Below are 141,864 nucleotides of genomic sequence, written 5' to 3'. Positions count from 1 at the left end.
TTAATTTGAGGTTAACCTTGGACTGATTTTGTATTGGAAATATTTGTGCAGACTGTGGGGTCAAAATGTGGTAATTTCAATGAAGAGATATTAATGTCACTATGTTCACAGTGTACGTTTCAAGGTCAGATGACAATATATATTGGTTAGACCAAACTTTGGCAATAAAAGAAAGATAAAGGGAAACTTCACCGATTTACAAAGTCTGTTTATGGCTCTTTGGTACAACAAAAGATAAATAAGCCTTACGTTTTGCTGGGTCGTGAAGTTAGAAAGAAGTGAGTTTACCAGACCTCTGTATCCAGCTCCTCATCTCTGCTTGAGTTTAGCGACTCAATGCGACATTAGGCGCTACTAGCTTAACACACCCGAATCTCCGACAAAACTGTTGGTGGTTTAGGTGCATTGTGGGAAATGTAGAAGCCAGGTTTTGAAATTGAACATGTATCCATCAGGATTCTGGCCATGTTATAGCAGTGCATTGCTAAATCGTAACTGAAACTGTTTTACTATTTCTTGATTTTATGTTAATTGTTTTTAGCCTACTGCTTGTTGCAGTCATACTGACTCTTTGTATGTGTTGTTTCCCATACACCATCCTCTCACAGCTGTCAGTGTGTACTGTACACACACCTGTAGACTCTTATCGGGTTTATCCATATGATCTTATCAGTGTTTGTGTTTTTTTGTACCAGGAAAGGTTTGCTGCTAAGCTCTGAGCTGCTCATAAACGTCACGGTGTACATCGCCTTTAATCCATAGCCTCACTCTCTATTGTACCTTTTCCCCTTCAATTCTCTCACTTTCTCTCTTCTCTTTTCGCTGACCGCTAAACAGAGAGGGGTGACATGAAATGGAAGCAGTAAGGCGTCGACTGTCACCGGGTATTATTCTGTTTGGGCTCCCCGGTGAGACGGGGCCTTCTACAGACAAACAAAAGGGATCCGTAGCGAGCTTGACATTTCCATTTAGCTTGAGCCAGTTTGTTGTGCATTCAATTCAATTGACTTCTGTTCTTTACGTTGTCTCGGGACCCAGGTAGGGGAGAAAGCTGCACATCCGTGCACACACAGAACAGAGACTTGAGGACAACGCATACAAAGAGGCATCCGTGCACACATAGAGAGACGTGTATCTCATGCCTGGACACAGAGGCACATGCAATGTGTCACCATCTTTTTTTTTTCTTTTTTTCTTGCGGGGAAGAAGAAGTGTCTCCAGCAGAGAGGGGATTAGAATGACCTGTAGGACAGATAATGGGCTGCTGTGTGTTTGTCCGTCTGTCTACATTTGTGTATGTGTGTTTGCATGGGTGACCCTCTGTTTGTGTGGGAGTGCTTTTGTGTCTGCACTCCCCCTGCTGCTCCCCTAATATGACGAGGGACAGGGCCATTGACGTTGTTTAGTGGGAAAAGAGAAGGCACAGCATGCTCCCCGAGGTGTGTAACGAGGCTGACTCATCCCACCACTAAAGGGACGTGTTCAGATGGGCTGTCGACAAATGACACTGTGCATCTTAACCCCTCAAAACCGGTGGCAAGACATGAGATGATGCACACTATTCTTTGACGGCTTATCCAGAGGCCAATAAGACGAGATGAGTGGAGAAGAGACGGATGAGGAAATAGATGGAAGGTGAAGTAAAGTGTGGTCTGAGGAAGGTCACAGATAGTTAAAAAAAGAGAGAGAACGGAGTGGAGGATGAGCTGGAAACACACAGGATGAGACAGAGAGATGTATAGAGGAGGTGGGAGGAAAGGAAGAGAGGCGAGAGACAGAGAGGGGGTGAATATCAAAGCTTGCTTCAAAGGTCACAAGCACTTTGTTCCTGATGACAACCATTTCCCTTTTGTCTTCTCTAAGTGTCAGACCGGACATAAAGCAGGGCGATTCCTTAATTCCCCCCAAACGAAAACCAGGACCACATCCCTGCTGCAAAGCCGATAAAATTATGATTTTAGGGACATGTTTTAAAGCTGATTAAGATGAAGAGAACAGCCCAGATTTCTTCATGAATTGAAATCCTTATTATCACTATTGATTTGCACTGAGACGCTGGCTTGTAATGCTATGAAAATGGGATAATACCAATCCAACACATTTTACTGTGAGCATCAGCTTTATGTGTGCGGTCTGAGAGTCAATGAGGAAAGGTAGAGGGAGCTCATAAGAAAAGGAAAGATGCAATAAAGAATAGGGGCATATTAAGAGAGAGGGGTCCTGGTTGCTGCTAATGATATTGATGCTACTGCAGTGCTCTTCCTCTGCTCACCTCTTACGGCAATTCATTTTGAAGATGTACGGAGATGACTGTCCTTACATCACAGCTAACCGTGCTGCCAGTAATGAGACGCCGCAGACTGACAAACTCAGCTTATTGTGTTTAAAGGGTTCATAAACAAGGCTCACGATTATAATGTGATCTTCGATCTTCTCTAAATGTTTTTTATGGGGTTTCAGCTTTGAAAAAAAAACCAAACATGAATGGTGAAAGTTTGTTTGAGATTGAGGGTAGAGGAGAGAATTAAATGCAGAGAAGAGATTGGGAAGAAGGGTAAATGGATGGAAGATGAAACTTTGAGACGACGTCCAGATCACAGCACTATAATTGTCCTCAGATTGATGTATTACCGCTGTCCAAATACATGTCCAACAACACAGGGATTTGGGTTTCCAGCAGTGGTGACGGCGTTTTGTTGTCAACTGGTCAAATAAAGTCAACTCTGTCACTGCACCGACAACTTCTCTGATTTACTGCCTCAAACAACACCTCCTTCCTCTCTTGCCTCCTCTGTCCTCCCGCGCCCTCTCTGGCTCGTCTCCCCCACGACAAGCTGACACACTCTTTGTTCTGGAGACAAACCAGAGCTCACAAATGTCTTACATTTGATTTACTTAATAGTTGCTATCTTTTCCCCACTGTCCATGCTTCAACACATGCTTTCACGTCCTTTCCTCTTCGTCCAGTTTACACCCACTAATCTTAAACTCCACTTTTGGAGTGATGGTATCCGTTAACAAGCCCCCATTCCACCACAGATGCCCTGTTGCTGTTGCAGATTGACAGATCAATAGTGCAAACTGCAAACCACTTGGGCCCGCCTCTTCATTAAGTAGCATCTGACACCTGGTCTACACTGCCACGTGGAACAGAGAATTGTTGGCGCTTAACATCCCCAACCTTTTCCATGTCTTGTGGGTGGATAAGTGGGAGTGGGAGATGTTTTTCAGCTCTCATATGGGCCAGTCACACAGCTGACTGTTGAACAGCCACACAAGGAAGAGGGAAGGAAAGCACCGGCATACTGTGGAGTGATGTGAGTTCATGCATGTAGAAGATGGAGGAGGGACGCATACACATTTCTGCTCACACAATGTTCACACATCTCAACTCCATACAACCACTTGTTGTCACGTATTCAACCTTGAGCGGATTATGAGACAATGGGCCCCTGAGCACAGACAGGAGCAAGACTCACAGACTTTATACGTAGTTCTTTAGCCTATTTTTGCCGCGTCCTCCTTGTGTAGTTATTTTGATTATCGTTCATTTTGTGTCTCTTTGTAGCAGTTTTTATTGTTGTTATCGTGTTAATTATTGCTCTTGTTTTTCTTGTTACGACAGTCTAACTCTCTCCAGGGTTAAATGAAATTCCTTGCTTGAACTTTAATGTTTACGTTTTGTGCTTCATTCTACCTCTGCTCCACTGCAGTTCAGAGGCAAATACTGTTATATCTACTGATCTACAGATTATGATTTTGCACAAAAAAGATATAATCATTTTATATAAAGTAAATCATCTGAATTATTGTTCCACCACGATAATTTAGGCCATTAAATTACATAGGCTGGCCATCCTAAATCCCTCAAATCTACATTAAATGCTTAAACATCTATAGTTTGACACATCACTTGAAAGCAACAAAGCAAATACAACAACACATGTGCACACATACAGTACTGAGGTGTAACATCAAATGTGTATTTGATGGAAATATAAATGTAGTCATGTTATGTCAAAGAAAACATCCTTGCTGCTGTGGTGATGAACTTGATCAACATGATGCAAGTCTTGGTAAAAATGTCTTTTATGAGACCCTGATGACTAATTAAATAATAATTACAAATGTAGAATTATTAAATAGAATACAATAGCTTTTAATTGAATCCTCTTAGTGGCTTTGCGCTCTGCTGCAGAGACATTTTATCAGCATGAACACATTTGCAAATCATTTAAATGCAGGCCCCTTTAGGCAAAATTCAGACATCAGCCGTTATCTCGAGTTGAATAACACCTGAGCAGGTAGGATTTGAAATGTGTGCAGGTGAAAAGTCTGTTAGAGAAATGTTCAATTTGAACGGATATGCATGCAAGCAGCTGTCTCGGCCCGGATATTCAGAGCAGCTTCACTTGAACATCCGGTTACGTCACACACACACGTATGTGTCATGCTATACTGTACGAAGAGCAGGCCTCACTTCTGTAATCCCAGCATGTCAAAGACTGAGGCAAAGCACCAAAACCTTCATTGTGCTGTTTGCTATGCCAGCACACGTCTGTTCTGTCTCAAGCAGTGTGGTGTGGCGAGCAGAGAGAGAGAAAGAGAGAGAGAGTTAGCGATTAATTAAAAATGTGGCAATTCGTCTCAGCTCCGTCGTCTGTAGCTGCCCCCAGAGGTGCAACTTCACTGGCTCTGCTGCTATTAATCTCTTTCTCTTAATTCTGCTCTTCCTCTTCTGGGTGTCCTTGCCTCCCTTATACTCCATACTGTTCATCCCGAGATTTGGGTTAGTCATTTCCCTAGGTCACGCAGTAATCATTCCCCACCACTTGATGTGTGTCATCCATCACCTTCCATCGTCTCGCTTTTCATCCTCAAATCTGTGTTTTTGATGTGACCCCTCTCTGTCTGCTGCATAAAGGTCGGGAAATGTACGGACACGATGACGACGTCTCCCTGTTAACTAACTACCGAAACACTGGCTGGTAATCAAGGTAACAACCTCGCATCCATCGAGAGTGTTAAATCCGCGTGGGTCTGTAGGTCATGCCGCTACTACTCACGCGTGCCGCTCTCATGAAACATTTATGATTCAGCCTGAGTGGAACGTCATAAAGATTGAATAAGTTGTAAAGACGACTCAGGAACATAATTGATGCAACTTCTAAAGCAGGAGAAACTTGAAATGACAGAAGAGAGAATTGCTTGTGCAACACTTGATTTGCCAATCCAGCAAACATAATTAGGTGGGATTTTATCAGAAAGATAGACTTTTCCTTTTTCAAGGCTGCAAATCTTGTCTGCAGTATTGCCGTACAAAAGCTGTTCACTTTGCACTGCAGATTTGTTTTAAACCAGAACAGCGTAGGTTGTTGATAACATCTCACTCCCAATCTTTATCAAGAAAAATACATTTTAATCTTGTGTATTAAGACAAATAAGACAAGAAAAGCCACCGATTGTACTCATCAGAATCAGGGTTAAATAGTGAAACACTTGAATTAATAACTAATAATACTTGACCACAGAATGAGTCCAGCGTTTTGGTGATAGGCTGAAGCAGAGTGGATGTGTATCCGACCATCCAGAGGGCTTTTTAACACCTGAAACCCAACCTTCTGATGAGGCATCCACACCTTTTCTCTTTCATTCGACCTCCATGTTTCCTGTCTCTGTCTGTCCCTCTCACAGACACACATTCATAATCGCACATATACATGCACACACCACTTTGCTTCCCTGTGTGAGACTAGGTCAGCACTCATAGATCACGCTGTGGGAGAGAGGCAGTAAATGGGTCCGACAGTGAGTGTGAACGGACTAATCAGTCAATGGCAAGGAAGTGTCATAAATTCAGGTCATCAAGACAAGTCATGTAACACACTTGTACCCGAGGTCAAGCCTGAGTCATTACTTACATAATCTTTCATTCACACATAAACTAGAACTACTCCAGATTAAGGTGCTGTTTCACAGCTTAATAGCCATATTTAATGATGCTCTGCACATACAACTGCTGGTTTCCCTCTTTTGTTGAAATGCTTGAATATGTCCAACTAAAGAGACGGATGAACAAACAAACTCCAAAAACAAGCACAAGACAAAAGCATACGACGTACGTACGCATGCACAAGTCATTTGCCACAAGGTCAGAATGACAAATCAACAGTGTGTGTGTGTGTGTGTGTGTGTGTGTGTGTGTGTGTGTGTGTGTGTGTGTGTGTGTGTGCAAAGAGTGGCACTCTGGAGCAGCTGACACACTCATTCAAACCTACAGACAAGTGCACAACAAATCAAGATGCAAAGCATGACTCCTGCAACCCACAGATGAGCAAATTAACACAGAATGAGACATGCCTGTGATTAGACACGCACACAGAAACACACAAGTGTGTGTGCACATTTCTTACCTGGAAGGCCGAGACAGAGCAGGACACTGTAGTAGATGACAGGCAGTGGTCCGAGAGGGCATCCCTGGGCAAACTCAGTGGGATGCTGCCCTGGGCTCCAGGTGCTCCCATTTGGGGAGAAAACAGGGAAGATGTGGCTGTGCTCCATGGCCTCTTCCTCGTCCTCTTCCACAGCTGAGCTCAGTGTCAAGAAGCCTGGCCACACGAGCAAACCGCCTGGTCGCTGGTACAGGAGAGAGGGTGCTCTGTCCTTGGGTGCCAATCAGCATGAGTGTGTGCGCAAGTTTGCGCGAGGCAACAAGGTTGAGTGTGTGAGAAGGAGGGAGAAATGGAGGCGGGCGTGGAGGGAGACAACAGACGGGGAGTTGCGAGAGATGATATGTGTTAGTAGGTGATGGTGAGGAAGGAGGCGAGAGGGAGGTGTGAAGAGGTGAGTATGAAGGTAGAAATGGAGAGGGGAGGATGCTGCCTGAGTGTGTGAGCGAGGGGGAATGAGAGCGAGTCGAGAGCGCAGCGGGAGGAGGAGGAGGAGGAGGAGGAGGAGGAGGAGAGAGGGAGGGAGGGAAAGAAGGAAAGAGGGAGGAAGGTAGATGAAGAGCAAAGGCACGCCAGAGAGCAGAAAGTGAGGGAGAGAGAGACGGAGGCTGAGGGTGGAGGCGGGAGGCTGAGGGATGCTCAGAGAGAAAAAGAGGGCTTCCAGTTCGAGGGCAGTGAACACAAAGAGGCAATAAAACTGATGAGAAAAGATAAATGGAGGGTTAAGTCGAAAAGGATAGAGAGTGTTTGCCCTTGTCATATTGTCAAAGTGTCTCTTTATTGCACATCTCTTTAGTCCATATTAAGTAACTTTGACCATTTATCCACAAATGAGTGCACAAGCAGAATCCAAACATGTACCTACAATCCTATTTGCATATCATAAACGTTACATACAGTATAAATACATGACATGTGATATGGACGTGTGTGTAGGTAGGTGTGTGTGTGTGACTGTGTGGGAGTGGGGGTTGGTACTGGCTGCTCAATCTAATTTGCCATGCAGTGTGAACTGCTAATGAGATGAAGGCTGACACTGAAAAATGCAAGTATTCCTTCTTAAGACACTCCAGTCTCTGGTTCATCAGGGTTGCAACAGATGAATTTGCCCATTTTCACAATGCATCCGTTCGTTGTTTCGTGTAAAAAAAAAAGGGATTTCTGATATGAATGCAAAGAAATGTGCAGACCACTGTGAACGTAAGCAGGTCCATCAAAATCGAATTAATTAACTGTTTTTCCCCAAACATTTTCAGAAACAGAACATTGCTTTCACCAGGCGACAGCTGAAAACCTTTGGGGAATACAATGCTGGAGAGGCGCTGTGGGACCTGTTTATTAATTGGCTCTTGATAGTCGACAGAGTCCAAAGTGAAGTCTGGAAATTACTTGTTCAGTCGGTCCAACGGTAAACCCAACCGCCCAAAACGACAAATAAAATAGTATGCAACTTGTAATGACACCATATGCCAAATTAAGCTAAATAAGTGATTTTATTTCAGATTCTGTAATTAAGTATTTTCATTTTATGCTGCTTTGCAGACGAATCCATCTGCTGAGTGCAGCGCCATAACTGCGGAGGCTGAGTGACACATTAACATTGAAGAAGAGATGTTTGGGTTAATCACGGTGGTAAGTCGTCCCCTCTGACAGAAGAAGTATACCTGCAAGTTACGACCCAAAACACTCTCATGTAGGTTACTATGATACAGGCTGTCAAAAAATCTGAAACACACAATACTGTAAAAGTGGAATGTGGTCCAGGAAATGTGGTAATTCAGTTGGCCAGTTATCAAGAGATGTAGGGGGGGGGGGGGGGGGTCTCTTATTGGTTCATGGACGGTATCGTGCCAGCTAGCAGCTCAGAACGCCAACAAAACATTCACTTAGGAAAGTGAAATTGATACATTTTTTAAAAGATTTTTTTCAAAGTCTCAGTTTGTTGTTGAAGCAGCTTATAGCACAGAAAAGACATCAGCCCTCAAAAACGGGATGAAATGTTTTGGTAAGTTTTCTATCTCTTGACATACAGCAAGTTATACCGGATCTGCTGGACAGTTTGAAAATGTGCTTCACCTCCACTGACTATAACATTAAAATACCACTCAGACATTATTTCAACGGTAGTAGCCTAATAATAATAATTGGTATTTAGTAATTATCAAGAGAAATCTGCATAGTGAGCACTTTTAACTTCGATTATTTATTACATTTTGCTGATACAACTTGTTTCATTAATTGAATACAGGACTTTTACTTGTAATTTACTATTTGTACTGTTATATTTCCATTTTTAATCAAGTAAAACATCTTCTTCAACCATTGATTTACAACCACATCTCATACTCTCAACCCACTGAGGTGTTTTTCTCAGCTCTCACATTTGTGGTTTTTTTATGTATGTGGTCAGAATTGTGGCTGTATAGTAGTCATTAATCTTATCAATAATTTGCAGACTCCTCTGGGCCTGTGCAGAGAGTACAGTGCAGCTTTGGCATGAGTATGGACCAGTGAAACATAATTTTCTTTTGGTGTGCTGTCAGCTGTGTTTCTGATCTGTCTGTGCATCTTCAGCACAATCAAGGCCTACGCCACCTCTCCACGGGTCTGAGGAAACACAACCACGCTCCGCTCTGCTGTCTGAGTGAGATACAGTATATCATTTAAAAGGCAGCGCATGTGGCTGCGACAAGGACTTGAGGGCAGACGAGATTAACGAGTTTTACACAAAGAAAGAGCTTTTTGTGGGGGAAAACCTCATGAGTCACAAAGCAGGAGATCACAAAAGAGGATCCGGACCATCTTTAAAGCTGCTTAGTGCTTCAATTATGGCATCTTGAGTATCCTCCACCCATCGGATGGAGGGCACCATGTGAAAGGATGAATTAATTACAGAAACAGTCCAATAATGGCTGACCTGTTTCTGCTGAATGCCACTTGAATCAGATGCAGGGAAGTCAAAGGAAGTGTGAAGGAGTGAGGGTAGGTGCGAAGATTGTAAAGGAGCAATCACGTGCTCTTAATTTTCTTTCTCCTACACGTCAACAAATGAGCCGCGGGGGATGTAAGGAGAGGAGCGCTGCGATTGAGTGTTAAATAAAATATGGCCAGCTGACGTGAATTGATCACGGAGAAATGTGGGACAGGGGAAGGTGATTCTTCAAGAGTAGCTAACATAGCTGTGAAAAACCCCCACAGCGGTAGTGTGTGCTTGCTCTCCAGTACTTAATACAACATCATCATTGGTCCTTGTCACACAAACTCGATTACTCGCAATCTTCTGGCGCTTTGATATCGGCGTGATTGTGTTGTGTGTGGGTTGTTGTTTGCTGTTGGATTCAATACAGGACAACAGATACTGTACATGTGTGATGTGGTGAGACTCTGAAAACCAAACCAGGGCAGGTGATGGTTGTCATGTGTTGTTGGTTGGTGTGGTCATACCTCCACCTGACCTCATTGCTCCCTGCAGCAATACTCTGTGTGTGTGTGTGTGTGTGTGTGTGTGTGTGTGTGTGTGTGTGTGTGTGTGTGTGTGTGTTATCAACCCATCACATTATCATTACACACATTGTCTGGGGACCTCGCACTGTCACGTCCTCACCAAACTGAACAATCAAATGCGGACATGCACAAACACGCAAAACCAAACTTGTGTTATTGCCTCAAACGCCACAGAAATGTTTGTCGTTTAAATGTTGACGTTCATGGCTAGTGGCTAAGCAGAACAAAGCTGATCTATGTGGCTTTGCAATCTCACAATTTACGGTGTGTGACGCTTGCATATGAGAGTCTCAGAATATCTGGAGCACAGTGAAAGTTGGCAACGGAAATACGCAAGGGCATCAACCACCAAAGATCGCGAATGCAACCTAAACAAATTGACTTTCCAGTTATGTGTACTATTAGCAGATAGAAGACATTAACGAGTGGCCCAGTATTTAGTGGCCCAGATGTATTTTGGGGAGAAACCTAACGTTTAACGTTACACCAGCCAGACATTACGAGCATCACTGTGCTTCCAACTATACGTTATGACAGAGACTCAGGGTTAAAAAGCGTGCAGCCACAGCCGGTGTCTTGGTTTAACGAGTAACCATGTTACCTGGTGATCAGCCGAATGCGTCCTTGGTTGCTCATAGTGAGGGCAGATGTTGAAAACACAAACGGAGCACGTAGGTGTCCCCTTAAAAGCCCTCAATTAATTTTAAGCAAAGCCACCAGTTAACACGGCCACCTGTTACACTGACACACCTGTTGCTTTGAAACGGTTGTGATCCTGTAAGAATTCTGTACAACTTGAGACTGCTGTTGGGAGTATTGATTCTGACAACCGAACATGCAACAACCAGACATTTTGATGTTGTTAACAGTTTTAATTTAATGTATAAAGCTTGCTAACACGTCTGGATGAGGTAATGAGGAGAATAATCGAGATTCCAACATGCAGTGAGTCACAGGGATTTCATTGTTCATCAGAAAGCTGTCAAATAGCAGGTGGCATTATTAATACATGCCTCCTGTGATGGCTGTTTGTTTAGCGTGCCTGTAAAATTGAAGAGGAATGGGCCCTTGAGGTCACACGTGAGCGCTGAAAGAATAATGAGAGGAATGGGGAGAGAGGGAGAGAGAGGGGGATACAATACACTCCAGTGCATGCAAACACAGTGCATGATCTCACCATACAGTCAACAAATTATTAGTATATGTATGAACATGTGCATGTAATCAACAAGAACTTTGCATGTCACCTTAGACCACAATCACGAGGGAAATTACTACAATCTTAATCATTTACACATAGCTGCAGCTCTGCATGTCGGGGCTGGTTTTCCATCCGCTCTCCCCACCCCAGGGTGAGTCTCCCTGGACCGGGCAGTCCAGTTCCTGCCCCTGTCCAGCACTGGGGACCAGCTGGTCCGAGCAGGCTCTTCTTCTACCGCCGTTATTAGACTTGGCAAATGGAGACGTTTAACACGGCTGGAGCTGAGACTAAAGCCCCACGGCCCTGTCTGCAAATTGCATTGCTCTCACAAACAATCCCATTGAAACCAGGCCACTGAGGGGGGGCTTTGTGTTTGGAAAGCAAAGCCTTGATGGTTTCAGCTGCTCTGAAACCTGACGAATCGATAATCACAAAGTTTGACATTAAGGATGCAATAACTCTAAATACTGGCTCATAACTCCTCTTGAGCGAGCTAAATGTTTTTATGAAGCCTTTTTTTTGTAGATATGAGATACAAAACTGTCCTTCATTGTGCAGAAAACCTAACAGCCTTCCTGTGAAAGCCTCCTGTCCACTTTGATTTTCACTTGTCTGCTTTAGCTGATTGTGTAGAGCCCCAATCTAGTCGCTTGTGTCTAGACCCGTGTGTGTTTGTTTGCAGTTAAGCTTAAGCTATTGATCACAGCAGATAGCGTCCCCTTTTGTTTGATCAAGTGTGCACATCAGGAGTTCCTGATTCTGATCACACTGCTGAGGAGAATAGTGGCATGGTCTAAAATCTTATTTTGAATGCATGTGTACATACACATTGGTGTATCATTTAGCACTGTTTGTTAAGGCAAAAAAGCACATATTTGTGCACAGACATGCACGAATACATGCTAAACCCAGGTTTCAATTAAGAAGCTTCCAAACGAATACTGCACTCTTTACCTTGTAACTCCTTATCAAAGGTTTTCGGTCTTTATGTGGATGTAAGTCATGAGCAGTTCAACCAAGGAGTGATTTTTCCTTCTCATATTGTTTCATTAGAAGGATTTTTAGATATCTGAAGAGGTGACAATATCCATATTTCACAAGAAAAATGCAAAAACTAAGTCCCACATCTTTTTATCTCTTTAATTGCCTGTTGTCTCTCAAATGCATCTTTCCTTTGACGGTCCTGATCCCCACTGCATTGAGGATGTCAATAATGTGCTCTTCCATCTGGCAAATTGAAAAGGACTTGAAACTACAAATCCATAAAAATTCAGAGCCTTAAAAGTGTCCACGTCCCTCCAAAGGTTAACAAGATAAATCTAGGGAGTAATGAGGTGATTCATAGGAAGAAGAAAAGTAACAAATGTACATGATTTCTATTTTATATAGCCTATTATGTATGTATGTTATTATTTACAATGCATTTGTTTTAAATATATTATATTATGCACTGGGCATCTTGGGCACAGACATTTTCTTGTAGTATTATCTTATCTTATCTTATACTGAAGTGCTTTAAACTCAACTTTCATCTGTCTTGCATGCTCAAGCGAAGGTGTCCCTGTGTGTCCCTGTGTGTCCGTGTGTCTCGGTGTGTCCGTGTCCTGCAGGACAGCCGTGGACAACACACTGCACTGCACAGCGACAGTCAGCTCTGTCTTACAGCGCCCTCTGGTGGCCCCGCTTTGTCATTACACCGACCAGAGTCAGAAAACAGTGAGCAGAATCGGATGTGGTCATCATCTGTTATTTTGTATCGATAGGCCCAATCCGTGCAGGACGCTGTGTTTTGTTTCGGGACCAGCGGGCAGAGAGAAGGACCAGACCGGACCGGTTCCTTGATTCAGTCCGTAGCTGTAGGTACCGAGCATCACTGCTGCTATTGTTGTTGTTGTTTCGTACCGTTACTCAGAGACATGTTGGACCCCCGCCCTGAAAACAGACGGATGTGTAAATATTTAAATGTGTTTTTTTTCTGTATAATTGAAGCAGTTTGTAGAAAAGCAGCACATTTCTGCAGCACAGATGTGTTACAGTTGTTCTGGCTCCTTCTCTGTGATTGTACTGCAAGTGAGCTAAATGCTATCAGGCTGGTAAAGGTCTACGCAGATAGAAAGCGTAGGCTCTCTGACGTAAAATAAATGCATTGTCCTTTGTTGATCTGACTGTCAGTGCTGAAAACGTAAATTAGATTAGATTAGATTTAAGATGCCTCCAGTGTTTGTTAACAATGTGTAAACAGAAAGTCTGTGAGGCCCATCAATATGACAGCAGTGCAACGATGCTGCAGAGAAACTGCACAATCACTGATGCTAAAACAGCATGAGATCATTTACTGGGTCCTCGTGAATTATTAAACTAATCTAACAATAATAATAAGGATTTAGTCGCATGTAGCCACAACATGGCATGTCCTTGTGGCTGGGAGGTTTGAAATGTTATTATTGTTATTTCATATTTAATTCTAACTCTGTATTTATGCCTGTCTTTTTTCGTTTGTCCTATTTCTTTCTGAACTACTTTGTGAGGTTCTGCACTTGCTAAATAAAGTCACATACTTTCAAAAATAAGACACATTTGTTTTATTTATAGATTATTATAATACAATTAACTGCTATAATGATGAAACGGATGTTTGCCATTGCATGTTAGTATTTTAAAGCATCAAACATACCAGGCAAAAGCCATATTAAGAAAACAATACATCTGTAAGACATCAACTAAATAAATCATATCAGCACTGTTAGACTTCGTTTTTTAATTGAGTGTATCTCCTGAACATTTTATTTAGTAAATGTTGACACTTAAACATGGCTGCATGCTTTGGGAGATGCACAACTTGTTTGAACTTCTTAATTGGCAATTAGTTTGAGGTTTTCTTCCTTTGATACATTATTACCGAAATATCTGTCGCAATGTTTTCTCCAGCATTATTGTCTGCTGATGAATGCAGTCATGAAGGAGGATCTCTTCAAATCTTTGAGTTTGTTAAAGACCAGAGCATGTATGTGAATATTATTGGGGTGTCAGAGATGCAGCCATCATTTCCCAGTAAACCTTTAATGAACCTCGGGCAGTCCTCACACTACAATGGGCTTCTTTATCTCATTGTCTCTTCCCTCGATCGTCCTGTACATCATGTCTATAATCTGCTCTTCTTGTTTGTAGGACACATTGATCCCTGCTGCACCGACAACTCAACCCAGATCACGCTTCAGTGTCACCATGCGCTCCTACACCACATCTGCCGCTCTGCTGTGTCTGCTTGCGGGGGCCATGGCAGCTGTTCAGACCCCCCAGACAGGTGAGAGAGTCGACGTGGAGCCAATGGTGTAGTCTGAACTCTAGAAAGAGGAAGAGGAGAAATTAAAAGGAGGTCAAGATGGCAGCATGCTGAGCATATGACGTGTCAGAGTCTCTCTGATGGGGTTTTAAGAGCTTCAGGGTGGTGGCTTTCGCCTCAGTGGATGAGATTTGGTTATTTGGGTTAGTTAAAGATTTATTTGTTGCAGATTAATTTGTTTATTTCTGCCCTCTTTCATTCATTGTTTCGTTTTGTAACAAAAATCCCAAACCCAAAGATTTAATTTACAATGAAATAAATTCTTGGCATTCTCACTTAAAAAATGGCTTGAATGAAAAAAACACATCATCAGAACAGTGGCTGATTATCTTTCTGTCAACTAACAGTTTCAGCTGTAAATCTTTGTCTTTGGAAGATAAAAGAAACCGTCGTATGAATAAACTGTATGCCCATCGAAAGCTCCAGAGAGTAAGCCAGTATAGATTTAATGTTTTTTTTCTAACGCTATTAAATAGAAATAAGCAAACCAATCAAGGTATTTGTGATTCTGCAAAATACTAAGATAACCGAAGTTAGCAATAAAAGAAATATTCCAATGCTACTATTTCAAAACTGTAGTTTCACACAAGATCTGCACAGCTTCGAGTCTCTTCATAGGGAAACAGCTTCAAACTGTAGATCCGTCTGTTGTGGATGAACCAGCTGAGACATTAACTGTTCCACCAGTGTTCTTGGACAAGCAGCAGGCGAGCTCGGTGATCTCCCGTCAGAAGAGGAACATCGACGGCAGTAACCCGGCTTCGACTTCCACCCTGGAGCAGGTTTGCATGGAGAAAGTGTGCAGCTACGAGGAGGCCAGAAAGATCTTCCAGGACTCGTACCGCACGGTGAGCTCCAGGACTTCACTGTCAACTCCCTCATGCTTTCTTTTTCACCTCAAAACCCCCACCGTCTCCTTGCTTTGTCTATATTCCAGTCTGTCTCTATTTCATGAATGCACTGTGTAAATAACCTTTGACTATGCACTCATCATACATATTTTCTCCGGCAGGATATCTTCTGGGCTGTCTACATTGGTAAGTGCTGCGTTTTAAAATCATTTTCAATCACCGCACATCCATTAGCAGTACATTACATCTTCTCATAGACTAGCTGTCTGTGTTTAGACGGAGACCAGTGTGCAGAGAATCCCTGCAAGAATGGAGCCATGTGTTCGGACAGCGTGGGAGGCTACGACTGTGTCTGCAAGTCGGGTTTCACAGGGGTCCACTGTGAAAATGGTGAGGAGGTGGTGTCGGCAAGTTGCGTGTGTGATCGCCGTTGTACTTCTCATGTGGTTTGTGAGTGCCGCAACCTTTCTCCTCCGTTTCCGCAATGCAGACCAGACTCTGTGCACCCTGGAGAAGGACAAGGGGTGCTCCCAGTTCTGCAAACCAGGCTACACGTCCTACGAGTGCTCCTGCGCACGCGGATGGAAGCTCAGCCGCGCGGCCCGGGATAAGTGCGAGCCTGCAGGTAAGCCTGTCGTTGCGTCTGTTACCAGTGTTTGAGACTAACTGAAAATAAAATGCATTTATGTCTCTGCTCTGTTAATCACATGTCACATACGTAGACGGAGAGCTCGTTTCCATACAGGCAATTACTTTCTGCATAAAGCGGTAACATCCACTTTCTACTGTAGGCAGAGCAGACGTCACATAAAAAAACAAGTTGATGTTATTTTGCCTGCACAAAGGGATTGACTAAATATGATTTCCGTTAGAGAAATAATGTAACTAGAGAAAGTTATTGTAACCATCTCACATTCTTCTTTCAGTCTCATTCCCTTGTGGTAAGGTGAACAGTCTGAGGCAGTGGGATGAAAGACTGTCCAGCAATGTTCGCAGCAACTTTGAAGGATTTAGCTGTTTATCTTCAGAGTGTCCCTGGCAGGTAGGAACACACACACACACACACACACACACTCACACTCACACTCACACTCACACTCACACTCACACTCACACTCACACTCACACTGTGACACATAACAGGTCACAACAAACCAGGGTCTTATTGCTGCATGTCAATGGTGTTGTTTGCAGGCTCTTCTGAAGAGTTCAGTGTCCGCAGCTTTCTGCAGCGGCGTCATTCTGAAGGAGAACCTGGTCTTGACTTCAGCTCGGTGTGCCAACAAATACGACTCCTTCCAGGTGGCGGTCGGTGAGTAGAAAAAACACATAATCATTATTTTACTGCTACTACTAAAAAGACAAAAAAAACAGCTCGAGCTACAATAAGGACAAAATGAAATGAAACTAAATAACACCCATCATCCTCAAACACATTTCACATAAAAAGCCTAATGTGTTAATGTCTATATGCAATACCCATTTTTTAAACTGTGAAAAACTATACAATGTTGAGATTATACTCGACACAGAGTCTCTTCTATTTCCAGGCTCTAAAATATTTTTGGACTGACCTGCACCGAAATTCAATTATAGTATTTTAAAAACATATCACATCTATTTATAGAATTAATTAAATCTCCATAATATCATAAAATAAATCAGTGTGTGTCTCTTTTAAGCACAAATACACAGTACAGATTAAGAGGAAGACTATGTGACTACTTTTTAGTGTAAAATGCTATTTAAGTCAAAAATATCAGTGACAAATGATCACAGTTTGCATAGGACCCATAGGTCAGTAGGGCTGCATCCAACAATGTGATAATTATTTTCTCAATTATTGGATTCATTGACATAAATTGTCAGAAAATAGTGAAAATGACCTGTTTTCATTTCTTAGGTGGTGACTTTAAATGTCTTGTTTTGTCCAAATATTCAGTTTCCTCTCACATAGTCACAGGTGTGCTTTAAATCTTCACATTTTAGTGAAACGATTATTTGATGATCAAAATAGTTGCTGTTGATCGACTAATCGATAGATCACCTAACCATTGCAGCTCTCCATGTCCGTATGCGTGAATGATCTGTAGAAACACCATCATCCTGAATGTCATGTCTAACCTGCACCTCCTCAGGCAAGCGCAACACCAACAATGAAGATGGGGAGCAGACAATGTATGTGAAATTAGTTCACGTCCACCCGCGCTTTGTGGAAAATCGCCCCGAAAATGACCTGGCTGTGATTGAGCTCCGCGACCGCATCAGTTTTAAGAAGGAGGTGACTGCTGCCTGTCTGCCTGACAAAGACTTTGCGGAGAGCGTCCTGATGAGGGGAGAGTTACCAGCCATTGTCACCGGCTGGAAAGAACCCACTCAGGGGTCTGCTTTCACGGGCCCTCTCACCCTTAACCAACTGGCATACAACCGCCTGCCTCAGTGTCTGGAGGCTCACCCCAACCTGGTGACCAATAAGATGGGCTGCACCACTCCCCGGACCAACGCTGACTGCACCATGAGCTCCGGCAGCCCCCTGCTCACCGTGTACAGGGAGGTGTTTTTCCTCACTGGGGTGGTCAGCCAGCCGCCAGGGGCCGACTGCAGCAAAGGCTACATCTTCCAGAAGGTGTCGCGCCACCTCGGCTGGCTGCAGCCTCTCATGGGTTCCCGTTAGGTGGGGTAGTCCGGGAGAACATTATATGTTATGAAAAATAATTATAATGCAGGTGAATAAATACTAAAACAGGGAATCGGATGAACTTTTTCATTTAATAGTTGTAAAATGTTGTCTTTTAATAATACCCATCTCCGAACAACCGTCTAGTTTTAATCTAGTTTATTGCTTGACATCTGCGGACTTCCTCATTTATCCACAAGGTGGTGCTTTTGTATCAAGCAGAGGGTCAGAAGCAGCAAGAAATGCATTGAATTATTCAGCATGTGTTTTGTGACGTGGACATACCTTTTAATTACCTTTATGTTATGTTATTTTTTAGCAACTACTGTACTGGTTGACATGCACCTTGTAACACTCCAGTTAATTACTGTTCTGTGAATGTAATAAACCCCAACAACACACCTGATGTCAGTTCTGTCATTGTTTTCAGGCGGAAGTATACAGCAGTATTTCTGGAAGATATTGAGAAAAGAATTTAAATATCTGAACATTTGATGTTATGTCACAGATCCCAAGGAGCTTTTTAAAAAAATAATTTTAACTAAACAACAGAACAATTTCAAATAATAAAAGAAAAAACAAATGGCCACTACAAAAAAATCAATGAAAAACTAAATAGAGATGAGAAATTTAACCTATAGGTTTTTATAATGTAGAGAAAACATCAGTATGCTAACATGTGGATGTTAAGTGGGTATAACGTTAACCATATTTACCCTTTTAGTTTAGCAAGGCATGCTAACATTCGCTAATTTGTAAACACAGTGCAGCTGAGGCTGGTGGGAATATCATTAGATTTGCAGTTAATGTGTCATAAACCAAAGAATTGGACAAATTAAAGCTTTCAGCAGATGTTTTATGAAAAGCCAAATGATGGTGAAAAGTGATTACTATTGATCCTGAGATTGACATAAAATGTAAAATTTTCAACCTCATGGTGACTAAAGAAGAGTTTGAGTGATCGCCAAAGTCAGGATTCATCCGCTGGGGACCATGAATGTCTTTACAAAATTGTGTGTCAATCCATCCCTTAGTTGTGGAGATATTTCAGTCTGGACCAAGGCAGCGGGCCAACTGGCTGGCTTCCACATCTCCAGGGCTGCTAGCGTGCAGATAAGAACAAAAATAGTAACGAAACAGAAGAGTTAACGTGGTCAAAAACAAGAACAAGCACATTTGAAACAACCTAGTGATGGTGATTTAAATTTAAAGGTTCTTCTATTTCCGTCTATACCTGTCTTGTGTTAAAACCTTCCAAGTACAAAGAGGAAACGTAGCTCTGAAAATCTATCTTAACTAGTCGTATATTCCCCTTTTGTCCCAGATTATATTAGCTGGCCCTCACTGTCACATACCACGGTGTTGTCTGGCAACATTTTCCCACAGACACTCGCCCTCCGCAGTCTTCTCACAGCCTCCCTGGTGAACAAGGCCAGGACCGTGTCATGCAGGAAGAGAAAAGGAGAGGCAGAAGAATAGGCGAGAGAGAGAGAGCAAGAGACGCCACATAACAAAAAAACCTGGCCTGCCACTTCTGATCGGGCGGTTGAAAAGGACAGCTCTGAAAGCTGGGGCCCACGTTGGCTGTTGCCATGGTACTCCCCTAGGAGATGGCTCCTTTCTCCCAAAAATGGTTCTGCTCCTTTACTGGGCCGTCCAGTGGAGATTAATTTGAGTGGAGCTCCTTCCTTCCTGAGTCTGGTCCTGCCAGCTCCATTTATATGCTTGCATAGAGACACACAGAAAACACACACAGAACAAGATAGCAGCTAAACTCAAACATGCTCTGAACTGCTGAATTCAGGCCATTTGAAAGTCCTGTTTAATTTATATCACTTAAATATCAAAGAGCAACGGCATCGGTTTGATTCTAGTCCCTGAATCTGAGCAAATAGAGAGACGAGGACGCAACGTGAATTCTGGGAGGGAAATAATAGCAGGAGTAGGAGAAAAAATGACTGTGAGATGTTTAACAGGCTGAGAGAGCGAAGAGATGAAGATATGGAACTGGCTTGTAATTATGGGGCAGGGATAGAGCAAGAAACCTGGGATTTGTGACGTTGACACAGAAATAAATTCAGTCATTGTGTGGACAGATTGATGGACCTACATTGTATTAGACAAGATGAATGAAAAGGCCCCGGAGAGAAACATTAGCGAGGCCATTACAGATGGTGGGATGTGAAAGCACTCAATACAAAACCTTTCACTCTACTCAAATGGAATTATACTATTGCTGGACAAGACTGCTGCAAGTAGTCTTAGTAATACAAATGTGACTACAATGTGTCAGGAATGTGTGTACATCTGGCCAGTGTCCTACTAAATCAATAATCCTTCACTCTCCCCAAACCCCAAAAATGGATGCATGCTGTGATTGCAAATCCTCCCCTCCCTGTGTGTGAGTGTGTGCTTGTATGAATAGCACATACATGCTTATTTGTGTCGTGTGCAACTGGGGGTTGGGGGGACGGGACATAAACTGACAGACTGTGGGAAGGATAATCTGTCTGTGTGGTGTCTGATTCTACGCAGGGGGTTAAAGTCGCGTGCTATGTGTGTAATGAGCGCCCCAGTATCAGAAGGCACGCTTATGATCTTGCCCAATAATCCCCCGTCCCCAAACATCCATGTCCCCAATCTTTTCTCCTTTTAGGACTCCACAGACACATGGTTCTGCAGTCACCCCACCCCATCTCAAACTCTGCCCCGCGCCAGAGCAGCTTCCACTCGGTTGGGCAATTGTGCAGAAGGGTGGCGGTAACACAGGACCTCGAGAGGTTAATGCCTGTACTGGGATGAAGCGGCTGCAGGAAAAAGAAAGAGACAGGCTGTGACTTTATATAACTTGGCTGTCGTCAAATTCCCCCCATATTTGTTGTTTGACAAGAGTAAGAGTCTCCAGTCACGTTAGCTCCTCTGTGAGACGTTACTTAGCTTGAGCTATATGCTAATATCAGCATGCTAATATGCTCACAATGACAATACTAACATGCTGATGTTTAGCAGGTATAGGCCTAATGCTCTCCATCAGTTAGGCATGTTAGCAGGCTAACATTTGCTAATTGGCACTCAGTGGTGGGACGTCAGGGCCTGCAAGGCCTTCTCTGCTGGCCTAAACAGAATCACAAAGTTATAGCTATTTTATAATTTAATATTTTTTCTTGTATAGCCTACACTACATGTATTAGAATTTATACAAATATTTTTCCCATTATCTTATTTTCTCATTGCACAGCTACTGTGTTCCTCAGTTGCTCTGCTTCCAGTGCAGCTTGTTTTAAGTAGAGCTTTGATCCAATCAGATTTCAGCCCTGTGTCTCTAGGTAAGAAGGGAGGCCCCAGGCCTGCAGACTCACAAGTGAATCCATGTGCAGTTTAAGTGAATGGGGACGATATTGTTGATTGTCACAGTCTTCAACCAATCAGATCTTTAGTTTGACATGTTGGGCGTATTCTTTGACGTGCCAGAGCCTTCTAGCTGGCCTATAAGCACATCATCATTACGTGCAGCTCAGTTTGCAGGAGCAGCTTTGCAGTGAGGTGCAACGTGTGCTGTGATTGGTCAGTGGGCGAGCACGTGACTATCGCGAAACAAAACTTAACAGCAGAGGCTTAGTTGGAGTAGTGACAGTTCAAATTGAAAGATATGGAAGAAATTATGAATTTTTTGGCATTTTGCTTGGTGTAGATTATTTATTTTTTTACCTAGTTTTTTTTTTTTTTAACACTCAATGGCTGAAGGAGGAGGAGAAACGGATTTGTGAGTTGGGATTTGACCGTGGGATTAAACTCTCTGTCAACAAAGAAAGGAGGATGGAGTTTGTCTTTAAGTGAACAGCATTTGGTAAGTCAACTGCGTTTGTTTTTTTACATCTAATATCTGAATGGCCCTCGAGTGTGTAGGAGAATGTGTGTTGCTGCTGTTGTTTTCCCGTTAAGCTTAGCGTAGCCTCCCAGAACACTTGCTGAGCCCGCCACTGTTGGCACTAATGCTTTCATCGTTTGCATACCATAATTACGAGCAGTGGAGTAAGAACAAAACGACTTGTAATTACTGCTAATAACTATTAGCAATTCCATCCAAACAAAATGAATATTAACACAAACTGAATAGATTTGGCTAGTTTAGAAGGAGCTATGTGTGTTTGTGTCTGGTTTGACTTTAATGAACTGCTACATGTAACACAACTAAAGTAGCAAATTTAGGACATTTATATGCTTTGACTGCAAGGCAATATGGGTAACCATCTAGGAATGAACGTAGCCATGTTAGAATAATGAGAGACTTGGCTGTTCTTCCTGTTCTGATGACATTGCATAAATGTTGCATAAACACAAATGGGAATGTCATTAATTTTGCAGGTATAATACTGGACAAGTAGATATTTGACCTGGTGATGGCGAAGGGATCACTAAAGCGATTACATGTCAACCTGAAGGGGATTTGAATGTCTGTGCCAAATTCCATGCTATAGTCATCCAATAGCTGTTGAGATATTTCACTTAAAATCACAAATATCAACCGCATAGCGCTGCTAGAGGAAAAGTCAGAGGATCGTCAAAGTTAGCAGGATTCATCCTCTGTGGACCATGAATCCATGGATCCATCTAATGATCCATGATCATTGAGCTTTATTCCACACCACGTGAGACAGACAATAAATTGTAAATAAAAGTCTCACGTCATCTGATCTTTGATGACTTTACTGTATCCAACTGTGATCGTTTCCGTGTTAGTTGAGATTTCTGCCCTGCTGGTAAAAAAAGCTCATCCTCTATCCTCCTCTGTCCTTGAGAAAGGCTTTAAAAACAACGTGTCACTTTCAGCATGTGGACATGACGAGTGGATGATAGAGGAGGAAGGTAAATCCTCGAGCTGCCTTTATTCCACTGACGTCACCCTGACCTTCCACGGGTTAAATCCTGTTTAAAGCCATTGTGAAACCTGAGGAGCTGACAGAAAGGTCTCTGTGTGTGCTACTGCCTATGTGGTGGTGTTTGAAGTGGTGAGATAAGACCACTTTGTGTGTTTGTGTGAGGTCTTCTATGTATGTGTCCTGTCCTCCAGATACACAACATGCAAATCTACATATAGATGACAGGCGAAGGGTACACACTACCTTCAGTTCCTCAGTGACTGAGTCAGCACATTTCACTAGTATTTGACAATAATTGTAGTATTTCTACACAAAATACTTTCTCAGCTGACCTTTTCTCCATAAAGCATCCTCCACCTCTGTTAAATAGTTAAAAATTAAAAATTGGATGTGTGTCTGGAAACAAAATGATATTTAAAATTAGTTTTTCTGCTAATTTCGGACACCTGCATCCTGTCATAGTTAATACATCCTGTGAGGTCGTAGGCTCTCATCCTGATGCTTGTCACTGGAAACAGCTGCAGCATGCGGCCTTGTATGTCGGCCATCCTGCCATCATTCTGTGGTTCATTGTGTTTGAGCCGAGAAGGGTCTTAACGAGGTGAGGCAACCTCCGGGCAGCACGGGGGGGGGGGGGGGGGGGGGGGGCTAATGTAGCCTAATGAGGGAAGGAGGAGAGAAAGGAAAGAAAGAACATAAACAGAGACAGAATTATAGACCCCTTTACAGCAAACGTCATGGTTATGTCATGCTGTTAGCTGGAGGCAAAACAAAGGAAAGACCTCACTGTAGTACTCTAAAGTTAAGCATTGAAAATGACTGTGTTGTTGGGTGCCAGAATCCATATCGCATACATTTGAGATAATAAACGGTGACTGTGACTCTAACAAGCTACAATATTGGCTTTTAAAGGACTCTCTGTTACATACTATACTTTGACTTTTATTGACATACTATAATATGGTTTTATCAATTTTTTCAACATACGATACAATGACATTTTTATGACTTATTTCAACATACTGTGCTTTAACTTTTTTTGAGATACTATATGATCACTTTTTTTTTACACAATATACAATTACTTTTTATAAATAATTTCAGCAAACTACCCTATGAATTATTTTGATGTATTATACATTTTTTACATCTAAACATCTTTTATTATCATTTCGACATTTCTTTTTTTGACAAATTATTTTTGACACTGTGTAGTATGACTTTTATCTTAACTATATTATGACTTTTTTCGGTATGCTATATGTTGACTTATTTTGACATGCTAAACTATGACTTTATTCGTCATACTATATGACTTTATTCGACATGCTATACTATGACTTTTTAATGACTTTTTTTGACATGCAGAGATATTTGAAGAGGTATAATGGAATGGGTGGGCTATAATCCATCAAATAAAACCGACATGAATTAAATCAAGTCATTTTGAGACATAAATAAACTTTTAGTGACACGGTAGGAGCTTTATATCTTTTCAACAAGTGGAAAACTGCATTTTATGGGTTGCAGGCCTACTGCCATTTATATCTAAACTAGTAAAAAGTACTGGGTTGAGATTAGATACCCCCCCCAACACCATAAATCTGATTTTATTCTGTATTTTTTTGCTTATGGTATCAGTCTATATATACATAAATTTCAGCACTTTTTGCTGTATTCTCGCTGTATTAAATATTTCAGGAATAACCGTCATTATTGAAATTATGAAAAAATATGGTCGTGTTTTGTTCTTTGTTGGGGTATCTGAAAAGCTAAAGCCCTTTTGCTAAAATGGAAGAGCCGGAGGGACGCTTGCCTGATCTGCTCATGTGCTTAATTGCGCTTCTTTTCTCCTGAACAATTGGCTTTCCTAACCCGAACCATTCCTCCCTCCAGACCATCTATTCTAGCATCAACCATAAGTTACCGTGCCCGGCAAATAAATAGTCACCCACATAAACCCCCCTTAACACTGCAGATTACATGTTTGCATAGCTGTTTCCCCCTGTCCTCCAGTCTTTGATCTTTGTGCTAAGCTAAGCTAACTGGCTTCTGGCTCCAGCTACATATTCACCATACAGAATGTAGAGTTGAGCCTATCAGCCTACAAATCCAATCTCTCGACCAGAAAGGAAAAATGCGTATTTCCCAAAATTATTATTTCCTCCAGTCACAAAATGTTAAATGTATCTTCAAAGCTCAATATTCAGTAATAGGCCTACGTATTAATACAACTCATAAATATACTATCACCCTACACTGGCGAGTTAATGTTCTTCCAAAAACCATTATGTATAATAGAGCAATGATTGCTTCTGATGTGCACAATCTATCCCTGCTGATCAAAGATGATGAGAATAAGCATGGTATTGATGATGTACAGCCTGAGCCTGTCTTCTGAGAATGTGAGAGCCATTAATCTCCTTAGTCGTCCTGTTTCAAGTATAGAGACCCCTCCCCTCTTCTTCTTCTTCCTCCACCCCCTCGTCCCGTGCTGTCACTCTGAGACTGCACCTGTCAGATTAGTCTCACATCCTCAGCTGCCACTCCATATAATACGCCTCCTTACTGCCCAGAGCCTGCATGTCATCTCACTTTGCATGTATTTATGTGCGTGAAAGGGAAATGGGGGGGTGCAGGCAATGAGAGGTCAATCCCATGCAGAATGGTTGACTGGTCGTTGGTTCTTAGCTCATATTGCAGCAGGATTTAGCTTTTTACCATTAACGATAAAGAGAAGATTAACACCCCCAAGCCACTGGATTATTTCCAATTCCATCAAATGAGAGCTGAGAGAGTGGATGATTGTATCTCCATTGTCTGATCATATTTTAGACCCGTAGCATCATTAGGAATACCTGGTCAGAGGTGTCATGGCAGCCATGCGTTGCTCCTGATTGGCTTTCGGTATAAATTTTGGGACCCAGTGCAAATTGTGACAACATTGCCATAGATGACTTCCACTGGCTCACATGCACCATTATAAAGACAGGATGGAAGCCCGGGGTGGGGGTGGGGTGGAGGTAGTGGGGGCTACACCATTGAAAGCCTCCCTGGTGGATGGACTGAAGCAGCTGAGGCGACAAGCATGTGACGAGAGGGAGAAATAATAGGCACCACAGCAGTTTGTGGCTGTGTCAAGTAGCCAGAGATAATCAGAGTAACCCAGAACAAGAGGCTAGAGTACTTTCAAAATAAGAGCATCACTTCGTAAAATGAAAACGCATCAGTTGCAGGAGAAGGGGGCTGGGATTTGTGAGTTGACCTTTTTTTAAACAAAGGGTAGACTGTAGTAAGATGGCAACGGGTCCTCACTCCATGAGTATGATGCCGCTGCTCAGCAGGTGGGCCCTCCATGAAGAGCAGGGTTGTGGTCCCTGGCTCCTTCGAACTTCAGTCCACATGTTGGAGTGAGCTAAACTCTAAACCCTAATTTGCAAATAATGGTCTAATCAGTGCCTTGGACTACAGCTTACTGCCTTCGGTGTGTGTCTGTAGTCTGGTAAATGCCTGAATGAGGCAAATAGTAAATGTTTTGGATAAAGGCACTAGATGCAGTCCATTTACTATTCTTTTTTTTGGGGGGGATCTAGGCTATCAGCAATATATTCACAATAAGCTGATTTGATTATGTTAAAAGGGAACGTCTTACTTATCTTAAGAACTTTATTCTGAAAGATATGCCCGGAAATAGAGTTGTAATAGTACAACTTGACACTGTACTGGCTTATTTTCTATGATTTATCGCAGTTAACCAGGCAAAAACAATACCAATATCTGGAACTTTGCAGGAGGAGCGTGCAAAAGAGTCCAAGCTGTGCGTACATTCTGTCACACTACGATGAAAGATGTAGGAGGTGTGTGTATGCGCGTGTGTGTATGAGAGAAAGACCCGCTGTGCGCCTAGAAGGGGTATTTATCAAGGTCCCTCAGTCAGGCACCAACTAATTTATCGGAGAGTAAACCAGTTAAAGTGAGGGAGAACAGACAGGAATCAGTGGCGGCTCTGGTGAGCTGTCACTTTCTGTGTGTGCGTGTATGTGTGCGTGTGTGCGGAGAGGGATTATCAGTACGCGCGTTATGCGGAGCGCAGTTTTGGTGATGCACTCAGTCAGGAGATGTGCAGCAGGGAGCAGTGAGCGTCAACTCGGACATTAAGCGGCATATTCAGCGCGGTAGCAGGAGAAAAGGATCCGGTAGGTTTGGTGGCACCGACTCTGCGCATTACAGGATTTCGACTCATTGTGTGTTTTATTTATTTTTGATGAATGCTCCCTTATTGGTGCAATGTGGAAGTCAAACATTGCGCACCGCTGAACAAAGGATTTAGGGGAAAAAGAATCCCTTCCACATTGTAATCCTGAAACGCCGGTGTGTTTCGTCCATGTCCATTCTGCCTCTGAGGACAACAGACACGGGCTGAATAATCGGGTTCCTCTGCTCTAAAGCTGGAGCAAGGGGAATCATCTGGACCTATCGCGTACGAGTCCATGTGGATGGAGAAAGAATACGCAAACACAGCGAGCGGGGCTCATTCCGAAATGTGACATTTGTACTTCCCCAGTCTCCTATCAAACCTGACAACTGTGCATCTGCCTTCGCTCTCGATCGGATTTGTTTACGTCGATTAAGGTACGTGCTGCTCACCATGTAGCCCATGGGATATTGATTAATAAGAATGGGGGTCGGGGAGTGTGATATCCTTGTGGAGATGGTGCGCGTGATATACATTCAGCGGGTAGGACTATTTTAGATGCACGCACAGGGGATCTCGGTTTATTTGAATGCATCGAGTTTTGTTGCAACAAGGCTGTTTCGGGGCTTATTACCACCGAGGTGGAAGTTGCATCAATGACAGCCCGGGAAGAAAGGCGATGTCGATGCACCAAAATGCATAGGTGTGTGAGTCAAAAAGGGCACGCAGTATTTCAGACATAAATGTACATTTACGCACAGGGCATGCTGCAGAAATGTATATTTTCACCCTGAGATTGGCACATATGACCCCAAAGGGCATTCGCAAAAGCCATGTTAACCTTAACATGGACATGGAGGACTTTGACCCGTGTGATATTCAAGGACTGACTGGCTGTGCCACAATTTTCTCACGATTTTGAAAACGTTGGTCTCCTTTAGTAGCTGCGACTCCATTTTCACCCCACAATACGCTGGGATATTTTGGGAGTGTCAATCACTCCGCCATTCTTTAGTTTAGAGGTTAGATGTCATTCTTTATATTTGGATCACACACACCTCAGTAACAATGGTCTTACTGCTGCTCCCTCAAACAAACACACTCTTCTGGAAGCCCCCAGGGACCCTCCCATGTGGCCAGTATTGTTAAGAGAGAGGGGGGGGGGGGGGGGGGGGGAGCATTCTCCAAATGTGTGTTTGCATTAAGGTGCTCCTTAGGTCAGCTAAAACCAAGGGTGTCCCCTTAAGGAGACGTGTCCCTCCCACGCTGGCCTCATAAACAAAAGGCTTGTTGTCATCTCTGGAAAGAAATTACGCTTAAATGGCCACTTGTGTCCAATTAGACGAAGAGAGTTTGTCTGGTAATGGGACTCAATGCATGGATTGACTTTCTGTTGGTCAATAGATAGATGATACATGAGCCTCGAGTCTCCGTCAGTGCAGTATTTGTGTACTCAGAAAGCTCCCGGGCCTATTTTGGAGTGTTCTGTTTTCCATCATTAATCAATATTCAGCAGAGTGGAGCTGTTTATTCTCAGGCTGCACTTTCATGAGTTAGTTTGCTTCCTCATGGGGAAAGAGGATGCTACAGTATCTCCTCGAGGCTGATGCCATACGTAGCTTGTTTAGATGGTTGTGTGTGCGTGTGTGCGTGTGCGTGTGTGTGTTTGTGCATGCTTGCGGCCTCTTTATGAACGCATGACACGGAATCTATGAGCTGGATTTTCACATACATGGGAACTTCCCTGGTTCTCCTTTCATGAGCATTTGTGTTCACGCATCCACCCTCCTCCCCTCACACACACACACACAGATACAAACACACGCTCTAGGCACAAGGCTCACTCCAATTCTTTCTTTGCACATCTGCCTGTTCCTTGTTTCTCCTGCACCTCTGATTACTATCACACTCTCTAACCAAATCTGATCTCCCTGGGCTCCTGTGATCACCCCCCCCCCACATCACTGTAGCTATAATAAAAGATGCACAGTGACGTCCCAAAGACGCAAAACACACACGACACCGGAGGTCAGTGGCTCTGTTTCTGGGTGCTTTTTTTAGGTTTGGAATGCCTTCACATCTGACCGATCACACCCCATCGGTTGTTGATGTAGGAAGAGGAGGGGGAAGAAGAAAAGGGAGGAGAGGGAGGGGTGTAAGGCGCTGGCGCTGTTAATTGTTAAGTCAATTAGCATATGGTCTTGCTGTGAGCCTAGTCACATGGTAATGAGGTCTAATTAGGATGGCCGGGATTGTCTGAAGAGGCATGGGGAAAATGCTTCCACTGTCAGTTTGTTCGTGCTGACACCCAGGAGGCCGGTGAAGTGAATGGACTACTCTTTTTTTCAGTCTCGCCACTCAATATGCCTTTCCATTTGGCTCTGCTATACTCCCGTCATCTGCGGGTCTATTTTTTTCCTGAAACTTGTCCTCACTAACTCCTTTTCAATATTTCAGCAAACCAATACGTCATGCCTTGACGTCTACCGCATTGCTCCCCTCTTTCTTTCTCTGCATCCCCTTTTTTATTCCCATTTTTATCTGCCACACAAGGGATTGGTGACGTCACTCTGCAAGGTTAGAGATTTCGAGAGATTGGAGACTAAAGCCCCTTTCACACATGCACTGCAACCCTGAAATGATTTAGACATTGCTCTGAGAAGTTGTATGTGAGAAGCCGGACGACTCGGATCCTGCAATGAAATGTATGGTTATTGTGCATTTTATTTGAAGTAGGAGCTAAATGTATTCCTTTGCATTTGTTCAAGAAAATCTGAGAATCGAAGTTACTGTTTTCAAGTATCTATCTATTCATGGGAAACAATATATTAAAGGTCCAGCTGTGTTGTCAGGTCGGTTTATGTCAGCAAACCTACACTAGAGATTTTTCTTTCTCAAAACGCAGACTTGGAATTGTTTTGGCTGTGCTTTTGCAATGTTCTGCGTAGGAGGTCTCTGACTGAATGCTCCATTGGTAAGGAAGGCCGTTACAAGTCACAAGTTCAGGGATCACAACGACAATGTGTCAAAGTATCCTTGAGGTAGAAAGAGAGAGCTATCTTTTTTTTGGATGAGCATCCAGCCTAAAAGTATGTCCACATTATTAAGCTCTTTTTCAAATAAAGCTTCTCCAAAACTCCAGGGAGGATAAATGCTAAATGCCAGCTTGGTGACGTCAGGAAAGAAAAGGAAGCAGGAAAGAGATTTGCCAGACAACCAGCTGGTCAAATTGACGCATGAATCAGTGAAGAAGACATATATCCGTATATCCGGATCAGTCTAGCCTGAAACTCTAGGAGCAACTTAAATCCAATTATTCTCACGCAAGACACTAGAGAAGGTCAAGAGAGCTTAAGACAGAAGAAACAATGAGTAAAAGACGAGTCTTAGATGCCTCCAATGACAAACCCAGCTAGCAGAGCATACAATCCTATTCTGAAGCGCAGATGTGTTTTTAATCCAAAGTAAATCTCGTATAATGAGACAGAACATCCAGAGAGCCCGGGTTAATTTAACATGTCTGATATCTAAGGCCTTATGTAATCCCAGCCACTGATGTAAGATGTAAATTGATGCGCTGTCAGAAAAGGAAAGGTCTGTTAGTGTTAGACGAGATGGTGGACAAGGCTGTAGATTCTCACAGAGATCACAGGTCCTGCAAATGACCCGCTCACCTCAAGTGTTCCCAGACATACACACTCATACAGACACACACACACACACACACCCACACAAACACACACGTTCTCCGTCAGTAGTCTCAATAAAACAAAAGTGGGGCGAAAAAAAAACCAACCAAGACTTGAAGTGAGTCGTCAATGCAATAATCCTCCCAATTATCACCACGGTAATTAGACAGCATCTGCTTGTGTGCTATGTCTGATAATTACAGGAGAAGGTAATTGTACAGGACGGCTTCCTAGATTCCCCCATGCCTGCCTATTCAAGCCTGGAGCACATTTGAGGGACTGCAGTGCTGCACATTTGCACTCTCACGACTATATTCCTGCTCTGTGTGTATAAGGAATGCATGCTGCATACTTGTCACATTCAGCTTTGTGTGAGAATGTGTTGCCTTCAGATGCATAATACATGCCACCAAGCTGAATGTTATATTTACATGCAAATAGAGCACAGCAAGCATGGGCATCGCGCCAGCTTGAGTGTGTTTTTGTGTGCGAGTGACATGTGCAGCATGAATGCATGTAACCCCGCTATGTGCAGAATACAAAACTGAGATGGACCCCCGAGTGACAGAAGGCTGCTTGGCAGAGAGGAAGACGATGCCTTAGAAACAGCAGCCATGCAGCAGAACTGGCATGAGCTGGATCCTTACCCAGTTACATAAGATACACAGCAAGAATAAAAGGCAAGGGGGAGGGAGGGTGGAGAGGAGGAAGGGGCACAAGGAGGGAAGAAGAAGGAGCCAAAATGGAAGGAAGAGGGGTGTGTTTGAGATTAGATGGTGGTGGGGGGGGGTGAAAAGAAGGAGAAAATGTGGGGAGAGGAGGTGTGTGAGGTGCATCCTTCACAGCACATCTTCAAATGTAGCAGAGAGATGAGACCGCTCCGGCTGCTCTGGAGGAGAGGTGGCATTGAAACCGACAGAATAGAGGATTTTAAATGGAGGGGAGGACAGAAATGGCTGCACGGAGTGGGAGTGACAGAGAGAGAGGGAAACATGTCTTGAAAAATGGGAAGGAGGGAAAGGGAGGATGAGACGGCGGCAGCATCCTCTGTGCTGCACAAAGCAGAAGGCCAGGGGCTCTCTTTCTCTTTGCACATGACTCACATTAGTGAGAAGCAGGGAAGAGGACTCAAGTGTGTGGCATGTGTGCTGTAGGTGTGTGTTATGTACTGTGTGTGTGTGTGTGTGTGTGTGTGTGTGTGTGTGTGTGTGTGTGTGTGGTCCTCTGTGTGCATCCTTCAGTCTTCAGCTCACCAGGCTGTCAAGTCCCACTCAAAAAGCAGCCTGAGCAACCATGTTCACAAGAGGGAGTTTGTGTGTGAGAGCGTGAGTGAATGAAAAAGTGGTCGCTCACTCGTGTGCACAAGCTCCTGTCTCTGTGTCGCTTGTTTGGACTGTGTGGTGTCACAGGCTTTGTCATTAGGAAGTGGGACAAAGAAGACGAACAATGAGCTTTCTCTCTATTCCTGTCATTTAGAGATGGGGCGTAACCATGGTTATCACAAGGAAAAACAACATGATAACGAAAAGAAAGCATGTGTTTATCAGGAGTGGGTCTGTTTTTGTGCAACTTGTTCAGGTATGCGTGTCAGTGTAAGGTGTGTGTGTGTGTGTGTAAAATGCTCCAGCAGTGTGTTTTTTTTTTTGGTGTGTTTTGGTGACTCATCCTTCTTTAAGCACTCGTTTGATTGATGTTAATGTAGACCAATATTAACCTGCAGCAGTGAGCTGCCGCAACAAGGCGGTAAGGAGACGAAAGGAAACGGCAGGCGGAAATAACGGCAGGAAACAAGGGAGCGAAGAGTTTTTGTAATGAGGAAGAATTCGGAGGGTGTAAATCTCTGAAGGATACATGAAAGAGCTCTAAACAAATGAATGTGCACAAACACACACATATGCACACATGCATCTTTCACTGTTATGCCCTCTCGGGTCTCACAGAAATAAATAATGATATTTCACAAGTGGTAAACAATCGCTGTCTTAAAAATATACATTTTTGTTTGGATGTTAGGACAGACACATCAAAAGCTTGTAAATAAATAGACATATGCAGGAAATATCTGTATGTGGACATGTTTGTGTTTTTATGTGGAGATTTAGGGAATAATTGAACCCCTTGTTGTGATAGAAAATTGCCGTAGTCTCTGAACAAATATTGAGAGTTCACTCAAAAATAATGTGAATTAAGTTATTAATAACATACACAACCCTCTTTGTGCAAAGGTACCTGTAATAGAAAATCAGTGGTGGAAGTCCAGATCCTTTACTTAAGTAAAAGTACCAATACCACACTGTAAGAATACTACTTTAGTTGGAGTATGTAAGTATAATTAGGAAAATAAACTTCAACTATTAAAAGGAAAAGTAGTCATTGGAGAAAAATATCTGTGACAGTTCTACCATATGATCACTATTTCTCATACATGTAAGAAGCATTTTGCATTTGTAGTTGTTTGAGCTATTTTAAATTGTTATATAGGGCAGCATTATATTCATTATTGATTAATATGCTGATTATTTTATCGCTTAATCAATTGATTGTTTGGTTTGTGATATTTCATAAAATAGAGAGAATTGCCCATCACCATTACCAAGAGCACCAGTGACACCAAAAGGCTTGTTTTGTTTGACCAACAGTCCACAACCTCAAAATGTTACTGTAACGTAAGACTGTAAATCCTCTCGTTTGAGAAGCTTGGACCATGAAATATGTGTTTTAAAAAAAAAATGATTAAGCTGTTATAAAAACAGTTTCAACTCTCTATCGATTGACTAACCTGTTAATCGACTAATCGTCTCAGCTTTAAATTCTTAGGTAATTCAATTTATAACAGTGTATCATATTTTATAGGCTCTTAATTTGCTTTGCTTACAAAAAAACCTATTTGTAGAGTAACTGGTAGCTATTGCTGTACAATACTTTCCTCTGAATTGTAGTGGAGTAGAACTACAAAGTTGCGTGAAGGGAAGATACTTAAAAGTTCTCTATACAGAAGTCAAAGCATATCTATTGCCTCTCAACGGCTATCAACATGGCGACGGCTGGGCTGGCGGCTCGCAGCAAACAGTGCACGAACAGTGCAATCAATGGCAACAATGCTGACAGAGCTAACAGTGTTAACCTGAGGGGGGGAACCGGAAGGTGGGCGCTTGGCTGCAGCGATGGCGACGACGGTTGAGACAGCGTTATCAGCTGTACGAGCACAGAAAGGAGGCCGTCAGCGAGCAAATGGGGCACTGAAAGGCAAACGCGGCCGGCCGGCTATGTCAAGAAAGCACAGAGAAGCTCAGATTACAACACAGAGAGAGAGAGAGCGCGAGTTCATTCTCTGCTCAGGTAGATCTATTACTCCATGATATCTTTACATAGCAAAGAGTTGATAGCCGTTGTATTAATGCAATGAACGTTGAATTTAGCACCTTTAACCTACTGCATCAGATTTGCGCTCAAGTGCAGCACTAGAATAAATGTACTTCACGACATTGGATGCAGTAAAATGACAGATCATAAAATCAAAAGCAGGTCTGGTCAGAGTATATTTGCTGCAAGTCAACCAGTCTTCCTCCCTCTTCTGTCCTTATCTTCCTCATGATAAAATAAATTAGAGTATCTAAGGGCTCTTTCTCGCTGTCTGCCCCATTTAATAAGCTACATGCTGGAAGGGATGTGTGTGACCTTTAGCCCTGGCTGGTGTGTATTTAAATCTACCACTCTCCCCTGACGGCTAGACCATTTAACTCTCTCTGACTTACTGGCATGGAGAAAGAACATGAAGCCAGGGCTATCCAGTGTCCTTTATGTGGTATGTAAATATTGCGGTAAGGTCTATTTGTAGACCCCGGGAGATTTTTTTATGTCTTTAAACTACAGCTGAAATAAACAATCCAAAGAGTAGGCGCGACTACAAAAGCGCGTTGGTGTTCTTTGCACAAGCCGATTGTTTGACACACTAATGTGTGAGCCAGCTTGGAAAGAATTTCTGAAAGCTTAGCGATGAAGTGGAGAGACAGTTGACAGGAACCTGGAAGAACGATGGCGTGTGTGTGTGTGTGTGTGTGTGTGTGTGTGTGTCTGTGTGTGCTGCTTCGTGGTGGCTTTTATATACAGATCAACTTCTCAAAAACACACAGCTTGTCAGGTGAAAATGACAGCGCTGATCATCCCAGCAAGGACCCGAATGAACCGACAGAATGCGTATCTGTGTGCATGTGCGTGCGCGGCTGTCTTGACAGTTGTGTCAGAATAAAGGAATGAGTAGACTGAGACAGCATTGATTTCACTCACCGAGTGCTGCTGTGCTTTTTACGTTTTCTTTCACCGGAACACAAAAGTACTTGAGTGTTTGTGCTTGTGCTCGAGGCGCTGTGTATTTGTGTGCAGTGCATTATGCATTGTCTCACGCCTTGCTAGATGCCCTTAGATGCCGGATAGTGAGTAGAACTGCTTGTACGCATTGCTTTCCTTCTCAGTATCTTGTTTCTTTTCTTTTTTTTTCATAAAAATATGCATGATGCTGCAGCTTTCCTGTCAGGCAGCCGGTTCACTGGACAAGACCGGACAAATAATACACTGTAGGTGCTCTGACTCTGACCTCACTTCTCTGTGGATGAACTAAAGACAGATTATCGGGGCTATTTCCTGGTTTCCAGGTATTTCAACAAAAATGAAACCTTTAAAGCACTTAAAAGAGGGCAGGGCTATAGGCTACACTTGGTGAAACAGGATGCGTGTGTGTTTGGAAAGAGTACAGTCATTCACCCTGCATGCCCTTTGTTTCCACACAGCAGTGGCTGATTGTCTGTATTGTCACTCACAGGCGGAAGATTACTGTGGGAATGACTGACTGCTCGGCTGTGTTGCATTTATGACCAGAATGACTCATTCTCTTTCTCTCTCTCCTTTCCTTTGACTTTCTCCATTCTCTGTCTTTGCTCCTTCGTCTATCTCTGTCTTCTGATCTGTTGATCTCTCAGAGATGGCGCCCCTCCCGGTCCTGCTCCTGCTGCTGCTGACTGTTGCTCATCGTGCCACCGGTCAAGACTCGATGAACTCTGAGGATCTCCCAAGAGGCTGCGGATGGGGCCTTGTGCGTCCCTACACGCTCCTCTGTGACCTGGACTCCATATGGGGTGTGGCGGTCGAGTCAGCGGCCGCCGGCGGGATGCTGACTGCCATCATGCTAGCCCTGATCCTGCTGTGCCGCTTACACCACATCAGTGAGGCTGAGAAGCGCAGCGGCGTGGGACCCATCCTCTTGCTGCTCCTCGGCATCCTCGGCTTGTTCGGCCTGAGCTTTGCTTACCTGATCGAGCAGGATGAGTCTTTATGTTTGCTCCGCAGGGCCCTGTGGGGTCTCCTGTTTGCCGTCTGCTTCTCCTGCTTGTTGGTGCAGGGTGTACGCCTACGAAGGATTGGCCGTGAGCGCCGGAGCCCTGGTGGCTGCGCCCTTACAGGCCTCGCGCTGGGTTTGAGTGCCGTACAGGGTATCATCGCTGCCGAGTGGCTTCTCCTCACCGTGCTGAGGGAGGGACGAGCTGCCTGTCAGTATCTGCCACTTGACTTTTCCCTAGCCTGCAGTTACGTGCTAGTCCTCCTACTAGCCGCGCTGACTGCCGCCTCCCTGGCCTTGTGCGGGAAGACACATCAGTGGCGCTGCAATGCCATCTGGCTGCTGGTGACCTGCCTGCTGTCGCTGCTCCTGTGGGTGGCCTGGGTGGGCTTCTATCTGTACGGCAACGCCTGGCTGGGGAGATCCCCAGAATGGAATGACCCGGCACTGGCCATTGCTTTAGTAGCTCAGGGTTGGCTGCTGCTGATCTTCCACGCCATTCCTGAAGCCCACATCTGCCTGAGACCCCCTCCACAGCCAACCGCCCCAGATTACTTTGACACCTCCCAGAACTCGACACGGATGAGGGAGACCAGCTTCGACGAAGACATCCCTCTCTCCCACAGGCAGTTTGTGGAGAACCAGGGCTACGGATACAGCGATGAGAACGCTGCAGGTACCGTACAATCCAATATTTTAGAGCAGACAGGACACGCCGTAGGTGGAATGTAGGCCAAAGTGAGTAATAGAACGCCAGGAAATATTTGCATGCGTGGGTAGAAATAAGTACAGGAGGAAAAGGGTTACACAGCAAGTTTGTCTTTCTTCAAGGGAGACGGGGAGTTGCTGAGTCACAGTAAGTAATCTCCGTTCGCCTCTCTGTGTCAATACTAGGCTTGAGGAGCGGTGCCGGTGCCGGGCAACATAACAGCAACACCGCCGCCAGGCCCAGCGCTCCTTTTCGCAGCAACGTCTACCAGCCCACTGAGATGACCATGATCCTGAACGGGGGAGCGGTGAGTACATCCTCCCAGTCACAGGTACACGCCGCTTACACGCCGCTCTCTCATTCGACCACGCCGACAAGACTGCATGCACATTTGTGCGTTCCAGACCGTACGTCATTGCACACGAATGAGGGAGAGGTGTGAGTATGTGTGTGTGTGCGCATTATCAGTTTGCCGGATGCACGGTCATGTGCCTGTGTGTGTCGTATTATGTGGGCACATGCATGGATGGTTGTGGTACAAATGGTCACTCATCTGACATTGAGTTTGTGTACGGGTGAGTGTGAGAGAGCTTCCATTTGCTCCTGTGTGTCTAAATAAGCTGCGATGCTATCGGTCCACTGACTGATGAGACTGTCTGCCGGCCTGTCACGCCCTTTGTTATGCAGGATGAATGCGCACCCCGGGCTGGCACAGGTGAACTTATTTTCAGCCCCTGTGTTATGAATTTAGCCCAAGAGCCCAACACACCACTGGAGGCTAAAATGCTGAAACAACACTTTGAAGAACATAATTTGTAGCCACTATTCTTGGAGATAGCGGACGTGCTGCTTTAACGGACAAAGGGAACGCAGAGACTCCTTAACTGCCCTGCATAAAATATAATCAGTGTCTTTGTGCATTCATTTTAAAAGACAGATTATTTATAAAGTATGCTTCATACTCAAAGGGAAGTGCTTTGCATCAGGCATACAGTCCATTAAATGAGAAATTCATCTTAACACAGCGATTTAAGAGGATACGATATTAAAAAGATGAAAGCACAGAATTAAATAGAAGGGAGTGTTGGATGCAAGTGCACGATGGATAAGGCAAGGCAAGTTTATATGTATAGCACATTTCAACAACAAGGCAATTCAAAGTGCTTCACATAAAACCATTAAAAGCATCAAAACATAAGGCAAAAGCAAAGGAGATTTAAAAACAATTAAGAACATTCATTGAAACACTAAAAAGCAGTGTAATAAATAAAATACAGTAAAATGCAGGAAATTGATTAATATCCTTGAATCTGGTTCAATTCAAGGCAGCAGCAAACAGAAAAGTCTTCAATCTTGATTTAAAGGAGCCGAGGGTCTCAGCAGACCTGCAGCTTTCTGGGACTTTGTTCCAGATATGTGGAGCAGAAAAACTGAACGCTGCTTCTCCAGGTTTAGTTCTGACTCTGGGAACAGAAAGTAGACCCGTCCCAGACGACCTAAGGGGTCGGGATGGTTCATAAGGTAGCAGCAGATCAGAGATGTATTTTGGGCCTAAACCATTCAGTGCTTTATAAACCAACAGCAGGATTTTAAAGTAAATTCTTTGTTGGACAGGAAGCCAGTGTAAAGACCTCAGAACTGGAGTGATGTGATCCACTTTCTTGGTCTTAGTGAGGACTCGAGCTGCAGCTTTCTGATTGACTTTTTACAAAGACCTGTCAACACACCGTTACAGTACTCGAGTCTACTGAAGATAAATGCACGGACAAGTTTTTCCAAATCCTGTGGAGACACAAGTCCTCTAATCCTTATATTCTTCAGGTGATAGTAGGCCAATAAATATTAAGCAGCAGTTAGCTTAGCTTAGCATAAAGACTGGAAATAGGGGGAAACAGCTAGCCGGGCTCTGTCAAACCGCAATTTCACATCTTGGTTTTTAGTTCCCTAAATATCAAACACTTGCTTTAAAAGAAATGGGGAGCATAATCTGGTACAGTACAGCTACCAGATGACACGAGACAGTTTATGTTGTTAGAAAATAAAAAAATGTCCTAAACCACAGAGGGATTTGTAGACAAGCATGTGTCAAAAGGGGCAAATGTGCAGCTACCGTATGCATGTGTGTGTAAAGATGCATGTGTGAGTATTGATGATATCCAAATTGTTCAATCATTTACAAACTTAATTTTTTCTTCTACAGGTGCCCTCTGCCCCTCCAACCTACACAGGGAGGCAGCTGTGGTGAGTCAGAGGATTGGAAAGAAGATGTGTGGTAGAAAATGAAGAAGAGGAAGGAGAGGGTGAGGAGGGAAGGATCCGGAACGAGGGGCCCGTCTGGTTGAATTGGACTTAAAACATGGATGCCAACAGGGTGGTTTCACCCTGTGTACAGACTTTAACACTGACTGTGTGCCAATCAACTATTGTATGAGTGTGTGTGAGTCTGAGAGAGAGAGTAGGGCATGGAGGACAGAGCTAAAGCTCTTCTAGCACACAAATCTCTATAGAAGGGTTCAAAAACTCACAACGTGACCAGCAAGTAGCAAAACAAAACACATGCTGACTCAGAAAACATCAACATGCAGTATACTTTTTCATTTTGTTTGATTTGCTCCCCTGAGACTATACAGCACTGTAAGCATCCTTGAAAAACTGTGAAATCTATCGCTTTTTCCTGCTCGCTCTCTTTCTGTCAGTCAGGATGTCTTTTCTGCTGCTCTTCACAATGCTGACTCACATGGAACCATTTGGCTCTGTCCTCCATCCATGCACAGTGTAGGTGAAGACAGAGCACACGGGCAACTGTACAGCTCAAGCACCGCCCGTTTAAAAATAATCAAGCCTCTGTGGGTGTGTATGTACAGAATATGAGAGGGGGGGGGGGAAGAAGTGTGCGTATTCCCTACATCTCATCTCCAACGCTCCAATAAACCTTCCCCTGCAGACTGTTACCCCTCCGTGAACACTTCTTCTTCTTCCTCCCTCCCTATCTCTGTTTCCGGTTTCACTGCACCGTCTGTGAATATAAAACATAACTCCTGCCCCATCCTCACACCTGCATGCACACTTTGCAAAATGTGAAACAAACTGAATCCCGAACTGCGGGAAAAGAAGTTCCCATTGACCGCGCGGCCTGAAGCACCTGAACAGAAGGATTCCAAGCTGCTAATGAACTGCTGTTAGATACGATGGAGCGGAGTGGATTCTGATTGGATGGGGAGGGCGTCAGTAATCAGTGGGGAGGCACCTCGTCATGAATCTAGGTCAACTGCTCTCCCACATCTCCGGTGGCCACTGGCGTTTTGAACCAGCCAGTAGAAGCTGTCACTTTATATCAGCAGGAAACGGAGCGAGGAAATGACACGTTCTCCTGTGCTTAGCTCCTCTATCTGTGTTTATGTGTGCGTTTTTGTGATTTTATGAGTGATGGGGCGGGGGGGGGGGGGGATACAAAAGTCAAGGTTGCTTTCTGGTGCTAAATATCCCTCCACACAACTCCCAAGTGTGGCACAGAACTACAAGAACAACGCTGATGCACAAACGTCAGTCAAAACCGTGAGTGACAGGCTATACCTGTAGATATGAGCTGTGGCTGGTGTGTGGAGATATCCTAGAGCCTTAGAAAGATCAGATTTACAGTGCAAGGTAGAAAGAGGGAGATCAAATGTTAGAGGAGGAAGAAGGGGATGGGAGCGAGGAGGAAGGAGATAGCGAGTGACGGGCCGAGGGGAGTCTGTGCGGCAGTGTGAGATCTGTTGGGGAAAATGGCTCCCTGGTCTGTGTGTCTCTGTGTGTTTGTGCGTGATGTGCGGGCGGCCGTGCTGCTCTGATCTATATGGTTGTGTTCTTTCTCTGGTGAAGCATCCCCCCCACCTCCTCCACCTCCACCTCCACCTCCTCCTCCTCCTCCTCCTCCTCGTGGTCGGCTATAGCTCAAGTGTAGCCCCGTGCCAAGAAGGACTCTTGTTTCACTGGAGTCTCCGTTTCACGCCCTTTTCCTTCATCACGACACCAGCTCTCTCTCTCTCTCTCTTCACCCGAGGAGCTGTGTACATAGTAGTGCTGTAAAGCTTTGCTTGCTTGTTTACTTTTTTTTTTTTAAAAACTGTAGCCTGAGTTTAGACACCAGCGTCATATGACCCACTGGAGAACTGACTACTGCAAACTTATCTGGGGATTTTTTTTTAAAAACTGGTTTGCTTTGTTGTTCATACATTTGCTTATTGTTACAATATACTTTTATTTCTCTCTTGCTGGTGTCTTTTAGTTTTCAAACTAGCATTCTTGGAAATGTTTTGCCAACACTAGATATGCTTCTTTTTTTTTTGATTAATGTTCAAGGAAGTTATGGGTTGTCATTCATAGGGATCTACTCTGGTTGTACCTCCGGTTCTCTCTTTGCTGTAACAGTTACGGGGACATAAACCACCTATTTTTTTATTTCTTCAGAAAAATTATACTGGCTGTGAATAATTTTCGGCACTTAAAGCAGTAAACAATTACTTATTCTCCGATACTTACGGGATAGTTATTTTAAAAGAAATTAGAGGAGGCAGGGCTGAAAAAACGTCAAGCGTCCACCAACAGTCGTTTTGATGACCCCTGATCTCACATCAACCCTCAACTAAGAAAAGCCAAAGGGTCAACCCTTGACTGCTGCTGTACATTCATGTCTCACCCACCGGCTATTCTAAAATAGGACTGGTTTCAGCAGGCCATCTCGATGCCCAAAGACAGCGTGTCCTGCTAGAGCGTCAGGCTCTGTGGTCAGAAACAGGCTACGCTCCCCAGAGCCGTGCGTCATGAAGAAGAACGGTCCTCAGGGTTTTGGATGGTCAGCATTAACGAGACAGAACTCTCAACACTCAGAGCGGAGGAGGGAGGTTTCAGTTCTTGCGATGTTTTTCACTCAATGTGGAGTACAAAAAAAAAACAATAACATGTGACTTTGTAGATTTTGCACTTGTCGACTACCTATCTGTGCATGCTTATCACCATTTCTACATGTAAGACCTTTCTCAGACGTACTTTTGAATACTAACTATTTATGTAAAGGTCATGTGACAGCAATCATAATTTCAGTGTATATCAGATGACACACTTAATGTCTGTGCTTTCCTAAACACAAAAAGAGAGCTGGCTCTTGAGAGGCAAAGAGATTAAAGTCAGGGGAAAATGGTCCAACATAGTATGATTCCCCAAAAAGGAACACAATGCCATCATCACTGGACCTAATAATAACTTCCTCTGTTAGTTTGAAGACTCGAGGGGGAAAAAAAAAAGAGAATCTTCGGACTGATATTGTCTCTGTGTTTAAAATCAAATAGACTGTGGTGAAATTTGCACAAAACTTCTATATGTTAAGTTTGTCATCCCTGGGCAGCCCACTGAACACCCATCCTCCCCGGGTTTGACATGTCCTTGCCTGTCCTCTCCTGATTTGTCTTGCCTTCAGACTGTTCCAGCGGGGCAGCTGACAGGGGTGATATTGGTATTCACAGCTGTGACTGTGCAGTGACGCAGCATGCCTATGTATAGAACTTGATTCCCCTGATTAGAAAAAAACAACAACAAAAAAACAAACAAGCAGGTAACTCATGTTTCTGTAACTGAATCAGGAAAAAATAAGTACAATAAAGTGTCATGTTTGTAGTTAACTCCGAATTGGATGTGGTGTTTTTTCACAGGTAATGATGCAGTGACATACCTGATTATTATATTAGTGTCAAAATTAGAGCCCAAAATTAGAGGTATGACATATCGTCCCATATATATATACACTTTTTAAATAGAAACAATTTATACATTTTTTTTAAAGGATACTGTTAATTTTGTTATTTAAAATCAAGATATGTATTAAATGGGGCTTGTTCCACTTGAATAAACTTGAAAGTATACTCGTTCATTTAGGCCTATGACTTCCTACATGTTTTAGGGGTTTGACCAATTTTTGTGGGGTACGGTTTATATTTAAGAACATGGTGTTAATGTAATTTATAATCAGTGTACTCCTAGCCCACACAGGATTACACTCTTGTATTCTACACTTCCATTACAGCCCAGCACCAGTTGTTTACTAGCTTTGCTCTGACGGCCTGGTGCCCACTCCCCCTCTGCTGCTGTGTGATTTGGTTTCAGTCGGGCCCAGTGCTGCCAGACTCCGCGGAGCTGGCTGCGCTATCAGATGTCCCCAGAATGAAATGGGCTGTTTTATCACCTCACCCAGCGGCAGCTGTCTTCCAGGCATCCACATACCTGCAAAGAGGGATACATGACCCTCCTCATGCCTCACTGTCAGGCGGCGTGCATCAGTGACCGGGGTAGTCAAGAAAGCAGTCCATCACAAGACTGCCGACTCGCTGCTCTGCAGAGACACTGGAGAGGAAACCAGAAGTATCCTCTCAGGTACGTGATGGAAATAAGCCAGGGGTGCACTCTATTCACTTAGTTTAATTGACACGAGAGAAGACGTTATAACTTGCAGTCTTTTGAGTTGGCGTGAAGGAGAGTAAAGAACTGTAGTTGAGCAGCATGCAGTCCTTTTATCCTGAACATTTTTGCTAATCACATTTTTATTAACTTTCCATGACTGTTTCTGGACATTTAAGACGTTTGAACACTACCAGGAACAAAAAAAAAAAAAAAGACTAAAGCTGATGGAGCCATCAGGGGCAAAATGCAAAATGTGCAACCTTTAGGTACATCTAGCAAAAGACCAAAAATAAAAGTATTCCAACTCTGAATAAAATACAGCATGTACAATAGAAACATTTTCACTATCGTACAAGTTTGACACTGTATGATGGTGTCCCTCGGTCTGTCTGTTAATTTACTATCACTTGTAAAACAGTAAGATCTGAGGAGAATGTAGGATATTACTCCTTGCTGCTCTGTCAGGTAGCTGTCAATCACCCACCAGTGATCTCAGTGATGTTTTTAAAGACTTTTTTTATTCCCAGTTTCCCTGGTAGGATCATTTCCTTTCCCGATAAACAGGATAGAAAGTGCTGCTCTGCACGCCGACTCACTTTTCCCTTTGGCCTTAATTCCTGGCTTGAATGGAAATGCTATAAACTCTTTTGTTGAGTGATATGTATTGCTAAGGAGAAAGGAAATGACAAAGCAAGGAAAGACGATTTGATTATCTTCCAGTGAGCTAGAGGTGCTGTGAGGAAATATTAAGTCTTTTACCCCGACAGTAATAATATGTGAACCCTGCTATATGGTGTTCATTTGTCGGGAGACTCGTGAAGGGAAGTGATCCATCAAAAAAGCAATGAAAGCAATCAACTAAATAGACACCAATCTCAGACCATAAATCCCTGCCAGGCCATATCCAATTGGTTACAGGCGTTTTTTTATGGCTTGTTTGACTGATCATTTTGGTCAGTTTCACGTCAACCTCAGAGTTTAACAGCCTCTAAATACCAGAAAACTATTTGTTGACGGGAATGAGCTAATGATTTCAGTTCACAGTACCACCAGTCTAGCTCAGGTGCTGAGTTCCTAAAGAAGGAGACGCTGCTGTCGGGGATTTGTCACCATGCACGGATACAGCCAGGAAATCAGTCAGGGATGGAGGCCATTTTCTCCACACTGTAGACACTGGGAGTCAGCCACTCAACACCCTCAGGGGTCATCTGAGTGGTGGGGGTGTGGACCACAGTGCTCTGGGGGGTTGGGGAGACCACCTGGATGGATACATCTGACTCGCCAGGCTGGGGGCTTCCTGGAAGATCTGTCATGGCAGAGCCCACTGGAGACAAACAAGAACTGTATTCTTAATATGAACACGTTCATTGTGGTTGCACGAAGACCGTTACGAATGTTCATCACTTAACGTCATCACCTCAACAATAAGCTTTTATTTTTTGAGAATCTTTACATTCTGTTGCACTCCGCACTCCACTGAGGCAACAGTTCCAGAAAAAAAATCTCCTGATTAAAAAATCAATTATCAGACAGATCCTTAAAGGCCCCATGTTGTAGAAAGAGACAATTCCATGTCTTTTTTTTATTATAAAGCAGGTTTAGGTGCTATATAAATACTGTGAAAGTTTCAAAGAGCTCAAAGATGTAGCCTATCTAATTATACTCTAAGCCTCCTGCTTTTTGTAAGTTCATTATGTTGGTGTTCCAAGGCATTAAACGATTAGTTTCTGAAAAAGTTAAGTTGTGCTATTCTCAATCATAATTCATAGAAAACTATATTTATTAAGACCTGGGTTGAAACCTGTTTAATAAACCATGATTCAGCCAGTTACTGACACTTTGTTGCTGTAAAAGCAGCTGTTGTGTTGTTCTTTTTGTTATCTGCCAGTAAAAAGGCAAAGGCTTTGACATTATGGAAGTGAAGCTATGATGAATAGACTGCTATATTTGGCCATTTATATCACAACAAGAGCCACAGACAGATTCTAAATGAAGCTAGTGAAAGTTGTTTTGCTTTATTTACAAGGTAATGGCTGTAAGTGTGGTTTTGAAAACTCTTTGGGGTGCATCAATACAATCTTGAGCATCAACATCTGCATCGATGCAGCTTTTTAGAACCTTCTTTATCTTCTAAAGACACCATGAATACTACTATCAATAATGTGCAATTCATAAACATCGGTGTTTGAAGGTCTTCTTAATAAATGAGGAAGGTAATAGAAATGCAGAATATAATTTGTGCCAGACTTGGCTACAATGCACTGCAAATTACATTTATACAACCGTTTGATTTCATGCCAAACTATTCACAACAACATGAATTGACATTTTGAGTGGTTACTATTATCACCATTGGGAGACGCTGTGTTTTCCCAGGATACATAATTACTGTTTTAACAGTGCGTGGGCCGATGGTACACACGTCAGGCTACAGTCAAGGACAGACGTGGTGATTCATCAGCTGTTGAGAGCTACACCTGCCCAATGAACCGTGACCTCTTGGCCTTGAAGTATCATCGCGTGTCTTCTCTCTGAGCTACTTTGCTCTTTCCCCTTTTCTTTTCCTCTCCGTCTCCCGACTAATTCCGATTTCAGGCTGTGAAACGTGAAATGGCAGAAGAGGTACCGCATGCTGGTCTCCTCGGGTCAAATGAGACGAGTGCAGCTGCTGCTGGATCGACTTAAAGTGTACACAGTGGGGAGAGGGCTTCCTTAGATAATTTCTCCTCGTCACTCACCCTCTCTCTACCACAGCCTCCGTCCGTCCCAAACATGGGTCATTTATCTGTCAGTGCTGGAGGGGGCAGTGCTTGCTTCATTACATCCAAAACAACAAAAGGCAAAACCAGCAAACAAACTGCAACTTCAGCACCAATCTCTTCCCCTCCCCTTCTGCCTCTATCTCGCACGCATCTGGTTCTATCTCCGACTCGTCCATTTCAGATTCTGTTGAAGAGGTCAGAAAATGGCTTCCATTCAGGACAGTCTGGGCAGACTCTACACTCACACGCTCCCTTACAAAACACACACACACACATCCCCAGGCCCCCTGCTTAAATGTCAGGTCAGCAGTTGTGGTGCAGCAGCATGGCAGCAGTTAGCAGCAGCATACCAGCCAGGCTTGTGGCACCCCAGTTGAAGAATGTTTGTCGACCCGATGCAGCTGCAGTGAGCGCCTTTGTTGTGTGGAATGTGTCGGTGTGGAAGAAACCTGTGTTTATGGTGCAGTCATTGTTTGTGGGCGACAAAAACAGAGATGATACGACACCCAGCTTTAGTGTGCAAGTTGGAGTGTGTGTTTGTCATCACATATATGCACATTCATTTAAAGCGGCTATAGTCAATATTCATCAATATTCTGGATCACGTGACTACTTGAATGTGGACAGGGTCGCTCGTAGTGGCAAACTCTTTGAGATTTGCTACCCGACTCTGCTTTTCCTCTCAGAGAGTTTTGGTTCACTCTCACCGCTCTCATGGTGTCGTTCTCGACAAGAGCAGTCCACTTCCTATCTAGTCTTCATGCACTCAATAGACTCCTTTGCAGTTGGCCTGTTTTGTAGCTGGAGGGTTACTAGCTATTTGTGATAATAAATAAAGTAAACAGGACTTAGAGCCTACAGTCAGCCTAACTGCTCTGTAAAGCTGTACTTTGTGCTAAATGCTAAGGCTTGAATGCTAGCATGATCCCAATAACGATGCAAATATTCTCGTGTTTTATGGTGACGATGTTCATCATATTAGTTTAGCATGTTAGCATGCTAACATTTGCTACTCAGAACGAAATACAGCTGAAGCGGATGGGAATGTCGGTTTTGCAGGTATTTTGTCATAAATCAAACCTGATGGTGGAGCCAGAAGAAAAACATTTCATCACAATCCATCCAATAGTTGTTGAGGTATTTCATCTGGACCAAAGTGGTGGACTGACGAACCGACATTGCCATCCCTTGAGCCATTTCTCTTTCTTAACAAATTTGCTTTTCGCCACACTCTTTTCATGTACTCTACTACGGTAACCACTCGAATAATACTCGCTGGTCAGGAATCACTTGTACAGTGTATCACTGAGTGTGTGTGTGTGTGTGTGTCCCTGTCATTGAGCTCTAATGCCAGTCAGTCACACTGGGCATGGGCCTGCATTCTCAGCTGCTCTGCACACAGTACACACACGCACAAACACATTCAGGTATAGTGACACTTTATATGTCACTCTGTCATCATGTCCCTCCCTCTTTGCACTGTATCACCAGTCTCCTTCCTCTCTCTCTGTCACTCAAACACACCCTGAGCCCTGCGGACATTTTCTTTCTCTCCTTCACTTTCAATCTTCACTCTCTTTCTCCGACTCACTCTCCCCGTCTCTTTCTCCATCTCTGTCTCTGGCCTCATTCTCTCTCTGTGTCACTGATCTACTCATCTCCCTGCTTTAACTTCAAAGCCTTGCTGGGATGAATACTGTATCTCTGCAGTTTATATGCGTGTGCGTGAGACTGTACTGTGCGGCGGCTGATATATGTGTATATTGGTGTGCATAGTGCTGTACGGGTTGATATTTATGCACTGCAGCCTGTTTGTGTGAATGCTAACGTGTGTTGGTATCCTGCCTGCCTATCAGCAGCTGTTGTCAGCCACATGAGAAAATTCAAAATCAATGGTATTGCGTTGCCAGTGAGCCTGAGGCCTGGCATTCACTGATTGGAGAGTGTGCGTGTGTGTATTTGCTCTCACCTCGGCTCTCTTGTTGGGCCCAGAACTGCTCAACAGTTTTACCAATGTCGCTGTTCTCTCTCAGTTCCTTCTGCCACTGGCGCAGCTCCTGCACATCTGGGCGTGCCCTGATCTATAACACACACAGCACATGAACGCAGCACATGCATAAATTCATATTCACAAGCAAACATCATCAATAGCATAAGTAAGTTGCAAGAAAATCAGTGCTAGTAAGCGGTAAGTGATGTCCATTTAGAGTGTCCAATATGTCTTTTAGTTAATATACTTGTATGGTGGTTAAACAGTGGAAGTGGCTCATTTACTGTGTTTGGAGACACCACAACCTCCATACGTGACACTCCGCTATTGTTAGATCACATCTGTCTAAATGGCCATGCTTATGCTCTACCTTCATCACCTCTGTAAATAATATATTATATACTGTGTGCTTACACCAAGAGGGTGAAACATCTTAATAAACATGCCATTAGATGCTCCAGCATCTTCTCAGTCAGGGCCCTCAGCTTTGGACCTTCTAAAGATCTGAGGTTTAAAGAACCAGTAACGTCTTTATTTGTATATTTCACTCTTTTCATTCTATTACATTTAGTCTATTTTATTTGCCTTACATTAATTTCCTTGATATTATTTAACCCTATAGCACCGACATGTTTCAATCTGGATTTTTCCACGCAACACATCCTGTAACATTGTTTTCAAAGGTGCTTTATTTTTATGATTATTTTCTATAATTTTGACATGTGGTAAGTTGTGAATTGCAGCTTTAACTTTGATGCTACACCTCTGAACAACATAGTTAAAAACCTATATTAAGACATGTGCATGTGTCTCAGTATGTGTTATGTAAAAGCTTAAATTAATGATATGGCACTGTATTGTGGGAACAATGACTCAAAGGTCCCTGCAGAGTAAAAGCTTCTGTTAGTAATGAAGCTTGTTAAGATGGAGAGCTGAGTGTCTTTGTGCATCTGTGTCCACATAGGTGGGTAAATGGGTCAAATTGTGCTGCAGATTCATGTCAAAAAGATTGATTATGAATTACAAAGATTGATTGATTCTTCTCTCCATCCAGTCTGTAGTTAGCATGAGTTATGCTTTTGTTCCTGGAGGTAACCCCTGTAGCTGTTGTGTGTGCGCTGCTGGCTTTCCTGAGAGATTACTAAACAGACTTGCTGTTTTTGATGAATAGAAAATGTCCCTGAAGAGCTCACTCTCCTTTATTATCACCCCCTCCTCTTCCTACTATTACTACTACTACTCGGCCTCCTTCTCCTTCCTTTTCCTCCTCCTCGTCTTCCCTGTCTTCTCCTTCAGTACTAAGGTGTGCCTCTCCCTCTCCTCACTCGACTTCTGGAAATATCTCTCATACCAACGTCTTATTCTCCCCTCATTCTCCAGCACAGCAATGATTCATCTCTCTCCTCTCTCTGTATTCTCTCCCACCGCTCCAATCTTGGTTTCCTCTTACTCCTCCCTCTCTGTTCGTCTGCTTGAAAGGCGACAACAGTGTTGCTATTAGCAGTGCGTATGAAAGTGGGTCTGTTATATAAGCCTGGCGATGGTTTGAGGAATGGGTAAGACTAGCGTGCTCCAATAGTTAATTCACCGGGTGTCACAGTTCTGCAACAGCCTCTCTGCTGATGGGAGCAAACCATAGAAATGGAAATGAGGGGCGAGGGTCAGGAGGGATGGGGGGTTGGAGTCTGTCCTGTCTGCTCACCATCGCTTCTGTATTTATTTGTGTGTGCGTGTGTGTGTGGCCATTTCTACTCTGTCACTTTCCATTGGTGTCCTGCAGAAACATTAGAACAGTACAGTTCTTCTTCTGTAGCCTACTGCTTAAACAACGGAAATATTTCTCGGCCGGGGGACCCCTGAGACAAAGCTTTACAATGTGCCACACAAAGACAAAATCAAAGTCTCAGTTCTTGGAAAGCTGACTTTTTGAATATACATGCTTTCTACTAGCTGCTGCCAGTTTGTGTGAGATAGCGGGAGACAAAGAGCTGAGTCGAGTGGGTGAACGTTTTGAAGCCTGTCTGTGTGCATCAGTACAGCTGATTAGCAGGGGTGAGGTATTGTTTTGACTGTGTGCATCAAGGACAGTGTGTGTGTGTGTGTGTGTGTGTGTATCTCTATATGTGTTGTGAGCGTATATACATATGATTTACAACACCAAAATCTTCTTTTCTTTTTTTATATCTATTCTTCCTGATTTGAATCGTTAATAATAATACAGTTTCGTGTTGCCATGATCGTCCATGTCACAGCACACGTGCCTCATGCTGGGTGTATGAACGAAGGTTGGGATTAAAGTGATTAGAAAAAAATGTAAAACATTGCAAGGCTACATGGAATCACATGCACTACTTGACATGCGAAAGCACAACCACAATAAAACACACATGTTGAAAATAACTCGAAAGCACATAAAAGATGGACTTCTGTCTCCCAAAGGCAGCATCACAAGCAGAACCCCCCCCCCCGCCCCCCCCCCCCCCCCCCCCCCCCCCCCCCCCCCCCCCCCCCCCCCCCCCCCCCCCTCTCGCTCACCACGTATCCACAAAAATGCCCTCTTTCTCACACACACTTCAATCTCGCGGCACAGCCTTTCAAGCTGCCTTCGCTTTTTGTGCAAAGCTGCCTGTGAGACCGAGCTCCTCTTGCAGTCTCACACTCTGCACAATGGCTTCTGTCATTCAAAACTGGCTGCAGTCACATCCTCAACCGCACTGACGGGCTGCATGAAGACAGCCACCACAGCCTGCACCATCTACTCCACGAAACCCCATCCACCCACCGATCCATCATGTTTTTGTTGGCCGATGCTTCCATCAAGGTTTAACCAGCTGAGCAACCTGTGATTCGATTCATGCATTTGTAAACTAATGCACAGAAATTGGTTCAACCGTGACCCTACTGTCCTTCGTGAGAACACTTAAGACATGAATTACTCTCTATGTATACATATGATAGTGGATATTACAAGACTACCTGAGTAGGCCTGTCATGCTACGACCAGTCCATCTCACGCGTGCCCCCTGCAGTGATTTTGCAGAAAGAGGGAAGTGAGGACAAAGCAGAGCCACTGGACTGCCCGTCCTGAGTGCCTGTGACACATTTTCTGCATGAGTGTCACTACTCGTGGCCCGTCACTGACTAAATACTGGAGCTCAGTTCAAACCATTCATCTATCACTGCCCTCGGATCATTCATCTGGAATCGCAGACCTAGTTCTGCTGTTGACTCTACAGCTCTCTGGGTGCGAGTGTGTGTGTGTGTGTGTGTGTGAGAGAGAGTCTTTCAAACAGCTCTATTAGTTTATGTCATGTGGAATACATTCAGTACTACTTTTTCAGTACTACTGTCCTACTTTTAGACAACAACTGGGCCTGCTAGCAGACCAACATGACTTTCTTTAGACATGTATGGACTGTAAAACAATTTCATTCAAATTGACTTATCAAATAATAATAGATTATATTCTGTGTGCATCATAACTCTCAGAAACAAAGCATCCACTTCAGAGTTTCTTACATTTTGGGAAATAGGCTTAGTCACTTTTCCATTGAGAGTTAGTTGACAAAATTGACACCACTCCCTATGTCTGTATGGTTAAACATTTTTACATTAGTTTCTTTTGTAGCGAACCCGGCTAGCCGTTTACCTCCATTTACAGTCGTTATGCTAAGTGTTGGTTGTAGCTTTGTAATTACTGGACACAAAGAGTGGTATTGATTTTCTCATCTAACTCTTTGTCAGAAGGTGAATAGCCGTATTTCTCAAAATGTTGAATTATTCCTTTAAGTTTTCTAAAAAACAAAAACACCATAGAATCAAATCTGACAACGGATCATGGACTGGAACAAGGAAACAAACATCTTGTCTGAGCTGCATTAGGCTTCACAGGACAGAGCTGTGCTTTAAGCCAGGAAAAGGCCAACCTCAGTGTGTGCATGCTTAATAGATCGATGGAAATGATCATTATGATAAAAGCCTGCTTCTCTACCGGACCACAAACCCTTACTGACAGCCTAAATGCCTATTTATTACACAACAGCCACATTACTCCAACTCAGCTGACCAGACCTGCGAGAGGCTGAGAAGTCTGAGTGATCAGTGTGTGTGTGTGTGCGCACACACACAGTGTGCGTGCATGTACATATGTGTGCAGTACTGTAGCAAGCATGGCTGAATGGATTAGTGTAAGCACAGTATAAAGAACATTATGTAAAATGATTAGACCCAGCAGCTCTTCATAGTTGTACATGAGAGAAACAGGAGACAATCGCATTGTCTGGGTCATATGCGAGTTAGTGTGTGTACCATCTCGACCGCTGCTCTTCTTCACTCCTCAATTTGTTTTGATGAAAGAGATTAATAATGCAGGGATAAAATTCCAAGCTACAAAAATACCCTGCTCCCCGGCCCTCAGTCTGTCTTTCTTACAAACACACAGGAATACACACACGCGCACATACACACACACACACACAGACACACACACACACTCTCTCTGCAGTCAGCGCTGCGTCAGGCAGGTTATATAACTGCAGAGCGTGAGGGGGAAAGAGAGGGTCTGTGGACGGGGGGGTGAAGAGCACAGAGTACATTGATGAAAGCAGAGGTGTGTGATTTGGATAAAGGTGTTCATATCAAAGCATTAGATATCTATATGTTACCATATTTAGCGAAGTATTTAAAAACCACACCATTTTTTGGGTTGTTCTTCTAAAGCAAAACTCCATAATCCTATTATAAACCCTCAAAAATATTCTCAAGCATTTACAAATGAGGACAGATTATGGTGAAATATACCCTGATATTCTTCACTTTGATATTTATTCTGTCAACCATGATATCTTGCTATGAGAGTTTTGTCAGAATACATTTCGAATGGGAGACGTTAAAAGATATTGTATGTATGTACTGTATTAATAATATTGAATGATAACATGCTATTTAAAACACCTACAGTATACATTCTCATGCCAGAAGACACACACACACACACACAAATGATGTCACACACACGGAATCTAATGAAGTTTTACAGTGCATCAGTGCTTCACAGATGACTCCTCTGCTCTGCTGCCCACTGAGCTGTTAACGGCTGCTCTTCTCGAGCCAAGGTAACAGCGGCCGTGACAAAATACAACGCCTGTCAGGACTTTGCCTCAGTGCCTACCCAAAATATCTCCACCCTGTGTACCTTGAATAAGTCATGATCTTAGGACGCAAACCCTCAACTTCAGAACCTGACTGTGCTGCGTCTACAGGCTGTGCTTCTCAGAGGTTTCATCTCTCTCCCTATTCCTAGCCGCTACAGATGTTGCCAAAGATCAATTTCCTGCCTCCACCATGCTCCATTCCTAATCCAAAGCCACACTGCAACATCATCTTGCCTCTCTCCTCCCTTTTATCATCCATCTATCTGGAAAATGTTCCTAACATAGCCTGTGCGTCATCCTTCCAGATATATCAACCCATTCCCTCACTACTGTCCCTTTCTGGCTGTGTCTCTCCTCCTCTGAATCCCTTGGGGTGCTGGGCTGCAGCGCTATCAGCGGCCTCACTGAACCTCTCTTCGTTCAGGGTAAACAAAGTGAGGAGTGACAGGCAGCCGGCTCAATGCTGCCACCTTATGTGAGCAGAGACTGGTACGATTTTTTGGTTGTTACAGAAATAGGAAAGAGGAAGTGTTGCCCCCTGCTGGTGCATAAGTAGCCCAAACAGGGATACATGCTGCAGGCACGCACACACATATCTTTTCATGCACACACACACACATGTTCAGATTGCTCAAACAGAATGTAATTGCACATGACAGCACAGCTGGCGTCTTTTCCTCTCAATGGTTTGTGCAGCGACACTGAAGCTGAATCCTCCCACAAGCACGAATCATACAAATAAATAAAATAAGCGCTTCTGTTGAGAGAAACAAAAACAAGACCCCCTCCTTACATCCCTACAGCATACAAGACTAGGTTTATTTGTGTGGAGAAATTGCTTGCTTGTTTGCCTCTGGTAGTGTCTGTTTATGTCTATTTATATCACAGCACAGAGTACTTCAGACCACAACGCCCACACAGGAAGGACTTAAATCCCGACATCATTGATGACATAATCAAGCTGCTGAATGAAACTGCAGTCCCTGTGGAAGAGGAGCTTTTCAGCGAGATGGGATTATACAACAATATCGCTCTGTGGGCCACACACAGACAGGCTCACTGTGGTGTGTGTGGGGTAATTGCAGGGTTCTTTTAAGCTTTACTTTGTTCCACTCTGACTTCGTAAATCAATCTGGAAAGTTTGGGAGGTGGTAATTAGAGTTGGTCAGCCTGACGAGCCCAGCCAGGCATAGCTAAAGTTATGTGTAAATATGTCAAGTGAAAAGGGGTTTCTCCCAGGCTTTTAATTCAATTTGAAATGTCCCCGATATTCTTAGTTTATGCGTTTATTTTCCATATTTTTCAAGGTGTTTGAGACCTGTGCTGGGCCAGTCTAACTATTTTTCTTTTACCCCTGTGTGTCTGCATTCCTCATCCCAGTCCTTTAAAAAAACATTTGTAAATAAAGTCTGCAAAGACCGATTTGCTTCTCGCTATATCCAGTGTACCTTGTATCCTCTCCAGAAGGCCTGGATGAGCAGAGCAGCCTGATCCTCACTCAGCAGTAGATACAGAGGGATGGGAGACCTGGGGCTGAAGACAGAGAGAGAAAAGACGGACAAAATAAGAGTGTTTCAGCTCATCTGCATAATCAAAATGCAGCATATATCTGTGAAAGAGCATGTTTGTGTGTCGTCTTAACTTAAACCTAGTTTTTGCAGGTTTTTTCCATTGAATTAATGTTTCATACGTTAGATACATCAACCTGGTGACAATGGAACTCCAAACGGCAAAAGTCAGATTTGTGTCATTTGTTGAATTTGCTGGTAACAGCTGTAGCATGCCTGACTGAGGTTGAAGAGACACTCACTGCAGGCTGAGAAAGTCTTTGACAAAAGGGATGTCATGGAAGTTCACTGGGACCTCTTCTCGTCTGTGGGGGTTTTGGCTGAGGAAAAAGGTGAGCGGGAGAGGACACAGCATTAAGAACATAACATTATAGGGAATAAATGGGGTGAGGTGCACATTATACAGTGAAGAAACGGAGAGAGAGCTGTGTGTGTGTGTGTGTGTGTGGGGGGGGGGGGGGGGGGGGGGGGGGGGGGGGCTTTTACTTGTATAGCCACTCAGTCAGGAAGTCACACGGGTTAAAGGCTGTTTTTAGCCTCTGCAACACAAAAGAAAGTAATGCCATCATGCAGAAGTAGTATTCAGCATTACTTTTACACATCACAGGAGTAAAAAATTACTATTAATGATGCAGTAAAGTATTTTACTAAGTTGGTGAAGGTGAAGTGAATTTAAATGACTTCATATACTTCTAATTTAATATATATCAATGCATTGCATATTACATTATTTGCATGTAAATGAATTAGAAGCTAATTATTGAATTAGCAAAGTAACTAATAACTACAGCTGGGAAATAAATGTGAAGTAAAAATTGCAATTTTTCCAACTGATTTGTTGAGGATAGTTTAAATTATGAAGGAGTAGACAATGGAAATGCTGTTAGTAAAGAACAAGTACCCAAAAACTGTATTTGAGTTAAGATGTACATTTTTACCATATTTATCCTAACACACAAAGTGCTTTGTTTTCAGATGAGGTCATGTAAACAACATGGGCCACCTGGAACTTTATTTGTTAGATTATCAGGAGAAATTCAGACCTTGAAACAGCCATGTTTCTGGGCTTCTTTCAGCAACGCCTCAAGTCCAGGCAACAACACTGGAAACACTCCCCTCTCCAAAAACCGTGTAGCAGGACCTGACATACAAACACAAACAAAGACTTTACACAATATTTATGCCCTTGGCTGGCAGTTGCACTCTGCAGGACCAACTTAAATCATCTCACGTTCATGTAGTTGTGGAGGCGATGTAGTTCCAGCAGCTGATGGGCGCTTCTGGCTCGAACAGAGTTCAGAGGAGCCAGGCTGGCAAAGAAGAGGATCAACGTCTCTCACAGGACTATCGTCCACAAACATCTAACAATGAACCAATAATGATAACATCAGGACATGCCCGGGTGACAGGAGAGTAATAAGACACAGGGATGAATGAGCTGACCGTGGCTGTGCTGAGTCCATAGGACACAGGAGAGAGAGTACTGGTGCTGTACTGGGAGAGCTGGGTGCTCATTGAGGCATCAGTCCACACAGCACTGCGCTGCTCCGCTTCATACTCTCCAACAACACATCATCCATGAAATGCTTTTAGTTTACACAGTTTTCACATCACAACAAAGGCTAATAGACAATATAATAATATCGCTTTACCTTCACACTCTTGTTGCCAAAGGGATTTTTTGTCACCGATTAACTTCGACATTATTTTTAACGGTCGCTCCTGTGGTTGTCAGGGACTCGCTCGGTTGTCCAGGAAGTAGTCATGCCTTTGACTTCCGGTGTAAACACAAGCATGGACTACAGGAGCAGAGGGAGACAATAAGGGACAATACAACAAATGCTGAAGGTTGTTTAAAACAAAAGAATGTCTGAATCAATGACTCAACAGTTTCTGGAATACAAAACGATGACTCACCAAAAATATATATAACTAAAGAGTCCGACTTCCGTCTGTACCGTTAACTACAGCTTCAATACTTACGGGATATTGACACTTTTTTATCATCACAGTGCAACACATCGTGATAACGTTACTAGTTTATATTATAGGGACTAAAACGTAGCCTACCTGAACGGTGCAAATCATGCCAAACAAACGGCACTTCTTTGATTCGGTTGTTCCACTATTGTCCGCTAGAGGGGAGCAGATGACTTAAAATAAATTATCAAAAGCCTTCATGACTCAAGATCCATAATTTGATAGTATTTGCCCCACTATAAAAACATTTTTTTGAGGGATTATACTTTATCATATATCATTGCATGTAAGCGTTTCTATTTGTTTTTTTAAGACTGCTGTAAATATTTAAGTAAACTATTAATGAACCCTATTGTAGGCGTTTATGCATGTAAAAGCCCTCATATACCTTAATCACACCATACATTGATAGTTTACACATTCATTTAAAATACCTAAGATGTCATGTACCTAATACACAGGGATATCTGGCTATCATTGCACAGAATGGTGCGTTTTCAGAAGAACAATTAATTGTTATTTTAAGTTTTTTTAGTTTCATTCTGCTCGTCATCTTGTACGTTTTAGTTAAGATGTCATTACGTTCCTGATGTGTTGCTCTCTCACGGTCCTAGATGATGATCCATTACTGTTGGCTCTAAATAAAAGGATGAATCACAATTGAAATATTGATCAAAGATATTGTATAGTAATAAGCATTTTCTCTAGGATAATAAATGGGCAAAACAAAGTTTTTGCTGAAGATAGCATCACAATCTAAGCCTTTAGCCATGATTATATTATGACAAGTTGTTCAAAATTAAAGTCTTTATTGGAATATATTCCAAAGCAGTTAAGTCATCTCATGACTGAACAAAAATAGCCATTTATCTTAAAAAAAAGTCCCAAGATGGTTCCAAAATGCACTGAACAGCTTTTGACAAAATATACATTGCAGTAACTCAATTCTTGCATTTACTATTTGACTTGTTAATAAATAAGATTGTGAAGAAAACATTTTTTATACATACAACTTTAGACTTCCCCATATATGCAACCAAAATCAATCACTACACTCACCCGCCATTTTTAAAAACAAATTTGTGAAGACCTGTGCCAGAACCATTTCTCTAACAAGCTGTTGCAGTGCATCCTCTGACATCAACAACCCCCCAAAAACATACCAAAAAAAGCAAAACACCACAATGAGTAACCGTAGAAATAATGGTAGTAATACAATAATAATTATGATAATGACGGGATGAATTTCTTTATAAAGCAACACTGACAAAAGCAGATATAATAAAGGACCAACTATCAACAACGAAATATACAAATTACATTCCTTCAGGGTTTCAGAATAGAGGGAGTCCATGTGAGGAGGACGTTTAGAACTGAGCAAGGAGACAGAGTAAACAGAGAAAAGAAAAGTCACACTCTTGTCTACAGGAGCAGTTATATTATTTAGCCTTCAACGTCAGTCATTAGTAACTTGAGATCCAGGCGCAGGAGCCAAAACTTCAAAGAGGACACACGCGCATGTAAATCCACGATGCATGTAAAGGTTAAGTAGTACGGTTTGGGAAGAATCACATGCTAGAATTAATCCTGGAGTCCATCCATAACCATACACATACTTTGTCTAATGTACATAGTGAAGAGCCTCCTAATACTCTGAACACATAGAGCTCAGGTCAGATGAGTATAGCGTTGCTGTGAAGTTAAAGGTTGATTTGCATCAAGCCTCCACTCGAGGAAACATTCAGTGTGTCCATAGGCAGCATGTTCTGTTCCAAAAGTTATGGCTATGTGGATGCATGACGCCGAGCCTTTGAATGTAGTGAACCTTGCGTGTCCACTGTACACCCACTGTCCAGTGTGGTCCAGTCCTGCAGGCTGCTCAAATAAATCCATTGCAGAGACTCGACAGCAACAAAGAGAGTGACATGCCGGGACAGCGCCACAGACAAAAGATGCAGTGGCTTTGATCCTGAAAGTAGTCGACTTACAGGAAATCAAAGTTAAATACAGATGATTAAAAAACAGAAATCAAAGAGATGGAGTGTGTGAAGAAATGGTGGAGATGAGTCTGTAATCCCCCATTTCAAGCGCCAGTGCCAAGATGGGGATGGATTTGTCCGCTCAGTGGAGCGCGCCGCCCCTCACCGGCTGATTCAGTGCAAGAGGCCTTTTTATGAAGAGAGGACTGGGAGCTTTAGCTTCTTCTGTGGTTCTATTCCTCTTCCGCGATCATTTGCAGTCCCTATACGGACTTCCTTGAGATTCTTCCAATATTACAAAACGCATGTCCATGATTCAGTCTGGGCACATTCCTTTAACAATCCACGACTTCACTGTCTTCACTTCATTCGTCGAGTCCCCTCCGTTTTAAAGAAGTTGGCCAGAGCTATGTACAGATAGGGTGATATGTCATTTATGAGCGAGAATGGTAGTGGTTGGTTCACTGAGGCTGAGGTTCTCCGTGGACTCGAATGCGGTACATGCAGGTGTATTCTGGATGACCCCAGTTAGACAGCACCCGCACCTCGATGATCTGGAAGGCCTTGTCATTCTGCTCCTGAAAGAGAAGAAGGGGGAATATTCACAACACGCTGGCAGACAATGAACTGATTTGTATTTCTAATAGGTTTGAGGTGTCTTAATTTACCATAACAGGAAAGCTTTGCAGTGACTCCCCATCTTCCTCGTATATGTACTGCCCCAGCAGCTTCCCTTCTTCCTGGTACTCGTCATCTAGACCCTGTACAAAAACAAAAAAAGCAAAAAGCACTCATCAACTGTGTCCAGTTGTTTAGTATGTTTCTTACAAAAACAGTGAATTTGCGTATGTTTTCTTACAAAAACAGTGAAGTTGCGTGGGGCGCTGGTGATGTTTCCCGTCGGGGACATGGCCTTGGGGATGTGCTCCACGCAGAAGGATGTAGGCAGGATCCTCAGGGACAACCGGATCACCAGATAACCCTGAGAGCCTTTGAACGCCCAGCAGTTACCGGGGTACACATCGGGCTGGGGAAGGGAAGTGAGAGGAGAAATGCCAAATTAAGTTTCATAATAGTAGCCAGTGAGAGTGTGAAAACAAGTTTCAGCAGACTGTGTTGTTAAATCAAGTGAATGTCTTCTAAACAATAAAATTCACTCTGTGTTTCCCCGCTGAAAGGAGAGTTTCAAAGTCCACATGGCCACCTGACTATTGTTTTAAGACAGAAGTGAAACATATCCATTAACTATCTTTACATAATCAGTAAAACAGACATTTCTCTCGTGGATATCTCGTGGGGAGGCTCACCTGGATGACGACACGTGGCGACTGGGAGAAGTACCAGAGCGGCAGGCCGAACAGACTCATGAGGGCCGTCTTGGTCTCATATGTCTCAGAGCAGCGAGTGCTCAGGATGCTGCCACCTGAACCAACACAAAGGGTAAGAGGAAGCTGTCAACTTGAATTCAATATCAAATAACTATTAATTCACTTCACTTATCATAAGGAGAGAGATTCAGGAAACAAAGTCTGCCTTTAAGCTTTTCTAAGTATACTCTGACATAAGATAAGACAAATCTTCCTCGTGTTTGCTGAGGTTTCCTAATCATTAGGTCCCGCCTCAGAGGTTTAACAGGAAAGCATACACTCCAGGGTTTCCTGTCTGAAATTAAGAGCTCCTCTAATATGAAATTATTACAATTTTATAATAAAGCTTCAGGGAAACCATCAGTGGCAGTACATCAAAAGGATGAAGGCCATAAGATAAATAACTGAGGTTGTTTAAACCGTCATCTAGTAACATTGATAATACAATAGCTCTGCAGAACAGCATGTTGGGAAAAGACAAAACCTTATGAGTTCAAACAAGTTGGCAAAAGAAGAGACAAACGGCTGCATTTAGGTGCTGATGTGCAAGAAAACCTCACTGCTGCATTTCGGGTCAGACCCCAGAAGTTAGTTTGATAATCACCAGATGGGCTGCTACTCCCTCCACTTAGTCATTTCCTGGGGGAAACCCTGCACTACCAAACAGGCAGTGAGTTGTGCAGATGCTCATGGTGGCCTTATTTCATACGATGTGACAGCTAAATAAAAGCACTATAACCAAGTAAAGAATCATGGCCCATATCTGCTAACACATGCCAGTTACAATGGCCAAGCCTACTATCTATTAAAAGATTTTTGGCCTCTCAGCCTGTATTAATAGCACGAGTAGAGACAGACAGGACATGCAATAAAGGTCCCCGCCACAAAACAAACCAGGGTGGCTGTGATTGTATGGGTGTGTCTGAACTACTAGACTACCAGCTCATCTTAATACCCACGCGTACAGTGAAGCAACTCTCATGTAGGTCAACGGCCTGCTCAGTAACACGCCTGACAATGGAGCCTGAGCTTTTGCATTTAATACCCCGTTGTCCTCTAGCCTGACTAATGCCTGTACAAACATTACATAAGAGAAATACATTAGAGCTCAGTGCAGCTAGCTGACACATCGACCCGTTATAGGATAAAGACTTGGGTGGGCAGGCATCGATGTGAGGCTTCTTTCTTACCTCCAGACTCCAGGGCGTAGTCCACCAGGCCTGTTCGATCCTGGGAGTAGAGCCTCAAAGCGTTTTGGACAATCAGCTTCACTTGCTGGAGTAGAGACACACATCACAAGAGTTATAGATTAAATAAGGGCCTCAAACACATCAAACACACATTTTAACAGAGTTCAGCCCCCACAGCGGTGATGATGTTGACAGAAGACGTGTATGCTCATTACCTCTTCTGTCAGTCCCTCAGCGGCAGCGGTGTGTTGGACAGTTCCCGTTACAGTCTTAACGATGGTCTCGGCTTGAAACCCGGCCTCACCCAGGGTTTGGGCCCGGTTAAGCTCCAGCTGCAGGGACACGTTTCTCAGGATGCTCAGCTCAAGTGAGGACAGGGAAGCCTGCAGGTCGGGTGTGGTCACGTAGCGCTGGGACAGCCAGAGGATCAGAGACTCAGGCACCGCTCCCTGCTCACCGCTGCCGAAGAACAGGACCTGCAACTCCTTACGCACCTGGGAGGTCACCTCGGAGGACACCTGGGCGGATATCTGTGAAATGAATAAACAAATATAGAAAACTGAATCATAGCAAAAGACAGATTAAAGCCCAAACAGGAGTCAATATGTGTGTTACTTACTGTCTGCTGCAGTGTGTCCAGCTGCTCACACTTGCCCTTACACCCCACAACACCCTGCAGGTCCTGTCGGATTTTGGCCAGCTCCACCTCAAGTCTGTGCACCTCCACTAGCAGAGCATCATGGTCCTCCTGCTTCACACCCACACTGAGTGAAAGACAGAATCTACATGTGAGCGGTCATAATATTGAAGAACATCAGAAAATATGAGTAGCACGTAATACATTTTTTTTTTTAAAAAGGAGGTTTTGAATGTTTAGTTATTTCTTTGATTTTTGTACCTGACGGGAACTATGTCTGCTGCTGAAGTGACAATCTCCTTCTCTCTTTCCTGCTTCTCATGTTCATGCTGCTGCTGCTTCTGCTGCTGCTGCATCTCCTAAAACAAATGTCATGTATATGGATTACTGAAAATAGCACAGAAACTACAAACAATGACATTTTCCCAGGCACACACTTCCATTAGATATTTGATACAGCACCACTGCTCTTTTGTATCCAGACCTAAACCTGGCACAAACACCAGGTCTGCCTTCATATCTGTTCTTGCCTGTCTGAGCTTGTCAGGGTGTTATTTGGTCTTTTTAACACTGTTGTCTCTATGTTGTTGTGGTATGTTTCCCCATTATCTCATGCTAATACAATAGTTTTTTGTAGAGATGCCCCGATCGATTGGCTGCTGATGGGAAACCGGTCGGTTTTCAGCTGATTGACCAAGACCAGTGACTGGACGATTCGTTTCTGATTTCAGATTTTTTGACGGTCACATTATGACACATGTACCTCCGCCGCCGCATAATCGTTTTACGTTGGCACACAGCAGCAAAGACAGGAACGTCACAGCTACACACACACCACGTGTCGGTGAGTGAAGACATAAAGCTCACAATTTGTCAACTGCAAGTCCAAAATAAGCTGTGGAGGAACAACCTTAAACACTTTTGAAACAAGCAACTTAATCATCACACACTCATTATATTGTAATTCATTCTCATTCATACTGCTCAGAGTAATTGCTGTCTCTCCGTTGCACAGTCCTGCTTATAATAGAGCTAACAGCTAACAGCCTTCAAGCTCTACTGGGTAAAACTGAGTATTGGGCAAAGGTAAATTACAACGCTATCATGATGTGTTCAAACGTAACCTTGTAAAATGTTGTTTTTGACGAAAAACTTAATACAGTAGTTTGACGGAGATGTTTTCACAGCAATATAAAATAGATATGGGAAGGATTATGACTCGTTTAACTTCTTAACACTAACGTTAGCTCTAAGCAGCTTAATATAATACGTAACTAGAGCTTTGCTGTCTATTATAGTTCCTAGAAAGAAAATCAAAATCAGCAGGTCAGACCTTTCAAAAAAATCGGAAATCAGCCAAGAAAATTGTAATTAGTGCATCTCTAGTTTTTGGTGAGTTAATGATTAGACTTCAGGCTTTTTATGACTGCCTGTGTGGCATGTTCCTTGTTAATGTTTAACATTTATCTTTTACTCTTACATTCTGTACTTTAACATGGATTGCAATCTTGGCCTGCTTGCTTTTATGATTTATCTACTTAGCTTTGCTTCTATTTGCAAAGACACAAATTAACAATTAGTGTGTAAAGTAACAAACATCAAAACATGTAAGGTAAATAAGCCATCTTGCAGGTATGTTTTCAAGAAGTGTTATTTTAGTTAAAAAATAGTGAATTTGCTGACAGTACCTCAGTCTTGGCAGCCAGAGTCTTGAGCAGCAACTCAAACTCTGCCAGCCGTGTAGCCTGACCCTCTTGCTGCTGTTTCCGCTGCTCCGCACCCTGCAAGGAGCAGGAATAAAGAAACAGTGAGATACACGTACACTTTTAAATAAAAACGTCACCATTGTAAGTCAACACTCATCTTCATCTCTTTACCTGTGCTCTGGCCGTGTTCTCCTGCTCCAGCTCTCCCCGTAACACAACGAGCCTCTGCTCCAACATGGAGGACACCCACAATCCCAGGCTCTCCCTGTCGGTCTGAGTGTGGAGCTTCTCCTTCAGGGTGCTGTAGAGAACCAGAACGTCCCCGTGACGCTGCTCCTGCTTCTGGTCACCCTGCTGGACTCGCTCCCACAGCAGGGTTAGTTGGCGTTCCACGCGCTCCAGTCGCTCCAAGTCCACACTTGAGACCGTCACAGGGGGAAGGAACGGCTGAGGAAGAGAAGGTTATAAATATAGAAATCAAAATTACAAATTTGTGGTGACTCCAAAACAGCTTGGCATTGTACCAGACACACAATAGTTTGATTTATCTCTAATATACACAGTATCTGTGTGCAATTAAGTACAAAAGAAGAAACATATCTAAAGTTAAAAATGCTTGAACTGCAACACACATCATTTAATAATGTATACACAAACACACACACACACACTCAGGGCTTTTGCATAGTTATCTAGAGCTATTCATTGTTTCATCTTTGTGTCTTACTGGTGCCTGTGAGACTGGGGTGGCTGAGGTGAGCTCCATTGGAGTTTCTGCTGCAGGGACAGAGGCAGGAACCGGAGCAGACGCTGGCACCAAGTTATACAGCAGGGTGAAGGGAGACGCAGGACGCCACTCGGTTAGGTTTATGGCTGGGAGGTAGGCGAGCAGGACGGCAGTGGACGGACCCCAAAACCATAAAGCTGCATATAAACAAAAGACTGGGATGGTTAACCCACACTCATCCGCTGGTTGGTCACTCATTAACTCACAAAGTGTGGATAAACCTTGTTCAAACCCTTCAGAAATGTATTTTAAATTATGGTCAATATCACAGACGCCAAACAGGCTACCATACAGACAATATTTACATGGAATGTTAAACTGCAGCAAAATGACTGCGTTTGTGTTTTGCTGCTGTGTAAGTAATGCTGAAACAGGCTGGAGCAACTCACTAGAAGCCCAGAAAGGCTGACCTGAATCTGATAGTGGATTTGCAGCATACTCTGGGGATGCGTGCTGCTAAGGACATCTCCTGCCTCTCTGCAGGCTGACCCTTCTCTGTATGCGCTCACTAAATGGGTTACAACTGCTATAAAAGAAGATAAAGCTTCTTATAAACTCACCGAGGAGGAGCAAAAGGGGCAAAAGGAGCAGCAGGAGCCGCCAGAGTTTGGGAAGGCATCTGAAACACAGAGTCACACACTGGTTAGATAGACACACAACTGAGTGGAGTGTGTGCTGTTAATAAAAAAAGACAAGAACCCTCATGAATCAAAACAGTCTAAACTCCTCAGTTGATGAATTATTCATCAAAATGCAGTATTTCAAGACACCGGGTAAACAACTCTACCATGATTGCTGCCATAGCTCTGAAAATGTGGCTTTACTGGAAAATTAGTGGTTTTTACACTCATTTAAATATTTAACAATCCTATAACTTCATCAACTAACAACTATCTCGTCATTAAATCTGAATTATTATGCAGAAAATGATCTATTTGAACATTTTAGCTCTCGATGGTCATATAGGGGCAGTGGACACAACATAATGACATAATATCACCTTACAAAGATCAAATGGTGAATCTGTTAGCAAACAGTTGCTTATTTACACGTTCCATGGTTAATAAAAGGGGGAACGGGCTCTTACCGTGTCAGAAAGAAGACGTTGAGGAGAGCCATGAGAGACACCAGCTGGTACCATCCTGTTGCAAGAAACCACAGAAGTCCTCTGCCTGCCTTCACTGGGCAGATTAAATAAAGAGAGAAAAAAAAAAAACATGTACAGATCGAGAATGAGAACACAATCAGACCACGTTGCCGAAGACAGAAGCAGAGAAGAAGATGAGACCTAAGTACCACCAACCTGGAGCTGCCAAGAGCATCCAGAACAACGACAGGAGCGTCTGCACCACTGTCCCAACCCCGGATCCCAACGCCTGGCCTGCTCTCACCACACAGTAACCTGGCTGGATGAGACAGTGACCTGGAAGACAAAAACAAAAATGTGAACTGATTAATTACGGCAAGAGTGGTCCATACATACAAAGAGGTTGAGTTATAGACCTATCAGCAATGTAACAGTATATGTACAGGCTGTCGTCAACATTAGTGAGGTGCTGGTTAACCTGTGTAAGCTAGGACGCTCCACAGCGCGCCCGACAGGCGTCGAGGCCTGGAGGCCTGTGTGAGGAGGACGGTGTGCGTCTCTGAATGCTGCTTCCCTTTACAGTCGTCGCCTGTGTGCGCGCCGAAATGATGGATGGCAGGCAAACAGAACACACAAAAACAAAAAGGATGCGTGAATGACTGACAAGATGATTTACAAGCAAAGAAACACAATAAAAAACAATTCTGAAAATAACCCAATCAACAGAAATGTAACTACAAAACGAACAAGCAACACCAAATCATATGTTTGTAATAAAAATAAAATACAAGTGGGCCACACGCATGCATGTTGCACAATATGCGATTTACTGTATGTGATGACAACATGAAAAGCTAAACATATATGAATGAAACTTTCACTACATTGTAACTGTTTCATTGTCAGCCTAATTGTACAAATGTGGGGCTATAAGTGGACTTCACTTCTTTTCTATGATCCAAAATTCAGTTTACAGTCAGCTGAGTGAAGCTGCATTGCTTTGTGTGCGTGTCTCTTATTTGACTTTATTCTTTATATTTGATCCATGTTTTTGTTTTATAATTTAAGAGAAAGGGCCACTACTTGATCTTTTCTGTCGCAAATGTCTGTTTTTATACTTTTTGTATAGGTGTAAAATAAAAACTTTAACTATACTAAAGACAAACGGGCTGCTAAAGTTTATTAATGTCTGAAATGATCATTTTTGTCAAGTTTTGGTGTCAAATTGGTCCCTCGAAACAGATTTGGTTGATTGAAAGAGAAGTATCTGCGGGTCAACAGGCTGCTGATTGGTTAAAGCAGTTCACACAACCTCTGCTCACTGGTCCTAACACATGTCACGCATAAAATTAACTCTTTCAATGACTGATACCCCAAGAAAATACAAAGAAAGAAAGTGTGTGTGGTTTGTGTGTCTGCTTACACAGGGAACCATTGAGTTTGAGATGCGATGCATCTTCAGTCACCAGATCCTTCACATTCATGCTTCCACAGAAACTTGAGTGAGCTGCAACAAATGCACAACACATTTATTTACATAACAAAAACCATGTCGCGAGAGAAAATTGTGACGAAATGAACGTTAGATGAAGAAGAAGAGTAAATGCACATGTCAGCAATGTGACGGGCAGAGGTGCTCGATTTCACCGTGAAGAAAATGAGAATAGATCTGCATGAAAACGGTTGAAGAGGATTCATGTTTACAACTGCTGGAAACAAGAATGAAGACATTTTAGCTCCTGAAATTCTCCTGCAGCTGTGAAAGAACCAAATTAAAATCAGCAGTATACTAGAAATAAACATCATCAATGAGGTAGTCAGGGTGTCTTTTTAGCTCTGCTCGAATTTTCATGAAAGTGTACATCTTCTCACAATCTCATGCGAGCTAAAGGTGCAACTTGTCATGTGATCGTTTTGTCTGAATTTGGGGATGTACAGTTTTTATTTTGTTTCTCGTATACCTTCTCCTTTAGAAATAGAAAGCAACAGAGTGAGAGTGAAGGAGGCCGGATGGACTGAGAAAGAAACAGAGATTATAAAGAGATCCTTCAAAGTTAATTCAACTACATATTTATCCTATTATGAGGCGTCTTACTCCTTAAACGAAAAAAGGAAAGATCTTAGGAAGGAGAGAAATAGTGAGAAGAAAGTTTATTAATAGGAGAGGTCAGGGGCTCTGCCCTTTGTAGTTACGGCTGGTACCTTGTCCTTCATAGCCATTAGCTCTGTAGCCCATCATCCTGTGGAGAGTGGTCTGCTTAAACAGCCACAGTTGGGAAAAACTGGAGGACACGGCTTGTCTCATCGAGTCCGAAAATGATGCGAGGACACCTGGTGACACACCCGCCCCGCACAATCTCCGTTAGTCAAAACGCACAGTCTAGACTATGCCAGAGATACACAGTAATACAAATAAAAAATGGTGATAAGATAGCCTGCCAGAAAAAACGACAGGATGCTATGGAAAGCACGGTGAGAGGAATGACAATAAGGTTACACGTGAAATAGAAATAGACCATGAAACTGCAAAAGACAGAAGTAGAAAAACAAACAGAGAATGATGGGCGAAGAGAAGAGCAAAGAACATCTCTTGTTTTTATACCTTTTCCTGGAGGGCTCTTGGCCCGTGAACCCAGCCAGAGCACATTGTTGAAGAGCAGGGTGACTAAGGACACTATGGGGGCCAGGGCTCGTTTGCTGTAGCGCACACACGTGTTAGACATAGACACCAGGACACCTGGAGAGAGACGCCACTACTAATTACATTCTCATCATCACAACATACTGGCGATTTCACCGTCCAGCTCCAATAAATGTGCAGATTATGAGGAAGAACAGCATTCTAAATACGACATTTCAGTCAAACTCAACAGTTTCTCACCGGTCTTGTTCCTTCGACTCCTGTCTCTGGAGTATATGCTTGTGAAAGGTGACGAGGAGGAGGAAGAGAAGAGGCCTTCTGAGGAAGCTTGTGCAGCCTGAGATGATGATGATAATGATGATGATGAAGACTGTGTGATAGGGGAGTCCGTCTTCGGAGAGTGGAAAGAGCAGTCTTTGCAGATGTATCCATTGGCGAGTGAGGTGTGGGACTTTGACGCACTGGCGTCGCCGTTGACATTTGATGACCTGTGGTCATTGCTGGAGCTCTTCCCTGAGAGCGAGAGAGAGAGGACGGAAAAATAAGACAACTCAATAACAGGGAAATTAGTCAAGACATTACTAAGCCAGTATATTGCTTCATTTGTTACATAGTGGAATAGTAAATACATACAGTGGTGGAGGAAGTATTGTGTGAAAGTATAAATTCACAGTAGCATTCATAATTTTATGCAAAAGTAAGCATGAACTATTGGAAAAATCTTCTTTAAGTACTCACATTGTAGCGAAAATGGGCTATGCCAGTGTTGCATTAATACATATTAAACTGCTGCATTTTAATGTTGTAGCTGCCTGCTTTATAGTTTATTTTACTCATTTTATGTACTGTTGGGTGAGTTAATTCATGACATTACAATGCATTGTATTTCATATGCTCATTGTAGGTTTTTAAATTAAATAAAAAGTAAAATAGTTCACTTTGAAAGTAGTGGAGTAACAGTATGAAGTACTATAAAAGTACAAGTAACTAAGGAATGTACATAAATACAGTGCTTAAATGTACTTTCCATCACTGAACACATGCAGTCCACCTTTTACTTGACACATATTTCTAAGCAGCAAAAACAATCTCATTGTTAAGTGTTACAAAGTTATGAGAGCAAAGTAATGCAATAATCTCTCACACATGACAATTTAAAATATTGATCATATACATTATAACCTGTAACTAGTATTTACCATTGCATCACTTTCTACTGCTTCTTATACTATTCTAACTTTGTGTTTGATTACATTCATTTTATCCCACTGAAAGACTTGGATCTATGGCACCTAGTTTTTCCATGCAGATCAACAGTTCAATGTCATCTCATGGTATACTCCATTCTTGAGTCATTACTTTCTTGCTACCAGTTAAGAACCAGTTGATAATCCAGGACCGCTAATGTTATGTTAATAAAGCTAGATAGCCCAAATAGAGACTGAATGAGTCAAACTTGCTGTGTGATACAGGCTCAAGGAAAAGTTAAGTTGTATATCCTGCATGATGGAATTAGATTAAAAAATAACTTCTAGATTTTGCAAAAGTGTGACTGTTCATTTGTGATAGAATCCACATTTCTCATCAACTGACCCCAGTGTCCATCCACAGACGTAGAAGTGGTGGTTGTGGTGACGGTGCGTTGTCTCAGGTGGGACTGATCCAGGATGGAGGTGAGCAAAGAGCCATCAGACGCTGTGTTGCCTTCATGAATGACGATGCTGCTGCTGTTAATCGGGGTATTTGCGGCTGAGAAGGAGAGGGTTTTCCTCGGTGTGTCGGCTTGGCTCAAGGATAAAGACATTGAGCTGGAACTGGACTGCTGCTGCTGCTTTTTACTCCGCAGCGTCCTGGGAGAGCAGAACATGAAGAGGAGTGAGTTTTGTCACATGTAAACGAGTATGGCTCAGGTTTGTAAACAGGAAGTAGATTGGTTGCTTAGTTTAAAGGTTCGGGTTTGATGCGCAACATCTTCCTTTACAAGTTGTATTATTCAAACTTAGTTACAACGCTGCAGATCTTGCTCTCATACACACACATCAAAATTACTTTAAGCTGATAGCATAGACAAAAAGGCCAGTAACGCCTGTAAGCCATTATCCATGTTGAAACGAATCACTGGTCGACATGTATTTTCTACACAGCAGAGCTAATTGCTCTTGCTTCACTTGAATTAATTGCTTTATTAGTTGTGTGGGAGTGTTCGCGTCCATTGCTGGTCTCACCGTGTCTCTCTCCTGGTGCTGGTGTAGCTGCTGCTGTTGCTGCTGCTGCTGCGGTTCTGCGAGTAATCGGCCAGGCTCTCGTGGCCATGTTGACCGGCACCCGTCTGCAGACGCAGGCTCCGCCGTGACATCCTGGGCGACTCGTACACGGCAGCGATCTGGTGCTCCTTCTCAAAATCTAACGCTGCTGTGGAGTAGCTGGAGCTGAGAGAGAGACAGGAGTGGAGCAGAAAGAGCGGGAACGTTAGAGAGTGGAAAATCCTGAAGGAGACAACAAACAGGCCTCGAGCAACTCCAACCTCAAATCAATACGGGGGGATATCCTGCAATCTTCCTAAATTGTGTACCATCTTCAGAGAGGCTTTCTTTTTAAAAACAAACAAAATGCAGGAACAGACAGTCCGGGTAGAGAGCTGTGATGCTGTTTTTCCCCGCAACTGGCAGTGGGCCCAGAAGGAAGTGACTCACTCACAAGGGAGGGAGAAAACAAGACAAAAGAATAGGCCCAGTGTGTTTCTGAAAGTAAAATTTAAGAACAATTTAAAAAGCCACATAAACATCCCAAAGTATGCAAGTAGGCTGAAAAGAATTATTCTCCACTCACTGCAAACGAAAGCCAACCGTAAGTGGAAACACACCGTTGTAAATGTGGAGTTTGCCATGCGTTGTACAGCTGTGACTCAGTGCCACACCCACCTGGCAGAGTCAAAGCCAATATTCAGACACGACTAACAAACAACAGGGCATGAGTTGCGAAATTCAGTGGAACCATGATGAAAATAGTTTTATATAATCCCTCTTAGCTGGTGCAAACAAACAAACAAAGCTGAACTCTACCACGACTATGCCCTCTTTCTCTGCTGTGGTAAAGCAGGTACAATTTTAGAGGCAAAATAAAAATCAAGCTCTTATTTTATAATTGATTTGTGTTCACTGACAGCTTACAATATATGTATTGTGTGATCGGTTATAATAACACAAACTAAAATGACCCTTTGCAGACTGTGTACACTCAGCATGTGGCTCAACTAGGTCAGGCAGAAATACTCTACAGACATGCACGGGAGGGTGGGTGAAAAAGGAGGGGCAAAGCACTTTATCTGTCGCTGGAGGACAGAGAATAAACTTCCTGTTAGACGCTTGAAAAGGAGGGACCTTCGCTGTACAAACAAGAACTGTTTGGTTTAAGGCACGAGCACAGAGTCCCTGACGGTGGTCCAAGCACAGCAGTGACTATATCGAAACAGAGTCTTGCACACGAGACAAACTACACCGAGTAATGTCAACAGTATGTACATGCATGTGTACAAGTACAGTACATGTTGCTCTCTGGCCCTACCTCCGGCTCTAAACCCTGAGGATTACACACCGAGAGCCAATTATGTGCTTTCACCCTCGCTCGCACCGCCTCCTGCTCCAACTGGCTTTTCTCTGAACACATTACCAGGGACGCACCTCTCCCTCTATATGCCTTTAATCAGTTAGCTAGCATACCTGTACATGTTTACGACCAGAGCCCTTGTGTGGAAAATGGTTTGTTTCACTAAAAGCACAGCACTAGCAGACTATCATTGTCTTTTCTGTTTTAACACAACCCCCTCCTGATGTCTTACTCTCCAAGAAAGAAATCTTTGAGCGGAAAAATTTGTCTTGAGTTGAACCCGTGAAAATCAAAAGTCGAAGATCAAGCTGGGTTGATTTAAAACCTCACAAAACTGTCCAAACAGCGCAATTATGTATGTGTGCTCCTGTACCTCCAGGGCCATGTGTCTGTGTGTGACACACCCATCTCCTGACACAGTCAAATACCTACAAAAAATCTCACCCGGAAGGAACGCTAGCGGTATCAAGCAGACCATATATCTTTGTTGCCTGAGAGATAGTTACACACTGCCAATAATACCAGAGCAGAGGTCATGCTGGGACAGTTGAGCAGAGAGCTCACTTTCACTGTGGCCTCCTGTCGTAGAGACACCCTGGAGGACACGCTCTCAGTAGCTGAACACAGGTGGGCCAGACAGCCACAGAACTTTCCATCACATTTACGTCACTGCTAGTCTGATTCAAATTTGACATTCAAATCATGAAAAATAGCAGCGGGGCTGAGTTTCCAACATAGAAGACAGCTACATTCATTCCAGTGGGCCATATGACTGCGTAACAATATTTCATTAACAGACTTCTCAGTTGCAAAATATCGCTGCAGGGCAGAGCAGGGTGTGTTTGAGAAAGAAAACGGTCTGGCTGTGTGTGTGTGTGGCCTACAGCCAGGAGCAATTGTTAATGTAACCTTTTACTCTACCTGGCTAATCATGAACTTCACATAGATTTTTATTTGATCAACACAATAATTTGGTTAGCACAAAATTAAGATTGTGCATCTCCATGTGGTGCTGGCGATCACACAGTCCTTAAACAAACTAAAACAATGTTTAACACTTAGCGGCCGTTAAGTGAAGCTGTACACAATATTCAATTAGTTAGCAAACTCTTTTCAGATGTGCTGGGTATGTGTGCTGCTCTCCCACGGCCCACATCACTGACAAAAATAGAGACGGACACTGTGCTTTCAGAACCGAGTGAAAAAGACACAGAGAAAGAGACAGACTAACAGTATGGAGAGAGGAGATACTTCCATCGTGACATTCAGCTTCCTGGAATCTCTCCTTACATAACACTAAAGCTTTGATGCTCTTCCCACACTCTGTGGGCACAGCCAGCTTTCTTGCAAGACACAACTACACAGAGCATCCGATCAGAGTATTCTACATTTTAGAAGCTTATGTTGTGCTATTTAACACATAACATTATGCACATAAGCATGAAGGATGGGGCTCAAGGTTGGCGGGAATCAGCTGCCTGATATCAGACACAATTGTCAACTCATTACACTCTGTTTCCATCTTCAGTCTGACATCGTCTCCACTATAATCCATTTCTATGGGTGGTGGGGGGGTTAGAGGTTTGCTGGCCGATCACGAGAGACCAACGTATCCGCCTGAATTTAAGTCGACAGGTGATGTGTGGCCATGAAAACATACTTTGTGTACGTGTTTCAAGATTGGAGCTGAGCATTTATGCTTAATAATACAATATGATTTAAATCTAGCTCAAGATTCATATTACTTCAAGATGCACAATTGGAATGAGATCAAATCTTCCAGACGGCCTCAGGGTGGGATAATTTATCCAGGTTCAAACGCAACACGATGAATGGGTTTGCGTCATCGGGGGTGGATCTGCCGGTGGGATGAAAGCACCTTTACCGGCTCAACATATCATACCCTGGAGACAACAAGAGACTACATTTTATCATTTAGCGTTGGGCTCACCGCAGCAGCCAACATGGGAAAACAGGCTCGTCATCATTTCTTTCAGATCAAACCACAAAGCCACGGAAGACAAGTTCCTCCGTGACAAAGAAAATATAACTTCAGTAACATCACTTCTGGCGAGTCTACACCTCCACTACCATGTTTGTTCGCTGCCACTGAAAGGGACTTGCCACCCACCCACCTTCTGCCTGCTTTGCATGGTCTATGCTGAAAAAGTGATCACCCATCACAAAGCATAGAACGGACACAATGAGACATCAGGTTCACACGCAAGGACAATGATCTTTACCCTCTACAAAGCAGACGTGTTTTGCATTTCAACAGATGACATTTTGGACTTTGGGGCAATAATGCATTACCTGAACGATGATGTAATCATAACTTTTTGGTGCTGCAACTAAACGCACTAATACTGCATATTATTCTCTTTATATTGGTGATAAATGATTAAGATCCTGACGTCTTCAAATTGCTTGTTTTGTCTGACCAACAGTCTAAAAAAAAAGAATAATTAAAAAAGAAACTTGATTTGATAATTGAATAAACATTAACCAAATAAAAAAAAAATGAAATGGTTGCTTTCTTTTCTCTGCTGGACTTCCAAAGGGTACAAAACACTGTCAAAATAAGATCCACTTTCTACTAATTCTGTTAACAACAAACTGATCTTATGACAGGACCTAATCAGAAGCTACTTTAGAGAGTTCAAATAGTAACACGCTTGCAACAAAAGGCCCAACTATGAAACACTGGCCACCGCTTGTGGTCTCAAACATACATATTTCAGAGATCATAGAAACCACGTGAGTTGTAAATCTCAACTTCAAAACCAAGTGTGGTTACAAAAGCTCGGTCAAAGGCTTGCCAGAAAGCCTGTACACTCACACGCACAAGAAAACGGAGAAAAAAAATAAAAGTTCTCACAAGACGAGGGGCGTGTTGTTGTTCCTAATGAAACTCAAAGCTACTGAGAAACATTCGTTAGGTAGCCGTTCAGAGATTCTTGTCCTACCGTGAGATAAATTAAAAGATAAATACAACTATATCTTATGCCTGCAAATGTTAACAGCCTGTCTAACAGAGTCAGACATCACATCTTGAAATCAGATTGATGACACTCTCTACTAAAGAGTCTGTAATCTCATAAAACGTATTACTATTTTTTGGTTGTCTCTATAATCTGATCTTCACTACATAAATGTGTTTTTCTCCCCCCTGTGGTACACAGAACAGATGATATATGATAAGGGAATACTGCAAGCACAAGCAGAGAGAGTCTTAAGTCTTCATGCGTTAGATCACTGCCAGCACCAAATCATTTTAGAGACTTGGGATGCTGTAATTCGGCTGAAGTAAACAGTATTTTGTCACCCATTCCCAACAATTCATTTTAATCTCCTCCCTACTTGTGGGATCATGCTGCGTTTACTAAACTTATACTGCACTCATTTGTCCCGCTGGAATTCAGCTAAAAAGAGAAATCTGGGGGAAAATACCAAATCGGGCACAAACGTAGCACACTCTGCCTTTCGCGTTTCCTCAATCTGTTACAGAAAGTCTTTTCCCCTGAGGTGAAGAGGCCTATATTTACTAGAGGCCAGGAACTGGGAGTCTGCAACAGAGCGAAGAGCCTTTGAATTTCCATCCAGCTATCTCTGGGTGGGTTGAGTTTGGCACTGTGATTAGTATCGTACGAGCCCAAGCCCACCCTCATGTTCCCTCCCACGGAAACCACTTTCCTTCTGCCCACTCACTCTCTATCTCTCTCTCTCTCTCTCTCTCCCCCCCATGGTGTCCTTCACTCGCCACGTTATAGCCCTATAGTGTACCGTCTCATGTTGTCTCTAAACAGCTGCCTGGCTCAAGAGAGACTGATCAGTATAGAGGCTGCTTTTAGCATTTCCAACAGACAGATGCTGTGACACAAACGAACACAAGCCTGGCTGATACAGAAACACGAATGCTTCCGACGTCTAAAAACACCTCCACGTATGCTTCATGCATGCGAGGAGACACGTTTGGCTTTTACAATTCGTCATGGATCTGTTCATTGGGAGGAGTGGCGGTTTGAAAAGCGGGACCAGTTAAAGAAAAGTCTTTGTTGTCATTGGTTTGTCCACCAAAAAGGAGCGACTATGGCACAGTTTGGCTCCAGCTGCTGTCATTTGCTTTGTGCAACACTCGACTAGTGTTGCGCAAACTGAAAATACACTCAGACCAGATGTCAGAACAACTGTGACAGCAGCTTGAACGACGCCTGTCCAACTGGCATCCCTGAACCTCGTGTTGTAGAGCATGGTTCACAAAAGAGAAAGGTTGAGTTTGTACGTTTTCTACCGCTTATCTCTCATACAATGTTTTATCTTTATCATCAGTTATCGGCTGCTGCTCTTCCCAGGCGACCACATCCAGAATCAGATGACTCAATCACTGCTGCTTACTATTGTCACGCTTCAGCAATCACTTGGAAAAAACACCCCAACCCCCCTGACCCACTTTCACCATCATAAAATATGAAGGGTCTGTGTGTGCGCGTCTATACACCACGCACGCACGCACGCACACGCTTTTAGTGAGGAGATGGGCACAGTCCGTCTGTCTTCCAAGAGGTAAAACAGCTCAAAGGACAGAGTGTAAAGAACCATTGAACCACTTCCCAGCCGGGATGCAAATCACAAAGCTTTATAGATTATTTTAAATGCAGGAAATACACGTAAAAAAGAGCCCCTCAAATTAAAAGGCTTTCCAAATGTATGTGAATTCTCTAAAGACGTGAATTAAAAAAATAGCTTCAAGACACTGTCGTTCTTTTTCAAAGTCCCTCAGTGCACAAAACATCTTCATGTCTTCAATATGACACAGATAATAATCAAACAGGATTACAATCTCTCTAACTGAAACCACTGAATCCGTCCAGTAAAGAGGAGACTGTGAGGAAGTGAGAGAAGAAAGAAAACTCCCAATTCACTGAACCTTGTTGGCTTATAAATGAATAAGTTAATAAGAGTGTTTCCCGCACTGTATTTACAATATCAATGAAATCAACACTAGGTTGGTGGCCCAAGCTGTAATGGTCTTTCTCTATATGTGGATGGAAACAGAGCGCGATTGGGTGGCCTCCTCTCACCCTTTCTCTTGGACCATTCAATGGCTTGTCACTGCCCTTTTGAGTTTTGGCAACAGATGGGCCAACAGTCTCTGTCACCTGACTCTGTCAGTCTTTGAACTGCTCTCTTGTATTCACTGTGGGCCACAGACACGTACAGACACTAACGTCTGAACACAATCAACGAAAAAAAAGCAGCAAATATAGCATTTACTTTCTGGCTGTTCTGCCATTTGCTTAGGAGGCTGAGACAAAGACGTGTGACTAACCGGCTTCAGTTAGATGATTTACATTTCATTAAATTTGTTTCTCGAGAGCTGAGAATCACTGAACGCTCAGCTGCAGCACACACACACACAGGCTATTCAAATCCACAGATCCATCAACTAGCTAGTCAAGAAGCATAAACTATTAGTCTAATCCTGGGATCAGGGCCACGGTTGTGACCGTGAGGTTCATTAATAGCTTCTTGTGCTCAAAGGAACACGATTAGCTCGTTTCAGCTTTTCAGTCTACACAGTTTCAGTCTCCACAGTGTGACTCATAAGACTAGTATTCACATTACTGGTGTGCACCGAGCGAGCGACAAAGCTGACCTGAAATCACGAGGATGTTATGAAGGGTTTCTTTTGCCAGTTATGTCATGATACAACATACCAGCTATTCTACATATCAACATGAAATCACCCAACAGGCAAAAGACTTGCAGAATTACAGAGCACATAGTGAAAACTGTTGCATTCCAAGGCACACCTGGAAGTCTAATGGGGTCTTTGCACTCATTTAAATAAAAGACAGGCCTCTACTCCCAAAAGTCATGCAATTACTCGTAAATTCCCCAAAGTCAGAAAGTGAGTTAAGCATGGGGCAAGGTGATATTTCATGTCTTGCCTTACACACCCTGTCTTCGTTTTGACAGCACCAAAGACAGCAGCATTCCTCCACATGCACAGACCTTCCTAGTGAAGTGCCGAACCACACATACCTGAGCTGTGATGAGGAGCCCAAGAAACAATGCCTGGATGAGTAGCACGACGGGAGAGGTTGGTGTTACAGGAGTGGTACGTGCCGGGTATACAAAACTGACCGCGCTGCCTTTAACTTCTCAAAAAGGTGAAAAAAGGTGAAGTTGGCACCGTGAATCTACATTATAGTAAAAGTAAGTACAGAGAAATCTGAGTGCATGCTCTGTTTTTACCCTGTGCAAGGCCCTCAAATTTACCACTAAGCATACAAACACACACCAACTGAATCATGAGGCTGAGTCATCAAAACCACAGGATTTCCACAAGAAAAAAAAGAAAGAAAAAAAAGAGCCAACCTTACAAAACCTCTGCAAGTTAAAAAGCAACAACGTAAAATACATTTAAACATGTCATACAGTAATTGTAATCAATTTCCAATCTAACTGGGAAACAGGGCTGGACTATCAAAGCAAGCTGCTTCCTAAAAACAACATGCAGTCGAGCCGACTGTATGCTCCATAGCATCATTTTTAGAGAAAAACAAGACAAATGGAACATAGTAGCTGGTTGATATTCTGAATTCGTTCTACCTGGAGGCACAAGTTAAACTGAAATGCCACAGGCCTGACTGTTTGATGCTGTAACCAGCGTACTGTACTGCAGCACAGCACTGAGGTCTCACCTGAGAGAGTAGGTATAGCCGGTGTTTTCGGGAGCACACTGTGGCGGTGTGTATGTGTGCAGTTGGGAAAAATCCATGGTCATTCTTCTTTGTTTAGGCTGCAAGAATCAGGATGCAAGGGACAGGACTCTTTAAGCCAAATCGGACATGGCTTGGGGGGGGGGGGGGGGGTAACAACAAGCACAAACAAACCAACCTTACACACTCACAAAAACGCATGCATTGCCTTGTTCAGCCTGTCTCTTGCACACAACTTAGTTTTGCTAATGAGCTCAAGATCTGCCACTGTGTAACCGTCTTTAAAAAAATGGATTCAGAACTGCATCTACACATTAAATACAATACAGCACTGGCACAGCGCTGTTCACTGGGCTGCTCTCCAACAAACACAACCACTGGTTACTGCTACGCTGTGCAACCGTGTCAGAAAGTCCAGCAGGCCCTAATGAGAGCTGCTGGACATTCCTTTTCCTCAGGAACACAACAACAACGCTACTGGACAGTGGACGAGCATTGGCCGACCTCTTCCTGCATGTTGGCTCTGGCTGGTTGTTGACGAAGCTGTAATGAATGACTCGTCTCTTCTCCTCCGGTCGGCAACTGACAGGAATGGCTGTCAGAGACGGGACGACGACGACGCTCCTCGCTCCAGTTGTATTAAGTAGACTCCTCACTGGGGCAGCTACTTCTACAGTGACTGCTCGGGTAAGCTCCACACTAGAGAATGAGCGGTATTAGGAAACAGCAAGGGGTGGGGCTGGATTTTAGGCAATGGGCGGGAAACAACTGCTCCGAGGGCTTCTCATAGGGAAACTAGCTGTGCAAATACTGTTATCATAATACACTCGGCTGCTAGTTCATTGGCGCACCTTGCTAAAACTAATGCAGTCCAATACAAGAGTGCAGGGAAGATTTATTGAAGGACTGTTTTATTAGTTTTAGCAAGGTGTGCCGAATAAACTGGCAACTGGGTGTATATTGTCAGCCACAACTGCAGAGCATATCCAGGTAAAACTTAGATGACTTGACGGTTTATATAAAAGGTTTTAACCCTTGCTCTATCCAACATAAAGATTACGATAACTGTGTGTGTGAGAGACTGTTTGATTCAGCATTTCTGGTCATAACAAGCTCAACCATGCTGTATATCGCGCCACCCATATCCTGAGCAAGAAGGGAACTCCTACTCCCAACATCGGAAAATGCAGAAACAAAGCGACAAATAAAACAGATGGCCTTTTCCCTAAAATCCTCCAAATTCTCAACCCATAATCTTAATCATGTTTCAAATCCGCGTCCAAGTCTCCAAGCCGAAAAGACGGATAAACAGAAACAAATATCCAAAAGCCAAGGGGACTACTTTAATTCAGCTAGGATTAGTTTTATTTTGACTCGACAACTGGTGCAATGAATCACGATGCCAGCGCTCAATGTGGGCAAACCAGAATGATACACCAGACGGCTCCTACAGTGCAACAACTGCAGAACCGAGGATAAGGGAGAGTATGGTGCAAGACTGGTGTTCTTAATAAAAAAAAAGCAATATCTGCGGTTTCTATTCTTATGTGGCTAAATCTTTTCAGAAATGTGACATAATTTAATCCTTGAGCTCATAACTCAGGAGACAGGTTCAACAATAACAGAGCATGCATTCATCCTACACAAACACACACACACACACACACACACACACACTAAAATGCTACACAGGGACACCTGTCCCACAGTGCTGCGTGTCTCCTCACACGTTTGTTTTGCTGGCTCCTTTACGCAAACTACGCAGGGTGCGATAAGTCCAGCTACTGTCACAACAGTGTGTCAGACAGGCGACGTTCAAAACACACGTTCAGTTTATTAATAACTGCAGATAGTGTCCGGCCAAATGACATATAAGCCCCGTTACGTTCTCAGATTGCCCGGTGCTAAATTTAGACGCCATGTATTTAGGCAACGCGAAACGCACTGACTTACAGGCTGTGGCAAAGAAGCGCTATTCCCATGTCGTGTACTGGTTCCATTTACATTTCTTTAGTCAAATTTCGCACTGTTAATGACACACATGAGACATATGTATTGTCTGCTGATGTCGCATGTGAAAATCACGCAAGAAAATAAGGCCTAAGACTGCGTTAGTTGTGAGTAAAGGAGCGCAGCAAGGACAAAATAAATCTGGATAAAACGAAATGACTCATTCACAGCAGAACATGGTAGTACGATTAACGCATAGGATGTTATAGTAGCATGTCAACTTGCCCGCGTGGTTAGAGTCCATGTATGTTATTATTGTTTTAAAGAGCGTAATCCAAAGGGAACAGATCCACGCATTACTATCACGGAAGATGCGCAAACTTCTGGCAGCATCCCGACGAACGGAAACCAAAAGATGATCTATTACTGCGCACCCACAGATCCTAAACCGTATTTTCCTGGTAAAAAAAACAAAAGTTTGCTGGTAGCTTGAGAGTGTTATGCTAGTGCACAACAAGCAGATTTCCAAAATGGCTTCCCGGTCGTAACAAAGCCAGAAGGATCGCTGCCGAGCTGATCCTCCCACTCCCGGGCCCTCCATTGTCGGCCAGGGCGCACACTTTAAATCTATTGGAGGAAAGAAGCATCGCTGCAACGGCATGCACCGGACAGCTGCTGGAGCTGCGAGCACTGAGAGGGATCCCACTATTGTTTAAGTTCACATTGAACCCCTGGAGGAGATTCCAACTGAAAGGGAAGGCCGTTGCATCACATATGCCACAAAAAAACACATTTCTGACACCATGAATGGTAGTTGATATACCACTCATAATGTATTAATTACTGTTATTGTCATTTATTATTTGACAGCTCATTAAGGTTCCTCCAATGAAACTAGAAGCACAACTTGTCTTTAAGGCCCCAGATAACATCATCATTTCTCGCAACCAATGTTTGTTATTGATCAATCATCATGTAAACAAGTACAAGATCAAAGATGGTAAGTCAGTGTCATATCCTGCCACGCTTAATTGCAGGAACATATTCAGGATTTTTTTAAATCTTAAGGTGACGAGTTCAAATCAAGCAACCCTTCCCCCAAAACAAATTATGTAAAAATGTTCAAGTCATTTGAATTTTTCATATTTTGCGTGACAACTGTCTGTAAAACAGAAAAGCCCTACATGAAGGTCTGAATGCTAAAACCTGTGCTCCCCCACCATGTATACGTGTCAACAAACTGACCCCTAGTTCCCAAACTCCCAAATACTCAAAACAAAAAACAGAGAATATGGCCTCAGTGCTGTTGTCCGTCATCGAAAAGGTTTCAACGCTGAAACAAACTTAAGACAGATAATTCTTAGAATGCAGCAAGAAGACAAGGTTTGCATCAGTATTGTTGCAGCATTGCTACAAACATTAAAAAAATGGGATTTGATCAATGAACCAGTGTCCTTATGCAATATAAATTAAGTTATTACAATGTTCTCTCTATTCTTTAAGTCAAGATGGAACAACAATGAAAGCTCTATCAACACTACTCATACAAATGCTAATAGGTGTAAATATAGTGCGTTATTCTGTTTGTATTACTCATAGTAGTCTGCATGTGTAGACCTGTAATCCAAGATTTCTTAAAGTCACTAAAGGGTGGAATGTATACATAAAAAGAAATCATTCAATAAGAGTGAAGCTGAATTAGTATTGCTTGTGAAAGCCGAAACAATAGCTTCACATTCATCCTGATACACATATCATTCGGGACCTTGAAGGCTCTGTAATGCAACAGCGTTGATTTTGGAGTGAGTATAATTCAAGTGCAATTTAGCTAGTAGTTATGTACTTTTATTCAACTGACATCTCTGCAGTCACAGCAGGACATTTTCCACAGATATATACATATAAACAGAGATATATATAAAGATTATTTATACCTAAACCTGAATCCTAAAAACTGATGAGAGCAAATAAGGTCAGGGGCAAAGCGCCACCTGCTGGACAGCAGTCTGTATGTATGTGTGTAACATGTACACTTCATTCAGAAGGACTCTGGATCAGATCTGACCGTCCACACGAAAACGTAACCCGGAGTTTTCAAACTTATCCGTCCTCGGGAGCGTAGTGTGGACGCTCAGTGTAAACGTAGCAAAACATATGCGTTTCCAAATGGAAACGGAGTAGTGTAAACATGGCATGAGCCCTTGCAGAAGGCGGGCTAGCTCTCTGCCAAAGACTAAACAACGTGGTTGTTCACACCCTGTTCCAGCGTAGATAAGACCTCTATGGAAAAAAAATGTTGTGCTCTAGATTAGAGGAAGTATTCAATGTTTTTAACTTAAAAGTACCAATACAACAATTAAAATAATAGTATTGCTTTTAAAATCCTGACACACAAAACTTGACTGGCATATTGGGTAGTTAAGTACAGTGGTTCAGGATTAGGCCCCTCTAAACAATAGCTGTAATCTATTTAACTATGCGTTCCAATACCCACCATGTTATTTAGTAAGCCAGGAAAACATTTATAGAGTCAAATGCAGTACATTCCAAAACTGCCAGGATGTCCTCCTGCATCCGGTCACATTCTGCAGTCTGCTTCTCTGGCTATTCTGACCCTCAATCCTCCACGCAGGAGATACATGAGCCATAGGGTCAACGTTCAAGGTGCATTGTTATGAGACAGTAGTATGTTCCAATTGAATGCATGCACGCATGCATTGCACATACCTTGTAAGGGCAGCTGCAAATGTACTAAAAGTAAAAATAAAAAGTATGCGAGTTGGGGGTGCAGCTCAAGTGTCCCAGTGAGTGTAACAGTGAGCATGCATGCACAATACCGGACCATGACATCAAAAATGGAAGTCAGTCATCATTAATGTTATTATTTACCTGTGCTTCTCCTACTGTGACACGTCAAAATGTCTTCCACGAAAAACTCCAATACGTCATAAGATAAATCTGAGGGGTCGTGAAGAAAAATAAAGCATGTTTCAAAAATCTGTAGTTATGTCAACGTTATGTAAATGTCTCTTTGGTGGAACTGCTAACAATTCATAGACATCTGAAAGGTGACCAGGGGCCCCCACCAGACACTTTCTTTCTTGTACAGGGTCAACAAGCCAACAAGGTTAACATTACTTGTATGAAGTTGCACAAAAAGGGGAAATACACAAGGAAAGTACCTAAAAATAGTGAATTAATGAGTACATGTAGTTAGCTACTTTCAACCAATGACAATAGCCCCTCTTCTTCCGGCCATGACTCCACTCCTCTGTGTCTGGAACAGCCCTAGGACCAGAGGAACAGCTTGACTAACAACTTTAGCTAAAGAAAGACATGCCAGAAGCTAAAATTACTGTCGCAAAAACAACAGAAGTACAGAAGTGCAGCACATTGCTTTACATGGATGCTCTGGCTTTTCTGATGTTAAGTGCAAGTAAATAGTCGCAACAGACAGGAGGTGTCACAAGTTAAAATGTGATTTATTGAAAGCCAATTCAATAAGCCTTCCTATTATTATCAATGTGAGAAAGTGGCATGTTTAATGAGTCCGTAGTCAAACTGTCCAGTGATCAATACATTAGCCTACCTTAGCCTTCTGCTACTGCTACATGGTTATTGGTCAGGAAAAACAAAAGGCGAGTCAGTCTCCTGGCTTCCTTATGTGCCTCTTCTTTTTGTTTCTTTTACAGTAAAAACTCTGCAGATACAAACAACACGTGTTCCCCAAAAACACTGCACCCACAGAGACAAACCGTTAACGGCGCTATCAGCAAATTTAAGATTGGAGCTAAATTGTAGCCTCTCCTGATAGTTCAGGATCGCACGTGTGGATGTAATTTACATAATTATCAACACAGAAGTTTGACTACTCACGTGTAGACTCTGACGACTGTCAAATGTGTTTATCCAGAAGTTAGTAAACGTTACAGTCCGTTAGAGCTTCTCAAGCTGTTGCACACTTACTTCCCTGAAAAAGCGGACCTTAATCCAACGTTCGGCTTTCCCGCACACGGTCATATTTTCCGTTGCGACGGCAACGTCACGTGTGTCACTCCTTATATGGTAAGAATGACCATATAAGGGATCTGTCAAACCGCCTCCTGAAAGCTGCTCGAATCCCCATGCTGGAAACTGACTTTCGATATAAAACAGCACCTCTTAGTGGCTGCTGACAGAAAAATTGAAAATAAATAAAAACTACGTGATTTAATTTAAACACTAAAGACTACTGCTACTATTACCACAACTGCTTCTAGTAAGCTACTACCACTACCAACAGTAATACTGATGATGAAAGTAGGAAGAAGAAGAAGAAGAATAGATATTAAACTGTTTTCTAACTTGTCTCTCATGTGAAGCCTGACAGAGAAAATGTTTGAGGGACTTTAACAATATATGAATAATATTGATTCTCAAGTTCTCACAGTTGGGTCAAATAGTTGCTTGATAAAACTAGTAGGTCTAGTCCTTAGCTCAAACAAAGAAAGCACTGAAGAAAAAAACCCTGATACCTTGACTTAATTGTAAGTCTGCTAATTAAGTTCATATAGTAGCTAAATATCTCAATGCTACAACACATGCTCCAACCAATTCCCAGTGATTTACTTTACTCACTAATACTTTTCCATTCAAATATTTATTTCAGCTGTATATATCCTTCTTTAAGCCTGTTCTTTTCCCCACTTATATTGCTAAAAAATACCGCCTATCTCTTAAGTCTACTCTTGTATTGTGAATCCATAAAGTACAACAAAATGTGTGTTTTGAGTTCACAGTACTTTGAGACCCCAGTTTAAAGATCAGGAATGACTGCGTCTGTGAGCAGCCAGAGAAAACCTGAAAAACTGGACCCCTGTCATTCGTGGAATGATGGTGATATGATCCCATTGTCCTTGAGATCACATGACTCCATTATGTGAAAGGGAAGATTATTTAGCCTGAGCGCAGTAGTCTGCTCTGTCTTTGTGGAGAGCTGTTAGTTGTGTGTGTTTGGTCTACAGTCGCTGACGATGAAAATCATAATTCTTCTAATGTGTATGTGCTACCTTCTTCCTGTGCAGCCTGATAACGTGGACCGCTGTAAGTAAATTAAACACTACAATTCTGCTGGTGTCCTCAGTCATGATAGGCTATTTGTAGTTTGGCTAGTCTTGGTTTCTGTTGACTGTTTTTCTTTTAAACAGACGCCTATTGTGAGAGTTGTCTAACAACAGCACAAGGTATGGTGAACTATTCAACTATATTTGCCTAAGCGCAAGAAAACAAAGGTTTCAAATTATAGACACTGAATTATCTCTGCTTGTTTTGATTATTTCCTTTGACAGAGATTGAGAAAGCCATGAAGGAAGCCCCAGCTGAAAGCAGACAGACAGTAGTGGAGAACCTCATCAGTGGGGGTGTGTGTGAGAAACTGTTGTCCTACAAACATGACCACGTCTCTATGGACAAAATGACATCCTCCTGCATGCACTTGTTAGGTAAGATCAGGAGGAAATAACAGTGGATTTGCATGTTTTTTACACTCTTACTAATTAATAATCTATTTTTAATCCCCAATCCAGAGTCTCATTACGACCAGTTCCATGAAGCTTTAGTGAATAAAGAGCCAAAGCATCTGGATATAGTCCTGTGTTATGAGCAGTCCATGGCATGTGTAGGGGTGAAACACCAGTCTTTTGAGGTAGGGAATGGGTCTAATTGTGAAATATTGATATCCCATTAATTAGACTAAACTGCTCATATGAGAACTTATATTGTTTATTTTTTGTGACAGAGTTCCAAAACCACCTTCACAGAAAGTGACATTGAAGCTCTACTTCGGGACAACAAGGCACATGTGCGCATTGCTCAACCTGTACATTCAGGTTCAAAAGACGAGTTGTGAAAACAGCAACCTCATTTTGATTCCTACCGAATGTACAATGGCTTGTTGTCATGATGTTGTGTTTTTGAGTGTCAGAAAAATAAAGACATCACTGACAATTATTGTCCTGGGCTGTTTATTATACCTGACATGGCCTCAGCCTTCAGCAATGTAAAATAATACAAAGAGCTTTAAACCCACCATCATCTATATTATAATTATATAGGGCACAGATATTGAGTGTATATTAAGAGTCAAAATATTTGGTCCAATTGACAAACAATTTAAAATTCAAATCAGCACAACATGGCAACAGAGCCACTGGTTGATATAGGCATAACACATGGTCCTGCACAGAAGGCTGCTGGGCCCTTATTGACCCCCCAAACCCACCTATTGCTCTCTGTGCATTGTGTATCCTGTCTGCACCATGTAGGAACTACCCTGCAGGAATTATATCATTGTCTGTGTGATGGCGAGTAAGTGGTTACTTGATTAAACAACCTATATTTAGGAATATGTTTCTACTCATTTTGAGACCCAGCCTCAAGGAGGGCCGTACAGTGTATGTAAAAAATATCATCACTATCAACTATCATCTTTTTTATCTTAATTCATTTTGCACATTCCAAAATTGATTTATAATATTGCCACACAGCAAAACAAGGGCCATGTAAAATTCCAGAATACCGTACACAATACACATAGTGGAAAATGGGGAGTTAATAGGACCAGTGGTTCATTTTGTAACCCTGAGATGAACAATAGGATCATTTTTCTTTTTTTTAAATCTGTAACAAATGAGGTGATTTAAGATCTAAATGATGAGGTAATTGTTCGACAAAGATCTCGTTCCATATTTCTAACAGTTTCACCCTTTACTTTCCTCTGCTACCTCTTTGTAGCAAATCCATTAAACATTCTAAAACCATTCAAGTGTTGGTGCGAGGGTAAAATTGTTGACAATGGAATGAAGTGATTAACAGTAGCAACATGAACATATTGGAACGCGGCCGTTGCGCTGTTGCCAGGAGGCGCTGTTGGAGCCCGGAAGAGTTGAAACTGATGATGATGGTCAACCCGAGATTGAAGGAGAAACACAAGGTTCATGTTGTAGCCGCACATTGTTGTTTCCCTGCGACATTTGTGCGAGTCTAAAACGCTCCTGTCATCAGGAGAAAAAAGAAACGGAGATATCACCATCTTTTTTGAAGGTAAGAATCGAGCAATACGCACCGGTGTAACCTTATCAACTGTCACTCTGCCGGTGCACATCTGGACTGAAACGTACGGCTTTTAAAATATGCCGTAAAATCGAGTATCATTTAGATTAAACCCTAAAAACCGACGGTAGCAAGCTTGCTCTGTAATAGCTAACGTTACCAAAAGGAAACCATTCCCACCTCTACCGCGCTAGGCTGTAATGAATCTGTGTGCGGTATAACGTTATACTGTAATTAGGCGACCGAAGACCACGAGGTTACTCACAGCATCGTAAGGACCCCAGGATGAATTGAAACCTAATCGAGGGATGGTAATGTTACTGGATAAACTATACAGATGAAACGACACTAGCGTTAATTGCATTGGAATTGTGTTTTCATCCATACAGCTGTGCGCTAACGCCCTGTGTGCGCTACCTGTCTGTGACGGTCTGTCCTATCCATTTGCTCACAGGCGTTTCACAAATGGAAACTGTATTGATAAGACACACGATTCCATATGCATTTCCATGGCACACGGAAATGGAAATCAGTCACCAGCGAGGTCTGATAGAAAGGAATGACAAGAATGTGATGAGTGTGATCAAACCAGGGCAGACAGACCGTCTTTTGTTGCAGGCTATTTGCCCTGCTCATCCACATATGATCCCAGCTGATTTCCTCATAGTGATTCACACCCAGTGCAGTCAAAGCTCACATGTCCACCGACTAATTCCGCACTCTCTTATTTCATTTAACAGCTGGGTGACCAGGCTACATGGTGTGTGTTTCCTATTCAGAGTGTGGATGTGTGGGTGTCCGGAGATGGAAGGCTATGAGGAGTTCTGTCTGCGGAGTTTGGCCATACTGCAGGAGGAGGGGGAATTCAAGAAGACGACTCGTGAGCCACTGTGGTCCCTGAAGGCTCTCTCTGTCATCCGCTTCCATGGAAGAGCTGTGCTTTCGCCACTGGTGAGGAAGAAATAAACAGACACGGGAACTTATCGGGGAACAAAAACAAGATGTAATAATAATAATTACAGTTTCTAAAGTTTCTTCATGAAAAGTAGACAGAAATCGTAGCTAATTTGTGCTTTTAAGAGGTTTGTTATTGCCTGAGTGTAAATAGTTGACAGTTCTGTTTAATATCAGACAATGTTTGTTATCCAGAGCAAGTAATATTGTTGACCGTCTGCTTTTTAATGATACAATGTTTGGTTGGTTTCCCTAGAAAGTCTGTATATCCATCACTGTCCTACTGTGTTTTTGTATATCTATGCTGCATAGTAACAGAAAACATTGCGTACACTGTTCAGAAAGAGAGTGGCCATAATTGATTACGAGGATGATGTTAGTCAGGAGAATCCATCTGCTAGTGACTGCTGACAAAACAAGTTCTCAGGAATAGCCACATGATGGAGAGGCTAATGTGAGGCTGAGGATTCAAACAAAGGAGACACAAACATACGTAGTGGAAGAAGAGTGATTGTGTTATCAGCAATAACTGGAAATAGATCACAAACAAACCTCATGAAATACATTTTGTGTATTGGAAACCTTGTCATACCGAATTATTGAATAATCTTTCCTCATGTGTTTGTGTGTATTTTCTTTTTCCAGTTGAGTGCAGAGCAGCGTAGTGAGATGCGTGACCACAGACAGAAGGCGGTCCAGCTGGAGGTGGACAGGCAGAACATGCAGAAGAACAACCTAATGGCCCGGGTTCAGTGCATACTGGACCAAGCTCAGGTCAGTAGCACAGTATGGTCCTGGTTACAGACCTGGGTGCTTTCTGTAACAGGATTCAGTGGACTATGGAAGATGTTTTGTGAAATGAATGTGATATTGTGTACAGTGTGCACTGAATAGGCTAAATTAAGCAAAAACTAAATTACAGTCTGTCCCAGAATCTCTTGAGACATTTGCAGACTTGGATACAGGTTGTCTGACTCAACACTGTCTCTGGCAGGCTGTGCTATTTTTACCTGATGGTTTCAACTGCCTCAACAATCCACATTGGGCTATTTATTATTAAGAGATCTGGATGAATATCAAGTGTGTCACTGAAAGAGTTTCAGGTGATTTTAAAGTCTAAATTTGGATAACATACTTCACAAGAGACTTTTTCAGTTTAGACATCTGACATTTGGTTGAGAACCAACACTGGACTATCTGATAGTTCTTTGCATTTAATTGTTTTTATGTCAGTGATAAATTAACTACTTTAAACCAATGCGGTTTGGGGCATTTAATTCCATAAGCTGGTCATCCTTTATGGTTGCTTTTGATTTTAACAATAATTTGATGATTGGTCATCGTGGCTTATTGTCTCTGCACAGGCACATAAAGTACCAAGTGAAGATGTCGAAATGCCAGTTTCTAAATCTGCGACAGTCAGCGGCTACACCCTGGTTACTGACTCTCCTGGACTTCCCAGAGACCCTGGATTTGGGCTTCAGACAATTGAACAGCCATGCTCTGAGACCCCCATCCTCAATGGCTACAAGGCAGTGGAGGAAGTGATAGTGAAGAGGGAAGAGAAGAGTGAGGAGGAGGAGGAAGAGGACGAAGAGGATATTAGTTTGGACAGCCTTCTTAAGAGATCAAGGGAGTATGTGAAGAGAGAGCAGACTCAGCAGGAGTCAAACGTTGTCCACACAGTCACCAGGACTCCCCTGCCGGAGACTATCTCTGAAAAGGAGAAGAAGAGCTGCAGTCCCATGGGGGACACAGGTTTTGAGTTTGGATTCAGTCTGCACCATAGTCCTATTGGCCAATCTCAGACCCAAATCCAGTATAAGACTATGTGCGACCCCAGTCCCCAACAGTCTGGCTGCCTCTCACCTAGTCTACCCGACAGGTATGCTCGTCTCCCCAGTCCACAGTCCAGCATTAGCCCCCGTGCACAAAAACGCAAACCACGCCCAGTTTCTACAGGGAACATCCATTATTATTTTCCCATCGGCCCAGCCGACCTTATACCCCGAAGTCCAGTACGGTCAGGGGAAGTTGATGGCATGGCAGATTGGGGAGAATCTCTCTCAGGGGCCATGATGTCCCCCAGTCACAGGGGCTCAGTGGGTAGTGAAAGTGGCAATCGTCGATCCAGCCACTGTGGTACCAGTCCATTGCAGGAGCCCTGTAGTCCCATTAGTGCCTCAGGGTTTAGTCCAAAGGGACACCTTGACCATCTGGCTGCAGGATTTCGCCGGCGCTGCCACACTTTTGACAGCCAACTGCATAGCTGCCACTCTGGAGTTGAGCACATAGACCGCAGCCAGGAAAGGGTTCCTCGCTTCATGGCAGGAGTTACACGGATGGCTTCAAGTTGCCGCACCCCTGCAGCCCCCTTAAACCAGTCGTGTGAGGTAGATAATGCCTCACCATCTCTGCTGAGGCCCTGCATGACTTCTGACTTGGCTCAGGTCACACTCAGAATGGAGCCTGATGACCCTCAGGGGACAAACAATGGAAGGATCACACCAGCTGTCCTCAGAAATGCAGCCGAGGCACAAGCCAACAAGACAGGTGAGTCTCTCTTGAACAGTTCCTGTAATGCACACTGTATGTACTAAACTCTACAGAGTGAAAATGTGTCATTTCAACTGAGATCACAGTTTCTCCCATTGCACTTTTAAGGTAAAAAAAATCTATGATTTTTTCACTGTGTATTTATTTGTGCAAATCAACAGAGGAGACCCAGAGGCGAGCACTGGCTCTGGAGGACATGCAAAGGTGTCTGGAGGAGGAGCATGCCCTGCAGATGTCTCTCCTCCTGGCTGAGCAGGAGAAAGAGCAACAGCACCTCTGTCTGGTCAGCACATGGAATCACACATTATCTATTCTAAATAGAAGTAGATACCAAAAATGTATTTTTTGTGCGGTACTTTATCACTTATTTTACAGATTGGAAAGAATTATTTAGTTTTTTAGTTACAATGTTCAAGTGTAAATTCATTCTCTTTTGCTTAAGGTTAAAGTACTGAAGTGTTTGTCTCCTGTATACGCATGTGTTCAGGAGCTCGGGGAGACAGATAGAAGACTGAAGGAGCAGGGGTGTGTGCGGCCTTTGAGTGAGGATGCTTGTGGGTGGAATTGTAGGTCCGTGAGTGACAGCCGTGCTGTTGTGAGCCCTTCCTGCCCAGGACTAAGCCTTGCACACACACCATCTGAGCCATCACCTAGTACAGGTACCACTTATTACTCTGTTGGAGTTTGTAAAATAGTGTTGACAAAAGACAAAAAGAGTGTTGTGGTCTATTAACTCTTATTATTGCTACTTCTGACAACTCTTCATTCACCTTTTAAACATGATAAATTGGAGAAAGAGCTGCATGTAAAGTCTGCGTGTGAGAAAGCCGCAAGTGCGGCTTCCATACACGCAGACAGCTCAAAATAGAGAAGTTCAAACACCTAAATTGAAAGTATGTTTCTTTTTCCAGGTTTTCCCAGTCCTGTAAGTTCCAGTGTGTCCTCTCCCTCTGTCCAGCCTCCCGTTTATCTGTGGGGACCCACATGGGCAGTTAGCAAACCTCGAGCGAGGCTAAGTCTGGTAGGTATGCACAAGTAGACAAGAGGGTGTGTGTGATTGCATAAGTTACACATGTTGGGATCTGGCTGGAGCAGGTTTGGTTATTGGCAAATAAACAAATTAATTATTGATATTAATAAAAATAGTAATATCAATAGCATTATTAACATAGATTAATAATAATGGGGCACCACCCTGGGATCAGGGACCTATAACCAAACTGTTGATGAAGTAAAAATGTAAAAGTACTATTCCACATTTAGAGTCTATATACATGAAAAATACCTCTAAATACATCTATTATACAATTGCAGGCATACTAAACCGAAAAGCAACAAACAAGCATGTGGAGAGGGGAGTGTGTGTGTCTGTATGTATGTGTGTGGGTGTAGGAGGGGGGAGAGAGAGAGGAGAGAGCAAGGTGGTGTAGGTGATGTAGTCACGTGAGTGGTTACACCACGCAAGGCTCCACAATGGCAGCGTGGCCGTGATTATTTAAAGGGGGAATGAGATGCTCAATGGAGGCCGCGCTTAACACACCACGTGTATAAGAATGAGCGTAACGGCGCATGTGTGTGTCTGTATGTATGTTTGTGTGTGGGTTAGAAAAAATGAAGAGGAAAACTCTCAAAGCGAAGTAGGTCCTCACCGCAGCAGGAAAATACAGTAACTGCAGCTTTATCACACAGAAGCCTGACTGGTGAACTCAGGTTTAACAGCTGCATCACAGGGACTCCCTGGGGTTCACAAGTGACTCGTCCAATAAGGCACCAGTGTTGTGGTTTAAACCAAATATCACACTCAGCTGAGATTTTCAACACCTGATGGGGGTTTGGCACGGTTTCATAGTTTAAGCTTTTCTTTTTACATGTGAAGTCCCAACATATATTACTCTCTGTGTTTTCTATCTTCACGTTCCCATCTTCTCGTATCTTCTTGTTGTCCAGGTTATGACAGCAGAGCAGCAGAGAGCCTTCTGTCGAATTGGCGCCATCATTCGCGGCTTCCTCACTCGCAGACTGCTCAAAACAGAGAAGGTCAAACACCTGCGACAGACCATCCTGGTGAGATGACACATTTAACACAAATAACACACAAATAAAAATGTGCACAACCAATTGTGATTTTAATAAGAGTTAATCAATAAACTGTATGTTTAGGAATGTGTACTGTATATATGTGTGCTTAGGATACACAGGAGTTCATCCGCTCCTTCCAGACAGAAGCTCCACAGAAGAGAGGCCCCTGCTCTGCACAGGATCGCTCCCTGCAGGAGAGAGTTAGAGCCCAGGTAAGAACGTGTAGTCACTGTCTATAGACAGCAGAGGTCCCTCTTACTCTGTGTTTATGTGTGCCTCTTTTGTCCCGCAGTTACGTGCAGCCCTTTATGACATCCATGACATCTTCTTTGAAATGCCTCTCTGGGATCGATTAGCGTTGCTGCAGCAGGACAGGGAGCTCCGAGCAGAGAGGAAGCTGAGAGACATGGTAACCTGTCAACCAATCAATCACACATCCATATCTGATCAGCAGAACGTGACATGTGTTGCTCCTCTTTTAAAGGAAGAAGTGAAGGAAAAGTTCAGATATCTTTTCACTCTCAGTATGAACTCAGAAACTAACTTGAGTTTGTACTCGTGCTTGGTGAGCAGTGAAGCATTTGTCTGGACAATTTGTGAAATGTTTACCAAAGTATAAATCAAGACATGGCTTGTTGTTGTAGCTACATCTGTTCAGATGAACCTGCTGATAACTGGTCGTACAAGCTTATCATGATGAACTGTATCTATATTACACCTTGATTACCACACGGACAAAGTGACTTACAGGAAAGAAACACTGTTTGGTGGCAACGTGCCTCGACTTATACCGTCAGTGTCAGTGCTTCCGTCATAAACTATGATCCTTACTGACTGTTTCAAAAGGAGAAAGCCAAGGGCCCCAAGGAGAGAGCGGTTCTGTCTGCTGCCACACAGAGGTCTCTGGACAGGAAAAAGAGGTACGATGGGAAAGAGGAACACAGCCTTACATTGCAGATGAGATCTGGTTTTAGACGCTAATGTTTTTGATGATGGGCTCCAGGGATCAGCAGTGTTTTCATTGTATGTGTTTGGTGCTCCTCCAGGGTCGGTGCATCCCCATCAATGGCTAGAAAGAAGCAGCAGAAGCCAAAGAGCCCCACTACTAACAGGTGCTCTAGACTGAACTACATTGTCCTGTGTTTAATGTCCCCAGAAGATTAGTTCTCTAAATACATCCTTTCTTCAATCCCAGAGTCCTGAAACCAAGCCAAGGCCAAAACTCTCCTGTGCCAGGCCAGCCGAACCGCCAGGGGTGAGACATGTTTCAACATAATCACAAAGTGCCTTATCTTGCTATCATAAATCACAAAAACTGCCATATGTCATTTCTTAGGAGATACGTCACACCACCTCACCCCACTCCTGAGAACATGCTGATATGCTTTTTGAGTTGCTAGTGTCCTAATTAACAAGCATTACACTTTTTACTTTTTATGATTCTGATGAAGACACACTTGGCTTCAGAACGGTAGTCTTCTCATAAAGTGTGTTGCCTTAAATCCGTCTGCTCCAGTATACTTTGGACCTAAGCTCTGAAGTCTCTCCTGATTGCGCATTTCATATTTCATATGCTGACCTAATCTATTTAATTTATCAGCAAAAATCCAGAAGTGGATGTCATGCTTTGCTAACCAAGGACCTGTAATTCCAATGCTTTATTAGCCTCTTGCTAAAGGCAACAGTGTACATAAATGTTTGGATTTCAGCTTTTACAGATGACTTTAAAGTCAGCAAAGTATGACAGTGGCTTTTTCTGCTCAGGAGCTGGTACAGAAAGACCCCAGAGGAGAGAGTGAGGCGCTCAGACAGCCTGAAGAAGCAGCACTCTCTGGGTTAACAGATGACTCAACTTCCTCCGACCTGTGAACTTTGATTTTTTAGTCTTTGAATACAAACCTTGCCCCACTGAAAGTCCAGTCTGTGCTGCTAATATGATCGTACCATCTGAAACTCAAATGATTGTATTCACTACCATACTTGAGCTCACTGGTATCATCACAATGTCATTGTGTTTTACTGCTGTAGCTTGCTGAAAAGAGCTGAACTGAGCACAAAACTCACAGGGAGCTTGATATTGTCTGGTCGACACATTTTATACTTTAAAGAAGTGACAAAAAAATGTAAATGCAAGCTAGAAGAAGGTCAGAGTTAAAAGAAAATAATTTGTATCCGTGCCTAAGAGCATTGCCTTTGATATCTGTAAGATGTTAGAATGCATATATTTACCATGTTGTGTTCATAAACATGTCATGCTTATAGCTGTAAGAGAATTTACAAAATGACTTTCATGCTGACAATCACATGAAAGTATTTTAGTGAGTATAATACATGAATTAGAAATTGTTTTGTTCAAGGGCTTTAAGTACCTGTTTGTGCTTTGTTTCTTTATTAAATGGTGTTAAGTTTACATTACTCTGAGGTATTTCAGTGTGTTCAACATTGGTGATATTTATTTTTACACACACTGGCGCACTGTTACATTAATGTAGCTTCACACAACAGGAGATGCACAGCAACAGAGTCAAACTAAATTACTGAGACGATTGAGTCAAATTCTATGTAAGTTTTCCCTCATTGTCCACTGCCATGTCAACACTGAGGGTCAGACTAAATATAAGAATATTGCATGTGAAAATAAAATGTTAAGGAATTGTTACACCCACTAGTTCACTGTGATACCACACAGACATCATTTCTACGGCAAAAGTATTCAGTGTCTTGATGTTTGATGACATTGCTGTACTCCCTCTTTAAAAAATAAAAAGGTACCTTTTAATGTTTTCTATCACTAAAATAAATTATTTTTTTAAATTTTAAATTCTTAAATTTTCTGGACTCTGATTATAAAATAAAAATAAAATGGAGAGATATTCACAGTGAAACTGGATTGACCCAACAAGCAACGCAAGGGAGAAAATGACAGTTACAAATCTCATGATGCAGTGTGGTCGGTAGTTAAGGTCAGCCACTAAAAAAAAAAAAAGGTTTACTGGTGGCCTGATGTAATGCCATGTAATGATGTAATGATCCCTCTTTTATTTCTATTGTTAAGTTCATATAGTGCATATATTAATGCATTAAGTTATTATTTTTCTTGGACAGTAATAAGAAAGGAACTGATAATTGTGCAAAATGATGGCCGTCCCTATTTATGGCCCATCTGTGTGTTCCATGTTCCATGTTCTTGCATCAGTAAGTGGCAGTTAGAAGCAAGAACAAGCATAATACATTCCACTACCATTCCTATTGAATAACAACACACCTCTATTAAACTTGTTTGTACATGAAGAGCAATCATTATGACGACAACTGGTTTGGAAATTAACAGCATCTGGGTTGTGTAAATAATCGTCAGTATCTGTCCTTAGGCGTAGAAGGCAGGATTTCATACAGTACAAAGGTATCATTGAGTTGGCTGGGTCCATCCACCGAGACATAACCAGTTTAGACACACCCAGTAGAACAGAGTGCATGTTCTCGGGTACAAATGAAAAAACAATGTCAAACAAGGGAAGTATGCAAAGCAATGGCTCTCTCTTTTACTCTTTTACTCCATATATTTGATTTTCAGCCTGCATTGCATTATGCTTCAACATTTCGTCTGACTTAGCTGCTTCTTTCTCTTCAACAATGCTGTTTGCGTGTTGAAATTAAAATTGTTATAACTTGCTGGAGCAGCTTACTCACCAATGCACACATACAAAGCAGACAGAGTTGTGCAACAATAATGCAAACCATTTATCCTGAAGAGAAACTAACCTTAAGGCATTCGAGTAGATCCGAGGAGAACTGAGAGCAAGTACTCTTGACAAAAGAGCACTTGCAAATGTCATAAAAACACTAAGATTTTAAAAAAATTAACAGCATCTGGATTGTGTAGATATGTTCTTTCCTACTTGTTTAAAGTTTCAACAAACATAAGGCTCCTGTGAGAACACACCTGCTAACAGGTCTTAACTACTATGTTAGAATTGATCACACATTTATAATATATATAGTATTTGTGGTGTGTGTTACTAAAAATGCTTGGGAACTGTGATGTAGATTTGTGTCAGGAAATGTAATTTTAGATCAGATCTAAGACGAGAAGTTTTAAGTAAGTAACACAGTTGGATAATCATTTGTTTATCGCACAATAAAAACTGACGTTACTGAGAACATAAAGAAGCTTTTAGATCATTTTACAACATAAACAACAAAGAAGCCAAAGGCACTTGTGGCACTTTAAAAGTGAACCTTATTGCCCAGTAGACCATGTAAAATACATTAAATTCATTTAGAATCAGTGTAGATTAAGAAAAAACTATTGTTCAGTAAATAATGAGAAAACAGATAGAATGGTTTATTACTATCATCTAGTTCTATCAATTTTTTGATATATGAATTAACACACTTAGAAAACATTATTTTACAGTAATAAAGTTTTGCCTTGAACATGAAAAAAAGAAGGTCAGATCATTCTTTGAAAATTAAACACGTACTGTGATCAAATGTCAGGATTTATGTTAAACACCCATAAAATCATTGGAATTTCAATCCCAATCAACCAATACTAAACTACGATTAAAAATTGGACAAAAACGTACATATTCAAGAAGAAAAGAATGTTAAATCATTAAAACAAAATGTATCTGGTACATCATGGTGGACCGGTGACTAAGACCTGTACAGTGTAAACACAATGTACCTGGTTTGAATCAGACTGGGGACCTTTGCTGCATAAATCCCGCTCTCACCCTCCACACATTTTCTGTCTGCATCTGATCATTAATCATTTAAAAGCAAAAATGCCCAACAAAACATGGAAATTATAAAAACTCTATGCATGTCTTTCACAACAAGCTAATTCAAAGTACACATCAAAACAACACTCAAAGAGAACCTGGATAAGATGAGTTGACAGAAATGGTTGAGACCAAATCCAGAGGCCTCACGTCTCTAACCAGCGTGCATGCAGGGCTCTTCAGTTGGTTGTCAGCTGTGCAGCTGCCGGGCTGGGAGGACCAGCACTAGTGTAATAAAAAGCATCGTTAGCAATATTCAGAACAGCTCAATCTGGAGGCATTATGTAGATATTTTAACAACAGTTTTACCAAATTAGTGGTTCTTGATCTGAGCTTCCCTGCAGTTCTTTGTAGTGGTTCTTCACCATCACGAGCTCCAATGTAACGTCTAAAAAAACAAAAACATAATGTTAACATCAAGTTCACTATTAATCACACTATTGGAAATGTGTTGACATATTCATTTCAGTCAATATTTTTAGTATTTTTAGTGATTATCATGTTATTATTTTGTAACGTTGCCTTTACCTGGGATTGAGACACCATCTGTCTTGAGTGACAGCTCGATTGATTCCTGCATTGTTTTATCCAGATTGTTCAGGATGTCGCTCTAAATTAGCATGAAAGTCTTTATCACTCACAACCAAAATGTGTCTTATAACAATAGCTGAATGTTTGTGAAAGGGCCTGCAGTGTTTTAGTAGCAAAAGCAGCATTCAAAAAGAGGCATATTCCACTTGATTATATATATGATGACCTAGAATTGTATAAGATAAACAGCACAACATGTTTTACTATATCCTCATCGTACGACGTATTATAAAATGTTACAAACCATCAAGTCATCCAGCTGTTTCAACATAACATCTTTAGCTTTCTGAAACATGACGTCTTTTAACCCAAGTACGTGCTTCACAATAGTTTCTCTCATTTTACTCAGCGTGCCGTGTCCTTTAATTTGTTTTGCTTCTACAATAAAACAGAAAACTTTAGTCAATTAAATCTTATTATAATTACATTCTGCACAATTATGATGAATAATGTGCATTTTTACAGTGTCAGGTTTTATATGTGATGATCTTTATCGTACCGTCATAGCATTCCTGCATGTTTGTCTCAATTGTTGTCGTCAGACTGCTGTAGATCGTTTTCTTACGTTCGCGGATGATTTTGTTGAGTTTAGTCTTAATCTTCTTTTCCTAAAAGAGAATATGAATCGTAGTCAGACCACCTCAGAGTCTCCAGTACGTTGTCATGAATATGTTCAGGGTCATCAGCTTTGCAGCAGCAGTTCATTTTTCAAAAGGCGTCTCCAGTTTTTACTGACATTTACTTTATTGATAGACTTCCTCATATTCAGTGTATATATGTTAACAGCTAAAAACATCTTTATTTCATTTATTCTCTCATGTTTAGTCTTCATGGCAGTCCTCAGTCTCAAACTTGATGTTTGGGATGATTTTCTCATCCTTCTGCTGAAGCCTTTCTGACCTGGACTAATAGCTTAATAAAGACTAATGGTACTATTCTCCTCTTTTACCTCTGTACTGAGAAATCTCAGTTGCAGTTCGACATCTTTGTACTCTGTCTTCTCTTTCATCATCTTCGTGTCAAGTGAAAATGAATTGAGGACTCCGTTGAAAGGTCCACATTCTCCTTCATTTCTGAAACATGTCAACAACTTGAAATGTTTCATAAATGCATCATTGACAAGTTTTTATTTCAATAATGTAATTTGTATGTATGCATTATATCACATAACTTTTATAACTGTAAAATGTACAATTTGTTAATTCTAGACGTTCTCCTTAGTTTGTCAAATTAGCCTGCACAGGGTGTTATGTCTTTATTAAGTCATTTCTTACGGGAAGGTCTTCTTGAATATCTCATCAATGCTCTCAGTCAGGCATGAAGATAACTTCATATTGAGGTTTATTTGTCTCCCTTTTTTTGATTTTTTGTAGGTGCCATCGTGCTCTCCTATACACTTCAGTGTCCTGTGGAAAGCACCACCTGACTTATTCTGAAACAAAACAGAAACATTTTCAAGACATTCATATAAAGTGCAAAATCTGTTGTAATGATGTTGTAATAATTCAAATACGTACAGGATGTATCACCGACTTCAAGACTTTTTCACATGAACTTTTAGATTTGTCAACCCCCTCACTGAGGCACTTTTCAAAAGCCAGATAAGTCTCTTTCATTGGTTTCCTGACTTTATCAAGTTCATTCCTCATCTTTTGTTGAAGGACTGTGTACACAGCTGTCTTTATGTCAGCCTGAAATCAACAACAACACATTCAGTATTCAAAGCAATGAAACCATACTGCTACTTGACTGAGTTTTCTTCATTTATTCACATTCATACAAAATGTTGTTGATTTTGAGTGAGACCACCCTTTAATTACTGTCGTTATGCAGCCTCTCTGAAGCAACACAAGATCAGGAAAACTAACTTGATGATAAAATGTATGTATGAATGAATTACTTGTCTTTGACTTTATGTTTTAACATTATTTTCTGTCAATATTAATGATAATTAAAGACAAAGAAAGAGATTTTATTTCTTGATCTCACCCCTTCTCTACAGCTGGCCCCTTGAATCAGAGAGAGAATCCCACGAGCTCCAGACACATAGTTTAACGTCTCTGAGTGACAGTCATTGAGATCCTGCAGAAATTCCTGAAGTTTGGGTATTTCTGTAAAAGAAATGCAGTTTGCATCTTAAATAGTTACAAAACATACTTACATTTTATTGCCATAATCCAATTAGTCATTCTTGTTTGTTTTGTTAAAGTAAAGTAAATCTAAATGTGCTCATTTATGAAGACTTCACCTACCAGTGTCCTCTCGATTTAGACGTTTCTGTTTCAGAAACTCTTTGGAGCTCACTGTGAACACTTTAAAACTTTCATCACTGAAATGTTTCTGAAGAGAAAACGTTTTGGTTTTAAGGCATGCTTGCAGTCGTAGACAGTCTTTGTGTTATACTTTCTGTCAGTCTATAAAACTCACCTTAACCTCCTTTAGTTTGCTGAATTCTTCTCTCACTTCTTTCTTGGCTCGATCGTTTGTTTCCAATAAGTTAGGACGATCCCAATCTGTTGAACTAAATGACAATATTTGCATTAATTTGCACCTCATATAGTATTTTGAGAACTGAAACCTCAAATCTCATTTCTTTTTTTGCATCCAGAATAAAAGTCTAAATAATCTCTTTTAAACCTGAAGCTGTAACTATCGAATCCACCATTTATACTGAAACGATCACTTTATTTTACAGGTCCGTGATCTAATAGGAAGTTTTTTGGAAAGAACTATGTAAATGTGTAACCATAGAGACAAAGTTACAGACTACTATTTCAGTTTAGTTAGTTGTGTTGAGTGTGTGAGCAGTTATTGATTTCTAAAGGAATTTCTTTGAAAGAACTGATAAAACTGATGACAAGCATAAAGAATAACTCTATAGAAATAGACAATCTACTCGCTGGTGGTCTCGTTTTCTCATGTAGGTCATATAGACATCAGTATTATTATTGAGACTGTTTCATAACCAATTCAAAATTCCTCACAGTTCCTTTAATACAGTGTTTTTCAACCTTTTCTGAGCCGCGGCACACTTTCTACATTAAAAAGATCACGCGGCACACCAACAACCAAAAACGTTACAAAATTACACATTTCAGCATAATACAGCATCTATGCCATGGTATCAAACTCAATCTCAGAGAGTCGGCAAATCGCCGAGTGAAGTCCATGCCAATTGCCCGTTTATCAGCAAAATGCGCAGTCGGTAACACAGCGGTGGAGACTTTTACTGGATCACACGTGTCTGTGATCACACGTCCCTGTGCCTGAAGCTGGAGGTTTAGCGCAGTGAGATGCTTCGTTATGTTGCACAAAAAGCCAGATCACATCGCCACTTTTCGTCCCGGAGCTCTGTGGTGCAGCGGGCCAGTTATGATGAACATATGATATTTTCTGGCGGGCCGTCGTACCGAGGACCGGATATATGCTGACAATTTAATGGCAAGTCTCTCAATGTGTTGATCCTTACGAGGCTTTTCATCTGGGTTATTTTGTCCAGGGCCCAGTTCAGAGTCTGCATTTTTTTTCATCGCTGTTCGTCTCCTCACCGCAACCTCTCCCGCGTGTCATTTAATTCTACTGTTTTAAATTAACAAAAACATTACTGAGCTACCTACTGCCACCCACTGGCATGGAATAGTATTATTACTTAGCCAGCCACTATATTGCAGCTCAGACGCTCAACAATGGCGAAGTATTTGCTATTGTAACTAAATATATATAATATATAATATAACTAAATAATATTTTTTTTGACTCATTAAGTGAAATTTAACCTTTTCCCACGGCAAACCTGGCGATCTCTCACGGCTAACTGGTGTGCCGCGCCACAGCGGTTGAAAATCACTGCTTTAATATATATGTATATGTACTTTTGGCATCACTTACTGATCTGAATCTTCTGAATCTTCTTCAATAAGATCAGACTTGGTGCAGATAAAGTGAATATTCTGACACTGGCCACCATTTCCCATGAAGCTAGAGGCACTTTTCAGGATCTCCCAGGGTTCTCGCTCTGATGCAGCTCGATTAATGTCAGTCACGATCCACACAGTGGAACAACTTCCAAGGAGCTGAAGGGACATAACAGCAAGTTAATTATGATGGTCATCAGTACTTTGTAATAACATAATGGCACACTTTGCAGATAACACAGCAATACACTAAACAGCATTGCATTTGATGAATTACCGTTTTCCACATCTTGTCCCTGCTACGGTCCCCACTTCCAGGAAGATCCACAAGTGTAACATGCTTAAGAAGATCATTATTTGGCACCCTGATAGTCACACACTTCACTAGTGGCCAATACCACCTCTTTAGGTCTTTATCTTCTCCATCTTTTGGGTCGCTGCTTGTGTATCCGACTAATTTTGCAGATAGCTCTTTAGCCTGCAATAAATAATAAAATGAGATTAATGCAACGTAAGGCGATTTCATTCATAAACACAGACTCCAACTTCAAACTGCTCTACGAATTGCACAAAATAAATAAAACAGGAAAATATAAATTAAGCAATTAAGTTACCCCATCATTGAAACAACAAAAGCAAAAAGCAAAATTTGTATTAAATATTAAATACTAAACTGGAAGTGGACACAAAAGTGCAATTTTGGGTGACGATTAGGTTTTAAATTGATGATGATCAGATTGTGACAGTGTCTAAGATTATCTAGGTCATAGCAAGTATGTTTATCATCGTAGCATAATGCAGCTTCATGTGTTTCATGTTGACCTTTGACAGTCAGCAGACCCCGGTCTGATGATCACGTTTACATGAAGGTTCATATGGAGAGAGCATGTAAGAAACATAATGTGGTCCTAAAACATATTTTAAAATCAATCAGATAAAGATTCAAGGTGTGCAATAATTATATATATTTCATTAATGGCAACAAATACAATCACCTCAGTTCTGTCTTTATTTAGCAAGAGACCAATTTCAAGCCATTGATTTTGTCAATGCAGTGACAAAGTGAGTCAATGGTACCACGGCCTACCAGTGAAAGAGAAATATAGATTTGAGCATCGTCAGCGTTAAGTGTCCCTGTATAAAAAGGGATCATGAATAGAAGGGGGTCAAGTACTGATCCTTCTGGTTACAATACAATCATTTAGCAGACGCACTCCGAATGCAGATATCATCACAAAAAAAGAGACCGTCATGGCCGAACATATCTTAGCAAGCACGAGAATTCCACCCTGATTCCGCAGGTATCTTCCATATTTCTCTCCTTGAAACCGTTCAAACGTTACACCGTGGAACATACACAAGATCAACCAACCACAGAGCAAAACATTTGAAACACATCGTACCTTGAGCTGATTTTCTGGGCGAAAAACTCTGTAAATCCACTTAAATCCTGATGCATATGCACCCGGTCCCTATATTTTTTGAGAGTAAAATAGAGATAATCCATGCATTTATGCATAGATAGTCCTCCTTTTACTTTTCAGCGAATCATTTCGACGCTCGGTCTGTTACGCAACTCTTTTGGAGTTTTAGTGGCTAAAAAGTCTGTCAATCACCTGACTGACCAGCCCACTGCATTCTACACGCATTTCCGCATTCTTAGACGTATCACATGTGCAAATCGACCAATCATAGGCTTCGAAAACTGCCAATACACACACAGGGAGCGACGAAAAAATCACATAAAACACATAAATCAGGCCCCTGAGAGGCCAAAAATGTAACCCTATTAGTGATAAACCAAGTGAAATATATAGTTATATAGTATATAAAATTAGAATAGAACAGCTGGAAACCTGGTTCCAAAATTCGGAAAATTGAGAATTTTGGCTTGACCTGGCATGAACTCTCTGTACTCCAACCTCTATAAACTTGGCCTACTTCACTTTATCAAAGCCAATTCTTTTTTAAAAAGGACTGCTGACATGTTGTGCTATGATTGTGGAGAGTTTTAGGCTTACTGCTGCATTATTTCAAAGACAAAAGTGATTTTTTTTCCAGGCGAACCTGAACATTTTCAATTTGAGCTGTGTGCCATCTTCATTCAGCATTAACCAGTAACATATACACTGATATGTACACATATTAACAAACTATCACAAGTGTTAGTGTTATAATCCCATTGAAATGATTCAAATAGACCTTGTAGTTAGAGAGATAAGCCCCTTTAAGTATGACATTTTCGAGAAGAGGCCTCAAAATAGGCTTAGAGTTTAAAAGGTTAAACAGTTATTAATACATTTAGTTACTAGTATCAAACTTCTTTATTATTTTTCTAAAAAGGGTACATTTTCTATGGGTTTGTAGTTATCGAGGACAGGTGAATCAAGGCCACTCTTTTTTAAATTTCACATACTGATTTTACTTTTACATTTGTACATAAAACTCAAACACATTCCCTCTGTCAGACAGACAAGAAGGCTTCTTATGAAGTGATACAAGATTTTTACTCTTACTTACTGTTTCGACTGTTAAAATCTTCCCCTTGGAAAGGAGAAATTCTGGGATCTCTTTGAAATATTTGTCATTCATGAGTTCATCAGGAGATTTGTTTTCCCAGTCTTCTCCATACAGCGCTGACAGCTTTTCAACTATGTCCCGACGATCATCGTCATCTGTCTGATCACTTTCCTGATCCGCATCATGATCAAGGACATTTTTAGAGAACCACAACTCATCTTCCCACTCCTAAATAGAATTAAAAAAACAACAACTTTACCTTCGTTAAATTATATGGCATGCCTTTTTTAAGGCAAACATATTCAGCTCATTTTACCTCTTTTGTAATGAACTCAATGTTTGCCTCATACTTTGAGTTCTGCATGTTAGCCTCCACTTTAATCATGACTGAGGTACATGCACTGAATTTTCCAGAGGGCAAGAGACCCTTCACTCCAATGACGGCATTTATCAAAGAGCTCTTTCCAGCCCCGGTTTTGCCAAAGACGCCGACCACCTCCCTCTTGTCCGTCTCCAAATCACTGATTTTTTTCCTGTTGTACAAGAGTTTATGTGTGGGTTAATTCATTTGTCGTTTTTAAGAGAGGCTATACAGTCATGTATTCTTGAAGTTAGTCTTTTTGAGTCAAATGGGAATTCTAGCATATCATCTAAGCCTGACACTGAAGAGATGTTTGGAAAGTTAGGGTCATGACACTTAAGGAAGTGGCGGATTTGGAAATATCGAAATAAGCTGGACCTAGGAAGGCTAAATGTGTGTGATAAATCCTCAAAGCTGGCAAATATACAGTTTATGTACATATCCTTAAATTTAACGATGCCTTTTCTTTGCCAGAGAGAGAATGTAGCAGGGGGGAAGAGGTGGTTATTACATATGGGGCTTATGTTAAGAAGATAATTAAAACCAAAGTTCCGTCTAAATTGAAACCATATCTTGAGAGTATTGATGACAATTGGATTGTTTGTGAAATGAGAATAGAAACTGTGAACAGGTGTGACCAGGTGTGACCAAAGTGACCAGGGCTGTAAGAGATGTTGAGCTGCAAGATCTAGCTTCATAGTGACACCAGTCTGTATCTGGAGCATGAAGCCAAAAGAACATTTTTTGAACATGTGTTGCCCAGTAGTAATAGAAAAGATTAGGAAGAGCTAGCCCTCTCTGTATCCTATGGTTCTTACCATTCCATATAAATGAAGTGAAAGCTTGAACAATACATTTAAGGAAAGATTTAGGAAGGTAAAGTGGAAGGCATTGAAACAGGTAAAGGAATTTAGGGAGCATATTCATCTTGATGCAATTCACTTTTCCTGCCACGGATAATTGTTAATTGTTTTCCATTTCTTCAGATCTAGTTTTACTTTCTCAAGTAGAGAAGAAAAGTTTTCTTGGTAAAGGTTCTGCATATCTCTTGTGATGTTAATGCCCAAGTATTTAAAGCCATTTCTCAACATTTTGACCGGTAATACATTATCCTGAATTTGAAGCGCCAAGTTATTAACAAGGTAGCATTCACTTTTACTCAAATTTAGTTTATACCCAGAACATTTACCAAACCTTAACATATATATACTATACTATAACATATTAATATGCAAAATGTAATAAACTTTATACTTACGTCAGGAACTTGTTGAGCTTGTTGTCTCTGGGAGGTATTTTCTGATGGACACATCTCATGATGTTTTTCACATCAGACAGTATGATTTCTTCTGTCAGAGTGAAAGTAAAGAACTGTTCAGCAGGAACCATGAACCAGTGTATCAAGTCAGCAGTAATGCACAATGAGGAGAGCGTGAGAGGAACTTTCTCTGCCAGGTTCATGTAGGATGCTTCAGAGTGTATCATCAGGCTTCTACTATGGCAGACTAAAGGATAAACCATGGTCTGGGTTTAAAACATCATACAGTTAAAGGCCACGGTTAAGTTATTGACTTTGAAGCATACACATTGTTGCTATGGATACCTGTATGTATGCTGTTGACTGATTGGGGTTGTTGGTAAGATTACAAGCGGCAGCAAATGAGAGTGTTTTCTGTGGCCAAGATATAGAAACAGACATTTGTAAGTAAGCTAAGTCAAAATGTTGTTAGATAAAAGTTAACCCTATAGTAAGTTCTAGGTTGACATTGTTTGGAAAGTATTATAAATACCTGAGTCTGATCCTGGTTTGTTGGCAGGTCGTTGTTTTTTAGTTGGTGGTTGACATTGGCTGAACTCGTCCTGAAGATCTGACTCTCTCTTTACTTTTTGGACATTTTTGTTGAAAAAAAATAAATAAATAAAAGTTTGTTGCATCTGCCTCTCACAATATTAAAACATCTCGATATAGTTTCTTAGTCAAAGTAAGATATTACAACCTTAAAAAACTTCAATGAACACTACATGTAACCAATAAGATAAAGTGTATCTCACCTTTATCACTTGTGTCACTGGTGGACGGACAAACCTGAGGGTGAACATGAACATTTGTGTCTTAAATCAATACTAAGTATAACATGTAAAAGTTTGAGCAGACATTGAAAATATGATCTATATAATTATAATAAATTCCTTATGATACCTGAGTGCTCGAAACTTTATTCAACTTACTTGAGCAGACGATTTAACTGTTTCTGGATGTTGTTCCTTTTAGACAACAAGAAAATAGTTGCAAATCCAAAATGATGAATAAATGTTAAAATTCTAGCACATGCTCTTATTGTTAATGAGTAATTATTATCAATTATGTGTCATGAAAACAGAAGTCTGTGCTCCTGTAAATTATAAATACAGTATTTGTGTAAATTATGTTCACAGTACAGAACGTTACCTTTAACATCTTGAGTCTCTTCTTGAATTTTGTCCTTGGTCCCACTGTCGGGATCCAGTCGGCGATTTCCTGATCATCCAGACAGTAAAGACTTTCCGCGTCAATGCCTTGTTCTGCAATTAAAAACTACGGAGTTGATTCTCAGTCATGCAAAAATATATTTCAAAATGTTGCATATATCTATTATATAAGGAATGAAATAAGTGTTGGCTCAGCTGTTTATTAAAATTGTTAGAGTATTACAGCCTGAATATCGTGAATGATTGTATCTTAATTATTTGTCACTCTTCAGTCTTGATTTCAGCACCGCTGAGAATCTTATCTCAATAACCTACAAGATACAGAACAGCGGTTATTCAAGTAGTTAGCTAATGTGTCTCTTTAACGGTGTGAAAATGTCCAAGTTCTTTTGTCTTTAGTTCTTTTGTAATATCTGAACAGACAAAAGAATTGCCAGGATTAATCAACACCGATCTCTCCCATTTTCTTAAAACTATGTCTGTCAAGAATATGTCAGCATTGTACTGAAGAACAACATTGCAGCATTTTTCATAGTTCTTTTAGTTCTGTAGATGCTTATACGTTTCAGTATTGTTACGCATATAAACACTGTGTAAAATCTGTGCCCAAAGAAAGAGGCATGGTAATACTTTACCTTTGAATATTGGTATCAACTGGCTGAGATTCCATTCAGTTAATTTATTATGAACAAAATCATCCATGACCACGAACGGCAACTGGAAACAAATAATCATGTTTTAAATCAACCACTGCAACTTTGGAGAGTTACATTTCACTGAGCAGACAAATTAACTGTTTCTGGATGTTGTTCCTTTTAGACACAACAAGAAAATAGTTGCGAATCCAAAATGATGAATAAATGTTAAAATTCTAGCACATGCTCTTATTGTTAATGAGTAATTATTATCAATTATGTGTCATGAAAACAGAAGTCTGTGCTCCTGTAAATTATAAATACAGTATTTGTGTAAATTGTGTTCACAGTACAGAACGTTACCTTTAACATCTTGAGTCTCTTCTTGAATTTTGACCTTGGTCCCACTGTTGGGATCAGGTCGGTGATTTCCTGATCATCCAGACAGTAAAGACTTTCCTTGTCAATGCCTTGTTCTGCAATTAAAAACTACGGAGTTGATTCTCAGTCATGCAAAAATATATTTCAAAATGTTGCATATATCTATTATATAAGGAATGAAATAAGTGTTGGTTCAGCTGTTTATTAAAATTGTTAGAGTATTACAGCCTGAATATCGTGAATGATTGTATCTTAATTATTTGTCGCTCTTCAGTCTTGATTTCAGCACCGCTGAGAATCTTATCTCAATAACCTACAAGATACAGAACAGCAGTTATTCAAGTAGTTAGTTAATGTGTCTCTTTAACGGTGTGAAAATGTCCAAGTTCTTTTGTCTTTAGTTCTTTTGTAATCTCTGAACAGACAAAAGAATTGCCAGGATTAATCAACACTGATCTCTCCCATTTTCTTAAAACTATGTCTGTGAAGAATATGTCAGCATTGTACTGAAGAACAACATTGCAGCATTTTTCATAGTTCTTTTAGTTCTGTAGATGCTTATACGTTTCAGTATTGTTAGGTTGTATAAACACTGTGTAAAATCTGTGCCCAAAGAAAGAGGCATGGTAATACTTTACCTTTGAATATTGGTATCAACTGGCTGAGATTCCATTCAGTTAATTTATTACGAACAAAATCATCCATGACCACGAACGGCAACTGGAAAAAAATAATCATGTTTTAAATCAACCACTGCAACTTTGGAGAATTACATTTCACTGAAGGAAAAGAAGTTATTAAGCTTCTATTATCAGACTCAAGGAAAGAGCAAAGACTAAGAAAACATGAGTCACATCACAATGAACGGTACACCTCATATAGACATACAACAGTTTATACAATTACTGAAACGATTAATCAATTCATCAACGAGTCAATTGCCAGAAAAATAATTTGCAACTATTTGATGAAGTCAATTTTCATGTTCAAACATTTTATGGCTCCAGCTTCTCGAATATGATTATTTGCTTTCAATGTATCTACATTTATTTTTTATTTAATATTTTTAGGTTTGCCAACAGTCCAAACTTAAAAATATTAAATAAAAAAGAATGCTTGTTGGACCATTGTGAAGGTGTCACTTTTGGCATCTGGGTAATTGTGACAGCATTTCTCACTATTTTCTGAATTATTTTACAAACCAAACAATCAAACGATTAAAAGAGAAAATGTTCAGCAGATTAATCCATGACAACAATGATAATACATTAATAAATGAACTACAACAGTGCTTCCTGCTTCCTGCAGGAGCTATACAAATCTAATGATATAATTGAATAACAGACATACGGGCTATTTTTCTGCATTGAAATACTTTCAGTACCTTTTCCTGAATAAACCACTGCAGCACCAGTCTGGTCAAATACTCTAACGCAGGGAGCGTCAACATCAGCATACGTTACGGTTACGCAATCGCCCATGTAGCGTTAGATATCTGGCAATATGTTGTTTGTCACCAAGAGTACCAACTTTTCATCAAGTCAGGATAAGGGCACTTCATTATTTAAATTATAGCGTGTAACTTTACAGCCTTTTGTTTGTGATTCACGGTGGAGGTCTTCCGGCTTTCAAACGGCGGTCAATAAAAGTCACCCGCGGTGTTTGATTTCCTTAATATCATAATATTAATTCCAACGGTTACCTGTAGCGAGTAGGCAACAGATGTAGTAGATCAATCCCGTCCTCCAGGTTTCAAGCGGGCGGAGGAGTCCTTTGTTCTCAATAGTTGTCCGACTCCAAACAATAAACGAAACCTAAGGTGTTTTTGATTCCTGGTTCTTAAACTCCTCCCATGATGAATCTCCCTACTTAATTATGTATTTATTTTATTCCTTCTTATGAAAATTGTCGACACAAGATCGTGGTTTACTACACACATTTGTATTTGTATGTACTTTTCTCTAAACATGTGGGTACAATTATGTATAATTTAGCTTTTTGAGGCTCAAACTGTTGTTTAAACGTCTCTTCGGTTGAACTAACAACTGATAACTGAAACATTAAAGGGAGGGCACTAATGATGCTGAGTGACAAACCCTAAATTTACCTCATGACCAAGATAAACTCAGAGGAGAAAAACAACCAGATTAATTACCCATCCTGACCATTTGAGCTAGTTTATTGATGCCTGATACCTGGTTTCTTTCAACAGACTCAGAGGAAAACACTGAGTTTATGAGAACCACAAAAGAAACGTATTTGCTATTGAAATGTACATTAATTATGAGGTCATGTTTAATATGCAAACTACATGAAAAGTACTATGACAAAGGCGTAAACAGGTTAGACATGGTTCATATGACTTTAAATGGTAAATAGACTTGTATTTGTACAGGTGCCACCTGATCCATTATAATTCACACCCATTCATCACATTCATTTATTTAGGGTTATTTAGGACATGGACTGGAGGATCCGATCCAACCGCTGATCTTTTGATTGAAAGACAACCAGCTTTAACTCTGAGCCACAGCACCAGGTTAGAAATATTACAGTTAATAAATAGTGAAAAGTTAAAGTCAGCGCTTATTACAAAATGTTATAAAATAACACAAAGCACAATTACTGAGACTAACACTGTGAGAGCAAAGTCAAGTTGTCACGATTAGGCTTTGCCTCTGTGTTCTGTGTTTCTCTACCCTCCTCACTCTACCTCAGTCACTCCCTCAGCCTATTCCCTTCACCTGCCTCTGATCACTAATCAAGCACTTCCCCCTCATCAGCACAACTCCTCTCACCTGTTCTTCCCCCTACATAAACTCCTGCCCCTCAGTCACTCCTTGCCAGATCCTTGCAATGTTTACCCGCCCGTTCGGCTTGTCCTCTTCCCGGTTTTCCCGTCTGTCTTCCCTGTCCCTGTCCTGCTGGAATTTCCTCCCTCGTCTCTTGTCTATTCCGTGGATCCCCTGCCGTGTCCTGTAGGTCTGCTTGGATTATTTTGTTCATTAAAATTACTTTCTTCACACTACTCTGCCTGGTCTGCGCTTGAGTCCTCCACCATGCCCCGTGACACAAGTCTCCAAAACTCTAAACACATTTTCTGCTTTGCAGCCAATTTGCAATTCAAAGTGACACTTTTTGTAAACACACTGCACACAGTTCACTACATGAGACACAGGACTCTGACATAAAGTCACAGAAAGCTGCAGGTCTGCTGAGACCATCAGCTCCTTTCAATCAAGATTGAAGACTTTTCTGTTTGCTGCTGCCTTTAATTGAACCAGATTCAAGGATATCAATCAATTTCCTGCATTTCTGTATTTTACTACTGCATTTATTTCTTGCACTGCTTTTTAGTGTTTTAATGACTGTTTTTAATGTTTTAATGAATGTTCTTAATTGTTTTTGAATCTCCTTTTCTTTTGCCTTATGTTTTGATGCTTTTATGTGAAGCATTTTGAATTATGAATGACCTTGTTGTTGAAATGTGCTATACAAATACACTAGCCTTGCCTTAACATGTTGAGAGAGGAGTTTTATGAGCCCCACCCTGCATTCCTCTAGTGTGCCTCTCAAAGTCTCACTCATGCAGAGCCAACAGTAAACTTGTATTTGTACTGCAATTGATACATTATTAGCAAATACATACATATATATATATATATATATTTGTTTTTATATTCATTATTATTATCTAGTAATAGGGTGCTTTGACCTGTTGACCTCTCTCCCAGAGACTGATTCCTTGAGATATAATCCACAACTGTGATTAAGTTGTTTTTCTATTTCGGTCAATCTATATGACTTTAATACTCTTGCTAATGAATACATAATATTAAACTGTAGATCAAGTCTTAAGTAGGTCTTTCTTTTTATGTTTTTTATTCTAGATCTTAAACAGATATTTGAATGTTTATTTTTGTGTTGCAAATGTTCTCTTTCTTTGTAGGCCATTCACAAGTCGACACTTTTACCAGTTAATACGTTATGTTTCGCATTTGACATCAAATTTTTTAAGAAATGATTTGTGCTGTATCGGTATACTCACTTAAATAAAAAAACAATCCGGTGTGTGTTTCTTGTGCATGCATGTGGGCAGCATGGCTGACACATTGTTTACCCTGTAATGGAAGATTTCTATGTTAATCAGGAGAAGAGAGTGTCATTCACAAATCAATAAGGTCTTCAAAAGATTCAAAGTTGTCTTGTTCTGTTAATTTGCTTGCAAGGGAAGAATGCATCACAGATACTCATTCAGTATTCTTGTGCTGTAAGCTTCAATGAAATACAACATTCAACATCCTTTTATACCCACAGAGGTTTACAGAAATTACGCCCCAAATATGACTCCTAAGCAGGAAGTATCCAGTCTGGTCTTATCTGGTTCATGCAGGTACGCTCAACTGTGAGTCGGTCGTGTTCCTGTTTCAAACTACCCTTCTGAAAAACAGAGTAACTGAAAATCTCTTCATAGTAAAAACCGATCTTCATGTGCTGACATCTGTGGCTTGCAGGTCCTGTTTTTACTTCTCTATTATACTGAGATGTCACACTATGTTAGTTAAAAACTTTACATGATGATAATACATATTTCAACATTTTATAAAATGTTGCGTCTACATTGAGATAAAGGGATTTCTGCAGGACTTATTATGACAGCTTGGTAATAAGGTAATGTGGGGTAATAAGTAATAATGACGTGTTAGTTATGTTATTTATTGTGTCATGCCAGTACAAGCAAACGCCCAGCCGACATAGACATCCTGCAGTCCTTCTCTCACTGTTAACTCTCCTGCTCCCATCGGTTCCTACAGCTAATGGTCATTTACCTGAACGTAACTCTGCAGAGCTTTAAACAGTCTTTAAACAGTCCTTCATCCCAGAAAACCACGCCCAGTTTCTACAGGGAACATCTGTATTTCTTTTCCCATCGGCCCAGCCGACCTTATACCCCGAAGTCCAGTAAGGTCATTTAGGGGAAGTTGCTGGCATGGCAGATTGGGGAGAATCTCTCTCAGGGGCCATGATGTCCCCCAGTCACAGGGGCTCAGTGGGTAGTGAAAGTGGCAATCGTCGATCCAGCCACTGTGGTACCAGTCCATTGCAGGAGCCCTGTAGTCCCATTAGTGCCTCAGGGTTTAGCCCAAAGGGACACCTTGACCATCTGGCTGCAGGATTTCGCTGGCGCTGCCACACTTTCGACAGCCAACTGCATAGCTGCCACTCTGGAGTTGAGCACATAGACCGCAGCCAGGAAAGGGTTCCTCGCTTCATGGCAGGAGTTACATTGATGGCTCCAAGTTGCCGCACCCCTGCAGCCCCCTTAAACCAGTCGTGTGAGGAAGATAATCCCTCACCATCTCTGCTGAGGCCCTGCATGACTTCTGACTTGGCTCAGGTCACACTCAGAATGGAGCCTGATGACCCTCAGGGGACAATCAATGGAAGGATCACACCAGCTGTCCTCAGAAATGCAGCCGAGGCACAAGCCAACAAGACAGGTGAGTCTCTCTTGAACAGTTCCTGTAATGCACACTGTATGTACTAAACTCTACAGAGTGAAAATGTGTCATTTCCACTGAGATCACAGTTTCTCCCATTGCACTTAAAAAAAGCTTAACACTCCAGGTGTGTAAGAATGAGCATAACGGCGCATGTGTATATATGTATGTGTGTGTGTGGGTTAGAAGAAAAGAAGAGGAAAGCTCTCAAAGCAAGTAGGTCCTCACCGCAGCAGTAAAATACAGTGACTGCAACTTTATCACTCAGAAGCTTGACCGGCGAACTCAGGTCGCGTCTAACGTGTGTTCATCCATCTTTCTATCAGTAGAGTTATCCAACCGTTGACAGGGGACCATAACACGCAAGGTCGGCAGGTTAAGCAGCAAGCTGGCCTTCGTATGGCAGCAAATCCGGGAATTCCTTAACTTTCCTTCTGCAGGTGATTTAAGAGCACCTGGGGCACAGAGGTTATCAGTCTCTCTTTCAGGGTCCAAGTGTGCAAACACAATAACAGTCTGTTGCTCGTCCAGCGACGTTAAGACACCTAGTTTTTATTTTATTATTTTATTATTTTTGTTCTCTGCATTTGACCCATCCCTAGTATATCGGGAGCAGTGGGCCCCTGAGAAGCGCACGGGGAGCAGTTAGAGGTTCAGTTTCTTGCTCAGGGAAACTTCGGCACCGCACATGAAGTAACCGAGGATCGAACCGGAAAACCCTCTCTACCCCCACTTCTTCTGACAGAAGATTTTTTTTTTAAAACCCTCTCTGTGTTTTCTATCTTCACGTTTCAATCTTTTTCTATCTTCTTGTTGTCCAGGTTATGACAGCAGAGCAGCAGAGAGCCTTCTGTCGAATTGGCGCCATCGTTCGCGGCTTCCTCACTCGCAGACTGCTCAAAACAGAGAAGGTCAAACACCTGCGACAGACCATCCTGGTGAGATTACACATTTAACACAAATAACACACAATTCACTAACAAGGACCACACCAATAACAGTATGAGTTTCGAGAGGTTTATTGCATAACGGAATGATTGATTAGGAAGCCGAAGGGGTAAAGGGTAGAGGGATGATGGGATGTGGGGTAGGGATGCAGAGATGAAGGGATGTAGGGTAGGGGTCGAGGTAGAGGGATGTAGGGTAGGGATGAAGAAATTGAGGGATGTAAGGAAGAAGAAATGAGGAGGGTTTGTAAAAAGGATGTTAGGCGATCGACGGGGGACCGTTGATGTCCGGTGGCTGGCAAGAACAGGGGGAACGGAGACTGTAGGGTGGGGGCTATCTCTTCGGAAGCTCTGACAGTGCAGAGTCCCCTGTCGTTTCTGTAATCCTGCAAGAGAGAAAATAGGAAAACAAAACGGGGTTGGGGGGGGGGGGTGAGAGAACAGAGTCGAAGAGTAAGTGAACGGGTTCGTTCAGACAGAAGCTCCACAGAAGAGAGGCCCCTGCTCTGCACAAGATCGCTCCCTGCAGGAGAGAGTTAGAGCCCAGGTATGAACGTGTAGTTACTGTCTATAGACAGCAGAGGTCCATCTTACTCTGTGTTTATGTGTGTCTCTTTTGTCCCACAGTTACGTGCAGCCCTTTATGACATCCATGACATCTTCTTTGAAATGCCTCTCTGGGATCGATTAGCGTTGCTGCAGCAGGACAGGGAGCTCCAAGCAGAGAGGAAGCTGCGAGACATCGTAACCTGTCAACTAATCAATCACACATCCATATCTGATCAGAAGAACGTGACATGTGTTGCTCCTCTTTTAAAGGAAGAAGTGAAGGAAAAGTTCAGATATCTTTTCACTCTCAGTATGAACTCAGAAACTAACTTGAGTTTGTACTCGTGCTTGGTGAGCAGTGAAGCATTTGTCTGGACAATTTGTGAAATGTTTACCAAAGTATAAATCAAGACATGGCTTGTTGTTGTAGCTACATCTGTGAACATGAATTATAATTGTTACCTGCTGATAGCTGGTGGTACTTGAAAAGCTTATCATGATGAACTGTATTTATATTACACCTTGATTACCAGACGGACAAAGTGTCTTACAGGGAAGAAACACTGTTTGGCTGTTACACCCACTAGTTCACTGTGATACCACACAGACATCATTTCTGCATCAAAAGTATTCAGTGTCTTGATGTTGTTCGATGACATTGCTGCACTCTCTCTTTCAATAAAAAAGGTACTTTTTTATGTTTTCTATCACCAGAATAAATTCTGAAATTATTTGAATTTTCTGGACTCTGATTATAACATAAAAATGAAATGGAGAGATATTCACAGTGAAACTGGATTGACCCAACAAGCAACGCAAGAGAGAAAATGACAGTTACAAATCTCATGATGCAGTGTGGTCGGTAGTTAAGGTCAGCCACTGGATGTACTCCAGGATGGACCCGCTCTAAAGGGCCACCGCTGGAGGAGGAACCCCATGTGGTTGGGAACCTCGCTCGGTTATTAAGGGCAGCTTCAGGACCCGAGCCCGAACTCCCCCAATTTAGATGCCAATCTGACCCCTATTGCTTCCTAATACACAACATCTAACGTCTAAACATTATAATCAACACTGCAGCATCACATATGATACATTAATAGAGCTTCAAAAGCAATCTGAGCCAACCAAGTTAGTAAATCGCAACAATGTTAAACACCATCTTAATAGCTTGTAAGAGGAATGTCATTCAAATTTCTTGTCTAATTAGTTTACTACTGTCAGCCTATCCCAGGGGAAGAGCACTCTTACCTTTAGGAGCCTACGAGGACCCCACCAGAGATGAGCAACACTGGACTTTGGTTGGAATGCACAAAATACAAACCAGTTTTATTTGTTTTTTACAGAAAGTAAAGAAAAAGATTAACAAAAATGAATACCAAAAAATCGATGTAAAAGTTAATAAAAAATGTCAAATGTTAAGAGTATGAACCCTCCAGAAGTCATCCAAAAAAGGCCCAAAAGCCTCGATCCTTTGCGGTCTCCTATATATACGCTTCTCCTTGGGGCTTCCTGCAACCTCCAGGTCCATATATGGTAGACAACAGATCATTCTCAAATCATTGGACGGAACAGTCCTAATAGTCTCATCACTTCTGACAGACCTATCTTTTAGGGTGAACAACTTCCCTGCTAACCCCCCCTTTGTGGAAGGTGTGTAATGGGAACTTGTGATCCATGCAGCTGACAGCATCACCTATATCCTCTTCTTCTGAGACGTTGAGACCAAGTACTTATTGTATATTCCCATGTTCTACGCTTTAAGGATACAATGTATGTATCGGTGTGTCTGTTGTTACACAGATAAAGCACTTCTTATGCTTCTCTAACTTTACGGCCTGAAGCAGGATGTTCCAGTACACAGGCCCCTTTGAACAGGAAGTCTCTCTAACTAACTGATTAGTTTCCTGAGTTTACACCCTTTCTCTCCTGGTGACTGTCAATCATCCTGTCAGAGTGAGTTCACTAAAAGTTCACTTATTTCATCAGCTTTAACATACAGTCAACACTATAAGCACATATGATTATATTTTGATAAATGATAGAAAGTCACACATTAAATCAAAATCATTGAACCATCCCTAAGCAATATGGGATTACATGTAACGAGTATATTGATATCTGAACATAAAACACTCTTAGCTTGATAATAAAAAATATATTGTAACTCATCATAGACAATGGAAAGAAAATAGAGGATAAACAACTTGTATAAAATACAAACAACACCTTAAGATAGGACCTCCTGTCTGGCTCGAGGTTACAGGGGTCATGTTTCATATCTGCCAGTTTAGGTGTGAATCTACAACACGCCGAGAAGACTAAATTGTGTAAGTGTCAGCCAGATGCTCAACCCACAGGATGCTGCCTGAACGCTTTTTGGGGTCTCGCCTCTCGCTCCTCATGCAGAGAGGTGTTAATCAATTGGTGTATCAATTATTTTAATAGCAAAATAGAGAGATGGGTTTCTAGGGTGTAGTGTGTCTCAGACATTCTTGGTGGACACCTCAACAATAGAAAGAAGATCAGATCATTCTTTGAAAATGAAACATACAGTATGTACTGTGATCAAGGTTCAGGATTTATGTTAAACACCCATAAATTTATTGGAATTTCAATCCCAATCAACCGATACTAAACTACGATTACAAATGTGACAAAAATGGTATATATTCAAGAAGGAAAAAAAAGGTAAATCATTAAAACAAAATGTATCTGGTACATCATGGTGGACTGGTGACTAAGACCTGTACAGTGTAAACCACAATGTACCTGGTTTGAATCAGACTGGGGACCTTTGCTGCATAAATCCCGCTCTCACCCTCCACACATTTTCTGTCTGCATCTGATCATTAATCATTTAAAAGCAAAAATGCCCAACAAAACATAGAAATTATAAAAACTCTATGCATGTCTTTCACAACAAGCTAATTCAAAGTACACATCAAAACAACACTCAAAGAGAACCTGGATAAGATGAGTTGACAAAAATGGTCGAGACCAAATCCAGAGGCCTCACGTCTCTAACCAGCGTGCATGCAGGGCTCTTCAGTTGGTTGTCAGCTGTGCAGCTGCCGGGCTGGGAGGACCAGCACTAGTGTAATAAAAAGCATCGTTAGCAATATTCAGAACAGCTCAATCTGGAGGCATTATGTAGATATTTTAACAACAGTTTTACCAAATTAGTGGTTCTTGATCTGAGCTTCCCTGCAGTTCTTTGTAGTGGTTCTTCACCATCACGAGCTCCAATGTAACGTCTAAAAAAACAAAAACATAATGTTAACATCAAGTTCACTATTAATCACACTATTGGAAATGTGTTGACATATTCATTTCAGTCAATATTTTTAGTATTTTTAGTGATTATCATGTTATTATTTTGTAACGTTGCCTTTACCTGGGATTGAGACACCATCTGTCTTGAGTGACAGCTCGATTGATTCCTGCATTGTTTTATCCAGATTGTTCAGGATGTCGCTCTAAATTAGCATGAAAGTCTTTATCACTCACAACCAAAATGTGTCTTATAACAATAGCTGAATGTTTGTGAAAGGGCCTGCAGTGTTTTAGTAGCAAAAGCAGCATTCAAAAAGAGGCATATTCCACTTGATTATATATATGATGACCTAGAATTGTATAAGATAAACAGCACAACATGTTTTACTATATCCTCATCGTACGACGTATTATAAAATGTTACAAACCATCAAGTCATCCAGCTGTTTCAACATAACATCTTTAGCTTTCTGAAACATGACGTCTTTTAACCCAAGTACGTGCTTCACAATAGTTTCTCTCATTTTACTCAGCGTGCCGTGTCCTTTAATTTGTTTTGCTTCTACAATAAAACAGAAAACTTTAGTCAATTAAATCTTATTATAATTACATTCTGCACAATTATGATGAATAATGTGCATTTTTACAGTGTCAGGTTTTATATGTGATGATCTTTATCGTACCGTCATAGCATTCCTGCATGTTTGTCTCAATTGTTGTCGTCAGACTGCTGTAGATCGTTTTCTTACGTTCGCGGATGATTTTGTTGAGTTTAGTCTTAATCTTCTTTTCCTAAAAGAGAATATGAATCGTAGTCAGACCACCTCAGAGTCTCCAGTACGTTGTCATGAATATGTTCAGGGTCATCAGCTTTGCAGCAGCAGTTCATTTTTCAAAAGGCGTCTCCAGTTTTTACTGACATTTACTTTATTGATAGACTTCCTCATATTCAGTGTATATATGTTAACAGCTAAAAACATCTTTATTTCATTTATTCTCTCATGTTTAGTCTTCATGTCAGTCCTCAGTCTCAAACTTGATGTTTGGGATGATTTTCTCATCCTTCTGCTGAAGCCTTTCTGACCTGGACTAATAGCTTAATAAAGACTAATGGTACTATTCTCCTCTTTTACCTCTGTACTGAGAAATCTCAGTTGCAGTTCGACATCTTTGTACTCTGTCTTCTCTTTCATCATCTTCGTGTCAAGTGAAAATGAATTGAGGACTCCGTTGAAAGGTCCACATTCTCCTTCATTTCTGAAACATGTCAACAACTTGAAATGTTTCATAAATGCATCATTGACAAGTTTTTATTTCAATAATGTAATTTGTATGTATGCATTATATCACATAACTTTTATAACTGTAAAATGTACAATTTGTTAATTCTAGACGTTCTCCTTAGTTTGTCAAATTAGCCTGCACAGGGTTTTATGTCTTTATTAAGTCATTTCTTACGGGAAGGTCTTCTTGAATATCTCATCAATGCTCTCAGTCAGGCATGAAGATAACTTCATATTGAGGTTCGTTTGTTTCCCCTTTTTGGGTTTTTTGTAGATGCCATCGTGCTGTACTATAAACTTCAGTGTCTTGTGGAAAGCACCACCTTTCTTATTCTGAAACAAAACAGAAAAAACAAACATTTTTAAGACATTCATATGAAGTGCAAAATCCGTTGTGATGTTGTAATAATTCAAATACGTACAGGATGTATCACCGACTTCAAGACTTTTTCACATGAGCTTTTAGATTTGTCAACCCCCCCACTGAGGCACGTTTCAAAAGCCAGATAAATCTCTTTCATTGGTTTCCTGACTTTATCAAGTTCATTCCTCATCTTTTGTTGAAGGACTGTGGACACAGCTGTCTTTATGTCAGCCTGAAATCAACAACAACACATTTAGTATTCAAAGCAATGAAACCATACTGCTACTTGACTGAGTTTTCTTCATTTATTCACATTTATACAAAATGTTGTTGATTTTGAGTGAGACCACCTTTAATTACTGTCATTATGCAGCCTCTCTGAAGCAACAAACAATCAGGAAAACTAACTTGATGATAAAATGTATGTATGGATGACATTACATGTAAGTAGTCTGTCTTTGACTTTATGTTTTCACATTATTTTCTGTCAATATTAATGATTAAAGACAAAGAAAGAGATTATATTTCTTGATCTTACCCCTCCTCTACAGCTGGCCCCTTGAATCAGAGAGAGAATCCCACGAGCTCCAGACACATAGTTTAACGTCTCTGAGTGACAGTCATTGAGATCCTGCAGAAATTCCTGAAGTTTGGGTATTTCTGTAAAAAATGTTTTGCATCTTACATAGTTACAAAACATACTTACGTTTTCTTGCCATAATCCAATTAGTCATTCTTGTTTGTTTTGTTAAAGTAAAGTAAATCTAAATGTGCTCATTTATGAAGACTTCACCTACCAGTGTCCTCTCGATTTAGATGTTTCTGTTTTAGAAACTCTGTGGAGCTCACTGTGAACACTTTGAAACTTTCATCACTGAAATGTTTCTGAAGAGAAAAAGTTTTGGTTTTAAGGCATGCTTGCAGTCGTAGACAATCTTTGTGTTATACTTTCTGTCAGGCTATAAAACTCACCTTAACCTCCTTTAGTTTGCTGAATTCTTCTCTCACTTCTTTCTTGGCTCGATCGTTTGTTTTCAATATCAAAGCACGAACATCAGCTGCTGAACTAAATGAAAATGTTTGCATTAATTTGCAACAATATTCGGAGAACTGAAACCTCGAATAATTTTTTTGCATCCAGAATAAAAGTCTAAATGACTCTTTTAAACCTGTAGCTGTAACTATCGAATCCACCATTTATACTGAAACGTGCATCACTTTATTTTACAGGTCTAATAGGACGTTTTCTGGAAAGAAATATGTAAATTCGTAACCATAGAGACAAAGTTACAGACTACTATTTCTACTATTACAGTTTAGTTAGTTGTGTTGAGTGTGTGAGCAGTTATTGATTTCTAAAGGAATTTCTTTGAAAGAACTGATGAAACCGATGACAAGCATTAAGAATGACTCTATAGAAATAGACAATCTACTCGCTGGTGGTCTCGTTTTCTTATGTAGGTCATATAGAGACATCAGTATTATTATTGAGACTGTTTCATAACCACTTCAAAATTCCTCACAGTTCCTTTAACATAAATGTATATATACTGTTGGCATCTTTAATAACTTAAATCACTTACTGATCTTCTGAATCTTCAATTTGATCAGACTTGGTGCAGATAAAGTGAATATTCTCACACTGGCCAGCATTTCCCATGAAGCTAGAGGCACTTTTCAGGATCTCCCAGGGTTCTGGCTCTGATGCAGCTCGATTCACTTCAGTCACGATCCACACAGTGGAACAACTTCCAACGAGCTGAAGGGACATGACAGCAAGTTAATGATGGTCATCAGTACTTTGTAATAACATGATGTCACAGTTTAACACATAAATACACTAAACAGCATTGCATTTGATGAATTACCGTTTTCCACATCTTGTCCCTGCTCTTGTTACGGTCCCCATTTCCAGGAAGATCCACAAGTGTAACATGCTTAAGAAGATCATTATTTGGCACCCTGATAGTCACACACTTCACTAGTGGCCAATACCACCTCTTTATGTCTTCACCTTCTCCATCTTTTGGGTCGCTTCTTGTGTATTTGACTAATTTTGCAGATAGCTCTTTAGCCTGCAATAAATAATAAAATGAGATTAATGCAACGTAAGGCGATTTCATTCATAAACACAGACTCCAACTTCAAACTGCTTTACAAATTGCACAAAATAATTAGAACAGGAAAATATATAAAAAAGAAGAGCAATTAAGTTCCCCCATCATTGAAACAACAAAAGCAAAAAAGTTAAATTTGGATCAATAAATATTAAATACTAAACATGGACACAAAAGGGCAATTTTGGGTGACGGTTAGGTTTTAAATTGATGATGATCAGATTGTGACAGTGCCTAAGATTATCTAGGTCATAGCAAGTATGTTTATCATCGTAGCATAATGCAGCTTCATGTGTTTCATGTTGACCTTTGACAGTCAGCAGACCCCGGTCTGATGATCACGTTTACATGAAGGTTCATATGGAGAGAGCATGTAAGAAACATAATGTGGTCCTAAAAAATCTTTTAAAATCAATCAGATAAAGATTCAAGGTGTGCAATAATTATATATATTTCATTAATGGCACCAAAGACAATCACCTCAGTTCTGTCTTTATTTAGCAAGAGACCAATTTCTAGCCACAAAGTGAGTCGATGGTACCACGGCCTACCAGTGAAAGAGAAATATAGATTTGAGCATCGTCAGCGCTAAGTGTCCCTGTATAAAGAGGGATCATGAATAGACTGAATAGAAGGAGGTCAAGTACTGATCCTTGTGGTACTCCAAAGGTCATGTTTACCTGCTGGGAAGTTGGGTTGCCGATGGGGATAAAATAATTCCTATTACTATTACCAGCTGAACTAAAGTGTTAACAAAAGCAGTATTGAGATTCAATAATACAAGATGACATTTAATCTTAATGTAAAATGTTTGGGCACAAAGATGGAGGAAAAATCCTGATTGGATGTTGTTTAAACAGTTATATAAATATATTTAGTTACTGGTATACAAACTTCTTTGTGATTTTTCTATAAAGGGGACATTTTCTGCCACTGTTTTTAAGTAGTAAGTTTCACATCCTGATTTTACTTTTACATTTGTTGAACTCAACCAACCTGGAAAGGATAGGCAGCATATTACATAAAACTCAATAACATTTCACTCTGTCAGACAAGAAGGCTTCTTATGAAGTGATACAAGATTTTTACTCTTACTTACTGTTTCGACTGTTAAAATCTTCCCCTTGGAAAAGAGAAATTCTGGGATCTCTTTGAAATATTTGTCATTCATGAGGTCATCAGGAGATTTGTTTTCCCAGTCTTCTCCATACAGCGCTGACAGCTTTTCAACTATGTCCCGACAATCATCGTCATCTTTCTCATCACTTTCCTGATCCGCATCATCCCCAAGGAAATTTTTAGAGAACCACAACTCATCTTTCAACTCCTAAATAAAAAGAAAAAACATTTAACTCCGTTAAAATAAATGGCATAATGTGTAATCAACAACTGTATTTTTTCAGCCACATCATAACTTTTTAAATAGCTTCTAGTAAACAAACATATTCAGCTCATGTTACCTCTTTTGTAATGAACTCAATGTTTGCCTCATACTTTGAGTTCTGCATGTTAGCCTCCACTTTAATCATGACTGAGGTACATGCTCTGACGTTTCCAGAGGGCAAGAGATTCTTCACTCCAATGACGGCATTTATCAAAGAGCTCTTTCCAGCCCCGGTTTTGCCAAAGACACCGACCACCTCCCTCTTGTCCGTCTCCAAATCACTGATTTTTTTCCTGTTGTACAAGAGTTTATGTGTGGGTTAATTCATCTGTTTCAAAAACATAAAAACACTGAAAGAATGTGTCAAAGTCAGAAAGAGATCCGTCTATGAACAGCCCTCTTCAGCATATTGTACTATCTTCAGTAGAAGTAATTTGCTGTACATTTTGGGTAAATCAAGATTTTCCGCCTCACGACTGTATCCCTCAGACAAACAGTCAAGTTGCAGTTTACATCCATGTCTAACCAAAATGTCATCACTTCATCATTTTATCCTATTCGACATTTGTGTGGAATTGTCATAATTAGCTGAATTCTTCAGTTATGATCAAAAACGTGTTTTGTGAGGTCACAGTGACCTTGATCTGTGGCCACCAAATTCTAATAAGTTCATCCTTGAGTCCAAGCGGATGTTTGTGCAGAATTTGAAAAAGATTCCTTCAAGACGTTGGTGAGAAAAGGACATACTGTGGCATCACAAGGGGCCAGGTATTGGAGGGGTGCTACATTCCCTTTGTAGATCAGCAGCCACACCACAAAATGGCCGCCGATCTACACACTACATCTCCCAGAATGCCTCACCACTCACCCAGGTGTGGGTGTTGAAGCCACCTAATTGAGGCAGGACTAAAGAGCTGCAGGAGGAGAGGAGAGGAGTAGCCAACCGCCAATAAACCTTAAAGAAGAAGAAGAAGAAGAAGAAGAAGAAGAAGGAGAGGAGGAGAGAGCACTCGGCTGGTAGGAGCTTAGAGAACAAACTTGGACTGGAAAACTGCATAAAGGAAAGGACAGAACCAGATTGAAAAGGATTGACAGAAAGAAGACGCTGTAGCCTGTGAAGCAGAGGACATTCTCAATTTAGTTTTTTCTACTACTGTTCTTTAAAGAACCATTATATCCACTTGGATGCTTTTGTTTGTTTAGGACTTTTGTTTTTGATAATGAGAGTTACCAAAGTTGCCTGGTTGAAGAAAAATAAATCTTCCCCTTATTTTTGGCACCTTTGATTTTGCCTGTTTTTCTGAGTTTCATTGCATTGCACCACCCCACCCTAGCCTGCCATAGTGACCTCTCGTGGCATTACAATACGGACGGACGGCCGGGCAAACCCATGATGCCTGGCTCAACACTACCAGTCTAAAATCTCTAAGTGAAACTGGCCCCTGGTCAGGAGTGGAACCAGGCCCGTATAACATACTAATATGGAACATTTTATAAACCTTATACTTACGTAAGGAACTTGTTGAGCTTGTTGTCTCTGGGAGGTATTTTCTGATGGACACATCTCATGATGTTTTTCACATCAGACAGTATGATTTCTTCTGTCAGAGTGAAAGTAAAGAACTGTTCAGCAGGAACCATGAACCAGTGTATCAAGTAAGCAGTAATGCACAATGAGGAGAGCGTGAGAGGAACTTTCTCTGTGGCCAAGATGTAGAAACAGATATTTGCTATAGTAAGTAAGCTAAGTAAAAATGTTATTATATAAAAATGTTCACCCTATAGTAAGTTGTAGGTTGCCATTGTTTGGAAAGTATTATAAATACCTGAGTATGATCCTGGTTTGTTGGCAGGTCATTGTTTTTTAGTTGGTGGTTGACATTGGCTGGACTCACCCTGAAGATCTGAATCTCTCTTTCCTTATTGGATATTTTTTGTTGAAAAAAAAGAAACAGAAAGAAAAGTTTGTTGCATCTGCCTCTTAAAATATTAAAACATGGTCTCGATATAGTTTCTTAGTCAAAGTAAGATATTACCACCTTAAAAAACTTCAATGAACACTACATGTAACCAATAAGATAAAGTGTATCTCACCTTGATCACTTGTGTCACTGGTGGACGGACCAACCTGAGGATGAACATGAACATTTGTGTCTTAAATCAATACTAAGTATAACATGTAAAAGTTTGAGCAGACATCGAAAATATGATCTATATAACTATAATAAATGCCTTATGATACCTGAGTGGTTGAAACTTTATTCAACTTACTTGAGCAGACGAATCAACTGTTTCTGGATTTGCTGTGTTTTGTTCATCCTAGTGATGAAAGACAATAGTTGCAAATCCATAAAAGTAAATAAATGTTAAAATTCTAGCACATGCTATTATTGTTAATGAGTAATTATTTGTAATTATGTGTCATGAAAACAGAAGTCTGTGCTCCTGTAAATTACAAATACAGTATTTGTGTAAATTGTGTTCACAGTACAGAACATTACCTTTAACATCTTGAGTCTCTTCTTGAATTTTGTCCTTGGTCCCATTTTTGGGATCAAGTCGGCGATTTCTTGATCATCCAGAAGGTAAAGACTTTCTGTGTCAATGCCATGTTCTGCAATTAACAAGAAGAATTGGCAGGATTAGTCAGAACTGATCTCTTCCATTTTCTTAAAACTATGTCTGTCAAGAATATGTCAGCATTGTACTGAAGTAGCTACAACATTGCAGCATTTTTCATAGTTCTTTTAGTTCTGTAGATGCTTATACGTTTCAGTATTGGTAGGTCATATAAACACTGTGTAAAATCTGTGCCCAAAAGAGGCATGGTAATACTTTACCTTCAAATATTGGTATCAACTGGCTGAGATTCCATTCAGTTAATTTATTACGAACAAAATCATCCATAACCACGAACGGCAACTGGAAACAAATAATCATGTTTTAAATCAACCACTGCAACTTTGGAGAATTACATTTCACTGAAGGAAAAGAAGTTATTAAGCTTCTATTATCAGACTCAAGGAAATAGCAAAGACTAAGAAAACACGAGTCACATCACAATGAACGGTACACCTCATATAGACATACAACAGTTTATACAACAACTGAAACGATTAATCAATTCATCAACTAGTCAATTGCCAGAAAAATAATTTGCAACTATTTTGATAAAGTCAATTTTCATGTTCAAACATTTTATGGCTCCAGCTTCTCGAATGTGAATATTTATTTCATCATAATATTTTTAGCTTTGGCAGTCCAACTACAACAGTGCTTCCTGCTTCCTGCACGAGTTATCAGAATCGAATGATATAATTGAATAACGGGCTATTTTTCTGCATTGAAATACTTTCAGTACCTTTTCCTGAATAAACCACTGCAGCACCAGTCTGGTCAAATACTCGAATGCAGGGAGCGTCAACATCCGCATACGAAGGTTACGCAATCTCCCATGTAGCGTTAGATATCTGGCAATATGTTGTTTATACCCAAGAGTGCCAACTTTTCATCAAGTCGGGATAAGGGCACTTCATTATTTAAATTCTACCGTGTAACTTTACAGCCTTTTGTTTGTTATTCACGGTGGAGAATTTCCGGCTTTCAAACGGTCAATAAGAGTCACTCGCGGTGTTTGATTTCCTTAATAAATATTAATTCCAACGGTTACCTGTAGCGAGTAGGCAACAGATGTAGATCAATCCCGTCCTCCAGGTTTCAAGCGGGCGGAGGAGTCCTTTGCTCTCAATAGTTGTCCGACTCCACACAATAAACGAAACCTAAAGTGTTTTTTGATAAATGATTCTGAAACTCCTCCCATGATGAATCTCCCTACTCAATTATGTATTTTTTTGTTCTTGTGAAAATTGTAGACACAAGATCGTGTTCTGCTACAAAAATATGTATTTGTATGTACTTTTCTCAAATAGTGTAGGTAAAATTATGTATAATTTACCTTTTTGAGCTTCAGACTGTTACTACTTGGCTAATCCAGGGAGCATTTTAAGAGTGGAGTCACCAGCCCAGAGTATAACTGTATTTCCATTTGTTGCCGTAAATGGATAAATATCTATGACTTAAATGAACTAAATCCAAATTAATCTAAATTATGATAAATCATAAAGAACACGTTGATTACACTTTAAGATAGTGTTGGGGGAAAATCTAAATGATTAATTATATGCATTTATTAATTTGTGAACGTACTCTCATGTCATCTGTAAGTGTTTAGAGCTGTGTCCTCAAATGGTTTGGTGTGAACTTTCACCAATAGTAAAGCACCATAGCTGTTTAGTCTATTAAGGGAGCAGCCGACTGCCGAAAGAACACTTACAGCTTGTTACCCTAAATAACGATAATAAACCTGCAGAAGGCGTCAAGACTTACGCAGTGCTGATTTGCGACAACGACTTCCTGATTGCGAGGAAGTGATCTTGGGACTGGAAGAAATTGTTCAAGTGATGTTCCAGTGTTTGTGATAATTGCGCAGTGCGAACGCCATCTGTGAGTTTGTTATCCTCTGTGATGAAGACCTTATCGTAAATAACCCTGTGTCAATACTACATTTTGTTTACAAGTATATATACCAGAAGCTCGGAGACAGATCTTCGAGCAGCCTTGATGCAACAACTTGTTTGTGTTACAACTCTGTTCCTTCTTACAAGAATAAATGTCCAATGATTCATGATTTTTACACCAGTCTCGAGTGAATTATTCTAACAGATAGCACTTACTATATGGCTAAAGGTTACAAGAGTCATGCTTCATATTTGTCAGTTAGGCGAGAAAACCACAACACACCGACAAAGGTTTCCATTGCTTCAGTGCCAGTGAGGTGCATAAACCACGCGCGGGGGGGGGGGGGGGGGGGGGGGGGTGCTACTCGCAGGTGAGCGACCGTTGCATCGTGCGCGCGGATCGGGGCGGAACACCGCCGTGCGTGATACAGAGAGCAGGGGAATTCTCTCGGCTTCTACTTCTTCTACTCTTCTACTTCTACAGGGTGCGCGCATGACAGCTCTCATCTCGTTCGCCCCCTGGTGGTTGGCTGATTAAAATTCGATTAATTGTGCAGACTGAAAAAAAATCATAATGCGTCTCTGGTATTGTTCAGGGGGCCGGACCAAATGTGGAGGCGGGCCGCATCCGGCCCGCGGGCCGTAGTTTGGGGACCACTGATTTAGAGCCTCACTTCCTTCTCTTACTCAGCAGGGATTAGAGGTGTTACATAGTATCAGAGCTCATCTGCATTAAACAGCAGTACCCCAGTTTCACAATGTTGCATAATGTTTCCAAGTATTTGTTTAATTTACAATTTGATAAGTCAACTAATTTATTGTTGAACTCTATAGGCAAATAAATAGAGGTTTGATTGGGGTGTGTCACTGTGGGGATAAATCACACTCACACACACACACACACGAGAGGCATTTCTCTTCATGTTTAAACATGTTTGAAGAGAAATGTCTCTTTGGTTGAACTAACAACTGACAACTGAAACATTAAAGGGAGGAGTGGTTTTGTAAGGGGGGCACACGCCTAACAGGCGGGGAACTCTAATCTTGACCATCACATTTTATGAGTTTATCAAATATTTTAATATAAAATCTTACTCTGAAAAGTAACTAACTGCAGTTGTCAGATAAGTGTGCTGGTGTCAGAAGTATAGTATTCCCCTCTGAAATGTAGTGGAGTTGCATGTACGAAGTAACTTAAAAAGACAAGAGTGCAAAAGGGTGTGTGTGTGTGTGTGTGTGTGTGTGTGTGTGATTTATCCCCACATTAGGCATGTGTGACACACCCCAACCAAATCTACCTCTCTATTTATTTGCCCGTAGAGTTCATAAATTAATGAGTTGACTTATCAAATTGTAAATTAAATAAATACTTGGAAACATCATGCAACATTGTGAAACCGGGGTACTGCTGTTTACTGCAGATGGTGACTCTGCTCCTAAAATGCTTCCTGGATTAGCCAAGCAGCTACCAAGCCAAAACAAGGAGCACCAGATGACCACATACCACCTAACAAAAAAGTTATTCTAGTAGGTATTCTAAACCTACTAGAATAAAGTCAATAAATGTTTAAATTCCATTTTTGAGACGAGACTAAAGAGTGCCCAGAAGAATGTAAAGCTGAAATTGTTTCTTCAAGTTTATTATGAAAATGGTATATTGCCTATAACCGATGGGGGATCAGTTATACTAGGCAAGGTCCAAGAAACCTCTGACCTAGGTATCGAACGTCCCTCCAAAATCTACACGCAGACTGTCTCAGTCTGCTTAGGGAGGAAGAAAACATATAGCTGAGCTTATTTCAGGCCTTTCATGTCGGCCTCTCCCACATAGCAACTAAAAAATATGTACGCAAAAGGTGGTGGAGGACTGGAAGTACTTCAGGACATTTAATGGGCCATCACTGGAGGATGAACCCCCTGTGGTTGGGAACTTTGCTTGGTTATGAAGGGCAGCTTCACAGCCCTGGTCCTATTACCCCAAATTTGGATAACAATCTGACCCTTATTGTACATTACAATTTGAGCTAACCACAACACTAAATCCCAACAAAATGAACAATAGCATTTTCACTGCAGCAAGTAGGTTTGCTATTCAATTGTATGGCTAATTAATTACTATCCCAGGAGAGACCAAGCAGACACCCTCAGAAATGAGCAAGACTGGACTTTGGTTTGAATGTATGAAATAAAATCAAGTTTTATTGGTATTTTACAATAACAAGATAATCAAAAATTACAGGATACAAAAATAAGTAGAAACACCCTCTCTCTAAAGGATCTTAAAATAAAACATGATAAAAAGAAAAAATCTTTTCCAAAACCCTCAAAAAAGAACAAAAAAATAACAGCCCTCTTTTACTGGAGCATCTGAAGACTGTTGAACTGTCATAAGCAGTGGTGCACAGAGGAATATATTGTTGTTGTCGCAGGAGGCTTTGAACTTATCTTGATATATTTAATATTTACAGTCAATTATGGACAGATTGGTCATTTGACATCCACTGTTATGAGCTAATCAGTCATTGCATGCTCAACACTTCAAGTCCATTGCCAAACTTATCAATTAATCATAATCACACATTACAGACAATGCCCAGGGTCAAGTAGGCCATAAGTTATATAGCGCTGATGTGACTAGCAATGTATACTGCTGGCACCAGGAAAAGAGATAAAGAACATGATGAGTGGTTGGTGAAAGCAGCGCTGCTGCTGCAAGAGCTTTAGCCCTGCACTGACTCTAATGTCTCTCATATGTGTTTGGTATAGGCACAAGCCAACCATCCACATATCTACATTTACACCTGATATCCTCGAAGAAGAATGCTTTGGGTTGATCCGTCCTTTCAACTCTGACAAAGATAGTCTTAGATGTATTGTTAGGATGTTCATCGCTGAACAATGTCGCAGGTTTGATGTCGTACAGGTGGACCACAACGATTGGAACAGCCTGGCACAAACATTTGGATGTGCAAACACAGTTCTCTTTGAAAAGTAAAATCAACTGTATTTCTCCGAAGGAGCCATTCTTGAGTTTAACGGCGAAGTCTGTCTGGTCTGACTCTTTACAGTTTGTAGAGTGATAAACAGTGTGTCCACTAGTGAAGCTGTCACAGACTTCTACTGATTTGACGACTGGTCGATTTAAGAGCTCTTCTACTGATCGTTTTATGGATCCTGTGAGATCCAGAGGGCGTGATTTTCCAAGGGGGTTGTCAGAGCTACTGCCATCATTTACTGCTGTGAGCTTGGCTAAAAACTCACCAAAATCTGATTGTCCGTTAAATACTAAAGAACTAAGGTGTCTGGGTATGTGCTGCCAAACGAGAAACCTCTGGGCAATTTCTCGAGGGTTACAATTTCTGCCTTTAAGCAGAGCTCTTAGATGTCCATTGTTTCTTTCAAAACTAAATGCTGACGTTGCCCAGAGAGGCCCCCAGTTCTGTACACTTTCAGTTAAGTGGATTAACTGATGGCAGTTGAAAGACACATTTTCTTCACCATAAAGTACTTTCATGTCTTTCACAAAGCGTACCAAGGACTCATGGGCCATTTGAAGCTCATGTTGGGATATTGACTCTTGTAGCAGAATGTGAACACTAAATGACAGGTAAAAATAATGTTCCAGGAATACAGGCTGTATGACATCAGGCAGGACACTAATCGCATAAAATAAAAGGAATGCTCTCCACTCCGACGCTTTCCAAGTCTCCCAACACTGCAGTGACCGTAGAGACGAGGGTTTCTTTTCTAATGGCGACCTTAGACGGAGAAGACGCGAGTCCATTTCTGAAATGTGTTGACCTGCATACCAAGGTTTCATTGAGTTGACTGGGTGCAACCACAAAGACATAAGTTGTTTGGACACACCGACCAGAACAGAGTGCAGGTACTCGGGTACAAATCCAAAAACAATGTCAAACAAGGGAAGTATGGAAAGCAAGGACAATCCTTTCACTCCATAGGTTTCGGTGCCAGACTTTTCAGCCTGAGTTGCATTATGCTTGAACATTTCGTTTGACCTTGCTTTTTGTTTCTCGTCATCATATGGGTACGACCTCACGGATCCACTGCCTTTTTTGGCCATCATGCCAGGGTGTAAACACCATTCACAACCATATTCACCATTGAATTGTTTGCAATTCCGGAGGAGTGGCCTTGCCACGGCGTCAGAGGAGCAAACCAAGGAGAAGACTTTTGAGGAGTGAGCCGCTCCATTGCTGTCGCTCCACTGAAGGGGATTTTGGGCTAAATCACGACATTCATCTACGAAAGGCTTTAGAAATGTTTTCATCTTAGGTTTTTCTGTGCCAAACCAAAGTCCTGCAACCATCACATTTTCATTTCTTTGTGTGTAAGGAAGTTCATTAATAGTAAACTGAAGCGGCCAAATCGAGCATACGTCCGAGTCATAAATTGGTACACCATCACAATTCCATAACAGTGTGAGGTCATCTGCAGCCAATTTGCCTTGTTTAAGTAGATTCTGGTACATTGTGCCATCCATCACATCTTTAATGTCATTCCCTTGATTGACTGTTTTAGGTATCAACTCAGTGCCATGGATCTTAAGGATGCCCTTTAGAAGGTCTTTCAGTGATGCAGACAGAAAGAAGTTTCCATTTTTAGTACTTTCTTCTTTGTTGAACATTGCGCCACAGTGACAACAAGACCCACCAGGATCTTTTCCCATGTAGTTCTGACATTCTTCAACAGCACAGTAAAACACAGTGGACAAGGCAGTAATCTTATCAGAGAGATACTTAGATGAAACAACCAGGTTCGGACTGAGAAAATTCAGTAGAACCATCAAGTCACCCACAGCCGCATTTAGACTGTGACGCAAAAAGAAGAGTATCACAGCAAGTAGGCCTGAACTTGAGTTACTTATGGACAGCGGCACCTCACTCTGCAAAGACATAACAAATATTTTAATATGCATAACACAATGATTTGAAGAAAAGTGTGTGTTAACTAAAAACATAAACCCCATTCGGAAGGGATTAACATTACGAAGGGAGCGTAGGGAGAGTAGAAGGACAAACAAACAAAAAACTCAGTGGTACACTTTAAAATACAAGGACGTCACCCCGGATGGGATCTAAATTACAAGAGGACCCAGCGAAGCAACAGAAAATGTAGGTAACTCATACTTTAATTATTATTGGGGTTGGGGGGGGTTCCCATATATTTGCTCCAGACGGGATTACAATCTCTGACCAGCACATGTAATGTTAAAACTAACCCAGCACCCCTTGAGAAGTAAATCCAGTCTGAATGGGGCTTCACAGCATAACTTCTTACCATCTCATTGTCACGATCTGTGCCAGATGTTGAAGTAGACTCAAAGTGCCATGGAAAAATAGTCGGGTCCTGCATATGAGAACATCTAATTAGAACCTGCAGTATATTAAGGTGAAAATGATGATGTGCAAAGATAATGCCATAACATGTGACTGGATAAGCCATAGTCCTTCACATTGACTTTGCACAGTGCTGAATGTTTCTGCATCTGCTGAAGGCTTTCGGGTAACTCAGAGGAAAACTTTGACATTTTGCTTCTTCCCTTACTTGTTTAAAATTAGAAGAGAAGATTAATATCATTCTCACATTCGAAAGTTGCATCAATCTTCTCATCCAACTCCATGTAAGAAAGTGAATGAGTGATATTTTCCAAAATGTGGGACTACTCCTTTAAAAGAGCATCGTTCATTTGTCACTCCGTTCAATTTGCATGTGTATTCAAAGAACTAACCAGTTCAGGGCTGTCCTCTTGGTCTGAATTTGTGTCGGTGTCCATCGTTTCAGGAGTATCAGCGTGCTTTCTTTTCAGTGCCTGCAGTGGGGACACATGTTTAAATGTAATATTTACTTCACAAGCACACACTGAAACTAGTGTGAACTACTGTCTTCATGCCTTTTTTGCCTGTGACTCAAATTGTTCTTTACAGTACTTTGTTTGGTCAATAATTTTATATTGACTAACTTGTTTTTGTCTTTTTCAGTGGCTCGCTGTTTCAGTGTCTCAGTCATTTTTTCCGCAATGTTTTGTAGAATAGTTATATTTAGCTGATTTTATCTTTTTTTCCTGTCTTTTTATTTACATTAACGTGGTACTGAAGTGACTTTAGTGTGGTTGGTGGCTGACAAAAGTATCAGTATCAGAGACAGCTGCCATTGTCATTCCATTTTAAAAAGTATAGACAGTGTTGGATTTCCCGCAGTCAGGGATGTGTCTGTAACATACAGTAGTTGCACATTACCTGTAAGTATTCTCTGAGTTTCTTTTTGAATTTCACTCTTGGTCCAATTTTAGGAATCAAGTCATTGAAGATGGCTGACTTCTCAAGACACAAGAACGTTTGCTTGTCAACGCCTTGGTCTGAAATAAAAAGACATGTCAAAAAGAAACTTGCTGTGGTTTTCTATAAATAATCACATGCAGAAACTATCAATGATATGGTATTATTGTGATCCAGTTGCTTATCATTAAACAAACAGGTTTAAGTAATCTCAATATACAGTATGTGCCCACCAAAGCAGAACTGTAACACAGTACTTTACCTTCAAATCTCTGAATCAACTCACTGAGATCCCATTCAGTTAATTTCCCCCGGACAAAGTTACATGTCTCCGTGGAACTCGACTGCAAATGTGGGAAACAAACAATTATGTATCTATAATATATGACATCTATGTAAAATACACAAAAACTGAACAATTCACTTTTTTATTGCACATGAAAAAGTTTTGTTGAACCCATTACTACAGGTTATCATAACTATATTTGCTGGTTATGTAAATCAATTTTCTATTGTCATACTGCAGGTTGTTTTTAAGGGTTAACTCTGGTGAGGTGAAACTCTATAAAATGTTTAATTCAAACTTTTTATTTACATTAAAGTGGTCAAAATAATAATTAAATTATTAGTCAAATGAATTATGAAAGGATTAAGAAATTATGAAAACAAAATGTACATGTGAGTAAATAAAACACAAACAAACTAGATTTAACTATCGTATTTGGTCATATTTCAAAGTAATTTCATTATTTATTTTGCAGTGTGGTCTAGAATGAACAATACAGTGTTCAGGATGCACTGAAGATCATCCAAAGAGAAGACATTTTATCTTGTAAAACAAATCTGAAAAAGATGTTTTGGTTAAATCTAACATTGTAACATTTCAGATCTTTGGCAGTAGGGGGTAGTATTCAGAACATATTTTCAGAAATGTGTTCCATGTGGTCCATTCAGTCTGTGTTATATCCCCTATAATTTTCCTTTTAAAGGAAAAATGGGTTTGGGTTCTCATGGGTTAAGTCCAAGCTTCTGTAACCTTTGAAAATAAGCATGATTTCAAATAAAGAATCCTAACAGTAGTGCACATTACCTGTAAGTAATCTCTGAGTCTCTTTCTGAATTTTGCTCTTTGTCCAATTTTAGGAATCAAGACATTGACGCTGCCCGGATCTCCAAGACTTAGAAAAGTCTCCTTGTCAATACCTTCATCTAAAATGGTAAAAGAAAATATAAAACAATATTCATTTAGATGACAACACAGTAATTGCATTTTTCATTAAGAGAAAACAAATGACTTTCCTGAGTTTTCCTTTTTATAAGTTTTATAAGAGTATAACGTAAAACAAGGATATGTGATCATTTTGCTATTTCAGTGTCATTAAGTGCAGACTTGTAATAGAATGGTGATACAGTACCTTCAAATCTCTGTATGAACTCACGGAAGCCCCATTCAGTTAATTTGTCACGGACAAAATCCTGTGTATCCATGGTGATTCACTGTAATTAAATTGATTGGTTAATATTACAAGCATTATTGAACAAGCACAATCACTTACTTGAATATTCTAATTCAATTCTGAGGTGTATTATCTTAACCTTTAGTGAAATATCTCAACAACTATTGGATAGATTGCTATCAAATCTAGTACACATGATTAGGACAACTCACTTCCCTTTATCTGTACCTAACGTAACTTGATTCAGTGTTTCTATCAAACCCTTATGTGACTTCCTGTTCAAAACATAACCAAGTATGTCAGGGTGAAATTTTGTTAAAATGTGTATAAAATGACATACAAGTCAATAATAGAATATTTCCATTTGATAGAATGATGCAGCTCTAACAGATCAAGAGTCTGGCTTGATATCAAGAACACTGAACATTTCACTGTGTACGTAAATATCATACTGTAGCTTCAATGAAGAGCTGGAACAAGATGATAAACAACACAAATGTGAAACTGAAAGCTGATTTCTGTGCAGCAGAATTGAACTTAATCAATGGCAACAATATTGTATCTGCTAATTAAGATGTACTTACATTTAGTTTTTCACTTTTGAACTCGATTTATTCCACTCCTCTGGTGCTCCGGGTACTTTGGACTCTTTTATACTAACTGTCCCCTCCCTGCACTGACAGAGATCACATGGATTGGTTGTTGCTGCAACAGAAAGACAAGAACAAATGACAAAGGCATAAACAGGTTAGACATGGTTCATATGAGGAAGTAAAAGTCGGTGCTTATTTCAATATTTGCAAGCGTTGCATGTATGTTCACAACTTCTTGGAAGAGCGATCAGGAAGCTTTAGATTCGTTGTTTTCTTGTTCCAGAGGAGTCATTTGTGTGTTGAAATTATTCTTATTGTGCACACATCATTTCTAGGTTACTGGTGCTTGTACAGATAATCAAAGAATGATGAAGAATACTGATGCGTGGCAATAATTTATTTGCTATTGCAATGTACATTAATTAAGAGGTCATGTTTAATATGCAAACTACCTGAAAAGTACTATGACAAAGGCGTAAACAGGTTAGACATGGTTCATATGAGGTTAAATGTAAATGGACAGGTGCCACCTTATCATTCACACTCATTCATTTATTTAGGGTTAAGTGTCTCGCCCAAAGACACATCGACATGGACTTGAGGATCCGATCCAACCGCTGATCTTTGGATTGAAAGACAACCAGCTTTAACTCTGAGCCACAGCACCAGGTTAGAAATGGTTAAAAGTAAAAGTCAGCGTTTATTACAAAATATGCAAACACATAATCCACTTTTGTGATTACAGTTGTTTTCAATGCTAACACACTGAAATGACACATAAAGCACAATTACTGAGACGAACACTGTGAGAGCAAAACCGAAGGTCAAGTCTCCAAAACTCTAAACACATTTTCTGCTTTGCATCCAATTTGCAATTCAAAGTGACGCTTTTTGTAACACACTGCACACAGTTCACTACATGAGACACAGGACTCTGACATAAAGTCACTTGTCATTTAAAAATACTGCCAATCATATGATATACGAACTACCTGAAGAGTACTGCAGTTAGGCTTAACATGTTGAGAGAGGAGTCTTATGAGCCCGACCCTGCATTCCTCTAGTGTGCCTCTCAAAGTCTCACTCTATTTCGGTCAATTTCAATCGATATGTCTGTGAGGGGGCTGATGCCCAGAGTAATTAGAGGCGTGGACTGAGCTAGGTTTTCTGTTACTTTATGTTTCTTGAAGTGTTTAATTAAAGATCCTGAAACCTGCAGAACTGACTCTGCCTGATTGCTGCGCTGCCACTAGTATCTAGTGCATGGCTGACACACATTGTATACCCACACTATGTATTTCTTGCTGTGAACACCAGAGGGTAGTAGAAGCTCACCAGTAACTTCCTGATGAGGTTGTCTGCCGTCATTTGTATTCATGCCTGTAAATCTGGCTCAACATTTTATAAAATGCTGCGTCTGCATTGAGATAAAGGGATTTCTGTAGCACTTATTAAGACAGCTTGGTGGTAATGTGGAGTAATAAGTAATAATGACGTGTTAGTTATTTTATTTATTGTGTCAAGCAAATACAAGCAAACGCCCAGCCGACATGGACATCCTGCAGTCCTTCTCTCACTGTTAACTCTCCTGCTCCCATCGGTTCCTACAGTTAATGGTCATTTGCCTGAATTTAACTCTGCAGAGCTTTAAACAGTCCTTCAGCTCATTGTTTTCAGCGAGAAGACTCAAGAGCGTGGAGCGTTTAGCAGCTAAAGAGCCTGATATTTTCCTCTTGGAGATATTGGAGACCAAGAGATGGAATATTGGACGTTCACCCGGTCACAAGACACAAAACTCCAAATGAATACTAAGTTGCTCCAAATCTGCTGGATGTGCAAATTAGCGCTGTTTGCTAACAAGTTCAGCATGTCAACTAAAAAGGTGATAATATACCAATGTTGCGTTTAACAACTTGTTTCTCCTGTGTGGCCCAAAATAGATCCTTATTGCAGGTTTAAGGATACAATTTATAATATCACTTTTTTAGGCCAGAGGCAAAAGACAGGAACAGTATCAAGTTAACTGCTGCAAGTTATATACAGACATTCAGCTTAGCGTTGCCCAAAGACTGCTGCTCAAGGTGTTTCTTAAATTGTGTTTGTTACCACTTTAAGTAGAGGAAGGCAACATATTAGAGATACCGCTCAGTATGCTGTAACACAGTTCAACAATGCCACAGAATAAAGCCCCAAATATAACCATTTAATCAAATCAACACCTCTCTGACACTATGACAATAATGAGGCTCATATTTATTTCCAAGCTACTGTATTAAGAGTTCAGTGGATGTAGCTAACTGTACCAAATATACTCTGGGTGACTCTGCAAATGAGCGTCCCTGTTCACCTGCCTCCAGTGCCAAGCCCAGCTGACCAGACCTTTCCATGACCCCGCTCAGTGGTGACAGCTGCACCCAGACTCTACGGAACAACACACCGTCCCAGAACTGGCCAAACAACGGCTCCTTCAAGACAGACAGACAGGCAGGCAGTCAGACCAGGCCTTGAGCAGGACCTGACTCAGCCCCAGCCACCCAGGTGTGCTCTGCTCGCCCCAGCACAACAACTCTTCTATTTACCCCTTGTTTACCTCACTTTACCTCAATTCCCCGACCCTGGTCTATGTTTGCATTCGTTCTGAGCAGTAGGGGGATTTTCCTCCGGACGGATACATTCTCATGAGAAAATCAAGAAAACAGGTTAGCGGTCACCTCAACTGTGGATGTGAGATTTAATAGAAGAAAAAAAAACTAAGATCTCTCTAGAGAGTGGGAGGAGGGGGCGCAACACAGGTGAGAGGGGCAAATAAACATACGGGTCGGTTCACTTGTGAACCAAAAATAGGAAAATGTTTAACCTCAAGGACACCTGTGTGTACTCTTTCCTGAGTACAGTGTATGTGTGTGTGTGTGTGTGTGTGTGTGCGTCTTTGTATTGCAATTCGTGCATGTACAGCCACTTCCTCTGACCAGAATGGGTGCTTTTCAGGGCATGGTCTTTCAGAGGTGCTGTAAGCGGTATGAAACAAAACCTGGCTTTAATGTATAATCCTAGTTTAAACCTTCTATTATTCTCATCTCGTACACCCCTAGACTTGCACTAAGAACCACCACACCATAACTAACGCTACTGCACTTATTATCACCTATAAAGCACTCTAATCAAAGTTTCACAAACAGTACACTACACCCACGAGATATGAACACACACCTACCACACTCGTAAACTAGTCTACTAAAGTAATAAAGATACCAGCTGGCCAGCAAATTGCAATAACCTTTGCCCTTCCCTGACTTAATCACTAGCACCATCATCAGGTCAATTTCTCCAATATTTTGTTTTTTGACGAGGCACAAAGCCTCAGCTTAACTTTGTGTTCATTGCTAATTAGCAATTGTTAGCATGCTGACAGAATAAACTATGACTGTAAAAAAGATAAACTTTATACCGACTTAACAGTTTCATTCATGTGCATTCAGCTACATTTTGTATCAGAAAACACAATGTGATTCTCTCTCTGTCCTTCTTTCTTCATACTTGTGCTTTGTTATCACCACTCTCTTCTGACAGGACACACCAATAATATCTCCCCAGTCTGTGTGTGCGTGTGTGCGTGTGTGCGTGTGTGTGTGTGTGTGTACAGGTGCATGGAGTTTGTCAGTATTGAAGGTAAACACGGCCTCTGGCCAAGAAAAGCTGTGGTGGTAGCGATGTTGTGCATGGCAATTGGGAGGGAGGACAGGGCTCTGCCCAATGTAAAGCGGCTGGATTAACTTTGCGTGTTTAAATCCAAACAAGCCAAGTGGACTGGCACCGTCTCAGAAACCCCCGGGATCCCTCCTCGAGAAACACTGTAGAGGATGCCAGTGTGCGAGTGAGGCATGCATGGAATGATACTTTCACAAAGTGAGGCTATCGGTCTGATTTAGGAGGCTCCAACCTGGACCGTGATTATGGGGGACGTTCAGAACATTCCCGCCTGTTACAAGAGTAACAATGGTTGTTACTTGGTAACCAAACACAACCAGCCACACACTCCGGATACATTTGAGTCAGAGGAAAAACAGAGGTAAGATGAGCCTTCATTGGGTTTCTTTCTCTCTCTCTCTCTCCCTCTCACCCTCTATTTCAGACCATAAAAGGCAGAGACGGTGCGTGATGGATGGCATCGGAGCCTGCGACTGAACCGGGAGCTGTGGTGCCACTCCACAGAGTCCCTGCAGTTTCTCCATTCAGCTCCATTCACAGATGAAAGCGCAAGGGGGGAACCTCCTCTCCAACTGAGCGAAAAACACCACATCCTGCCTGCAAGCACACCTCCTCATTCCCCTGCCTTGTCGTCAGACCCACACCTGGTCACACTGCTGCATCTTTATGGTGTTCGACAAACTGCTCCTCAACAACCAGAGCAAAAGCTCCAGGAGGCCCAATGTCGACACAATGTCTTCTCCACTTTAATCAGTATCTAAGTATATAATGAAGTAAGATTGGGTGTGATATATGGACTGCACTTTATACATCAAAGGAAACATGCAGGCTTCACATTTCTACATATCTGACTGGGCATGATTGTATTCGCCGAGTTTTGCTCTGTGTTCCACCGAGTGTAGAAGCTTGTACTGAACACACGCCCGAGGGCACGCAGTGCACACATCCGCACATTTACAAATGTTGATGGAGCCGAGGCTGTCTCACTACTCTGTGGGATTCTGGGAAAGTTAACAACGTCCCTTTCCCCTCCGGCTTTCTTCCATCCCACATCAGTCCTTCTTTCCCTCTCTAACCGACATCCCACCACCACCACTGGGTGCCTTTCCATCATCATGAATACAGTTTCCTGTCTCTTCCATACGT

The 141,864-nt window shown here is 41.5% G+C and overlaps 11 protein-coding genes across 16 annotated transcripts in view; 5 read left to right on the top strand and 6 right to left on the bottom strand.

Annotated features, from left to right (window-relative positions):
• gpr139 (G protein-coupled receptor 139) overlaps positions 1-6,561 on the bottom strand; it is a gene marked incomplete at both ends in the record, with an annotated part of 10,538 nt that extends 3,977 nt beyond the window's left edge. The window contains one exon of the mRNA XM_079177541.1: positions 6,414-6,561. Coding sequence (XP_079033667.1) covers positions 6,414-6,561 — 148 coding nt within the window. The remainder of the gene's footprint in view (positions 1-6,413) is intronic.
• A 6,314-nt stretch (positions 6,562-12,875) lies between these two features.
• Positions 12,876-18,426, top strand: proza (protein Z, vitamin K-dependent plasma glycoprotein a). The gene is made up of 9 exons (XM_079177540.1): positions 12,876-13,010; positions 14,323-14,458; positions 15,185-15,345; positions 15,510-15,534; positions 15,625-15,738; positions 15,839-15,973; positions 16,275-16,390; positions 16,543-16,660; positions 17,487-18,426. The coding sequence occupies exons 2-9, from the start codon at positions 14,380-14,382 to the stop codon at positions 18,020-18,022; spliced, it is 1,284 nt and encodes a 427-aa protein (XP_079033666.1). The 5' UTR covers positions 12,876-13,010; positions 14,323-14,379; the 3' UTR covers positions 18,023-18,426.
• Positions 18,427-26,918: 8,492 nt separating this feature from the next.
• gprc5ba (G protein-coupled receptor, class C, group 5, member Ba) lies at positions 26,919-40,226 on the top strand. Its single transcript, XM_079176848.1, has 4 exons — positions 26,919-27,537; positions 35,766-36,797; positions 37,016-37,137; positions 39,031-40,226. Exons 2-4 carry the CDS (start codon positions 35,768-35,770, stop codon positions 39,073-39,075), a joined length of 1,197 nt encoding a protein of 398 aa, XP_079032974.1. The 5' UTR covers positions 26,919-27,537; positions 35,766-35,767; the 3' UTR covers positions 39,076-40,226.
• A 4,169-nt stretch (positions 40,227-44,395) lies between these two features.
• iqck (IQ motif containing K) lies at positions 44,396-56,439 on the bottom strand (the record flags this gene model as incomplete). The annotated part of the gene is made up of 9 exons (XM_079177305.1): positions 44,396-44,586; positions 47,994-48,105; positions 54,616-54,700; positions 54,978-55,055; positions 55,222-55,274; positions 55,779-55,876; positions 55,967-56,045; positions 56,179-56,294; positions 56,388-56,439. The coding sequence occupies 9 exons, from the start codon at positions 56,437-56,439 to the stop codon at positions 44,396-44,398; spliced, it is 864 nt and encodes a 287-aa protein (XP_079033431.1).
• A 1,074-nt stretch (positions 56,440-57,513) lies between these two features.
• Positions 57,514-80,873, bottom strand: sun1b (Sad1 and UNC84 domain containing 1b). 3 transcript variants are annotated; one of them, XM_079177523.1, is made up of 23 exons: positions 78,945-80,873; positions 78,423-78,520; positions 70,335-70,538; positions 69,703-69,959; positions 68,350-68,622; positions 68,071-68,205; positions 67,671-67,799; positions 66,892-66,975; positions 65,947-66,057; positions 65,685-65,804; positions 65,469-65,562; positions 64,942-65,000; positions 64,322-64,518; positions 63,766-64,041; positions 63,577-63,669; positions 62,150-62,247; positions 61,871-62,015; positions 61,467-61,781; positions 61,252-61,336; positions 60,002-60,117; positions 59,554-59,721; positions 59,363-59,455; positions 57,514-59,272 (listed from the first exon to the last, which is right to left on the bottom strand). In XM_079177523.1, exons 1-23 carry the CDS (start codon positions 78,954-78,956, stop codon positions 59,156-59,158), a joined length of 3,279 nt encoding a protein of 1,092 aa, XP_079033649.1. In that variant the 5' UTR covers positions 78,957-80,873; the 3' UTR covers positions 57,514-59,155. The 3 variants fall into 3 exon arrangements, with proteins under 3 accessions (XP_079033649.1, XP_079033650.1, XP_079033651.1); XM_079177524.1 differs by lacking the exon at positions 78,423-78,520 and having other exon boundaries at positions 78,945-80,872; XM_079177525.1 differs by lacking the exons at positions 67,671-67,799; positions 68,071-68,205.
• Positions 79,101-86,348, top strand: LOC306709409 (uncharacterized protein). Its single transcript, XM_079177526.1, has 6 exons — positions 79,101-79,127; positions 85,454-85,472; positions 85,577-85,612; positions 85,718-85,870; positions 85,955-86,073; positions 86,167-86,348. The coding sequence occupies exons 4-6, from the start codon at positions 85,732-85,734 to the stop codon at positions 86,275-86,277; spliced, it is 369 nt and encodes a 122-aa protein (XP_079033652.1). The 5' UTR covers positions 79,101-79,127; positions 85,454-85,472; positions 85,577-85,612; positions 85,718-85,731; the 3' UTR covers positions 86,278-86,348.
• Positions 86,349-88,265: 1,917 nt separating this feature from the next.
• On the top strand, positions 88,266-94,974 carry ccp110 (centriolar coiled-coil protein 110; the record flags this gene model as incomplete). The annotated part of the gene is made up of 13 exons (XM_079177364.1): positions 88,266-88,430; positions 89,079-89,207; positions 89,798-90,986; positions 91,151-91,272; positions 91,477-91,648; positions 91,901-92,010; positions 92,937-93,053; positions 93,179-93,280; positions 93,361-93,477; positions 93,915-93,988; positions 94,115-94,180; positions 94,264-94,323; positions 94,833-94,974. 13 exons carry the CDS (start codon positions 88,266-88,268, stop codon positions 94,906-94,908), a joined length of 2,499 nt encoding a protein of 832 aa, XP_079033490.1. The 3' UTR covers positions 94,909-94,974.
• A 433-nt stretch (positions 94,975-95,407) lies between these two features.
• LOC306709288 (nuclear GTPase SLIP-GC-like) lies at positions 95,408-110,536 on the bottom strand. 3 transcript variants are annotated; one of them, XM_079177362.1, is made up of 24 exons: positions 110,111-110,197; positions 109,365-109,446; positions 108,709-108,821; positions 108,346-108,427; positions 107,691-107,803; positions 107,471-107,506; positions 107,294-107,327; positions 107,032-107,124; positions 106,500-106,590; positions 105,197-105,413; positions 104,881-105,108; positions 102,638-102,838; positions 102,335-102,519; positions 100,874-100,967; positions 100,699-100,786; positions 100,436-100,557; positions 99,964-100,137; positions 99,721-99,878; positions 99,396-99,519; positions 98,946-99,054; positions 98,691-98,824; positions 98,384-98,465; positions 98,165-98,243; positions 95,408-98,080 (listed from the first exon to the last, which is right to left on the bottom strand). In XM_079177362.1, exons 1-24 carry the CDS (start codon positions 110,180-110,182, stop codon positions 98,035-98,037), a joined length of 2,757 nt encoding a protein of 918 aa, XP_079033488.1. In that variant the 5' UTR covers positions 110,183-110,197; the 3' UTR covers positions 95,408-98,034. The 3 variants fall into 3 exon arrangements, 2 of the variants coding, with proteins under 2 accessions (XP_079033488.1, XP_079033489.1); XM_079177363.1 differs by lacking the exon at positions 110,111-110,197 and adding an exon at positions 110,429-110,536 and having other exon boundaries at positions 95,411-98,080; XR_013767475.1 differs by lacking the exons at positions 95,408-98,080; positions 98,691-98,824.
• A 3,620-nt stretch (positions 110,537-114,156) lies between these two features.
• LOC306709237 (centriolar coiled-coil protein of 110 kDa-like) lies at positions 114,157-117,435 on the top strand (the record flags this gene model as incomplete). The annotated part of the gene is made up of 4 exons (XM_079177304.1): positions 114,157-114,227; positions 115,049-115,165; positions 115,802-115,973; positions 117,404-117,435. Exons 1-4 carry the CDS (start codon positions 114,168-114,170, stop codon positions 117,433-117,435), a joined length of 381 nt encoding a protein of 126 aa, XP_079033430.1. The 5' UTR covers positions 114,157-114,167.
• Positions 117,031-126,269, bottom strand: LOC306709291 (nuclear GTPase SLIP-GC-like). The gene is made up of 18 exons (XM_079177366.1): positions 126,239-126,269; positions 125,971-126,063; positions 125,655-125,745; positions 124,221-124,437; positions 123,860-124,087; positions 122,512-122,718; positions 122,227-122,402; positions 121,616-121,709; positions 121,441-121,528; positions 121,182-121,303; positions 120,702-120,875; positions 120,455-120,612; positions 120,130-120,253; positions 119,680-119,788; positions 119,425-119,558; positions 119,118-119,199; positions 118,899-118,977; positions 117,031-118,814 (listed from the first exon to the last, which is right to left on the bottom strand). The coding sequence occupies exons 3-18, from the start codon at positions 125,711-125,713 to the stop codon at positions 118,769-118,771; spliced, it is 2,097 nt and encodes a 698-aa protein (XP_079033492.1). The 5' UTR covers positions 125,714-125,745; positions 125,971-126,063; positions 126,239-126,269; the 3' UTR covers positions 117,031-118,768.
• Positions 126,270-130,833: 4,564 nt separating this feature from the next.
• LOC306709032 (uncharacterized protein) lies at positions 130,834-137,122 on the bottom strand. 2 transcript variants are annotated; one of them, XM_079177046.1, is made up of 8 exons: positions 137,002-137,122; positions 136,376-136,457; positions 136,051-136,169; positions 135,223-135,304; positions 134,922-135,040; positions 134,414-134,494; positions 133,963-134,031; positions 130,834-133,567 (listed from the first exon to the last, which is right to left on the bottom strand). In XM_079177046.1, the coding sequence occupies exons 2-8, from the start codon at positions 136,446-136,448 to the stop codon at positions 131,399-131,401; spliced, it is 2,712 nt and encodes a 903-aa protein (XP_079033172.1). In that variant the 5' UTR covers positions 136,449-136,457; positions 137,002-137,122; the 3' UTR covers positions 130,834-131,398. The 2 variants fall into 2 exon arrangements, with proteins under 2 accessions (XP_079033172.1, XP_079033173.1); XM_079177047.1 differs by having other exon boundaries at positions 133,443-134,031.
• Positions 137,123-141,864: the final 4,742 nt, after the last annotated feature.

The sequence above is a fragment of the Pholis gunnellus genome (genome assembly GCF_910591455.1).
Source record: "Pholis gunnellus genome assembly, chromosome: 17".
In the NCBI taxonomy this organism is placed as follows: domain Eukaryota; kingdom Metazoa; phylum Chordata; class Actinopteri; order Perciformes; family Pholidae; genus Pholis; species Pholis gunnellus.
Note: the sequence above shows the minus strand (reverse complement) of the source record. Positions and strands in the feature narration are given on the sequence as shown.

What these genes read in the sequence shown, in the direction of transcription:
- LOC306709032 (XM_079177046.1), bottom strand. Translation starts at nt 136,448, where the DNA reads ATGGATACACAGGATTTTGTCCGTGACAAATTAACTGAATGGGGCTTC. An exon ending in GTTGATTCAGAGATTTGAAG is followed by an intron (nt 135,041 to 135,222) that starts GTAAAGTACTGT and finishes TTTTTATTTCAG; the next exon opens with ACCAAGGCGTTGACAAGCAA. An exon ending in AAGAGGACAGCCCTGAACTG is followed by an intron (nt 134,032 to 134,413) that starts GTTAGTTCTTTG and finishes TCTCATATGCAG; the next exon opens with GACCCGACTATTTTTCCATG.
- sun1b (XM_079177523.1), bottom strand. An exon ending in CCCCAGTCTCACAGGCACCA is followed by an intron (nt 64,042 to 64,321) that starts GTAAGACACAAA and finishes TCTCTTCCTCAG; the next exon opens with CCGTTCCTTCCCCCTGTGAC. An exon ending in CTGAGGGACTGACAGAAGAG is followed by an intron (nt 61,337 to 61,466) that starts GTAATGAGCATA and finishes TCTCTACTCCAG; the next exon opens with CAAGTGAAGCTGATTGTCCA.
- LOC306709409 (XM_079177526.1), top strand. Translation starts at nt 85,732, where the DNA reads ATGAAGGAAGCCCCAGCTGAAAGCAGACAGACAGTAGTGGAGAACCTC. An exon ending in CTCCTGCATGCACTTGTTAG is followed by an intron (nt 85,871 to 85,954) that starts GTAAGATCAGGA and finishes TCCCCAATCCAG; the next exon opens with AGTCTCATTACGACCAGTTC. An exon ending in TGAAACACCAGTCTTTTGAG is followed by an intron (nt 86,074 to 86,166) that starts GTAGGGAATGGG and finishes TTTTTGTGACAG; the next exon opens with AGTTCCAAAACCACCTTCAC.
- gprc5ba (XM_079176848.1), top strand. Translation starts at nt 35,768, where the DNA reads ATGGCGCCCCTCCCGGTCCTGCTCCTGCTGCTGCTGACTGTTGCTCAT. An exon ending in CAGCGATGAGAACGCTGCAG is followed by an intron (nt 36,798 to 37,015) that starts GTACCGTACAAT and finishes TGTCAATACTAG; the next exon opens with GCTTGAGGAGCGGTGCCGGT. An exon ending in TGATCCTGAACGGGGGAGCG is followed by an intron (nt 37,138 to 39,030) that starts GTGAGTACATCC and finishes TTTCTTCTACAG; the next exon opens with GTGCCCTCTGCCCCTCCAAC.
- LOC306709291 (XM_079177366.1), bottom strand. Translation starts at nt 125,713, where the DNA reads ATGAGATGTGTCCATCAGAAAATACCTCCCAGAGACAACAAGCTCAAC. An exon ending in TTGAGTTCATTACAAAAGAG is followed by an intron (nt 124,088 to 124,220) that starts GTAACATGAGCT and finishes CTTTTTATTTAG; the next exon opens with GAGTTGAAAGATGAGTTGTG. An exon ending in ATTGAAGATTCAGAAGATCA is followed by an intron (nt 121,710 to 122,226) that starts GTAAGTGATTTA and finishes ATTTTCATTTAG; the next exon opens with TTCAGCAGCTGATGTTCGTG.
- proza (XM_079177540.1), top strand. Translation starts at nt 14,380, where the DNA reads ATGCGCTCCTACACCACATCTGCCGCTCTGCTGTGTCTGCTTGCGGGG. An exon ending in CTTCTGGGCTGTCTACATTG is followed by an intron (nt 15,535 to 15,624) that starts GTAAGTGCTGCG and finishes GTCTGTGTTTAG; the next exon opens with ACGGAGACCAGTGTGCAGAG. An exon ending in AGGGGTCCACTGTGAAAATG is followed by an intron (nt 15,739 to 15,838) that starts GTGAGGAGGTGG and finishes TCCGCAATGCAG; the next exon opens with ACCAGACTCTGTGCACCCTG.
- LOC306709288 (XM_079177362.1), bottom strand. Translation starts at nt 110,182, where the DNA reads ATGCTGATGTTGACGCTCCCTGCGTTAGAGTATTTGACCAGACTGGTG. An exon ending in GTTGATACCAATATTCAAAG is followed by an intron (nt 108,822 to 109,364) that starts GTAAAGTATTAC and finishes TTTTAATTGCAG; the next exon opens with AACAAGGCATTGACAAGGAA. An exon ending in CAGTTAAATCGTCTGCTCAA is followed by an intron (nt 107,328 to 107,470) that starts GTAAGTTGAATA and finishes GTTCACCCTCAG; the next exon opens with GTTTGTCCGTCCACCAGTGA.